Raw genomic sequence first — 144,179 nt, 5'->3', positions numbered from 1 at the left:
TCGATCATGATTGAAATGGGGTCCCCGGATGCGATATGTTATATATTATGTTGTATAAGCCCGGCGGGTTCGTTGTATCGTAGGCCGCGTGATATAAGGGCTAGTCTATACATCGATGGAACGTTGATTGCAAAGAACCACAGATAGCATCAACTCTCAAGTTCAACGCATAGTCAAAGAGGTTTCGTGTGATATTTAAAAGGGGTTTCTCCATACTTGTAAACATTTGTTGCATGTATCATTCAGGCCTAAGATCCCTGGTCTTAAGACAATCCTGTCTGCCTAACTTGGCCTTTGGTTAAAAATGCCTAGGAGTTGAGTAATTTCCGCCATGCTTGTATAAAAGACCCTTTTATGTCAAAAGATGGCGGGGGGGGGGGGGTGCTAGCCGATTTATTCCTGGGAGTTGAGTAATTTCCGCCATGCTTGTATAAAAGACCCTTTTATGTCGGAAGATGGCGGGGGGGCGCTAGCCGATTTATTCAGAATCCATTGTATGGCAGACCCTGAGCCTGGAAGCAGGCTGAGACCTCGCCTTGAGCAGCAGGGAGATTCCGAGAAGTTGCAGAAGGCCTGATTATCGAAATTGGGAGCTGCGACAGGCATTTTTTCATGATTTTTTGCTAGTAGTTCAATGGTATTATCTGTTTCTGAAGCTGGGCTTTCCATTCTTTGTCCATCTTCCAGCTTGGAGGTATAAGGATTGTAAAGACTGTTGCTTGTACTTTTATCTCTTTTTTATGCCACTTAATGAATGAAGGCCTCCCCACTATTGAGCAGGGCCTGGAGACGTAGTCCAAATTGGACGAACTCCGTAATCAAATCATTGTGTCATGGTTTTCATGTTCTTATGGTTATTTCTGCATTTTTTATGTGTTTTTAAGTTCTATGGTTAAGAAGCTCTGTTTTATGTAATTCTGATGCATCTGTAAGTAAAAGATCTTGGATCAGTGAGATATGGAGGCATGCTTTGTCTCTAGGTCATGGTCTAAAGGGTGACCAACCACATTGAAATGCATAAAATTAAAGAGTTTAGAATTTCTGACCATTGCTTTATAAGCATCTTGTAGAAACAAAAAGTGTATCGATGTTTTAACAATATAAAGTAACTAATCCTTATAGCATTTACAATATCTTTATGAGATTCAACAAACACCTTATAGAAAAACCCCCCTTTCTGTATTGCATCTTATAAAGGAATAATATGCATATTATTTATGGTTTATTTTAGATGTGTCTTCTAAGTTCTGCATTGTATTATTTATGGTTTGTTCTATGGAGTTTCAAACTTATCTTAACCCATTATCTGAAAGGAAGTTATGCAAGGGTTATGGATCAGAAATCGTGCCTACACAAAATTGTTCCAATATCCCATCGGGATTTCATTGTTTTTGGGTCTTTTATTGTGTTCATTAATGTTTGCTTCCACATTGTGCAATGGTGCATTAATATTATGAGGTTGTGATGCCATCAATAAATCAAATAGATGCAAAAGTTTGAGTTTAGATATCATATTTGCATGGCACTGCCCCTCGTTACGATTTTTCTTAATGAATATGAGCTTCAATCCTAAATTTGTTTAACATTCAAGATGGGTAGGATTTTATTCCTCGGGGATACTGTGAGTTATGGAGGCATGCTTTGACTCTAGGTCATAATTTGAAGGGCGACCAACCACATTGAAATGCATAAAATTAAAGAGTTTATAATTTCTTACTATCGCTTCATAAGCATCCAGTAGAAACAAAAAGTTTATCGATGCTTTAACAGTATAAAGGAACTAATCCTTATAGAATTTACAATATCTTTATGAACTTCAATAGACACCTTATAGAAAACCTCCTTTTTTGTATTGCACCTTTTAAAGGAATAATATACATATCATTTATGGTGTGTTTTAGATGTGTCTTATAAGTTCTACATCATATTATTTATGGTTTGTTCTATGGAGGTTCGAACTTATATTTGTTGAAAAATGTGCAACAAGAAATGTTAAATTTAGAATGTGATAAAAATAGACCTACTAAAAATAGCATGTCTAAAAATAGCAGTTTTGCCAGTGAGGTCATTGGCCACCTTGGGTCAGAGGTGAAACTGCTAAAAATAGAAAGTTATAAAAATAGCATTTCTAGGTCCCTTCTTATTTATAGTAGTCCCTAGTCTATCTATAGGAAGTAAAATTAATCTTGGTCTTAACAGCAGTTGGAAATATTAATTAATTAATTCAGTTGAGTTAATTAGTTAAGGAAATTCGAATTTGAAGTCTTTGTGAGCATGCACATGAGTTGTCCCATTGATTGAGGAATTTATCCTTAATTTCCTCCACTGATTGAGGGAATAAGTATGAGTTCTATAATGAGAGAATCAGTTGACTTAGTTCTAACTAGTCAAGTCCAGTTATATTATTTTAACGAGTTGTTAAAATAATAAAAAATAGTTTGTTAATGCTTGCATGCATGTGACAACTATTATTTTAGATAACTGAGGATTCACTCATGGATAACTGTTGCATGTCAGTTCTGTCAGAGACCCAGTTGAGATCAGATGTGGGACAGTGTACTATCAGATGCTTGCATATTTCTAGTAAGTATTCCTTGCATGGAGAAGGATCTATTATAGGAGATTGGAGGACTTGTGGCCTATATATTGAGGCCTAGGTAGTCCATGATTTTCATCTTCTGATTGAAGATCATCAGGATCTTCTAATTACAGAGAGAGCAGGATAGCTTTTGAGCTGATTCTTTTTATATGTTGTTGAGGATCTCCACTTGATTGATAATACATGGTTGGGGTTTTATGCTAGTGCTTTCCCCTAGATATATCTTGTGTTATGTGTGATTATTTCTCTTGATCAGTTATGCATGTTTCTACTTGATGTTGCTCATGAATTTGATTATGCTTCTGCTTAATTTTTTGTAGAAGTAAAACAAGTATTATGCTTTAGGACATTGTATATATCGGTTTGTTCTACAGGTGAAATTTCTACATGGTACCGGAGCTAGCTGATTTGTAGAAAAATTCTACAAAATTCTACATGGTATCAGAGCTAGTTGATAAGTAGAAAAAGTTCTACATGGTATCAGAGCTAGTTGATTTGTAGAAAAATTCTACAAAATTCTACAATATTGACCCATTATCTGAAGGAAGTTGTGCAAGGGTTATGGATCAGAATTCATGCATACACAGAATTGTTCCAATATCCCATCGAGAATTCATGTCTTTTGGTTTTTTGGTTGTGTTCATTAATGTTTGCTTCCACATTGTGCAATGGTGCATTAACATTATGAGGTTGTGATGACATCATCAAATTTAATAGGTGCAAAAGTTCAAGTTTAGATATCATATATTGATGAATGTGTTGCAAAGGTTTCTCTTACATCAATGGATCAACATCTTTTAAATTCAAGTTTTCAATTTTGGAATCAAAGATTCTAACATGTGTTGGAATATTGTTTGCAAGTAGTGATTGCATATTAATAGATGAAGTTGGCAACAACTTCTAGTATTCTTGAGTGAGATTGCTTGGTGCAAGTATCAATCCTCAAAAATATATTTGATGATTATGTTTATTAAAACTAACTTTGTTTTATTAGGCTTTAAAGAAGACAATGGTGAGGAATTAATTGGAGTGTTTTAGAATTTTATTTCTCTATCTGCAAAAAATTAGAGAAAAGCTTTCTTAAATCTTCATGGTTTTCATTAGGAAGGTTGGTTTGTTACAAATATTTTAAAATTAAAGATCTGATGTGGGTGTACATAAGACATTCTCAAAGAAAGCATCAAACCTTTAATATCATAAAGATGATAGATTCTTTCATCTCATGCCATTTTAGGAATTGTCCAATGCCTTGTTTCATTATGGAGCTCATGAGAAATGTTGAATTTCTTCTTTATGCTATAATAACATGGATCTAGCAATGTGATGGTATTTTACTAGAATGGAAAATACAACCATATCTTGCCAGGGATGCTTTACTTATTTTACTTGTTATGTTTAAATAGCAATACAATACTCTGGCTCCGCCTGTCTACAGATGATTCATGGCATTTTACGAAGTTTACAATTAGAGCCATGACTTAGGAAAATTGGTTTAGTCATTCTACTTGTCATATTTAAATACCACTTAACTAACATAGATCCATGTTAACCTAGCATGATATATTGTGTTGTTCCCTGTTGAGAGGTACGAATCTCAGGTTCTTGATCTTTATTAAATTGTGTTTTACATGTTGAGAGGTATGCATCTACACTTTTCCTATCCTTAGGAATTAGTTTAACATTGCTTTATTCGTTACTTATTTTCTCAATTATTTTCAAACACGAGGCCGCTTCGGGAATAATAATAATAATAATAATAAATTGTATACTCACTTCCACTTTCAAATTATTCACCATAAATTTTTGTATACAAAAAAAATAATAAAAAAATCATATTTTCCCATGCAACTTTAGATGCATTTGAAATTCTTTATAGGGGAGTTAAATGATGTCTTTCTCCTTCAGAGAATTTTAAGTATTTCACAAGATACATTTCAGATCTCTTCAACATATTTTTATTTAGGATGGAAGCACACATGCTTATAATAAAGGAATTTAAAACATAAACAACATTTATAAAAGCAAGATATTAGCAACTTCTAGGTGGCCAGTTCCACATTGTCTATATGTTTCAATTAGTTCCAGAAACAAGTCGAAATGCGCTGCAACATTTTACTAGGTCATTTTTTATTTCAATAGTTGCCCTTGCATTGCCCTAAGATATTTTTCATTGTTGAATGTAATTTCAAATGTGCTCTGCGTATTTCTCTAAATGTTGCAACTTGTTTCATCTTTTTCAAACTTTTGGTTGTCCTCTAAACAACTAGCTTTGCCTTAATCCTCTCCTATATAAGTCACTTTTCTATCACCCCATTTCATCAATATTCACTTCATTGTCAACTAAAAACTTTAGGCAATTGTTCTTTGACATCCTAATGTGCCAAATATATTATGGCAATACAGATCCAAGTACATGTTCCAAATCGTCTTCATAGGAAACATGTAGAAAATATGTTCTGAATCATTTTCATCAACCGTACAGGAAAACTAGAAACCTGAGTATCATGTTTTAACAATACCATATAGATGCATATGCAACACAACTCTAGCTTGGTAGAACTTGGCAAATCCTTTCATCAATGTAAAATAGTTTCAACTTACTTGAAATACGCCCTTCTCATATGAACAGATTATCCTCACATATTAAATGGATTTTCCCTATTGTGGAAGTGTTTCATTTATGGTTGTTATCTATTGTGATGTTACACTATTTATGGTTGTTATCTATCTGATGTTACATTCTATCTGAAAACACATTTCATTCCCTTATTTCTAACCTATATTTTCCTTCGCACATTTTTTTTGTTTAGAGAATGTCACATGTTCTTTTATATTTAAGATAGTGAGAGATTTTCTCTTGCATAAAACAAGCTAGCCTATATTTTTTATATAATATTAACGAACTGCATCTATAGATCCATTTCATGAGAAAAGTTGCAAGGTCATTTGAATAGGGTCGAAAGTTGTAATTGACATAAATGCAGAAAAAAAACTTTACTTCACAAACAACTAACATAATTTAAACTATGCTTCCTACTTTGCCTTGCTACTACTAGGGCCTCTTTGTTTGAACAAGACCTCTATGTTTACTGGGAAACTCATTTGAATTGGCTAGCCCCTCCTCTGTTCCCTCCAAAACTTTCCTTCACTCAACAAAAAAGAAATCCATGATAGGCGTTGTTTTCTTCTTAATTTGTTTTCTTACCCATGAGACATTTAACTTTGGCACATGCAAATTTCACAAATCATAAGGAGAGTAGTCTAGAAATCTATTCGTTTGCTCACTCTTGCCCGTTTTGTTTTTTTCTCATGCTTTTTTATCTTCCACACTTTTCCCGTCAGTTTATATTGTTGCTTCATGTCTTTTGAGATCAACTCTTTAACCTTTTCCTTCATTTTACTACATAAATCGTTCTTCACTTTCCTGCACTTACAATTGATATTCACTTGCAACACCTTTCTTTTAACAACAAAGTTATATCACCATGGAGACAACCTTGACTAGCAATGCACTTTCCTTGTTGGTCACTGGTTCTACCAAGATGCAACCAATCCTCCAGGTCATTGTTGTCGAACAAATATGCCCTGCTAGGACTACAACTCCTCGCTAACATGTTTCTCTTTCTGAATAGGCTCCATTTTGCTCCTCAAAAAATGCACATGCACATATGCACATCAGACTATTTATGTTGCGCACAGGGAGTCAAACCCTTCCTCCTTGTCCTTCCTTTCCTTTTATGTCCTTTTAAAATCTATTTGCTTTACTATTGTTTTATTTAACCTCTTTGCTCACAAATGGTCTTTATTGTAGGTCGCTTTGTGTCCTCAAACTTGAAATACTCAACCGTGTAGCAACTCTGGTTGGTCAGTCGACCCCCCTTATTCTCTTTAATGAACAAGTGCTCCATGCCACCTTGTCCTCGTCTACTTGCTCTCCCTTTTCATCAATACCCCCCATTGAGAACCAAACTCCAAACTTCACAAATTCTACCATTGCATTTGCAACACCTCTACCTTTTAAGGCATTCACCCCAACCCAAAAAATTTGGTCCATACAAGTCAAAGTGCTTGCTAAAACACCCCTTCGTGAATACACTAATGAACGCAGTGCTAGGAAATCGCTCGGGTTTGACCTTGTTGATCGTGACGACGATGAAATCCATGTATCCGCCTTCAATGACTTGGCAGACTCGCTACATGCTCTCATTCATCTTGGGAAAGTCTACACAGTTTCAAATGGCACCATAAAGGTCCTGAACCCTACCTACAACCATCGTAACTGCTCGTTTGAAGCCCTCCTCTTCTCCGCATCAACTGTGTCTCAACTCATAGATTACAATCAAACAATATGTTCCCATACCTTTCATTTTGTGCCAATAAGTTCACTCAACCTGGCGACTCTCAACTCAGTTGTTGATGTTATTAGTGTTGTTAGCTCAAACTCTCCTACCTCTATCGTGCGCAGACGTGATGGCTCTAAAACGCCAAAAAAAATTGTCTCATTTCGTGACATGTCTGGTAGCAAACTTGATGTTACCTTGTGGGGAAAACACTTGCATGTCGAAGGATGCACACTCTCCAATCTCTGCATGGCACATGTCATTCCAATCCTTACAATTAGAGGGTGTCGAATTGTCGAGTTCAATGGTCAGACTATTGGACTATCCCAACCACTTGCCTTCTTATAAATCCAGATATTGTTGAAACATGCCAACTCAAACAATGGTTTCAAGAAGAAGGCGTCACCTCTTCCTCGCCATCGCTCAACTGGAAATACACAGGCATGGGCAACATGCCCCTCACAACAAAAAAAATTGCTTACATTGTTGCAATGCCCCTTGGAAAAAATCTATGTGGATTTCCCTTCATTCCATTGCTACAATAATTAACACATGAATTAACATGGACAACTTCTACTTCCTTGCATGCCCCCTTAGCATTGATGGGATGCAATGCATGAAGAAGGCTTTACAGAACGCTGACAACACATGGCATTGTTCAAAATGTGAGGGCTCCTTCCTCAAATGTGACTACTGCTATGTGCTTCGGCTTAAATTTCACAACCACGCTAGCCACGTCGAAAATTTTGTTTCTTTCGATGATGTCACAAATGACATCTTGGGCATATCAACAAATGACCTTTGCCTCCTCTCAAGCGAGGCAGAAACTATCAGAGACATATCTAACAGGATCAAAGAATGAAAATTCCTCTTCACAATGGATTTCAAAGCTGACACTTTCAATGGTGTTGATCGCCTCCACCCAACCCTCATGCACTCTAAAGAACTCCCTTACTCCTTTACATCCGCACTTCTCCTGCAAAATGTGTAATCCACTCCTTCCCCTGCCAGAAAAGTTTCCCGTCAACTATAAACATGCCTTTCCCCCTCTCCCTTTCTCTTCCCCATGCTCTTGTTTTATACACCCTTGCCTTTTAACACCTTTTTGCTCAGACTACCCCCCCCCCATTCTCCATTGATGCCCATCCTTGACCTTGCAAAAAATTTCCCTACCACACCCCTCACTTTCACTATTGCCAACTCCTTCCCCTCCTTCACTCTCATAAATCCTCACTTGCCCTTGTGCACCTTATCATAACCTTTTTTCTGCACTTCTATCTCTATTTTTTTTCTAAACCTCATCTTCGACAATGCTTCCTACTTTTACAATGCTTTCTCATAATTATATGGGCCCTCTCTCAATTGTAATGGTTCTCATGAACATATGGGCAACCACTCGTTTTTTTTCCTTGTGCATATATGGCCATTCGCTCACTTATAATGTCTCTTGTAAATATATGGGCATTTTCTCACTTACATTTCGCTATCCTTTTTCATCGTTTTAGCTTCTTTACAACACACAAACATTATTCAAATGCACACATGAATATGATATGCTCAGTATGGAAAAAGTACACAACTAATGCTTCTAATTATGGTCAAATGCACAAATGGGCTTCCTTTAGTCTAGGCCAAATATGCATAATGTTATCACTTCCAAAATTAATAGTAGTCATTTGAACATCCTAGCATGCAATCTTTTAATTCGAACAAATGCAACCCAAAAATCAATAACATTCACTTATGACTTCGTATTACACCTACAATTCGTATTCAACGCATTAGGTAGTGAATGCAATTTCACAAAAAGAAACACTCACACCGATTATATGTTGCTATGCTTTGTAATGAAAATCAAAACACATACAAAAAAAGAAGCTTCAAACAAATAAGCATAGAACCTTCTGCTCCACAACATCCTCCATTTACTTCCCATATTCCTACAACACTTTCACAATTTGTTGCCTAACTTCCTTTTCATTCAACAAAGTCCAAAAAAAAACAAAAAACAAAAAAAAAAAATCCAAATACAACAAAAAAGCACATCCTACTCTTTCAACTTAGCACATGACATGTATTTGTCCTTGCTTTCTAAATCGTTCATATTTCTTATTTGTTTACAAAGAAACATGTTTGTTATCTCACTACCATTAGCCTTTATGTTATTACTTTTATATAATTTTTCAATTGGGACAAAAGAAAGTGTCTTTTCTTGCATCAAACCAACAATTTTTTTGCTCCATAACCTATTTTCCCTTTCATATGCATGCTTAACTCGCCTTTGCTCCTAATTCACTTACACCTCTAATTTTATTGTTTTGAGGCTTCTGCGATTAGTGCTTTGTGTGTAGTTTTCTTCCGAAGTTCTCGCATCCATAATTTTTTGAATCGACGTTTTGAGCCATCCACCGTGGCTCATCATCAAGATAGATAAGTAATTGTGTAATACAGATCTCATTGGAATCAATAAATAGAGTTAAGAGATGTAAAGGGAATGGAATCCGACCCTGTCATAATTGTTTTATAATATACTAATTTTTAATATTAGTGTTGTTACTAGAAATTTTTATAATTTTAATGAATTTTATTTTATTTATGATCTATAAATTGATTTTAAGTAGCTATGCAAACCACCCCAAATAATAGTGTGCAGAAGGAACAATGATGACGCCACTACACGCTTAACAAGGATAGAATAAATGTACGTCATCGAATTCTCTACAACAGTCGTGAATCCAACCTTCCTTCTCAAGCCAACCCAAACTGAACTCCCATTCCTTCCCAATTTCGTCTCCTTCCCCTACCATCCACCCTGCCTCTTCTATTTTCCCTTCCATGTCCACTCGTTGACCAATCATTTCCAAACCCTGACCTTTCTTCACCTCCCACCTTCCATGTACAATCATCCCCCCATGTGGCTTCCTCTTCAACTTCCCAACAATTCCACAACAACCATCTCCATCATGCACATTGTCTCTTTCGTGAAAGGATTGATGCACTTAACCCCATGCAAGTTTATTCCACTTGTCATGAAGCTTACCCATCCATGAAAACGAAAAAACTTTCTGGTATCATTATTTGTTCCCGTTATGCCTCTAACTGATTTCTCTATCGTTTCTCCTCCTCAAACAACATGAACCCAAGCAACCAACCCCATGTCCTCTTCTATCTAACTCAAGTTGAAGAGATTCTCATTTCCCATGTCAACCCCGTTCTTCAAGTGACCCATGCACGTGGAGGGAAATTCAAATATTTTGGCCATACTATTAGCTTCCCTCAAGATATAACTAATATTGTTCTCAGAAATATATAACCTCCCTTCCCTGCATATTCTCAAAAATAGACATACTTGTTGTCAATAAAACCAGCCTGACCACACATCCTATGAATTCTTTGTCAGCAAATCACGCGATCTTACAGCTTTGTAGTTCAAGCTAGCAAACGACCCATACTACAAAGGTGTTCATCTTAACCCACTTGCGCTTTCTACTTTGCCTGTTACCCCTTTAGACATTTCTGGTATGCTACGCCATCTTACCACCAACTCCCTTGCACCCCAAGAAGCCCTCTCTGAAATTCCTGATCATGAAAATCTCCACCCATGCCTGTCTGACCTTCAACCATCCTCCTTTGTGGCAACTCTGCCAAATTTTCGTACGGAAATTGATGAAATACTTGCCTACATAGAATCCTCCAATTCCACACCCACCCATTCGCTTCAATTGCCCATCATTGGCCTTTCTCTAGTCGATGAATACAACATAAAGGGCCTCTTCTCCATGGCCTTCCCCATCGGATCTGCCATGATTAACCAACCAAGAATTGCAAAAGTTGATATGCAAGAATACATTTTGCATCTAATGTGCTACCATGACAATCACTTTGGCCAACATCCTAGGTTTCGATATTACTTGTACAATCTTATCATGTGGCATCGAAGCCAGGAAACTGCATCTATCTTCATTAAAAGGGACCTTGCAAATAACTTGTCGGCAAATGTTGTAGACCTTCGCTACCACCTTCAACAACTTCACCTTTGACGATTTCAAACCAAATTATGTGCTTAGGCTCGTCCCTGCATGGGAGTCGTTCTTTTTGGACTAGGGCTAGAGGGGAGCTCAGTGACATGATCATTCAACAAGGTAACCCTACCTTCTTCTTCACACTAAGTGTAGCTAATACCAAATGGCATGACTTGCACATGGCCATGCCTTCCAATCCTCCATCCAATGCACATGATCAAACTCAGTGGAGAATCCAAAACATTGTTGCAAACCCGCATCGTGCATCTCAATACATCCATTGTAGATTCACAATATTCTTAAAAGAGGTCCTACTAAAAGGATTCCTTGTAAAGGATTTCTAGTGTAGGTATGAATATACCATTGTTTTCCCTTCTCTATTTTTTTTACTTTTCCTTTCATGCATCCCTCTTACTTCTTCTCATCTTACTTGCTAAGGTATGAATGGCAACATAGAGGCTCTGCATATATACATGGGTTCCTATGGTTTGAAAATGCACCTGATATGGATGCCCTCGACTGGACTAGCAATACAAACGTTTGTGCTGCCAAATATTTCTTAAATACATATGTCAATTCTTGGAACCCTCGCCCCCTCCACAACAAGACTCCTGGAATACATCACTCATCTATACACGATCCCTGCCTCCTTGCGACTAATGAAATCTTTGCATCCAATGAGCTCTGAGACTGCAAGGAGCTCGTGAACCATGTCCAAAGGCACACAAATTTTCATTCCTTTACATGCATTTGCAAAAGAAATAACTCTACTACTTGTCGCTATGGAGCCCCCTGGGAATTGCGCAAGACCTCTTCTCTACAAATCGATGCTTCCGGTTGGAAAATGTATGCTCCCGCTAGAAATGATGATAAGCTCAATGTCCACAACTATCATATGCTTGTAATATGGAGGGCCAACATTGACTTCCAACCAGTTCTCTCGCACCATGTTGTTTTGAACTACATTTCAAAGTATGCGGCGAAAGAAGAGTCAAAGTCCGAAAGCTACCACCAGATGCTCGCACGGCTTGTGAAAATCCCCCCCCCCCTATTTCCACTACTATGATTGTCATCTACAAACTTCTTAACGAAATGGTTTATGATAGGGACATTGGTGCACAAGAAACATGCCACATGCTCCAAAAATTCCCACTAACAACATGCAACCGTTACTTTATCTCCCTCAATGTTAAGAAACAAAATTTCAGACTTCTTCACAAAACTTGGGTGGCCATCTTCTATCAACACCCTTCATCACCTCATACATGCAAAGACCTCATTCACTTGAGTCATTTCCTCTTATTGAAGTCGCACAGCCCTGGTCATTCTCCTCTCATTGGAGGACATCACTGTGGAAACACATCTTCCCTCCCATGGTTGTGCACGTCATTCCTCGTTACACCTCAATTCCAGCTAAAGATTCAGAATGCTATGTAGACTTTTGTTGGAGTGAACTCCTCTTCTACTACCCTTTTTGTAGACTGTTTGACACATTGGCGAAATCGACGAGGCGGTTGTTGCACATTGGGAACAAATTAGCAACATGTATCGAGCATGGCATGTTCAGCGGGCACCTTCAGAGCCAACCCTCTCCAACTCTGGCGATTTCTCTCATCATGAAATCCACCCCTCGCCCCCCCAACCATAGACATGGATGAATGGTAATTCCTCTCTCAACTCCACCCAAGTAACAACATCCTCCTTGATGAGCTTGACATGCTTGGCCATCGTGACTTTGATGCAAACCATAATTGGGACCACTCTCTTATCCCTTTGCACTTGCAATAAACAACCATTCACTTCATAGAATTCAATTGCTCCTCCACAACACTCCGCCAGATTCCCTTTCCTCCTTGTCCCCAAGCCAGAGCATGGCATTCAATATCATTTTTTCCCACTTCTCCAACAATGCCTCCACCACACCATTAAGGATGCTCATCCAAGGCACTATTGGCACCAACAAGTATTTCCTAATTGATTGCCTCAAAAATGCCTTCCTAACCAACTCTACCAATGGAGAAAACTTGCTACTCTTGCTTGCTCCAACCAGTGTTGCAACATTCCACATAAATGTCCTAACCATACACTCTGACCTTCACATCAATATCTCCTTTATGCAACCTTTGGAAGGTCAATCCATACTAAACCTTCAAGAACAACTTCGACATGTCAAATACAATCTCATTGCTTCATTGGTCCTAAAATTCTTGCTCAAATTGATGAACATTTGCGAGAGGCATTCCCATACAATAGAAAAAACCCATTTGGTGGCTGATCTATAATCCTTTTGTGGGACCTCGATCAATTTCCACCTGTTAAAGATATACCAATGTATGTAGGCACATCTCGTGGCAATGCTCTTTGGTGGAGTTTCAATATTGTTGTCACACTTTTGACAATATTTCGCCAGCAAGGCACAAGTCCTGAGCATATTTCATTTCGCCAACTCCTCTCCAACCTTCACAATGCAACCCCCACATTGGATGATTGGAAACTTCTCATGACGTGTTCAAAACTTCAAAATCCAATCTTCCATAAGATGAGCTGCAAACATTCGCCAATTCTATGCACCTCTATGCAACTAATGAGTTTGTTGCGCTACACAATAAAACCATGCTAAAAAAATTGAACCTACCAATTGCACGTTGTTATGCCGAGCAAAGGAAACAAATGCCCTCCACTAACCAGGGAGATGAGCATCATGATGCAAAAGTGCTCTCTGCATTGGTCAACATGTCATTCTAACAAGCAACTTGTGGGTTGAAGTAGGCCTTGTTAATGGTTCGCTCGGGAAAGTTGTTGCTATTTTCTATGCACCTAGTTCTCAGCCCCCAAAACTCCCATCATTTGTTGTTGTTGATTTCATTCACTACAAAGGTCCACCATGGGATGCCTCAAATCCAAAATATGTTTCAATCCCCATCGTAACAAGGGGTTCTCGCACACAAATGCCCCTTCGCATGGCATGGGGCCTAACAATCCATAAATCACAAGGCATGAAACTACAAAAGGCAACAATCAACATTGGCAACATTGATCGCTAGGTCCTAAGATTCACAACCAAATCTAGAGTTAGATCATTGAATGATCTTTGCATCTCTCCATCTTTCTCCTTCACGCGCTACACACGCATGCAAGAAAATCCTTACGTACTTCATAGGAGAAAAGAAGAAACATACCTTGCCTCAAAATTTGTGAATCAAACTACTTGAAGACTTTCTCTTTTTGGTAGCTTTCCTTCCTTTGCATTTCACTTGAAAATGTTTCATCTTCTCTCTCATGTTAACACCTTCAAATCTCTGTGTTTTTTTTACCTATTCTATTTCTAATATACTTTCACTTTCAAAAGGTTGCTACTATTTTTCTTCTATGCTTTCCCTTTTAATTAATGAATTTATACATGTTCTCTTACACGATTTCCCTTTGCTTTCACAAACAGATGGATGTACAATATGTTTCCCAACTCTACACATTTTTCCATCAAATACATGAACAAGAGGATTCTCTTTTGAATATACATGCACAATTCCTACACTCTCATACTTTGCCTCTATACCAGATGTGTCCAACTCTCCAACTACTTAAAAGGATTAAAGCTTTCATGCATGTCCTCATCCATGTACATGAAAGGGATGCAAACAGGCAACTTCGAGCATATTATCTCGATCGTGTCCCAAATCTAAATATCAATTGGTGTTGTAGATGCCACACACCATCTTGTATTTATGACTAGGAATTTTCCCTGTAGGAAAAAAAACATGCACTTTGGTTGAAGGACTTCAAACATTTTTTTTTGTGAGTCCGCTACATGCTTCTGCTTTTATAGCAAACAATACATGTTGTTTCGTCAAAGTTTGCTCACTTTAAAGTAACTTATATAGAAAAATCTCATACTTACATGCACATTCATACAACCTAGTGTCCTTGGTTCCTTGTCTATTTGCCAAATGTCTTTGCAGGATTGAACAAGATATGTGTGTATGCTTTTTCATGTGAAAGATAATCAACAATTATAGTATGGAAGTTGATATGGAACAAAGTGTACTTCCCAACAATTTTCTTATCCAACCATTAATCTGAATGCATGTTCAGTAAGCCTCTTCTATTGTACATTTGACTTTAAATGGTAATTCAAAGGGTTTTGTGCACATGTGTACTCTTTCTTGAAAATATATTGTTGCATGGATATGTTGCAACAATTATTGTAAGTGCTTAATTTTGCAACATTTCACAACACTCTAATTGCCAAGATATTATTTTGTGATTTTGTTAATATATATGGGATTTATTTGAAAACAATTTTATAAGACAATAGGAATAATCTAGGACTCAATGGTGACCTTTTGATAGATGCATCAAGGTAGTTGATATTTTTAGCCATACACATAGAAGGTGAATTTACCAGTTATGTTTTTTGTTATATGAATATGTATAAATTCTAAATTTCCAAGATTGTTGTAGGGTTGTTCTAGCTTGGGTCACGTTTAAGGAATATGAAGGTAGAGAGGTTGTTCATAAAAGTTGCACTAAAGATCACATACATCATGCATAATAGTAGGTGTGTGAAACTTCTCAACTATGGTAGGATTTATTGTGCTTTTCTGTTTTCATGGTCTTTTTTTATTTAACAAGTTCAAATGTGGCATTTTGACAACAACTATTTTGGAATGTAAAAACAACACCAATAATTGTGTTTCCATTTTCAATTCATTAGTTTCTTAACTTAAATCTGGATGTATTTTTCTATAGTGATCAGCGATATGATTACAAAGACATGTATTTGTCTTGTGCATGCATTCAATGTTTGTGTATTTATATGATTGAGTTTGGGGCATCTCTTTGGTTGTAACATATTGTTATCCATTCTTTTGGGCGCATGTTTGGCTTTTCATATTTACATGACATGGAATCTCCTTCTCATTTCAAGAGAATGTTTTCCTCATTTTTTAATCTAGCTCCTTCATAGGAAGATGAATGTTGCCTTGGCTCATGAGAAAGGTTTTTTAATGAAAGGATGTATGCTTTTTAATGTATATATGAACCTTTGGGATATGTTAGCCTGTTATTAGTTTGTGTGCTGCTCATACCAACTTGTTCTAGGTTGAAATATGTTTCCTTTATATTACATAAGTTTTTGATAGAGAATTTGGTTGTGGCATATATGGATTAGATATGCATTACTTGTTGAGAGGACCAAGAAGCATTTTTTTCCTATGTTGGCATGTACAATGACTTGTTAGAAAGACATAATTGTTTCTGAGAAGAGTTTTCGGCGGAAATCACATTATAATTCATTTGTTGACGCATTTCAAACCAACAAGTGTGGTTCATCGCCAAGACAAGTTAAAGAACCAGATCATGGCTGCATGCTAAATGGAGAGAGCAGATCATCCAATGGCTATATTTGACTAGGAAACGACTATAATAGACTAGGAAACAACTATATTTGACTGGATTGGACCAAGGGATAGAGATAGGGATAAATTAGCTCGTTAATTTATAAGTTAGTTATATTATGTAAATTACAATAATTGAATAAAAGCAATTTATTGTATTTAATTATATAGATAAATAAAAACTTATAATGTTAATAGTATATGAAATTATAAAAATCAATAAAGGATTATTAAAAGTATGGCTAATTTAGTTGGTTAATTAATGTAACGATTTCTTCTAATTAAAAGTAATTTATTGTATTTAATTATATAGATAAATAAAAACTTATAATATTAATAGTATATAAAATAATAAAAAATAATAAAGGATTATTAAAAGTTTGGCTAATTTAGTTAGTTAATTAATGTAACGATTTCTTCTAATTAAAACCACTAGGAAAATAGATTCAAGTCATTGAAGAATTATTGAGAAAGAATATAGTTGTTACTAATTAGTTGATTCATAACTAACTTTATTTAATTATATTCAAAGGCCTAAATATTAATACTATAATAGACACACCAACCATGGGTGGGTTAGGGTTCCTGCACTGGTCTATGCTGCGGCATACTGGTTTTGCAGCCCGCTCTCACCGTATGTCCCCGTAACAGTTTTCTAAACCGCCTCTGCCGTCGACTGCCCGCCTTACTTGCATGTTTCCTTGTTACTTCCCGCTCGCATTCACCCTAACCTCAGCTGCTATTGGTTTGCACCTTCACCTGGGTAGTTTTAACCTTTCACCATTTACCCTTCCCCCGTTCCTCGTTTCGATTCCACAGGCAGCTGTCAGCTAACGACTGAGACAATTATGGAGGATAACTTAGATTATTCAGCGAACCCGTCAGAAGGTGAGCCCATTTGGACGGAGGCCAGGACCACTCTTGAGGGTTTCTACTCATTTGACAACGAGCTCTCTGAGGAGATAGGTGCCCTTCCCTCCATCTCTAGCCTTCGTTACAAGTCGGTCTCGCTGCCAGAAGACACCCTTGTAAACCCGAAGTTCATTTCTCAGTCGCTTTCACCTTGCTCTTTGGCTTTTGTTGAGCCTCAAGATGCCCTTGACGGCCTAACCCTGGGCGCGGCCTCTGCTTCGTTCCCCTCCTCGTCTGGCACCTGCAAACCCTTGTCTGAACCCCTCTCAACTTCGGCCTCTCTAGCATCCACCTGTTCTACATTTCTTAACCCGACGGCTCCCCTGCAAGGCAATTTTACTGGTATCAGCTCCATTCCCGGGTTTTTCGCTTCCATCCCGTCAGCCACTACTAGGGTTTCAACTTCTCCAGCAACTACTCAGACTTCCGTTCTGCCAGAAGCGGTGACCTCCAGGTTCAGAGAGGGATCTAAGAGGAAGTGGAGTCTAAAGCTTAGGAACTGCGAAGTTTTTCTAAAACTCACAGAGGATACTCCATTACTAGAGACTATGGAGTTGTCGGAGAAATTTCTGGTGGGTCGGGTCAGAGGTAGACAATACAGTGTGGAGCGTCTGCAGAAATTGACCATGGAAGTATGGGGCCATCACCTAAATGACACCCCCAAGGTGCAGACTTTTGTTAAATGATGGTTTGCGATGTGCTTTAGTTGCTTGGCACATACCAATTGGGTCCTTTCGACTGTTTGACACATTGACCAAGCCCCTATTCTCCTTCGCAGGTGGACACTAATGTTCGATCCTGAACAAGAATGGGTGGATGCCAAACCTATCTGGGTTCGCCTCCTGGGGCTTCCATTTCACTTCTGGATGGAGGAAATTTTCAAGAGGATTGAGAACGCTCTTGGTAACTACCTCACATATGATGCCTTATTCCAGACTTCGGGGCGCATGGCATATGCTAGGATCCTAGTACACATGGACTTATCTGATGGAGTTTTGGAACATATCAATATACAATGGAGGAATATCACTAGGCGATAGATCTTGGACTATGAGGGCATCCCATTCAGGTGCCGGAGATGTCACAAAGTTGGGCATTTGTTCAAAGATTGCCCCCTTAATGGAGGTTCATCTAGGAAAGCTTTGAGACAGGAGCCATTGACCAGAGAAGTTTCCGATCAGGTGGAACAGCCTCGTTCCTCAGAGGAATTGCCTCGACACACCATTTCGCCTATCAGGAGGATTGAAACACACTCTGCCCCTTCGACTGCGGCTACTGCTCTAGCCAAGTCCTCACAGAAGAAACGAGGAAGGCCTCCACTTCGACCTCCTCCTCCGTCATCAAATATTGCCCGGTCTACCTCCAGCGATTCCATCGACTTGGGTATGAGCACCCCTGTTCCTTTTTCCTCTCTTTGTTGCTCATATGTTAGCGATTTTTTGTTATCTGGTTTCTCTTTGGATTTGGTCAAGGTATTGCCCAGTCTGCCTCCGGTGATTCCATCGACTCGGGTATGAGCACCCCTGTTCCTTTTTCCTCTCTTTGTTGTTCATATGTTAGCGATTTTTTGTCATCTGGTTTTTCTTTGGATTTGGTTCAAGGTCTGGTATCCTCTGCTCCCACTACCCAGATCATTTGTGACATTTCCTCCTCTCTCCCTATCATTTCCCCCACTCCCCCCTCTCTATCGTCTACTCCCCCTAACCCTCACTCTTCATCCGCTATTATCCCTACAATGCAGGGGTATTAGACCCGTTCAAAGGCTAAGAGACAAGCGGTGGATCATGTTGTCCTTGATATTATCTCCCCCCCCCCCCCATCGCATAAACTCCATCGAGGTCGACCCTCTTCTATTACAAAAGCACAATCCCAAGCGGGAGATGACATTGCAACTGGTAAATAGTCCTCTATCCCTGGGTTCCTTAGAGCTAGAGAAACCCCCTCTGAACCCCCCCCATGAAGATTCTCTCATACAACTGTCGTGGGCTTGCTAGGCCTAAGAAAAAACTGGCACTCTATCAGATAGTTCAATCCGATCATCTTGACATTAGTTTCTTACAAGAGACCCTTGGCCCCATTGTTGACATTTCTAGACTCCTTGAGCACATGCTTCCGGGGTGGAAGTTCACTGGCCTTGATGCACAACAGAGATCTAGAGGTATATCCTTCGGATATAATGCTCGTTCCATTAAACTGATCAACTGTTGGGGAGGGGCTGGCCATATTGGAGCAGACATTTTTTCAACAGACCTAGGCATGAATTTTAGAATTTTTAATATCTACGGGCCGTGCCAAAACAGACCGAAATTTTGGGATAATCTCTTAGGGTCGTATACCTTCTTTGTTGATCACCTGATTCTGGGTGGAGATTTAAATTTTTCCATTGGACACTCGGAGTCATGGGGCCACCGTGCCCAGAGAGATTCACTCTCGGACTATTTTTCTAACACTCTGGATAATCACCAGCTGATAAACATTCCCTCAACCAAGATTCAAGCTACCTAGAGAAATAATCGGACTGGGGAAGATAGTCTTGCTCGTAGATTGGATCGTTTCCTTGTCAAAGAAAGCATACTTGATTTGGGTTTTTGTATTAGACAATGGGTCGGTTCGGGAGGGATCTCAGACCACCTCCCCATTTATATGGAAATTGATGGTGGAAGAGATAAACCCAAAGGTCCTTACAAATTCTGTTCAGCTTGGCTCAAAGAAGCCTCCTATATCAACATGGTCACATACTACTGGAAAGCAAACCCTCCGGGTGCCGGAGGTAACCATACAAAGGGATTTCTTCGCAACCTCATTATACTGAAGAGACTGTCCAAGCAATGGGCACACAATAAGAGGACACAGGATGACCTTTCCTTGAGACAAATTGAAAATGATCTGTCGATTTTTGAAAATGAACAGGGTGGCCTATTCATCTCAGCTGAACATAAGGAGAGGATAACATCCCTTTATTCTGCAAGAGGAAAAATTCTTAAAGACTGTGAAGAAGTCTGGCATCTTAGAAGCAGGGCGATTTGGATGCAGGAAGGGGATGCTAACACAAAATTCTATCATAAGTTTGCCAATGGCAGGAAGGAAATTAACACTATCTGACAGCTCCAGAATGATGAAGGACTAACAACAAATACTTTCCTGCAGTTAGCCTCACTTGCAACCTCCCACTTTAAGAGAGCATTCAGGGCCCCTCGAGAAGTAATCCTGGCTGAAATTATTAGGGTTGCCCAGCTCTTCCCACGATTTGTGGAACAAGAAGAGGGAGAGGAGCTAACCAAGGAGGTCACCTTGGAAGAACTGGAGGCCACATTGAAATGGTTCAAGAAAGACAAAAGTCTTGGGCCGGATGGTTGGACCATCGAGTTTTATTTGGCCTTCTTTGATGTCCTAGGTACAGATCTGCTGCATGTCATTGAGGACTCCAGAATAAATGGAAGAATTGAGCCATCCATCACTTCTACCTTTATTGCACTTATCCCTAAGGCTGATAACCCTTCCTCTTTTGACGAGTATCGCCCTATCTCTCTCTGTAACTGCCTATATAAGATTATTGCCAAAATCATCACCAATCGGATGAGACCCATTCTCTCCAAGCACATCTCCCCGGAAAAATTTGCCTTCCTACAAGATAGACAAATATATGAAGTTGTTGGCACTGCCCAGGAAGTACTGCACTCGCTTCACACCAAGAAAGGCAAAGGTATGATTCTGAAAGTGGACTTATCCAAAGCCTTCAACCGAGTTAACTGGTTATATATCAGAATGCTATTAACTCACCTGGGGTTCCCATTCATTTACATTAAATGGATTATAAGTTGTATCTCTAACATATCTTATAGTGTCCTGGTCAACAGTAGTGCATCCCCATTTTTTCTCTCGGAAAGAGGACTTAGATAGGGCTGCCCACTCTCTCCACTAATTTTCCTTCTTGTCATGGAATGTCTCAGCAGGAAGATAAAGGAGGAGCATAGAGGTGGCAGACTACAAGGCATCAAGATCATGGATGACTACAGATTCACACATCTACTCTTTATGGATGATATCCTGATATTTCTGAATGGGAGTATTGGTGATTTGACCAACATCAGATCCATCTTCTCATTATTCATGTCGGCTACAGGTATGGAATTAAATGAGCACAAATCAACTTTAACTGCAACTGCATGCACTCTGCATGAGTTACATTTTTCTCTCCATCACTTTCGATTCTCACAATTGAGTCTTACAGAAGGCCTAAAATATCTGGGATACAAGTTAAAGCCCCTGGGTTATAAGATTGCAGATTGGACTTGGCTCATTGCAAAAATGGAAAAAGGACTCAACATCTGGTATCTTAAATATCTCTCACAAGCCGGCCGCCTCACCCTCATAAAGAGTGTTTTGGAAGCCACTCCTGTGTACTGGATGTCCCTGGCCTAGATTCCTAGAGGGATCCTTACCAGAATACAATCCCTTTGTTGCAGATTCTTATGGAAAGGTAGCCAGCCGGGCAAGATTTTTGCTTGGGTAAATTGGGAAGCTCTGAATCTGCTTAAAAAGTGGGGAGGCTGGGGACTTAAAAAACTTGATGATTTCTCCACTGCTCTTGCTGCAAAGCTCGGTTGGCATCTGCTCACAGGTGACAGCCTTTAGACCAAGGTGAAAAAATCTAAATATATCGCCCCTCTTCAGACCCTGGACTGGATCAGGAGACCTATCAGAAACACTTCTGGGATTTCGACAATATGGAAGGCTGTCATCAAGGCTCTGGGCCCCATAAGGGCAGGTCTCACCTGGAGAATCCATTCAGGACTGAAAGTACGAGTTGGTATTGACCCGTGGATTGGGTGTGGGAATTCCCACAGCCTACCTGTAAATCTCATCCAACTGCTTCATGAACAGAATGTCACTCATATTGCACATATTGCTGATAGAGAGAACTCCTCCATCCTACATCAGGCTTGGAGATCTGCACATCAACTTAACATTCCCCCACATTGGCACCATCTGTGGGAAGAGTACACCCAGGCGCTCTCTAAAGCCCATATCTGCATATCTGATGAAGACGATGAGATTATTTGGGCCCTCTCAAAATCTAGCAGATTCTCTCCAAAAGATGGTTATCTGGTGTTAGCAGAGTCGAGGAAGCCACAAAATATGGAAGCCTGGTGGCAACATCTCTGGAAGATGAAGGCACCCCCTCGAACCAGATTACTCATGTGGTGCATTTTACAGAACAAAATCCCTACTGGGGACAATCTCATCAAGCAAGCACAATATGGGCCACACTGGTGTTACCTATGCAAAAGCGAAAGTGAAACCGTTTTTCACCTTTTCCTGGAATGTTTGGAAGCCCATCGGCTGTGGGAATTAGTCATCCCAACAGTTGCCCCTTCCTGCTCTTGGAAATCTGCATCTGTCATTGAGGCTTGGTGCTCTTGGTATTCCTCCTCTACCTCCCCCAAGCAGCGCAACCTCCCTGTGCTGACTTGCTGGGCTATTTGGATCGCCCGCAATGCCCTCATCTTTCAGAACCTTACCCCTCGCTGGCCTATCATCGCGGCCAAGGTGCTGGCTGATTATGCCCTCATCCCAGATGATCCTCCTCCCAAAGACCCCGTGTTATCATCCCAGAACAAATTGTCAACAACAAACCGTGGGCATATTTTGACGGGGCTACACAGGAAAATGGCTGTGGGGGGGGGGGGGCATTTTGCATATCACAACACATCACTCTTTTAGCCTGCTTATGGGAATCAGGAAGGGCACAAATAATTTGCAGAATTATCAGTAGCAAAAAAACTTATTCATTTTGCGTTGGAGAAAAATTGCGGAGACTTACAATTATTTGGAGACTCCAAAATTGTTTGTGATTGGTTGAATATGATTGCTAGATGCTCTACTTACTCACTGAGTCATATTCTGGAGGAGGCCCTGAGATTGATTACTTATTTTGACACATTCACTTGCAAACATATTTTCAGGGAGCGGAACGCAGCAGCTGATGGCCTTTCCAAAGAAGCTGCGCTCCGGGAGCCCGACACTTTGATGATTCGGGAATAGCTCGATGATGCTCACTATCAGTATTATCATCGGCCGTTTATGGATTTTCATGCATAAATTTTCAGGATATATGGTTTTTTGTTTATGTATATATATATATATATATATATATATATATATATATATATATATGTATATATATATGTATATATATATGTATATATGTATATATATGTATATATCTATATATATGTATATATGTATATGTATATATGTATATGTATATATATAGATATATATATATATCATCTCTTGGACAACTTTGGTTTTATATCTATTGTATTTCTCAGTTTTTTTGGATTGTTACCTCCTTGCGTGGATTAAGGTAACAACATTTTAGAACTCGGATCTCTTGACGATGACAACTTGTCATGGATATGTTCAACATATGCATATGCATCTACAAAATGTAATTTCTTTCTATAATTGAAATTACGATTTTTCCTAGGGGAAAAGTATTATAATAATAAATAGTAAATAATAAAAGTTTATTAAAAGTGTAACTAATTTAGTTAGTTAAATAATAGAAAAAGCAACAATTTCTTCTAATTAGAATCACTAGGAAACTAGATTTAAGCCATTGAGGAATTATTGAGAAAGAAAATAGTTGTTACTAATTAGTTAGTTAATTCATAATTTATTTTATTTAATTAAATGTAACGGGATAAATTAGTGCCCATCTTTGAAATACCTTCATTCATGTTCTCGTGAAAAGATCTTTATTATGTTAAAATTAAACAGATTTTTTTTACTTATTTGTAATACTTTCATCTATGATTAGGAATAACGATTTTTTTTTTTTTTTAGATTAAATGAATAACTAAATTACAGAAAAAAACAAAAGAGAAAAAAGGGAAAAAGGGAAAATCAATCCAAAGTATGAGGGGGAAAGGATCACATAAGGGGCAGGGGCGGGGGCGGAGGTGAGGGGAAGGGAAAGGGAGGCTAGGAGGAGAGGGTAGGGATCCAACAACTGCTAATTTTGCAACTGTCATCTCTATTGAGATTGCTCGGTCTTTTTTCAATTTCTATGGCTTTCCTAAATTTTCGGCGACGAAAGGACGCAATCTTAGCAATAACATGGGCCTCCTCAATGCATATGTGATGCTTACTCTTTTCAGTGTGTTTTGCCAGGGCGGAAGACCCGGTCCTCTCATCTAACTGGGGTAATTAACATCAACCTGTTTCTAGTATGGGTGATTAACACATGTGGACAACACTCCTTTCACAAGGTGGTTTGACCATTTTGTGTATGGTATCCATCTGCCTATGTGTGGCAAGACAAAGCTTTCCAGTGGTATAGAAACCTCACATCTTTTAAAGCTTAGGAATATTTTGGAATGATTTATTCAGTTTTTAACTTACATTTGGTATTATTCTTACTTATAATTAATTTAAGAAGACCAGAATACCATATTGCATCTTATTCATGTTATCTTGTCAAACTACAATCCTACTACCCTACTGGGTAAGAGTTGGCTAATGAAATTATGTCTTCAAAACACATGGTAAATCAACTAAAGGAAGCTTCTATGAGTAAATCAAAAGGCACCTTAGTCATATTTATGTGTCATTGAAACACTAGAATGTATCCTGAAGACTTGGTCAAAGGTAAATCACCATGGGATGAAGAGGAGTTGCAGTCTTATAACTTTGTTCAAGTACAACTCAAAAAATCTAGTGGAGAAGACATTTACGATATCAAGTTTCCAGGGGAAGTAGAGGTGGTTTCCAGTGATGATCAATTCAACAATGCTATTAATTCACCTGGTTGGTAATGCATTCCTATGAGACATTTATGTTATATCTACTTGTTGTCCCATTTTAAGGTTTCATGTTTGTTCATAGCACGAGATGAAAAACTCCTCAAATAACTTGCTTTATATGTGTATCGATATGCGGGCTTAGCAGTTGTCCATTTCAGCGCAATATCAAATTGGCATCTTTGGTTGGATATTAATATGTTGCTTTGATATGCTTTAATAGTGAAAAGAAAATAATATAAAGGACAATAGCTCTATGCAACTCTATGCGGAGAGTTTACTTCATCTCAAGATGTGTTATCCTTGGTTCTTGCAGTAATCTTAGATGGTTTGTTGGAGGCTTATATAACACACCTAGACAATGCATTTATTCCACTTATATTCCATATGCTTCTTTGCCTCTGAGTTCATTAGGTAATGCATAAGTTGCTCTTATAAATTTGATTTGTTTGATATGTTGGAGAGTAAGGCAGATAAGTTTTACCAACCATTTTTTACACTGATTGTGGAATATTCAGGCCTTCTTATACTTGCAAGTCTAGTGAAATCTTTCAAAGATGCTTGACTATATGTGTAATGCATTGTTAACAGAGAAAGGGAATTTTTTCAGAGTGATGAAAAACGTATCTCGTGTATTTTTTCAGAGAAGGTTCGTTTAATATAGAAAACACTGAACGATTCAGAGAAGAGGAACAACTATCATAATATCATAATAGCATGGAAGTCACATCACACAATGTGTGGCACAAAAGGACGCATGGATTAAGCATAAAAAGATGGATAAAAAGGCAGTGAAGGGTACAAGGCTTGGAATTTTTAGCAACTAAAGTCAAGGGATTTGAAGGAGCCCTTTGGGGTCAATTTATTTTTCAAGATTAAGTGGCCAGACTGTTGGACTCACCACACCTATTGTAAAATCAAGTCTCTGTTATTATATTTATCTTTGAGTTTTTCACAGCTCCTTTCTTGTTGTTCAATTATGCAGCTTTTGAGGCAAACTTTCCTGTATTTACAGTCATTTGAGAGTTGATTTGTGGTACAAGTTGCCTTCTATGATTCAAAATTTCATATAAGATTCAAAACATTCTAATGTAGTCCCTCATATCTAATATGATTATGCACTTATGAGATAAATACTTGTATAATGATCTGAGCATGAATAAAGAATTCCAAGCAAAGATCAATCTATGATATTTGTTGTCATTGTGCTATGAAATGAATTCTTTTCCTCGCCTTGAATATCGTGGGAGATGCTCTAGAGACATCTGAATGAAGTGAACTTGTTGGATTCATTTGCTAATGCCCAACACATTATCTGTCTTGTCATTAAATGGCTAAAGACCTCCACACCTCTTAGGTGTCTATGATATTTGTGTTTATCTTCAAATACTAGTGATTGCCATTCTCTCATTATTATTTGAAGTTATATGTCCTCCTTTAAACTTCCTCTGCAATTTTCATGGTATAAGAATATGTTTCTGCATTATGTTGTAAAGGTGACCAGTGGATAAGGCCTTCATCTTAAGATTTGAATATGAAAGTATCTACCTAGCTTGATTTGGTCCAACATTATTTTATCTTTTGAACAACCATTGTTGTAAAGATATCGTTGAAGTGGTACCATGCTCATAAGATATCTGAGGGTTAATCTTTCTAGCTCAAAATCCATCTTAAGGCTTAAAGCAGGGAGGTTCTCTTTCAAACATCTAGAGGGTGCCTTGGCACTATTCCCCTAACCAAGAACGTGTGAAGGAACAAAATAATTGTTCCATATAAAAGTGTTAGTAACTTCATCCAGGTTCATTGAAGCATTCACACATCATTAGCTAGCTCAACCATTGAAGCATTCACACATCATTGGCTAGCTCATAATCATGTTTCATGAAGAATCAACACTTTCAAGTGTTGGGTGTTGTATACATTAGTTGGTTTTTTTTATGAATTAAAATCTCTTAACTGCTTATGGATCGTGCCAGTTTCAGTTAGCATCTTGAAAACCTATATAACACATATATTATACACGTTGACAGGGTTCCATTCTAATAAAGCATCATGTTGAACATGGCCTAAACTTTGACAAAAAAAGTCTTCTGCAATAATTTTAGTGCTAGCTAAGATGATTTTTTGACTTCTGCAACAAGATGTCTGGAGGTTTTTTGGAATTTTGAATGCAACACAACCATCGAAATCTGATCTCAATGTCCACGAGTTGAAAATGCATAAGGTCTCCCCACTAGTAAGACAGTCAGAACTTCACATGTTTTAAAAGTGACGAGTTGGCTCTGGAGCTAAATGTGCAATCAATGATTCCAAATCCCATCCTCTGCTTTGCAAGCCCAAACTGTCAGCAATGCCCTTACCTTCTTGAAATGAGCTCAGTAGGTTTCTACATTCTCCTTCTAACTTGTGAGGTAAGTACAATAAATTTATTCAAAGGGTAAAAAAAAACCCAAACAAAATATCGACGTATCTTTGCACCTTTTGGTGCAAATGCTAGTAATAATCTAATTTTAAGGTCACAGTCAAGCCACCCATCAAATTGGTGTATGAGACCCCTTGTCTATAGGACAAGAGACACACTTTTATATCATAATAATAATAATTTAATTTCAAATTTACACTAAACCACACATCACATCACTTTTGTATCATAATAACAATAATTTAATTTTAAATTTACCCAAAGCCACATATCACATTGGTGTATGAAACCTTTTATTTGTAGGAAAAAAAACCTTACTAAGTACAACAACTGAAATCTAAAAAAATATACATATTTTACCTCTTCTAAATTTAATATAATGAATATCTAAAAAAAATATATATTCTAAACCATTAGGCCCACTCAAATTATAATTTCATTATGAGCTCAAATCTCTTAAAAAATAATAATTAAAATATAATTATTATAATTTTTATTTTAATTTACATATATTTAATATAAATTAAAAAAAAAATTACAGTTGTGGCTGATGTGATAAAATAATGGTTTGCATATGCGTCGGAGAAACTAGGTGCCAACATCACTCATAAAAGTTCATACACAGTGTATTCAATGTTCAAGCTCCAACTTTACCTCAAAACTATTCAATGAATGCAGTGTCTTCTTCGTAAATTAAACCCTCAACTTTTTGATTATTTTATTTTTTAATAAATTTTAAAATAATGTAGCATGTTATTTATGTTAAAATCTAGATTTTCAGATATAGACTTTTCGGTTGATTTGATAGCATGTTTGTAACTCTGAAACCGAGCCCATAGTTTTGAATATGATACCCCATATTTGATGTACAATGACATATCCTGATACGTAGATTCCACGTAGGAACATCATAATCATGGATGCCCAGTGACAGAAACACATGCACAATTCGACAAATATAACAATAATCTGCACAATTCGACAAATATAATAATAATCAGAATCATGGATGCCAAAAGACAGGAATTCACTTGAGTGGTCTCAGACAAGCATTAGTTTCCATGAAAACTCCCAAGTTCAAAACATGGACAAAATCACTTCAAAGCCCAACCCGCAATTCAATGGATTCACATATTCCAGTTGTTTGCCGGATATGGAGTAATTTCTGTCCTCCCGGATTGGGTGGGCTCCTATAATAAGATATGCAGAGTTGTTTTTCCGGATTTGGGGCTATTTTATCCTCCCAGATCGGATGGGGCTCCAAAATAAGATATGTAGAATATCACGAAGTCTAAGATTCGGAACAGCAGACCGTACCCAAGTTGTCGTTATCTGGAATCAAAACCGCCCACAAGTTGAGTCATTCTGTATCACAGATTAAAGAATGGAAACCCTTTTCCATCCGTGACTGCCTGCCCTATTTGTTTTGTTGTTCACGTGCAGACAAACTTCGATTCACATGCATTGTGGAGGACTTTTCTGCCAGATCTCTGGTCTACAATCGGCTAACTTTTTTAGGTTCTTGGTGCAATGCATTTTTCTGATCAAATACAGATGCATGCACACCGATGTCTCTTTTTTTCACAAACAACAAGCCATATATGACATGGAGGGAAAAAATAACCACCCATATGTACCATCATATGTAACCCTCATATGTAACCATTATATGTAACCCTCCTCTTCTCTGCCATTTTCTGGTACAATAAAGAGAGGGTGTAGTTACCAAGGTAAAAGGAAGAAGGTTGAATCCACACAGTGTCAGCAATTGGAAGGCATATAGGAGGTATAGTACACTACAGTGTTCAGAAAATGTGAATGTCTATTAATGGAAATGATGAACATGACATTATGTAAATAGAAGGTGCATGAGTGTTACATACATTTACAGTTTGGACCCTGGGGAGTTTGAAGGAACAGGGGAAAATTGTTACTGGCATGGTTAGTTACTAGTGTATATTTTCAACTTCCTCTTTTGTGGGTGTTGAGGCTGGATTTGTATTGATTACTCTGCACGCTACAATGACATGTGCATTATTGCCGTTCAATACCCATCTAAGCTGCACATGACTGCCCCATATCGGAGTTCAGTTTAGGTATGATCTGGACTTGTGAAAGGAACCCACATCATTAATTTTTTTTATATGCCTTCTTTTGAGGAAGTTGAAGCCGATTGATCCGTTATTCAAATTTGTGAAATCAGCCTTTGTTTTCTTATGGTCTCTTAGAAAACAAGCTATATGCATTTGTCAATGCTGAGGAAGATGGCGTATAATTTTTTTGAAATGGAGGTGTTATTATGCTGTTTAGCAATTAAATAATGTTGTAGTTAATGCATGCTGAAGCAATAACTGGGGGTTGATTTATCAGTTGGGAGCTGGAACATCTGTGTTTGAGTTCTAGTTCATGGTGTCCCTTATTGTTGCTTCTAGAGGCGAGTGAAGGAATCTGTTATTTGCTGAAGTCGAAGATTAAAGTTGAAGTCCTGAAGAATTAGCCATGGTACTCTGCAAATGCCAGAAGGTCGATGAATGAATATCTTGAAATCCAAGTTTGCCTTTCAAATTATTACGGTTTTTTCCCAAACGTGCAGATGATGGAACTGGGCCAATTTATTGAACTGTTTAGCTGTAAAATTAGGGCTGTAATGTAGGAAGCCAATAAAAAATTTGAGATCGCAAGAAGATTCTGTGCCTTGAATTTGTGACATTTCATGATTTTTACCAATCACGCTTTGAATTCTGTTTGCAGGCAACAGAACTATATTGTTGTATGCACAAGGCTCCGGTCTGCGGAGATTGTATTTGCCTTCCTGAACACAGCACTTGTGAGGTACACTAGCTTTTACTTAAGTCGTATTGTTTTCTCGAGAAGTCGGTAGTTAGTGCACTTAGTATTCAAGAGTCCATGGATTCAGAATTTAAGGGCTATTGTGAAAGACATGCCTGTTATATAAAAATTCAATAGAAAGGGGAGATAGATGTGCCCTGGTTCTTCTCTACTACCACTGTTACATCGACTTAAACCACTGTTACATTAACTTAGACCGGAAGAAGTTTTCTTTGGAATGTCCAGTAAATTTTGTCGTTCAGTTCTGACTTTATGTCCAAAAGGGTCCTTTAGGCTTCTTCCAGGGAACGCTCTAGAGTATAATGGGTGGTGGCATGTTCTTTTGGTATGATGGTGGGTTACAGGTAAGGACTTATGCGGAGTGGATAGCTGATACAAGTTGCACATTTCTGCCAAAATGTAGTTTATGCTTGCAAATATTACGTGGCACAAGTGATTCTGTCACTCGGCTTGGCTGCTTGCGTATGTTTTACCTTTAACTTTACCACTATTGATTCTACAGTCTTTTCATAATTTATTAGCAAAGTGAAATGCTAATCATGGAGAGATGTTGTTCAGATGTTTTGCATACCTCATGCCTGCTTATACTTCTAAAAGGATGTGCATCCCCAACAGGCTACAAATGTCCTTCATGCAAGTCAGAGGTAAGCCTCGCTTTGGTTTGCTTTACTGCTAGCCTATTAGCTGAAGCTCCCTTGTTCTGTTTGAGATAGGAGTCTATAGTGCAATGCTCTGTTGTTTCTATTTCCATTCCTGCAAGGATATAGTTTTGTTACTTATTGTATTAACCCATATTAGTTTCCGGAAGCATATTTATTGTGTTCTGTCTACATCATCAATGAGATTTAATAAATTACTAATTTTAAACACTGGATACCAAAGCATTTCTTTGGAAATTTAGGTTCACAGAATAACTGTGTAAATATCACAGGCTGAACTTTTTAGATGTTACATATTCTACGTCATATGATTTTGGGAACTTAAATTGTTAACTAGACTTTGTGGTTTAGTTCCAATTAATATACTATGCTAAGCTTTGATTCGATGATAGAAATAAGATTCCTTCAAAGCATTATATATAGCGCAGATTTTGTTTATTGACAGTATGGAGTTTTTTTTTTCAGATGTGGCCTACAAAGCGGCAGTTTGTTAGTTCTGGTTCTATCCTTGCCAAACACTTGGAGGAGCTCTTTGCAAAGGTACAGATTATATATACCATCCAACGAATATCTTGTATGTAATGTTCTTTTTTTATTATGTTGAATTACAAGATGCTTGCCTTTTAGTATACATGCATTCAATGGTAATTGAGATAATTGCATATCCCAACTAATCATACTTCCCTTCCTATTGCAGAGCTATATTGCGATGTTGGACAAGAATGCTCTATTACCATTAGCTTCTGAACTATTGCCAAATCTTTCCGACTTATCAGGCCAAGGAATAGCTAGGTCGCTCTCAGCAGATCGAACAACAGTTTTTAGCTTATCATCACCTCTTGCAGAAATATACAAGGATCAGACTATTGAGAAGATACCATTGAACTGCATTCTTAATGATCTCAATCCACTAAAGAATGATGAACTAACTTTCGAACCAAGTACAATGACAGATATCGAAGCTGCAAAATCTAGTTTCCCTGCCATTGCGACTGCAGAGCCTGTTGGAAGCCCAAAGCGTGCTGTAGGTGTTTTATTGCCAATATATTTAAGTTGATTCTATGATTTGATAGTTTGTCAATGCTCGGGAAATTTTGATATAGTGTTTGATTGAGAGGTTTCAATTATTAGTTCAGAAAATAAAGTGCTCTACTGGTTTATTATTGCAGATGGTGTTTTCTCGGAAGTGTTCTTTTCGTGGTGATAAGAAAATTATTGATGGGCCTGCAGAGGACTGTGGAAAAGGCTTCAAGCATACACCAAATGGTGAGTAACCATTTGACTACCTTTTCAGCAAAGCATTATAAAGATAATTGCATCTTGTGGCGAAGCTATTTTTGACATTTTATTTGAACCATACATTATCATAATAACTGGGAAAATGAAACACAAATACACACAAAAGATTAGCTATGGCTATCCAGGGCATAACTGTCAGGTTATGCAGGACACAATGAATACTATCTTGTTCCTGGTCAATAGTACAGGCATAGACTTCATGCAATTTCTCTAAGTTATACACATTATAAATATGAAAGGAAGAAACTTCACAAGCAGATGCCTAAACAGTGAGTATGGAATAAACACTTTAGATCTTCAAAATCTAGCAACATTTTTTTTAAATGTAGCAAGAAATATATTTCATATTAAAATCTGCATTTGGAGTGCAGCCATACAGCAAAGTTTACAAAATTGGTTGAATCAACCTAGAATAGACAGTTCTTTTCATTTACCTGATTTTAAAGAAAACCCATACTAAATATACTGCATTACTAGAGTATCTAGTGGTATGTATCTGCCAAAAAATGCATAATATCTTGCAGGATTTTGTATACATTCTATTTCTCAGTATCTGGAGTAGCAGTAACTCCGTGAAGTTCTTTCCTATCCTGAACAGTGACTTGTGCATTAAGGTCAGGAATATCCAGCATTGAATGACTTACAGAATCTCCGGTGGAAGGGGAACCTGGCTGCCTATGGCTCAGGGTCAATTGAACGTCCTCGATTGGCTGTCGCAGACTAACAATCTCATCCACAGATCTTTGAGTTAGAGTCTTGTGATCAATCATCATGTCCATTGTTGCAGCTAAGCTAGAGACCATCTGACTGTACTGTAATTGCAGTTGAAGAATATCATTCTACATTTTTTGTAGTTGTGCCTCCAGCTGTCGTAGAGTTGCCCCTCCATTGTGTTGTAAGTTGGCATCCTTGCCCCAAATTCACTAACTTTCCCATGTTTCCCTTGAAGGTGTTCGTGGCACTGAGCTGCTTGATCTTCAAACTTCTCACACAACAGACCCCAGACAGAGTACGCAGACCTGCTATCGTCTTCCCACAAGCACAGCCCATTCACAACTTACCGGGAGGTGGAATGTACAATTCTAATTTCAGCTTTCCTTCCCCGAACAAATGCCACAAATAGAGACCGCCAGGCATTGATAAATTCATTCCCTGAATTAAAGAAGTTATTGAAGTTATCATACACATACCTGTCTGTCTGATATCCTGATCTCTCATGACATACCATGGTAAATCTGCAGTTATGGTTTCTCTTCCCTTGACTGCTAATTGAACATTCAACACTATTTGAATTCCGGTGTCCAACCAATACAATGATTGAAGGAGGTGCTACAGCCACCAATTTTAAAACATCCCTCTTGGAAACATGCATTTCCCATGTTGATACAGGATGAGTCATTACTTGGAATTGAACTCGACCCCTGCAGAACTAACATCCATTTGCCACCCAATACTAGCTGACCTCATTCAGTGAACAGTTCATAACTAACTGGACGGATGATCCTGGAGAGCTCGCGCCAGCCTTCCCCACACTTAGACATGATTATTAAGGACTTCATGGCCTGCTTGATCTTTCTCAGCCAGATGCGCTGGCCTCTCCGCACCAACCCAAGGGTAATGTTGGGAGTGCTCCTTGAGGTAGAGATGCTTCCTATACCTTTAACTTTTGCATGCCACAATTCCCTTGTCTTTGCCACCTGTGGTCAACACCTTAGGTGGCTCAATTCACTTAAAACTATAATTTTCTCAATTGAGGAATGGGATAATATCCCTCTCATCCATTAAGCAACAAAGTTCAAATGGCCATTTCAGATCACTTATTGGCCATTCGATCTGCGTCCTGATTATTATGTCTTAACACATGAAACATAGAGTAGGAATAAATCTTATGAAAAACAATGGATTCTGGAAAAACATAAAAGAATAATCAAAGAAATAACAATTAAAAAAAATGAAAATATTTAATGTCATGAACATTCATCCATATGAACACTATGTATATAAAAAAAGTCCTTCCTGCTCATACATCTATTACGGATATGTCATTTTCTATTTCCTAGAATTTTGTAAGTGTTGTTTTTGAAATACAAATCATTTTTGAAACCCACATGTTTTTCCTGTTCTAAGTGACATAGTCTAGAAGGATTGGTTCCATGCACATTGTTTGTTCACAATGATTACAGTGGACAAGAATTTTCTGATGATGAAGCTTGTCCTGTGCGTGTTATTGATGAGGTATGTCTCCAAGGAATTGGTGTTTTCCAACAAAGATGTGAATATTTTGACTCTGGCTATTAATGAAGTGCCTGTAAAGGTTTTCCTTGTGGAATGGTAATCAGTGTTCATTAAATCATCTAGTAATCAGGCTATTACCAACTTATGATACTCCTGTTGATCTCATTTGAGTATTAGTTTATGGTTGGTCCAAATGAACCTGAGTTAAAAGGACAAAAATAGTGCGTGATTGACCCAACTTTGAAGCTACTACTATCATCTTTAATGCCAAATTTTCTCTTTGTTTAGATTAAATTGGCATGATGGATGGATATCCGATGGAATTGTTTTTGAGACTAAACTGATAGTCACGAAAAGAAGCTTTATGTACACAAGAGGAAAGTGTGAATCAAAATAATTCAATATCATATTCTGAATGAGAGGATCAGAACTTGCTTTATGACTTCATTAGAGATGAAATGGCTGAACATTAAAACCATCACATGTAGATGTACAGATTACAATAGACTTTCATAAAGAGAGAATTGCATGAGAAATCCTTCATTGAATAGCATAATTTATAGAATAGTGCTTAGGTACAAGTTTGACTTTTGGAAATATTGACTTTTACATGCACTTTTTACTTTTAAATAGATTACTCCTATGTACCTGCAACTAAATTTGATATGAAGTTCTCATTTTCAACGTAACAACTGGAATACTATCTATAGTGTGGGTTTTTAATTGAGAATCTACAAGTCATACTTTCTGACCATGTGGTTGAGTTGCCAGAAATGATGTATTTCAAGCTTGGTACTTATCTTATTGCAGGTTTAGAGACAGAATATGTTGGATCTTTGATTCCATTTAGCACACCTGCTAAACTTGTGCTTCCAATAACATCACCGACATATAAAACTACAAGCAAATCTCATGGCATGCAAGATGCAGCTGATGGGCTATGGCAAAGATACAAGCGTGCTGCATTAATTGATCCGAGGAAAATTCTTTTATTGTTTGCAACACTGTAATAACCTATCCCATTTTTTTTCTAGTGCTATTCTAGTTGATGTTCAAATGGTTTTTGAGAAAAATAGTTACCTTTGCTTTTTCTGAAAACTAAACGTAATAATGTAAAATTAGACAGTCAAAGAGTAAGAGGATGCTATGTCATTTATAATCAGGTCACTAAGAAAATAAACTGACATATCATCTAGACCAGGTGATCAAAGAACAAAAAGTGTTTTTGGCATGATAAATGATGTTGTCCTAGTTGAAAATTTCAATTCATGATATGCAGATATGAACTCAAAGATCTAAGTTTCTATCATAGAACTGAAAATTAAACATCTTAGGAGACACCAATTAAAACTTTTCCTTTTCAAAAAGAAATGCTGTAGAAGTGTAAATCAGGTGTAGAGACTTTAGAGATAAAACATATCTGAATTTTGTGTTAATCTGTCAAGTAACGAGTGATAGATCTAAGAAACACCCCCGCTGAAAACCAAAACCAGTGACGTCAAAATCTGTAACAGAAATGACATGACTTCTCCTTTTGATATGATACAAAAGGGAGATGCCCTTCGAAGGTAGGTGCTCCAGTAACATTGTAGCAAATATCACTCGTAACATTTCTTTCTTGTTATTACTATGGGGAAATGGATATGATAATATTTTAGCAAGTAAATTTCTGATATTGGTCCTTGTAACAACAGAGTTTCGTACTCAATTCCAGCTGATCCATGCAAATTTGGAAATTCATTGGCATAAAGAATATTTTGAGTGACTTGAGTTACAACAATATTTTGCTAATTCTTGCAGATTGGTCTCCCTTTCACCTTGCATCCACAACTTTATATATATGGTTAACATGCAAAGCAACCTACTCAAACTTGAGGGTAAATCAATGGTCCATCTTTATGTTGGGAACCTAGAGTAAGAGCAAAGTGTTGACACCTTCAAGAGACCCTAGACCCTAGGGGCTCTCCCATTTTTTTTAGGTTTCACTGACTGTATCCTACCATTCTTTATGGCTTAATTTTTTGATGCGATCAATGATTCCATATGATTCCAATTTCTTTGATTGGTGTGCTTGATTGATTCTATTACCTGAATTGTGTTTAAATTCTTATAGCCAAGTGTTGATTGATCTCTGTGTTGATTTGGGGTAGCATCGGATGTGCTCTAGCCACGAAATTTGGTGGAGAGGTTGGGGCACATGAGATCTCCAATACCCAGAAAGGGTTTGGGCAGATTCTAAACAGATTAGAAGATATTAAAATAATTAATATTTTTAACGGAGTCCCTAAGTCTAAACTTAGGGAAAATAAATTATTAATGTGTATTAATATGAATCTGTGTTAGAATGATCCAAAAGACATGGATCAAGCCAGATCTAATCTTAGTCGTTGATTAGGGACTTAATCTCGGCCATTGATATGTCAACAGGAAAAGTATAAGAAGAGGCTTGAGGATCACTTGGAGATACACCAGAGTAATTAGTCATTCTATTCTCTAGAGCAGGGTTTGCTAAGAGAGATAGAATCATTGATCGGAGAGCAGTTGAGGGGCATTGAGTACAGAGAGATAGAGAGGCAGAGATAGTGCCGGGAGAGCAGCAGAGCAGCCAGAGAGAGTGATGCAGGAGCAGCCAGTGCTCACGCAGGGCCACACAGAGGTAGCTAAGTGTTGTGCAGAGCACCAGAGAGGCTAGCGTAGCTGACGCAGAGGCTCAAAGAGTTGACGTAGGGCCAAAATTGGTCTAGGAGAGGCTGACGCAGTCCAGATTGGGCAGACGCTGGGGTTTCTGGGGTAGATTGGTGCTGAGTAGCTGCTGGAAGGATTATCCGGGGTTTCAGCCAGTAGATTTGTCAGAAACTGAGAGGTATTACTGCCAAGGAAATTCTCTGTTGGGTAGGCCAGTTTCGGCACCCAGATTGTACTCTGATATTGCTTAATAAGAAAACCCTCAGATAGTTGCATCGGTTTTCCCACATTGGGTTTTTCCGGGGACATTGGTCCAAAATAATGGTGTCATATGGTGTGTTTGTTTCTGTTTCTTTTTAGTTGCTGATCTGTAATATGTTGAGCATGCACTAGTGTTTATTTTCAGTATTTACATTGTAAATAACTTGTTAAGGAAAATAACAAGTAGGTAGGAATAAATCAGATAAAGTGCATGGAGGGTTTCTAACTAAGTAAACTTAGAAACTTCAACATGGTATCAGAGCGTGATTGCAGATCACAGGAGGACTAAGAGACATCAGCTGAGTGGAGCAATAGCAGCAGAAAACAATGGTCCCGAGGTGACAAAAGTTGTTTCTAGCAGTGCAGAAGCCAAGAAGTGTGACGCAGAGCCAGCCAGAGCCATGCAGAGGAAGCTGGGAGTTGCGCAGAGCCTCAAAGAGGCCAGCGTTGCTGACGCAGGGCATCCCAGGGCTGATGCAGGGCATCTGGGATGACGCAGGGCCAACGTGAGGCAGAGAGGGGCCGACGCAGTTCACAGAGAGGCAGTTGTTGGGGTCTAGAAGGCTGTAGGAATATTGCAAGGTGGAGCTGGTGAGGTACTGTAGTTAGAATAGTACCTGACAGAGTAGGGCTAGAGGAGTTGTTACCGAGGGTTTCTAGCCGAGGAACCTAGATCAGCAGTGCAGTTGCACAAGACGATCAGAGTAGGGGGCATCTTGACAAGAGGCAGAAGGATTTCCAGGAGGGAAATCAGGACTCAGAGGGAGTTTAGAAGAGAACTTCCAGACGGCAAGTAGAGACTCAGAGGAGTCGAACAGAGAGCTTCCAAGAGGGAAGTAGAGGAGCATCATGGCACTACACGGGGTAAGAGACCAGGATAGATTGGACAGAGCATCAAACTTCACAGTTTGGAAGGCCAAAATCTTATCAGTGCTTGACAGGAATCGTGTCAAGAACTTCGCCTTGAAGGTAATAGCTGTTCCAGTCGACCCTAGTGATCATGACAAGTACGAGGAGGCAATGGCGAGGGCCAAGTGCATTATCCTTGACGGGGTCAAGGATCATGTGGTACCACATATAGCAAAGAAGGAAATGATATTTGAGATGTGGGAGGCTCTCAAGAAGCTGTACTAGCATACTTTTGTGCAAAGAAGAATGCTGCTCGCGAATCAAATGAGGTCATATCAGATGAAGAAGGGTCAATCGATTGACACCTTCCTCGGAGCACTGAATGAGATCCGAGACTAGTTGTCTGCTATAGGAGCGACCCTGGATTAGGAGCTTATGGTGAGGACAACCTTGAATGCTGTCTTAGAAGATTGGAAAGTATTTGTCCAGAGTATCCTAGGCAGAGGGACTCTCCCACCTTGGGACGAGATGTGGGCAACTCTTCTCCAGGAAGAGATCAGACGACAGTCGAAGACAGGTAGCAACAACAAAGGGATCAAGGTCAAGCAGGAGGAGGAGGATGTGGCCCTAGCATCTGAGGGAAAGCAGGAGAAGCGGAAGAAGAAAGATCTCTCCAAGATCAAGTTCTTCCACTGTGGGGAGCTGGGTCATTATGCGACCCAGTGTCTAAGGAAGAAGAGTAAGGGAGATTTTTCTGAGACCAAGGCAGCGCCAACACGGGAAGAGAAGGAAGTTTTGACAGATGATGATTATGCCATGAGTGCACACGCACCACTTGAGCGGAAGTGGGGAGACATTGAGCTGTAGTCAGGTGGACTATAGGCGATGAGGGGCAGGATCCTTGAGGTACCCAGCCTCTTGGATTAGACCTTGCTACGGGAGCCCCCATCGAGGAGTAGCAGGATTGGATGAGTGGGTGGAGACGGATGCGGATGGAGCAGCAGAGAGAGCTATAGTGCAGGAGTCCCGAGACAACACAGAGCTAGCAGGCTGCAGCAGTGCGAGAGGCACAAGAGTGTTGCACCAGTGCAGGAAGGCACAGAGAGGTGTGCAACGGTGCGAGATGTAGGGAGTTGTTGCAGCAGCGCAGAGGTCAGAGAGGGAGCACTTGTCAGCGACAGAGGGAGCTTCAACATCAATGGTGTTTCTAGCCCAACAAGTAGGTCAGTTGGGAGATCAGCTACTTACTTCTCAGTAACTGAGTTGCAGTGCAACAGTGGGAAGCACGATGCAGCGTGATGAGAGGAGGTGCAGTGCAGATGCAATGCTGGGAAAAGGACCAACAGCAGCACGGATATAGAGGGAGCTGTCGTACAGATGCAGCAGTGGCAGTGGCAGAACCATAGGCAATAGTGCAGAGGATGTTGGGCAGGAAGGCCTAGCATCAGCACAGGTATCGATGCCAGATGATCAGAGTAATACTCAGTGAGGAGTATTGCTAGAGCACAGTCCTCGCTAAGAAGGAGTGTTGATTTGGGGTAGTATTGGATGTGATCTAGCCACGGAATTTGGTGGAGAGGTTGGGGCACATGAGATCTCCAATACCCAGAAAGGGTTTGGGTAGATTCTAAACAGATCAGGAGATATTAAAATAATTAATATTTTTAATGGAGTCCCTAAGTCTAAACTTAGGGAAAATAAAATATTAATGTGTATTAATATGAATCTATGTTAGAATGGTCCAAAAGACATGGATCAAGCCAGATTTAATCTTAGTCGTTGATTAGGGACTTAATCTCGGCCATTGATATGTCAATAGGAAAAATATAAGAAGAGGCTTGAGGATCACTTGGAGATACACCAGAGTGATTAGTGATTTTATTCTCTAGAGCAGGGTTTGCTAAGAGAGATAGAATTAGTAATCAGAGAGCAGCTGAGGGGCATTGAGTACAGAGAGACAAAGAGGCAGAGATAGTGCCGGGAGAGCAACAGAGCAGCTAGAGAGAGTGACGCAGGAACAACCAGTGCTCACGCAGGGCCACGCAAAGGCAGCTAAGTACTGTGCAGAGCACCAGAGAGGCGAGCGTCGCTGACGCAGAGGCTCAGACCCTGACACAGGGCCTCTTGGGACTGACGTAGGGCCAACGTTGGTCTAGGAGAGGCTGACGCAGTCTAGATTGGGCAGACACTGGGGTTTCTGGGGTAGATTGGTGCTGAGTAGCTGCTGGAAGGATTATCTGGGGTTTCAGTCAGTAGATTTGTCAGAAACTGAGAGGTATTATTGCCAAGGAAGTTCTCTGTTGGGTAGGCCAGTTTCGACACCCATATTGTACTCAGATATTGCTTAATAAGAAAACCCTCAGATAGTTGCACCGGTTTTCCCACATTGGGTTTTTCCGGGGACATTGGTCCAAAAATAATGGTGTCATATGGTGTGTTTGTTTCTGTTTCTTTTTAGTTGCTGATCTGTAATATGTTGAGCATGCACTAGTGTTTATTTTCAGTGTTTATATTGTAAATAACTTGTTAAGGAAAATAACAAGTAGGTAGGAATAAATCAGATAAAGTGCATGGAGGGTTTCTAACTAAGTAAACTTAGAAACTTCAACACTCTTCTTTTGAGTTTAATTGGATGCCAACTTGGGTTTGATGATCATGATTCCATATGATTCCAATGTCTTTGATTGGTGTGCTTCACTGACTCTATTACCTGAATTGTGTTTAAATTCTTATAACCAAGTGTTGCTTGATCTCTGCTTTTGAGTTTAATTGGATGACCAGCTTGGGTTTGATGATCTTTGGGTCCACTTCAACTACTTTAAGCCTTGATGGTGTGATGATTCCAAAATATTCTTGCTTACAAGGCCTTATTGAAGTGCCTGTGTTTATTGTAATAGCTTGGCTACGGTATTTTCCTTTAATCGTTATGGATGATTTGTGACTGGTTTCTTTCAATGGCATGTCAATTGTGTTCATGACATTGTTAGATTCAATTCTGAAGATCAATGACACATCCAATTCTGAAGATTAATTCAACTCCAAATCAAGAATAATTGTAACTTGCAAATAGTCTTTTTGTAAGTTTACTTGTACTTCATTGAAATTAAGTTGAATTGCATTGCAAGTGGGTGCATTTTTAGTAGAAGCCAACACCCTTCATTTCTCGGGTTTGAGTCTGATTGTTAAAGGGTGGAGTTGCGAGAAACTCTTTGATGTCTGGTTAGTCTTTAAATGGCTCGAATTGATGAATTATTAGAGTTACTAAATACTCTAATACTCTCTATTGTTGACAATATTGTCACAATCGAGAAAGCAACTCTCACTAATGTTCTAACTTGTTTACAAGATTCATAGGACAAAATTGAAGTTCTCTAGCTTGAATCACAACTTCAACAAAATGAATTACAACAAAAGAATCAACATTCTGAAATAGTCCTTATCCAACACAATTATCTTTTTGAATTTGAGAATGATTCCTATCAATAGCCAACACATGATCAAATCAATGACGACACCTAAGACGTAGATTCAAATGAAGATGAAGTTTGTCATAAAAAAATTCTACTAGCACTTTCCAAGCCCATCATTAGGCCTTGGGAAGAAATCATTAAAAACAAGTGTAGAACAGGTCTTGAATACAAAAAGGAAGCAACCTTTCACATTCTAGATTAGTCCAAATCAATCTAGTTCCAAAGTGTTGGATTCCTTCAAGAAAACTCATCTTTACCTGCTCTAGTTCAAGATTAGATTCCTAGATGCCAACGTTGTCATTGAGTTGGCCACACGGAGGATCAATATTTTGATCTTCATCTCTATGAGCATCGTGGAAAGCATAATCATCCTTTAGACAAATGTTCCAGACATAAGAAACCTGCAAGAGTAAAGATTCACTATGGGTGGTCACTTGTTGGCAACGACCATTAACAACCAAGAAGGTATATTGGTCATATGCATATCGAAGAATTCATTCTTGAGTATTGACACATCTCGCAGTGGAAAGATTTTTGTCTTCTCATTGTGTCTCTAACAAGGGGAAATAATATCAATGATTGACAGTCAGGCTTCAAGTTTCGAAGTCCTATCAAATTATCAATCGAGTAGGAATAAGCTAGACTGAACCACGATTGTAGCTAGAGCTAGAGGTCAGAGTTCAAACCAATATTCTATGAGTGTGATTTGGTTTGTGGTCTTCTTGAAACCACCATTTACTAGAAAAACGTCACTTATGATAGGCATCAGTTTGTGGTCATCTTTAAACCACCATTTGCAAGCACTTCTAATGAGCAAAAGACCTCAACTTCTAGCGAAATTGGGAAATGCTTCGGGAATTGTTGAGCCTTAGAGACAAGTTCGAAAGGTTGTGATCATCCTTAAACCACCACTTAGTAGAAGACATCAACTTCTTCTAGCCATTTGGTTTATGGTCATCCCAAAACCACTGGATTTAGACAATACATTAAGTGATTAACAACTGACCATTTCCAAATTTCAGCTCTTTGCTTGGACTTACATAAACCCCTTTGGATTAAGGGGGGGAATGTTAGAAACATAATCTAGTAGGGTTATTATATTGGTGTTATTCGCTTGACAAGCAATAGGAAGAGTCACAACTGAATAGAGATAGTCATTGGGAGTCCAAGGGATCTCTTGGAATATGAATCCAAAGGTCACAAATCATGTGTTTATATGTGTATCATATTAATGAAATGCATCTCAGGTTATCTCTATTCATGTGTTCTAACATTTTTGAGGTGGACATTCCCTATTTCATTTTCTTGCCTCCCTCAAAAGAGATTTATTACTTCCCAAAATAGCAGTCTTGTTAAGGCCTTTATGAGATGCTAAGGTGGCAACATGCAGGACAAGTACCCACCATCAGCTTGGCACGTTATGAGATGCTAAGGTGGCAACATGCAGGACAAGTGCCCACCATCAGCTCGGTACGAGTCCCCATTCTTTAGGCCAACTCCTACAAAACCAAGGGAGGCTTCCCTACACTAAAAATATCCTCCACCACAGGTTAAGACCAGTGCCTTGTAATACCTTTTTGGTGATATCGGGTTTAGGAGTTACTTTTGGACTCCTTGCCAATCAGGAAATGGAAGTGTACTAGAAAAATTGCAGAACAACAAGTAAAAGACTCGTTAATTTTGAGGAATAAACTTTTAAAAGCACAATAGAAGAGTGTTGAGAGCCTTTACCAAGTTTGGGGATGAAATATCTTGCTAAATGCCTTGGTATGTGGCTGAAAGCAATCAATTGGATTGCTGTCCTGATGCTGTAGATTTGCAAAATTGTAGAAAAACGTGGAAACCAACAAGCTAAACCCCCCTTTGGGGCCACCCACAAGCCTTTAAATGCTTAAATAAAGTGTGATTGTTGGGTGAAAGTGTTAGGGTAATGAAATATGAACAAAATGAGCAGCCTAACACTTAAAAATAATGATTAATTTGAATGATATTTAAATCTTGAAAAATATTATTCAATATGAGGGGTCAAATTCTCACTAGGGTCAAAGCTAGGATTTTCTTTTATGCAGAAAATGAATTTCCATCAAGTTGGAAATTTATCATTGACTTCTAAAAATGTACAGTCAATGCCCATAAGTGATAAAGATGAAAGATTTTGACGATAGATACTTTTAGGTTTAAAACCCTTGTGAGAAGGTTTCACTTACCATGCAAATATGTGGTTGTAAATTGAATTTGCATACCTGTAAAGCCCTTGTACAGTTCTTTATATTGATTAAATCAACTTTTCTACCAAGACAAGCATCCTATACCTTACTTGGGCTTATTAGATAAGATTTACATGCAACCCAAGTGATGAAACTAGCTGAAAAATCTAAAATTTAGTTCAAGCTAGTAAAATGTTTTTGTATTTTTGTATTTCCTGATTTTTTTGTTTTTAAAATTTAAATAAATAAAACTTTTGGAGATTTTCTTTTGGATTTTAAAATAAATGGTAGTGAGGTGAGTCTTACCTTTTCCGTGCTAATTACTTCTTCTAGTGCTGGGTTGTCATCATAACCTTCTCTCAATTACCCTTGTATTTTTGGACAAGAAAGTGAGTTTGGAGTCTAGGACTAGTGTCTCTAACTCTTGTCTAAAGATGATTTATTGGTACCTGTTACCCGACTGTTGGATACCCAAATTTTATTGAAAATTGATAATGATAGAAATCTTATAAGGCAAGAGATTTCAATGGGATTTGTTAGCTCTGCTATGCAACGCTGATATTCTAAGATCAGAAAGGATCATGGCCTGATTGTTACGTCCAAAGAAGGGGTTTCACATTGGTCACTCTTCTTTTTTTTCCTTCTACCCCGTTTACTCTCCTCCATCTCTGTTTCCCTATTTGCCTCCTAGACCTGACAAAGTAACCCCCTTTTGGACCTTATCCCCAAGCGTAAAACCCCAAATGAACCATAAAACCATACCCATAAGCCCTCGCGCGCTCATAAAACCCTCATTGCATTCCCACCGTTGATCATCCCGCCGATCCAACGACTCCCGTCGCACCTGATAAAGGCAACCCGCTCTACAACTCCCCACCGTCAGATCATCTCCGCCAAGATTTGACAGTCTTCGCTTTCATCACGTCAACAACTTAATCGAGTGATAGCGCGTGATGAGAGCGGTTTTTCTCTCTCATGCGTTGCTACGTGTCAATCATTGAATGGAATCGCTCGGCCCCAAGCTTTTACCACTTTACGCCCGAAAGCGGTGCGATGAAAACCATTACCGCCCGACCAATCTGCCCCGCCCGATAAACAACCGTGCAACTTCGTTTCCCGATGGCCGTCCGATCTGTCCACTAAAGATCCAACGACCCTAACTCACCTCGCTCCCAACTCGGTCGATAGCCTCCGCCGAGCCATCTCTGCCGTCCATTTCCCCGATCCGACGGTCATTCTTCCCGTTCACCCAAATCATCCACCTGCCCATGCATTCCACGTCCTTTGACCATTCTGTTGCCCGAAGAAGGAGATGACCATCTTGCCAGCATCAGTCACAGTCAGACTCCCAACCACCATATTTAACAGAAAGCATGGCCAAGGGAGAAAAGGACATAGCACGACGCTGTAACTGAATTTATCAGTCATGGACTCAACTGGTACGAGCACTCCAATCGCCTAAGAGGACAACACAGCACCTGAACAGGTCAGATTCACACACTGAAGCAAGCCACCTCGTTCAGAGACTCCATCAGGCAGTTAAATGCAGTTGGTGGTCATTTATGACCCCTCCATACCTAAACGACCAAGTGCTCTTGTAATGTAAATCTATAAATATCTAGAAGCAAGATGTAATCATGGTTGGCATTTGATGTAAGGTTCAACTTCTGGAGACTGTAGATATTTTGTCACTTGCAATGTTTCATTTTCAATTTCAGCTAATGCAAGCTTCTTTTGCTGTTAACTGCTCACTGTCCATTTTCCTTTGATTCTAAGCTTGTGCCTGATATGCTGTGATTCTTGATCTTTTGATGTTTAACACTAGATAACTGTCATCTTATCTCTGTGTTAGAATGTTGAATGTATTACTGAATAAGATACTCAGGTTTCTTTCTATCTAATGTAGGAGAGCTGTCATCCTATCCTCGCATTAATAGATTAGATTTACAGGTTTCTTTACTAGTTACAGCCGGCCATCACATGGTCTTGTGTATCTGCTGGTGTGATTAGTATTCTCCATATTCACCCTATATCTAAACTGTGAGCATTGGTGGTCTAAAGCCTTGTAGTCTGGGGGTGTTCATGCATGTCTGGAGTGTAACAAAGTAGAAGTGGTTATCTGGCTTGAACCAAACCATCATTCCTTCCATTAAACCTGAAACAATAGTTGAATTTATATGTTACCAGGCATCTCCGAGCTACAACCTAGGAGAGTTTCTTGGAATCCTAACAGGATTTCTCTTAATTTTTGGGCACTTGTTACTCAATATTTCCTTAATGTTGTAACGTTACGTATCCCAAATTTTCAGTGACAATAGTGGCATCCTTGCTATCAAGTCAAGGACCATTTACCAAGAGGCTAATCATTGTGAAATCATGCAGTGAATGGTGGGGGGAAAGTAGTGGTAGAGACCATAAGGATCTACAAGATCAAATGCAATCCTAACTGATGGGTTGTTTCATCTCTAAGGCTTGTCTCTAATTTGGATCCATCCCTGGCACAATGCTCTAGCAAAGTGGAAATGGATGATCATCACTGTAACCATGGTGATTTGGTTTGTCAATGAAAAGAATTTATTGTTGAAGGAATTAGATGCTGTGGTCAAGGTATGTTGCAAGGTTTGAGCATTAGCTATGGCTACAATATCTATAAACCATAAGAACCGGGTATCCTTAAACTTTGAAGACCAACCTTATTTTCCAAAGTAGCAATGTAACAAGAACTTATTGCCAGAAGTGATGTTGAAAGGGGTGGTGTGATAGATGTGGTTGTATCCTCATATCAAATTTTTAACAAGGATGAAAAAGGAAACCTGTAGCAACGCTTTTTAGGTTTGATAGCGGCATAAACACAATGGATTGGGTTTAGAATGAACCATAGAAACAATGTTGTGATAAATATGTCCAAGATGTCCCTACTGATTTGTTTCCTCATTAATATACATGATCCAATCACCATCATTGCAGTCAATGAAGTCGTTCTAACATAAATTGCTTAGTAGGCTAGGTAAAGAAATCATAAACATGTGTAGCAATAGTCCTTGTTTTGAATAGTTTTGTAGAATAATGATCATAACCCTCGGTGCAAGGGATAAAAGGAGATTGTTTTAGCAAGTTTGGGAGGTCACTTCAGCAGGTTGTGAGGTAATTGTGTTTGTTCAAGTCTTAGGTGCACTGCTATATAGCCTAGTGCATTATAGGTTGAGAAGAGAAGGGTGAAGTTTTATGTTATATATAAATGTGTGAACGCTGGAAATTAATTGTGGAATGACCTAAGATTTTCTGTTTGCAAATAGGGTTTACTTTGGGGCTTGGGCTGACTTGTAATTGTTCATAGATGTTTATTTTGTGGGCTTCTATCCATGCTTGGACGCTTCGGGCCATGATCTAAGAGCATGCCCATAGTCAAAACCCCATATTGGAGGAATGTGTGGAGGTGATTTTGAGTCATATTTAGATACTATTGTTGAAGGGGGTCGTATGTCCACATTGTGTGAAGGAAGCCCTTCTGTGAGCTTTGGAGGTTAAGTATTGTTGAGAATTCAATGCTTAGGGTTTGATTCTTCTTTCTTGATAATTACTTGTGATTTATGTTGGCTCCTTTTACTTCTTTATTAATTTATCTTTCATCAAGCAATTACCAAATAAATGTATATGAAGACCACATGAACAAGAGACACAAGATGTAGGTACTCAACCAGTGCAAAACCTAGTCCAACTCTTCCACTAGTAGATTCAAATCAAGATGAGACAATCCAAGACCTTTTAGACCTAGACAAAAACCTCCTCGAATCACCGAGACAACCCTTCCTCCTTGTAGATGACCTCTGCCAAAGTCTCCAAGTGTTAGCTTCCCAGTTGCAGATTCAATCCAAAATTCGGCCACTAGCTACAAATTTTCGGCCCCAACTATAACCTAGAAACTTCGCACGTGTGAGAGAAAGATTGCCCAAAAACTCGATTTAGGTTTTCCCAGCTTCTTCCTTCCTTCTCCTGCAACTTCGCTCTTCTTTGCTGCTTCCCTTTCTTGTAGATTGAACTTGTTGAGTGCGTGCTTCAAATAGGTCAAACTGCCTCTCTATATATAGCCTTTCTGCTGGGTCGAATAGCCCTAATTTAGGTCGACTTCATGAGGACAGGGCCGACTTGGTGTGGAGGTGACAAATGACCCTTTTGGCTCAAAAATAATTCTTTTTACATGATGCAAAAGCCCAAGAAGGGTCTAATAAAAATGACAATGACTATTGAATCAAGATAAAACCTAGAAGCCTTCAATGGAGGTTTTGACCTAGAAATCATTGACCCAAGCATGAAACCCATGCTTTAATTAGCCATTTTCTTTAATAATAATTTTTCTTTTGACAAATACAATTATGAAGACTGACACTAGTTACATTCTTCAACAAGTATGACTTGGGAAAGCCCCTCCTGGGTGATGCTATCAAGATGGGCTTTGTGCCCACGTTGGATGGTTTTGAGGATATATTGCAAGAATCGGGGCTTTGAAACTTTGAAAGGACCATAGGGTACTTGATTTAAAAATTGTATGTGCTTTGAAGGGCCTTTGGAGGTTGGATGTGGCACCAACACCCTTTATTTCCCTTCATTTTTGGAGGAGAGTCATCTTTTGAGGGCTTGGGCCCAAATTTTTTGTACACGTGTCATTAGGAGTCAATTTTTGTATTGCTTTAGATTAATTAATTGGTAGAGAGGACTTTTGCCCCTCCTGCGGCTAACTTAGGGGATTTTAGCTTAGAAAATATTATTTTATTGTAATAATAGGTTGATATTTTCTCTTATAAATAGAGAAAGCTCTCACTCATTTTCTCATGGAGTCTTGAGGGAGAAATCCCATAGCTAGTCTGAAGTTTTTTGCAATTTTTCTCTTGTAAAATTGGTTGTGGATATTTCAAGTTGAGCAAATTGTCTTGGGGAGGATATTGTGATTGGATGGATTTCTCTCTTTGATGATAAATGGTGATTTCGTTCAAATTTATTGTAAGTATCCTCTTACATCTTGTATTTGTTGTAGAATTAGGGGTTCACTTACATTTTCACCCAAATGTGTTGAATATTTTATGGCTCTAACTTCTCCTTTGCAAGATTATCATTAAGTTTCCATCAAGGAACCTTTGTATAGCTTCCTTGCTCTTTATCTCCATTTTGATTGAAAGTTGTTGGGTTTTGTGTAGTAGATAAACCTCATTATAGCCCTTTTTTTCTCACTTAAATCTCTTCCATCGTCCCTTTTCCATAGACTTTCTCTTTGTTTGACTGCATATGCCCAAAAATTCATAGATAATGTAAGAAATTGCTCCTTGATTTTCCTTCACTTTGTACCTTTTTGTAAATCATAAATTTTTTTTTGTAGGGTTCTAGTCTCCTTGGAATCTTGTAGTTATGATGTTTGGGACATACCCTTCGAACTCTAACCATGATTACTCTAAAACTCCTAATAACACTATCTTCCACCTAAACCCTAGTTGATTAGATCATTAGATTGGTGGAGTGTAAAGTAGAAGCTTTGGAGAGCTTTTGACTTGGTGTAACTAGGCCATTAGATCTCTAGGGAGAACTCCGTGTTGGAAATACTGAGAGGGGGGGGTGAATCAATGTTTCTTTTCAATTGCTATTTTTTTTTTACAAGAATGGTTATGGGATTTCATTAACTGATTGGCTAAGAGCCACAAATCCGGTTACATAAGGAGGAGTTGATTTCTGCATAACTTTCCAACAAGAGGAATATAACGCCTACTCTTATCAGGTTCCTCTTTTTACATTTAATATAGTGCACTTTTGCTGCTAATTTCCCGAGTTGAAAGATACAAACAAACTGTTGCAAAAGAATGCAATAAAACATGGCTCTTTAAGGGATTGGTTCCCAAAGGAATTCCTTATCTCTGAGAATAGTACCGACATCTAACTGGACTGCCTTGTTTGCCTCAATGTCTGCTTCTTTGTTATTTGTTCTCAAGACATGGTAGTAATTCAGATTTAGGGACTTGGACATGCCTTTGATCCTTGTAATTATCCTTGCTAGCTGCAGGTCCGCTGGAATTGAATTGCTTGCCGCTGCTTTGATGATAACCTGGGAGTCTCCAAAGACATTTGCCTCCTCAAGACCCAGCTCTTTGAGGAGTTTGATTCCTTGGAAAAGGGCCATCGCTTCAGCTTGTATGCTTGAGGAATGGCCTAATCCCCAAGCAAATCTGTGTGTAGATGTGTCCTCTGGGTTAATGATGAGCCCTCCAGCTCCAGCAATTCCTGGATTCCCTTTGGCTGCCCCATCAAAGAAGAGAGAGGGAAGTGGTTGATTGGACAGCCAGGACTGAAAATCTTCTTCGTTTTTCCTGATTTGCCATTCTTTGGGGGTTGGAGGAGAGCTGTTCGAATTTTGAAACTTGAAATTGAGGGCGGTTCCCAAATCTCTGTCCTGCTGGCTTAGATTTGAGTCATCTCCTTTGTCTTCCAGCCACTCGACTAGCTGACTTTTCACTGAATTGGCAACTATTCTGTAGTCCTGTTCCTTGTTTCGGAAAATCCTTCTGTTCCTTTCCAGCCAAACTTGCCAACTGATGAATTTAGGCAGAGCACTCCACGCTGTTCTTATTGTTTTATTTTTTGGAAATGGGCCTGGATATCTGGCCATCCAGCTCGCGAACAGATCCGAAACTGAGGAGGGGAAGATGAACTTGTATTTCCAGGCAGCAAGAAGCTCCTGCCATATGGAGGCTGCGAATTTGCACTCGATCATGAGATGGAAGGCGGATTCTGAGTTTTCCTTGCAGAGCATGCATCTAGAAGGCCCATAGATGCCCCTTTTCTGAAGCCTGTCTTCAGTGAGAATTTTCTGATGGCAGAGAAGCCAACAAAAGTGATCAACTTTTGGAATTGAAGGGATTTTCCATATGCCTACCCAGGGGGTAGAGTTGGGAGGCATGTGGGGTCGCTCTAGGCATTTAGCGTATCCCTGAGCTACCGTGTAGCCTGCCCGATTTGTGCCCCAACCTCTCGCATCCTGCCTGCGCGCATGTATAGGAGCCAGCCCGTGTAAATTCTTGGTGAGCGTTGCCAGTTCTGAATGCAAGGCGGGAGGAACTGGGAGCTGTTTCCATCCCGTCCAGGCATCATCTTTCCAATTCGAGAGATCCCACAGTGTGTTGATATTAGCTTCAGACATCCAACGTTTCAGCTCTGTCATGTCTCTAGAATCTGCCAGCGGAGGTCTGTTCAGGATACTGTCATTCCACAGATGGATGCGTTTTCCATTTCCTGGTATCCAGAAGGAGTGATTTCTTATCAGCGAGCCAATTCTGTTGATGAGGCATCTAAGTCTCATTCCTTTGAAGTATTTCCTCCACAATGCAACCTGTGCCCACCTGGATTAGGAGCTATGATTTTCCAAATCAATTTGGCTCCCATGGCTAGATTTTGAGCTCTGAGATCTTTAAAATTCTGTCCTCCCTCATGAAATGGTCTGGTGACTATTTCCCAATTGACTAGGGAAATTCTCTTCTCGTTTTGTTTGCCTCCTTTCTAGAAAAACTGTCTGATCAGCTCCTCCATCTTTTTGATGATTCCCACAGGTGCCAAGAGGACAGAGAATTTGAATATCGGAAGGCTGCTGAGCACTGCTTTAATGAGCACTGATTTTCCAGCAATGTTGAGCCAAGAGGATCCCAGGCTTGCATTTTTGCTTTGAATTTATCTAACTGAGGATACCAATCTTGCTCAATGCCCTCTTGTGAAAGATGGGCAGACCAAAATATTTAAATGAGGACCAGGAAGTTGAGGCTGCAAATCCGAAGCATCTGGCAATGGAGCTAGCAGTTGAAGCAGGAATGTTCCAACAATAGATATGGCATTTGCCACTGTTTAATACGCTGCCAAAGACCTTACAGTAATCGTCCAGAACTTCTTTGAATTTGATAGCTGAATGAGGAGAAGCAGCGCCCAACAGTAGTGTATCATCAACAAAGAGGGCGTGATTAATGCTTTTTACCCCTCTTGCAATGTCTTGATCTTGCTGCTTTTTATCTAGATAAAAGCTGAGGACAGAGGCCTGAAGGACGAATAGGAGGGGTGAAAGGGGACACCCCTGCCTCAGCCCTCTAGAGGCTTTGAAAAATTCAGCAGCCCTACCATTCACCAGTGGGGCAATCCAAGGCTTCGAAATACATGCTCTGATCCACTTGATGAAATTATGCCCGAACCCCAGTTTGTGCAACACATCAAACAAAAACCTATGTCTAACATGATCAAAAGCATTTGCTAGATCTAATTTAATAACCATACCTTTTTCCTTTCGGTGTAGGCTAGATTGGATCGCCTCTTGAACCAGCACGAAATTGTCCACCAGCTGCCTGCCATGAATAAATCCACCTTGATTATCTGGGATGATTTTGGGGAGAATTCTTTTCAACCTGTTAGCTATCACTTTGGTTATCACTTTGTACCCAATATTGCATAAGGAAATTGGGCGAAATCTGCTGAAAGAGTTTGCTCCTTTCTCTTTGGGAATGAGGGCGAGGAAGGCTGAATTTGTGCAGCCTCCAATCTTCTGACAGTCTTGGGACTTCTGGATCATTTTGAAGAACTCCTTCTCAACAATCTGCCAATAGGTTTGGAGAAATCTAGGTGTAAAACCGTTTGGTCCCGGAGCTTTGTCGGGATCCATTGCGAAAAGGGCCTCCTTGACTTCCTTTTGCGAGATTTTGCTTTCAAGTGCCTAGTTCATCTTGGAGGTGATAAGGCTAGGGACAACGTCCAACAAAATGTCGTTTTGCTCAACTCCTAGATCTTCCCTGTACAACTTCTCAAAGTGTTCTGAGGTTGCCTTTTTTATGCTTGTAAAGTCCTTCAGAACGCAGTTTTCTTCTTTTATTTCCGTGATGGAGTTACGACCTTTCCTGGCTTGGGCTTGTTTATGAAAAAAGGAGGAGTTTCTATCGCCAGATTTGAGCCAAAGACTTCTGGACTTGAGCCTCCAATATTCTTCTTCTGCCAGACAGGCCTTATGGAAACTTTGCTGAAGCTTGGCCTCCTTTTCCAACTCATCTTTAGTGATTTCAGCTGCTTCAAGATGGAGATGCTGACTTTCTAGAGCGATTTGAATTTTTTTCCTTTCCGCAGCAGGGTTGGGCAGGGTCTTAGCCCAATTTTTTAGCATGGCTTTAACCCTTCTGAGTTTTTCCTCCCAAACAAAAAAGGCGGATCCCTTGACTGGATCTTTCCAGCAGTCTCTGACCTTTTCCATGAAGTCTGTCTCTTTGATCCAGAGAGAGCTGAATCTGAAAGGAATAGGCCCCAGATCCTTGGGGGTCAGCAGCTCTAGGCTAATGGGCTTGTGATCTGATACACTGCTGTGAAGAATGCGCATTCTAGCTTCTAGTCCAAGAAGTAGGAAGGAGCTTTGCACCAAAAATCTGTCAAGTCTTGCCGCTATGTGACCCGGGCCAACTCTCTTGTTTGACCACGTGAACTTACTAGTAGTCGGCTTAATGTCTATCAGATCCCAATCTTGCATGAGATCTTCCACTAATTCTCTTGCCGGATCCCTGACGATACTGCCTCCTCTTTTTTCTGACGAGAGGAGGGTGAGGTTGAGGTCTCCGGCTATGATTATATTCTCCAGATTTTCTAGATCTGCCAAGTTTTTGATGGAGTCCCAGCATAGTTTTTTCTCACCTGCATTGTTAGGAGCATATACATTGAACAGGCAAATAATTTCCTTAGATTCTAAGTGCTGCATTTTTAACAAAATCCAATGAGTGTTCAAGGACTCAGAGATTAAAGAGAACTTATTTGGATTCCAGAGCGACCCAAGTCCTCCCGATGCTCCACGGGCAGAGGTTGCTTGCGCTCCGTCTTTCTTCCAAAATTTTTTGCTTGCCTGGAGGAAGACTGAATCCTCCAATTTAGTCTCCTGGATGAGAAGAATGTCCGGGGCTTCCAGTCTTATTAAACTATTCATTGCTTCTTCCTTAGCTTTGGTGCCCATTCCCCTACAATTCCAGGAGACTATCTTCATCATTTACTTTTGCTGTGGTGAGCTCCTTTGGAGCTCTGGGTTTGGATCCTCTTCATCTTCGGGGTTTTTGCTAGGAGTTTCTCTAGCGTTGGTTGGCTGCCCTGAAGCTTGTCTTTGTATGTTTCTTGTTCTCTTTTTTCCTTTGCTGACATGCGCCCTCTTGTAGATCTTCTAGGGGTAGACTGTGATTCACCTATTTCCCCTTCTTCCTCCGATTCCTTGGATTCTTGGGTTTCCTCTTCTTCTTTTGACATCTTCCCTTTGGATCTCTCTGGTACACTTTTGGATTTAGATGGAGAGATCTCCTTCGGGATTTCTGTCTCCTGCGTGTTCATGATTTCAGATCCAAGGATCTCAAATTTGTTCCCTTGGCTTTCCATGGGTGGTTTCTGAGCAGGGCCCGCTTGGGGAGCTCTAGCATTTGCATTTGCATTCTTCCTGTGTGAAGTTTTGGGTCGCTTTGCCTGATTCCATCCTTCTTCCTTCCCTTTTTCTTCTACCCCTTTGGACGGGCAGTCTCTGGCGAAGTGTCTGTAGACGTGACACTTCCGGCATTTGAACGGCAGCTGTTCATAGTCCAATTTCTGAACATGCGTCTAGGGACCTACAATTATTTTGATGGCTTCTGGTAGCCCGACCTCCAGATCTACCTCCACACAAATTCTGGCGCAATCGTACTGATCTTTGCTGTTGGCCTTGTCTATAAACTTCCCAAGAGTGTTTCCTATATGTTTCAAAGAGTCCCAGTTCTAGCAGTGAACAGGAAGATTAGGCAGTCTTACCCACACCGGGACTGCAGAGGGCACATCCATCGCCGGATCGAAGTCTGGCGTCCATTTATTTAGGTATAGACCTTGAGGGCCCATGAAATAGGGGCCATTCCTAAAAATGAGATCCTTGTCCTCTTTTTCAGAAAATTCAAATAAGAAGTATCCTCTTCCGAGGAAGTAAGAGGTTACCTTGTTCTTTATTAGAGGAGCCCAGTTCCTAGCAACCCAGTTCTCCGTTGATTTCGGGGAAGGCCAAAGACCTGTAAATTGACCGACCAGAGCACGATCTGCCAGAGATAGGGCTACTTGAATCGGACCTTCAGGCAGAAGGGCGATCTCAGGGATATCTTCTAGCCTTTTCACGAACTTAGCAGCTTCCACGTATTTCTTCTTGGGCAGGGAGGCCAGCAAGGATCTGAAGGCCTCAACAGCGGAAGGCGGAGGAGGGGAGGAAGACCCTTGGGGGGGAGTCAGCTCCTCCATGAAGGGCCAGCAGATCCAACCAGATCGGCCGCAGGTTGGAGTGAAGCCCTCGGCGGATACGCCCGCGGGGATCAGTGGTCGCAGAAGTGGGCGCGCTTGCAGTCTTCAGATCCTGCGGAATGCGGATCTCGCAGGTTGCAGAGCGGGAGTCGAAGTCCGAGGTTATTCCAAAATAGTTTTTTTTTTCAATTCAATTGCTATTTTTACCAGTGAGATCACTTATTATTAGAAGACAAAATGAACAATAAGAATAAATACTTTTATTAATCAAGAATAACGAGGACTTCAATCCTCTTATTTACAATAAGTACAATATATTGTAGGGCTCCAACCCTAGATGAAGACACCAATCTCCAATCCACCAGGCACCAACCTGTACTTTGCCAAGCACCGACTTGGACTTCACGAGGCTCCAACCTTGTCACTATGAGGCACCAACCTCTAGGGCTCCAACCCTATCTCTAGTATATGCTCCAACTTGGTCTCTTGAGGACTCCTATCCGCTAGGGCTCCAACCCTTTGCTTTGATTCTTCAAGATAAGATCAACGATTCTTCACTGCTCCCAATATCTTCTATGAAGAGCCCCTTATAATATCTTCACCTTCAACATTGCCCTCAAACAATCTCCAAGGAACTTAGCTCATCAATGACAACTTTGTCTTCTGATGAAGATGTCTCCACAACTCTTCTTGTTAACCCAAACAAGATCTTCAAGGTTACCTCATGATGACTTCAACAATGCATCATGGTCTCCAATGATGTCTCCAAGTTCAGCTAAAGCTTTTCAACAAGATGTCTTCAATAGGCTACTAGATGATTCTTCAAGGTATGCTCAAGATCAGCTCCAACTGCTCTTCAAGATCTCTAAGGTTCCAAAATAGTTTTCAAGACTGCTCGAAATGATGGTACTAGACTGCACACAAGTTTGACTTTTGTGTAAGAGATTTTGTCTTCCAAGATCAGTTCTAGACTTCCAAATTGTCCACTCTCCAAAAGTTCCAAATACTTCACCGCCCAAAGCTCCTAGCACTTCACTGTCCAAATACTTCATTGTCCAAATACGCCATCTCCAACAATGCCATATTGACATCAATGACAACTTTGACCAACGGTCTCCCCCTTTGTCATTGATGGCAATATTCTTGCCCTTTCAACGATTTCGCCCCCTTTGACATCAATGGAAAATGGGATGCCCAAGTACTCTCCCTATCAAGCTGATTCTTGTCATGCCGCTTCATCATATTTTCTTCATCAATGATAGTTCTCGATAGATATGTTGCTCCCCCTGTCATGGTGCTCTTCTTTAATGAACTTGCTCCCTCTAAGTCTTTGCATGCCTTCATGAAGATAGATGAGATAGGTAATCAACCAACTCCCCCTGCCTGCATAAACTCCTCTAGCTCTTTCTTTTTGCTCAAGACAAGAAAGATTGCTGCCTTATGATCAAGTGGAAGACATCTTCAAATCATGATTTTCTTCAATGGAATTATTCCTGAGAGATGATCTATCAAGAGATGATTGTCCATGTGTGACTCATCAAAAGTTTCATAGGGCTCTTCACGGATAGCTTCTGCAAGAATAGTCAAGAATCACAAGCTCCCCCTAACAGTATACACGGTCTCCTTTTTGGCAGAATTTCACCATTAAAACTTGGAATATATACGCTAAAGATGTACTTATCAGATCAACATGGGTTGATGCCTTGGGTGTTCAAGACATTTTTTGATCCAATTTGCTTCCTTCTCCATACTTGTGTGACTTTCTTTTCTTGCTAGGTAGTCATGTTTTTAGCTTAGTTAGGAACCCAAGTCAAGTTACAATCACGAGCCATATGTCCAATGTTATGGCATTTGAAGCATTCCTTTTGTTCATTAATGATGAAGCATGAATTCTTCTTGCAAAGTTGCTTTTAGGGAGCTGATGGGGACCATTATATTTGTCCTTGTGGTATGCCCTACAATGTCCGATGTTATGGCATTTGAAGCATTCCTTTTGTTCATTAATGATGAAGCATGAATTTTTCTTGCAAAGTTGCTTTTAGGGAGCTGATGGGGACCATTATATTTGTCCTTGCGGTGTGCCCTACAATCCTTTGCCATGTGCCTAAAATTTGTACAAGAATAGCAATAACCAAAAAATATACTTTGGTACCTGGAGGATGGAGATTGTCTTGATGTACTTCTAGAGTCATTCTGTCTTGGAACCCTTTGGTCAAATTTATTGCTTCTTGCATTCTTGACACCATCTTCATATCTTCTTGGAGTAGGGTTTCTTCCAATGTTATCTCGACTCTTCTCCTTGCTTTTGTTGGAACTGGGGGCAGAGAGACAAAAAAGAGGTCGAGAAGAATTTCTCTTTGGGCATATTGTTGTGATAGACCTCAGACTTGTGAGAAGGAGGCTAGAACCCGAACTAAACTCAGATTGCAGACCTGAATTACCTCGGACCTCATAAACTCGGACTGTGGACAGTTTTCTAGACATCAAACCTGTGATTGAAGACTTGTGGTGTAGCTCGGATACACTTGTGAAGAATCGAGAATAGTCATATAAGGAGGCAGTGGACCTGGAAACTTTGGTTATGTGGTAAGCTCTCTTGTCATCAAAGCAATGGGCCAGTGAGAGCAACTTCCTAGGAGCTCGGATCTTCAGACAGTCACAAGTTTAAGGGTTCGGTGATATGACCTCAGACTAGTGAACATACATTTGGACGGCTCGGTCTACATTAAGGACATGTGAATATACCTTTTTGAGGCTTGGACTAGACCTACAAGTGCCTCGGACCTGTGGCCAGTTATACCCTTGGCAGCTTGGTTTTGTGACATGCTTGGACTGTCATCGTTATTTCATTTATGGCAGCCTTTAGGATTTTATGTTTTGGACAGTGTTTAGGGCTTCTTCACTTGTGTTCTTTATTAGGATTAGGGCATCTTCGAAGGCATCATGGGCATCTAGGGCTTCATTGATTTATGCATGCATCATTCTAGGGCAAACCATCTAAGGTTTCATGTAGCTAAGAAATGTGCCTAGGAGGGTTTCATGGAAAAGGCTCCTTCATTCATCATTAGATCATGCATCATTAGATTAGGGAATTGTCATCATATAGATAAGGGTATATAGCTAGGGAATTTGCATCATCTCATGCTTAGGGTTTTCTCTTAGGGATTGCATGAGGTTAGGGCAACATTCTTGATGCTATTAAAGACCATCTATTCCCTCATGTCACACTTCACCAAAGCTCCATTGAGAATAGCAAGATGGTGTTGCATCAGAAGTCAAGAAACACCAAGATGACCAAGACTGACACGGTGACCTCATACAACACCAAGATCACATAGGTGAGAGATGAGTTGGCTGCAGGGGGAGAGGGTATCCCTGAGAACCAATTGGTCAGGACGCCACTAGATGGTTTTCCCAAGCAGTGGGATGGCTTCATAGATGGCATTGTTTCCAAAGAGCATTTTCTGGACTAGAGGAGGACGTGGGATGATTTTGTATAGGAGACTAGAAGGAGTGCCAAGAGTGGTGGGGTAGATGAGGAGGAGAATGTTTCCCTCGCTGCTAAGGGAAAGAAGAAGGTCAAGAAGGGGTCTTCTAGTGGGGTCAAGTAGCAGAAGCGGAAGCAGAAGGCCAAGGAGAAGGACATGAACAAAGTGAAATGCTTTGCCTGTGGGAAGTTGAGTCACTATGCTGTTCAGTGTCCCAACAAGAAGGGTAAGAAGAAGGGCGTTGCAGCTTCGATAGAGTTTGCAGGTCGTGTTTTAAGGAGAGACTAGAGCTGAACTTGTGACAATTTCCAAGGAACCAGGCTTGATATTCAAGGGGAGATGAGTACCTTGATATGTTATTGTTGTGTAATTATTTTCTCTCTAAGATAAGCTAATATCATCTTCTCCTTAGTACTGGTTTTCCCCATTGTGGGTTTTTTCTAGGGTCACTGTTGGACCAAAAATTTGTGTTAAATTTTTGTGCATGCTTGTCCACTTTCTATCATCTGTAAAGTGCAAAAGAAGTAGTCTTGAAATGTTTCACTAAAAATTGCATTAAGTTTATATATCAGCTAACTTGTGGGGTTGTGGGCATTAAACTCTATGCATAAAACCTTTGAAACTCAGTTGGGGCTACAGATCCTAAAATTTCTACAAAATGTGAGATTGCCATGTTGAGAATTAAAAACGAATGATATTTCATGGCTAGAGAATGCATATAGACTCAATGACACATGTCCATGTGAACAAGATATGGGTGTGCTCAAGACATGCGTTGGAGTGGCCCTATAATTAGTGATTACCCTTACAATAACCAATGGCTACTCTAAACATGTGTCCAAGTAGATCCACCCTAAGTCCTCCAATCCTATACAGGACAAAAGGACCTAGGAGTGAAGTCTAAGAGGATGAGGCATGGCCATTTGTAATAGGCTTAGGAAACCATAATGCATAATACGACATGGCCGACAAGCTAAGTTGCACGGTACGTGGAAACGGGTACGAGTTTTCGAAACAGATACGGGTACGAAACGTGACCTCCCCAAATTTTGGAAACGGGGAAACATGATATATATTTGTTAGGATATTTAAGAAATGTTACGTGCAATCATAAAGCATACATGATACATTATTACATTATGATTAAATTGTCCAATGTAAATGCATAAACTATAAACCTCTAAATTTACATCACATTTACTCATGAATGATCACATAATGAAAGCAACAATATCCAAAAACAACCTTGATAAATGAGGTTTATTATAAATATATATCCAAAATCAGCCTTTATTATATATATGAGGCTGCAAGTACAGTAAAGACTATGAGGCTGCAAGTACTATAAAGACTAAAGACTAATAGTCTTCAATGTTCATCCTCATCATCATAATCCTTGTCAAAAAATAGAAGCAGAAGCATGCTCAACAGTGAAAACGCCCTCGCTGAAACCACTGCTCTCTTCCTCTTTTCTCCTTGCTAAAAGTGCCCCTTTCCAAGTGTGACGACTTGCTCAATTCGTGTGATGAGGGAATGAGGCGAGACTTTTTTTATAACTTGCGAGAGCCATCTAGAAACATCCACAAAATATTTTAATTGCCAAATAAAAAAATAAAAATGAAAAAATAAAGAACAAAAATGCAAAAAAGGCTTCTTCGGAAATGCGGCCATACAATGTTGAAACGCGTTTTAGGTCATACTGGGCCACGTTTCAGCCTTGTGAAACATGCCAGTACGGTCTGAAATGCATTTCTGGGCCGTACCATACGCGTTTCCGAGTTTTCGTTTTGTTTTTTGCCTGAAGCGACCTCTTGCCCAACGTTTCCTGCAACATAGCCTACAAGGCTTTGCCTTGCATTCTCTAGGGTTATAAGTTATAATGTTGTTGCTAAATGAAAAACATGCATATATGTACCCTTGCTGAAATGAGGGGTAACAAGATCTCTTGGAAGATGAATCCAAAGGTCACAGAGCATGTATTTATATGTGTGTCATATTAACGAAATGCATCTGATGCTTATCTCCATTTGTGTGTTATAACACTTTTGAGGGGGACATTCGCTATTTCATTTCCTTGCCTCCCCCAAAACGATACATGCGAAAATGACCTCCTTGGAGTACCCATATCCTAGGGGCATGGGGAGCACATCCACTACCCTTGGGAACACATTCTTGTGTACCACTAGAATGAATTAACCATCCCCGCGAGTGATGATATAATGGACAAGCTACATGGTGTCAATTTTTTATGTTGGCATCCATTCAAGTTACTAGTAGATGCCTATACAACTTCAGGGCCAAGAGAAGACCCAATCCATGAATCACTACAATCATTTTGAGTTTTGGGCTATGAATTGGACCTCTACATTGCTCATGTTACATTTTAGACTTAAATGAATGAGGTGTTTGGTGAGTATCTCCACAATTTTGTTTTGGCTACCTTTTATGGTATTTTTTTCTTCAAAATACAGTTCACAATAAAATCCCCAAGTGCTTCTCATTTTGAGGATGATGTGTTAATTTTAAGCAACAATGGTATGTTCTATGCTTTAGAGCAATTTTACTTCAATTTCTTAATTAGCCCAATATCAATATCCAATTTAGCAATCACATCAACATGATAGTAAAATGCAGATTGAACATAAACATAAACAGTAGAACAAGCCAAGACAAGAGGACACAAGATGTGGCACCAGCGAGGGACAAACCCGAATGTGGGGAAACCCTTGATCAATTCTTCTTATAGTCTCTTTAATAGTTCAACAGAGAGAGTACAATTTACAAATCTGATAATTTATGACAGCAGCAGAAGAGCCCTAACCAGAAAAGTCAACGCTGGTCAACAGGGCAAAATTCTTCCTCAATTCAGCTTGGTTAAACCCAATGAACTTCGGCCTCCCAGAGCAAGTCTAATCAACCCAAAATAGTTTGAAAATGTTAAAATTGGCAACTAGGGCCAAACTCCATGTGGATCACCTTATTTATGGCTTCTGATATTTTTTCTAGATTCCTCTCATTGAGAGGTGTAGGATTGATCTAAAGATCATCCGATTCCGATAAGTATTTATGGAGATATGAATTTATTTTGATTATGGACAAATTGTCAAGGTCGGCCAACGAACTTATGTAGGCTCAGAAGCCCAACAATCATGTCTATTCAACCTCAACGTTTGCATATAAATACAAGGAGCATTCTCTTCATTTGACAATTCAATTCACTCATCTTCTCTCTCTATCCTACGCATAAAAGGAGCCTCTCTCTCTCTCACACGTGTGGCTGAAAGGAAGACGTCCTAGGGCAAGGAAGATGCAAAAAGAAGGACGCTAGGGCAGCAAGTCATCTCTTTGACCAGCGTTGACCAAGCGTTGACCTTCCAAGAGTGCAGATTGGGTGTGGTTGCTTCTCCTAGGCAAGCCACAATTTTTGGCACGAAAATCGAGGTGATCTGACCTCTGGTTTGATCGATGTTGATTGCCCTAGTTTAGGGCTGCAAGTTGACTTCAGAAATCTGCAAATTGACTGAACGTTTGGGGCTGTTCAAGGGCTGTTTCTTCAGGCTGTTCGAGGACAAGTTGACCGAAAATTGATTGAGTATTTTAGAGGTCAATTTCAGCTAGTTTGACCAAGTTTGATTTTGCTGATCTAGGGTTTGCTGCTACTGATATAAAATTACAGAATTCAGATTTTGTACTATTTCTCTCTGTTGAACTGTTGAAGATAAAAGAAGATTTGATCAAAGGGTTTCCCCGCATTGGGGTTTGTCCCTGGCTAGCCGCCATATCTTGTGTCTCTTGTCTTGGCTTGTTTTTTGTTGATCATTTAATGTTCTTTCTGCACTTTACTTAATGTATATGTGATTGCTAATTTGTGGCTAATAAGAAGAAAAATAAGTACACTGCTCTAAGCATAGAACATACCATAATTCAACATGGTATCAGAGGTGAGGTGAAGACAAAGCCCAAGCAAGAGCAAGAGCAAGAGCAATCACCGAAGAGAAGGTTGGCAAGGCTATCTTAAAGAAATCATGGGGTCCTAAACACACTTCCCTATTGAAGACAAACTCCGTGAGAAGTCTGACTATCACGGATGGAAGATGTCTCTCGATCTAACATTAGAAGAGCAAGAAGTGTTGGACCATGTGAGAGGCGGGATTCTTGAGCCTCCATCAAATGCATCAACTACTGCTAGGAACAAATAGACCAAGGGAGAAGTCAAAGCAAGGAAGACGCTTGGTGGCCTATGTTTCCGAGTTGAACACCTCCAAGGAAATCTACGATAGACTGGTGAGTTTATTTAAAGTTAATGATGCAAATCAAGTCTTGTTTCTTAGAAATAAGCTTAAGGAAATTAAGAAGGGCAAAGATGAGAGTATGCAAGAATATTTCTTAAGGATCACTGAGATCAAGAACGATCTCCTATCTATTGGGGAAGTAATTCCTGACAGGGAAATGACACTCACAACTCTTGGAGGATTGCCATCTGAATGGTATATATTCAGGACTACTCTTCTCAACAATAACGTAATTCCTGGATTTGAGGAATTAATGGCCAGATGCATTCAAGAAGAAACGAGGATGGAAGAGCAAGAAATGCCCATACTTAAAGGTCATCCCTCTGCCTTTTCTTCTCATATTAAAAGAAGAAACAATTCCGGGGCTAAATTCAAAGGAAAGGCTGGACCAAAGGGTGGAAGAAAAGGACGATGTTACAATTGCAATAAAACGGGTCACTATGCTAGGGAGTGCCCTGATAAAAGGGACTCACATCGGGACGATGATCAAAATCTCTCTCAAGGCAATCAAAGGAATGGCAAGTCAAATGGCAGAGGTAAAAGAAGTGTCGGAAATCAAGGAAGAGGACAACCATTCAAGAAGGCAAGAAATTCTAGGTATGAATCTAACACTGTTAACAATAAGTAAGATGAATATTATCTACCAACAACTCTATCTACTATTGCTCCCCCGAACTCGCTGGGAAATTGGCTTATTGATAGAGGTGCCTCAAGGCACTTCACTGGTTACAAAGAAGCTCTCTATAATCTGATAGAGAAGGAAACCAACCTGGAAATTGTTCTTGGAGATAATTCAAAATATCCCGTGAAAGGCGTAGGAAATGTCACTTTTCAATTGAATCAGGGTAATACCATCCACTTACAAGATGTATTATATGTACCTGATCTAAAAAAAAAACTTGGTGTCCATTTCGGCAATGGAAGACAAAGGCTACAAGGTGGCCTTCAGCGATGGCAAGGTACGTGTATGGAAAAAGAACTTTAAAGATGCTTTTACTCTTGGGTTTCGAGTTGATTCATTATATTAGGTCGGTGGAAGTCCGCTGGGTGTCATGTCTTGTGACACATCTCTTCAATCCGAACTATGGCATCGGTGGTTTTCTCACCTTCATTATAAAGCTCAAACTGATGTAAGAAAAATGGTGACTAGGATGCCTGAGTTCAAATTAGAGCAAGAAGGTGTATGTCCAGGATGTGCCGAAGGGAAGCTCAAAAGGGGACCATTCCCCTCAAGCCAAAGCAAGACCTCCGATATTGCAGTTGGTTCACTCAGACATATTCGGTATGATGCTTGTGAACTCCTTGGGAGGATATTTATATTACCTCACTTTTACAGATGATTATTCTCGCAAGACTTGGATATACTTCTTGAAAAAGAAGGATGAAGTGTTCTCCTGGTTTCGACACTTCAAAGCCTTGATCGAGAATCAAACCGAAAAGAAGATCAAGATCTTAAGGATTGATAATGGGATTGAATATGAATCCAATGAGTTTCATGACATTTGCAAAGAGACTGGCATTAAGAGGGAGACTACTACGCCATATACTCTTGAACAGAATGGTGTGGCGGAAAGGAAGAATCGTACAATTGTGGAAGCTGTCCGTGCTATGCTCCATGATCAAAGACTTCCGAAGTTTCTATGAGATGAAGCTGCAAATACTGCCGTATATGTACAAAACCGATGCCCTCATCAAGCATTAGGTTCCAAGACTCCCGAAGAAATGTTCATCGGTAAGAAACGTGACGTATCTCATTTTAGAATTTTTGGAAGCCCTGTATATTTTCATGTGCCTAAAGAAAAAAGGAATAAATTGGGTGCATCTGAAAAGAAAGGAATCTTCGTGGGCTATAGCGAAAATACTAAGGGCTATAGAATCTATGTAGCTGGTCAAAGGGAAGTCGAGATTAGTCATGATGTCACCTTTGACGAAGATATGGCTCTTAGCAAGGTAGACAATCTTCCTACTTTAAGGGGATCTAAAGAAGCTAACACCGGGGAACCGAAGGAAAAAGAAGATGAGACGATGCCCAATGTGGAAGAACCTATGGATCCTATTGATCCTCCTCCGCAAGATCCTTCCTCTTCTAGGAAGAGGCCTTCATGGCTTAGGGGGACACTTGATGATGCTGAAGGACACATTGCACCCCGAGGAACCTTCCGTGAAAGTAAGAAGCCGAACAAGTGTCAGGGATACCTGACCATCATGAGCACGATCATCCAAAATGAGCCTTCGTCATTCACAGATGCCGTCAAGCATCAAGTATGGAAGGATGCTATGACCGAGGAATATGAGTCCATTATGAAAAACGATGTTCGGGATGTGGTCCCAAGACCCCAGGACAAAGCAGTTGTCACTTCAAAATGGCTTTACAAGATAAAGCATGCAGTTGATGGAAGTGTGGAAAAGTATAAGGCTCGTTTTGTCGCTCGTGGCTTCTCCCAGAAGGAAGGTATAGACTATGACAAGATATTTGCACCTGTTGCCCGATATACCACCATCCGCTTGATCATAGCCCTTGCTGCTTCGCAAGCATGCAACCTACATCAGATGGATGTCAAGACTGCGTTCTTACATGGTTCGATCAAAGAGGAGGTCTATGTGGAGCAACTCGAAGGATTTGAGATTTATGATTGAGAATCTCATATGTGCAGGTTGAAGAAGGCCCTCTATGGGCTAAAGCAAGCACCCCGAGCATGGTATGAGAGGATTGATAGCTACTTGATGAAGCTAGGATTCACTAGGAGTGAAGCCGACCCTAACCTTTACTTTAAGGTTATAGATGACAAGCCTCTCATACTAGTGCTATATGTTGACGACCTCTTTCTAACAGGTGCAAACCCTCTCATTCATGAATGTAAGAGGGAGCTGGTTTCTGAGTTCGAGATGAAAGACCTAGGACTTATGCACTATTTCCTAGGACTGGAAGTTTGGCAGAAACCAGGGGAGATTTTCCTATCTCAAGGAAAATATGCGGTGAAGATATTGGAGAGATTCGGCATGGTGGACTGCAAGCCTGTAACCACCCCGATGGAGCTTGACTTCAAGAAGTTAGGCGGTAGTGCTGTCGGACTTGTTTTACGAAATGCTACCAAGTATCGTCAACTCGTCGGAGCATTAATGTTCTTGGTGAACTCCCGTCCGGATATATTCTTTGCAGTCAACACATTGAGTCAACATATGGTTGAGCCTCACTACTCACATTGGATTGGTGCCAAGAATCTGTTGAGATATCTTCGTGGCACAATCACTTACGGGTTGAGATACACTGCCGAAGATGTGAGACTACTTGGGTATACTGATGCTGATTGGGCAAGCAGTGTGGTGGACCAAAAGAGCACTTCCAGGTGCTGTTTCTCTTTGGGATCTGCCTCGATATCCTGGATGAGTAGGAAGCAAAAGTCAGTGGCTTTGAGCACTGCCAAGGCAGAGTACATTGCTACTAGCATGGCCTCCTGTGAGGCAGTCTGGTTGCGAAAGCTCTTCAGTGAGCTGTTTGGATTTACATTGGATACCACCGTGATTTTGTGTGACAACCAGAGCGGGATTCGTTTATCAGAGAATCTTGTATTTCATGATCGCTCCAAGCATATTGATATCAGGTACCACTATATTTGAGATATGGTGCAGCGAGGAGCAATAAGGCTCCAACATATCGATACAGATGAACAGGTCGCCGACATTTTGACAAAGCCCCTAGGAAAGGTCAAATTCCTGACTTTCCGAGAACGACTTGGTGTCGTTCAGAGACCCTCTTATGAGGGTCGAGTATGATGTATTGAGCTCTGGGAGCTCCAGGGGGGCACAAGGTACTTCTTGGAGCGACATGTGACCATAGGGCGACTCATCATCCCCTGGTGGTGCACTATGTACAGGGTAAAGGTTCAACCTTCCCCTGTGACACCCCGTGGCGACTGTGGAACAAGATGATTAGTTCTCCTGTGGGCCAGGATGATTCGTTCTCCGTGGCGATTGTGGAGCAGGATGATTAGTTCTCCGTGGCATCCACTGGACAGGATGATTCGTTCTCCTGTCAAGGCATCCTACCCATGCTGTTTGGGACTCATGGAAAGTACCTCTCATCGGATCAATGAGTAGGGAAATGAGGATAGAGACCATAGTAGTACTATCGATGGACGCATCATTGTATCTACCGTACTCCCTATGCTAGGATGACCTCCATTGATTTGGGATCAATGATACTGATCTGGGATCAGTGAGAGTGGTTCACACTTTGAGACTGACTACAGGTCAGTGGAGGATGGTATGCTACATCCTTGATCATTTCTTTTTCTTCATAGTTTGAGCAGAGCAAAGTAGAGCAGAGCAGAATGGGGTCAAGCTGTACAAGACAGTGCATTTGATGGATGGATAGCAGCGATGGTTTGATGGATTGTAGATGAAGTTCTCCCTAGTTGAGAGGGAGTGTTAAAATTGGCAACTAGGGCCAAACTCCGTGTGGATCACCTTATTTATGGCTTTTGATATTTTTCCTAGATTCCTCTCATCGAGAGGTGTAGGATTGATCTAAAGATCATCCGATTTCGATAAGTATTTATGGAGATATGAATTTATTTTGATTATGGACAAATTGTCAAGGTCGGCCAACAAACTTATGTAAGCTCAAAAGCCCAACAGTCATGTCTATTCAACCTCAACGTTTGCATATAAATACAAGGAGCATTCTCATTTGACAATTCAATTCACTCATCTTCTCTCTCTCTCTCCTATGCATAAAAGGAGCCTCTCTCTCTCTCACACGTGTGGCTGAAAGGAAGACATCCTAGGGCAAGGAAGACGCAGAAAGAAGGACGCTAGGGCAGCAGGTCATCTCTTTGACCAACGTTGACCAAGCGTTGACCTTCCAAGAGTGCGGATTGGGTGTGATTGCCTCTCTTAGGCAAACCGCAATTTTTGGCACGAAAATCAAGGTGATCTGACCTCTGGTTTGATCGGAGTTGACTGCCCTAGTTTAGGGCTGCAAGTTGACTTCAGAAATCTGCAAATTGATTGAACTTTTGGGGCTGTTCAAGGGCTGTTTCTTTAGGTTGTTTGAGGACAAGTTGACCGAAAATTGATAAAGTATTTTAGAGGTCAATTTCAGCTAGTTTGACCATGTTTGACTTTGCTGATTTGGGGTTTGCTGCTGCTGATAAAATTACAAAATTCAGATTTTGTACTATTTATCTCTGCTGAACTATTGAAGATAAAAGAAGATTTGATCAAAGGGTTTCCCCGCATTGGGGTTTGTCCCTGGCTAGCCGCCACATCTTGTGTCTCTTGTCTTGGCTTGTTTTCTGTTGATCATTTAATGTTCTATCTTCACTTTACTTAATGTATATGTGATTGCTAATCTGTGGCTAATAAGAAGAAAAATAAGTAAACTGCTCTAAGCATAGAACATACCATAATTTAACAGAAAAAGTGTAGTCAAAACTGGTCAATGAAAGTCAACCCTGCGGCCAACCCTAGTATAGTCAACGCTGGTCAATACAAAGGTCCAATTGCCTCGGTTTTTTTTGCCCAGATTTGCGGCCTGCTAGGACAAAAATTCCTCACCCAAATCCATAGTCAAGGAAGGTCAACGCAGCCCAAGGAACAACCTCTGAAATTTGGTCAAATTGGTCAACGCCTAAAATAGAAAATCGTCCTCCTTTCCTTCACACGTGTGAGAGAGAAAGCTGCCTAGAAAATGCGTACCCAATCAGATGAGGAGAGAGAGAGATGTGAGTGAATGAGTGATGTACAAGTGAGGCTCAGGCATCATGAATTTATAGCAAACGTTGAGGATGAATGGACGTGATTGTTGGGCTTCTAAGCCTACATAAGTCTGCTGGCCAACCTTGACAATTTGTCCATAATCAGATCCCACTCTGGTTGTCATAGAGGATCATGGTGGTATCCAACACATGTCCAAACAACTCACTGAAGAGCTTCCTCAACCAGACAGCTTCACAGGAGGCCATACTAGCAGCTATGTATTCGGCCTCGGCGTTGCTCAAGGCAACTCATTTCTGCTTTCTACTCATCCAGGATATCGAAGCAGAACCCAAAGAAAAACAACATCCAGAAGTGCTCTTGCGATCCACCACACTGCCAGCCCAATCAACATCATAATAACCATGCAACCTCACATCTCTGGCAGTGTATCTCAGTCCATTAGTGATTGTGCTTCGAAGATATCTCAGAAGATTCTTGGCACCAATCCAATGTATATGTTGGGGCTCAACCATATATTAGCTCAATGTGTTAATTGCAAAATATGTTCGGACGGGAGTTCACCAAGAACATCAGTGCTCCTATGAGTTGACGATACTCAGAAGCATTTCCCAATTCAAGTCCAGCAACACTACCACATAACTTCTTAAAGTTAAGTTCCATCGGAGTAGCCACAGGCTTGCAGTCCACCATCCCAAATCGTTCCAATATCTTTACAACATATTTTCCTTGAGAGAGGAAAATTTCACCTGGCTTTTGCCAAACTTCCAACCCTAGGAAATAGTGCATCGATCCTAGGTCCTTCATCTCAAATTCAGAAGCCAACTCCCTCTTACATTTGTGAATGAGAGGGTTTGCCCCTGTCAGAAAGAGGTCGTCCACATAAAGTACCAGAATGAGAGGTTTATCATTTTCAACCTTAAAGTAAAGGTTCGGATCGGCTTCACTTCTAGTGAATCCCAACTTCATCAGATAGCTATTGATTCTCTCATACCAAGCCCGAAGTGCTTGCTTCAAACCATAGAGAGTTTTCTTCAACCTGCATACATGAGATTCTCAGTCATGAACCTCAAACCCCTTGGGTTGTTCCACATAGATTTTCTCTTTGATCGAACCCTGCAAGAAGGCAGTCTTGACATCCATCTGATGTAGGTTCCATCCTTGCGAGCTAGCAAGGGCTATGATCGAGCGGATGGTGGTGTATCGGGTAACAGGTGTAAATATCTCATCATAATCTACTCCTTCCTTTTGAGAGAAGCCTTGAGCAACAAAGCGAGCCTTGAACTTTTCTGCACTTCCATTAGCTCCATGCTTGATTTTTTAGAGCCACTTAGAGGTGACAACCGATTTGTCCTAGGGTCTAGGGACCACATCCCATACATCATTCTTCATAATTGACTCGTATTCTTCATTCATAATATCCTTCCATACTTGTTGCTTCACGACTTCTTCAAATGATGAAGGTTCATTTTGAATGATAGTGCTCATGACGGTCAAATATCCTTGATACCTGTTCGGCTTCTTGCTTTCATGGAAAGTCCCCCTTGGTGCAATGTGTTTCTCGGCATCTTCGAGAAATCTTCCTAAGCCATGAGGGTCTCCTTTTGGAGGAGGGCTCATGAGGGGGAGCATCAATAAGATCCATAGGTTCATCAACATTAGGCATTGTTTCATCTTCTTTTGCACCTTGATTTCCGGTGTTAGCTTCTTTGTCCTTCCTTAGGATAGGAAGGTTGTTGATCTTCTTGAGGGCCATATCTTCGTTGAAGGTGACATCATGACTTATCTCAACTTCCTTTTGACCAGCCACATAAATTCTATATCCCTTAGAATTTTCACTATAGCCCACAAAGATTCCTTTCTTCCCAGATGTACCCAATTTGCTTCTTTTCTCTTTTGGCACATGAAAATATACGGGACTTCCAAAAATTCTAAAATGAGAAACATTGTGTTTCTTACCAGTGAACATTTCTTCGGGAGTCTTGGAGTCCAATGCTTGATGAGGGCATCAGTTTTGAACATACACGGCGGTATTTGTAGCTTTAGCCTATAGGAACTTTGGAAGGCCTTGATCATGAAGCATGGCACAAACTGCTTCTACAATAGAGCAATTCTTAGTTTCAGCGACACCATTCTGCTTAGGAGTTTATGGCGTTGTAGTCTCCTTCTTAATGCCAGCTTCTCTGCAATAATCTTGGAATTCATTGGATTCGTACTAGGTCCCATTATCAGTCCTCAATATCTTGATTTTCTTCTCAGATTGGTTTTTGATCAAGGCTTTGAAGTGCCGGAACCAAGTGAACACTTCATCCTTCTTCATATCTTGATTTTCTTCTCGGATTGGTTTTCGGTCAAGGCTTTGAAGTGCTGGAACTAGGTGAACTCTTCATCCTTCTTCTTCAAGAAGTAGGTCCAGGTCTTGTGAGAATAATCATCCGTAAAGTTGAGATAATATAAGTATCCTCCCAAAGAGTTTACGGGCATCATACTAGATATGTCGAAGTGGATCAATTGCAATATATCTGTGGCCTTGCTATTACTTGAGCGGAATGGTCCCCTTGTAAGTTTACCTTTGGCACATCCCAGACATACACCTTCATGCTCTACTTTGCACTCGGGCATACTTGTCACCATATATCTCACATCGGGTAGGCCTTATAATTAAGATGGGCAAACCTCCGGTGCCATAGTTCAGATTGTAGAGATGTCTCGCAAGACATGACTCCCAATGGACTTCCTCCAACTTGATACAAAGTGTCAACCCTGAACCCAAGAGTAAAATCATCTTTAAAATTTCTTCTCCAAACACGTACTTTTCCATCAATGAATGCCACCGTGAATCCTTTGTCTTCCATGGCTGAAATGGACACCGGGTTCTTCTTGAGATCAGGTACATATGGTACTTCTTGTAAATGAATAGTGTTACCTTGATTCAATTGAAGGGTAACATTCCCTACTCCCTTCACGGGATAGGTGGCATCGTCTCCAAGGATGACCTCCAAGTTTGTCTCCTTTTCTATTAGATTAGAGAGAGCTTCCTTGTATCCGGTGAAGTGCCTTGAGGCACCACTATCAATTAGCCAATTCCCCAAACTGTCTGGTGGAAAGGCAGTGGAGAGGGCTGATATAAGATAGTACTCCTTTTGCTTATTGTTAACAACACTTGATTCTTCATACCTGGAGTTCCTTTCTTTCTTGGAGGGTCGACCATTTCCTTGATGTCCTGCATTCCTTTTTCCTTTGCCATTGGACCTGCCATTTCTTTGATCGTTGTTGTTGAAGTTTCCCCTAGAATCACTGTGATCATCATCATGCAATGTGACCCTTCTATTTGGACACTCCCTTGCATAGTGGCCAAACTTATTGCAAACAAAGCACCTACCCTTCCTTCCTCCCTTAAATCCAAGCTTTCCATGGAAATGACCTTTAGACCCTGCATTATTTCTCCTTTTGGCATGAGCGGAGAATGCATTGGGGTTGCTTCTATTAGAAGGCATTTCTTGCTCCACCATTCTTGTTTCTTCTTGAATGCATCTCGACACCAATTCTTCAAAACCCTGGAATTCGATCATTGTTGAGTATAGTGGTTCTAAATACATACCACTCAGGTGGGAGTCCTCCAAGGGCGGTGAGAGTAAGTTCCCTGTCAGGAATGACTTCTCCAATTGAAAGTAGATCATTCTTGATCTCAACGATCCTTAAAAAATAGGATTGAATATCCTCGTCCTTGCCCTTCTTAATATCCTTCAACTTATTCTTGAGAAATAGAATTTGATTAGCATTACTAACCTTGAACATGCCGACCAACCTATTGTAGATCTCCTTGGAGGTCTTCAATTCGGAGATGTAGGCCACCAGATGCTTGTTAATGGAATCCCTGATAATCTTCTTTGCTTTGACTTCAACTCTATTGTACTTGGTCTTTGCAGCAGCCGGTGCATTTGAAGGAGGTTCAAGGATTTTACCCTGCACATAGTCCATCACTTCTTTTTCTTCCAAGGTCAAATCAAGAGACATCTTCCATTCATGATTGTCAGATTTATCATGGAGCTTGTCTTCAGTCGGCAAGTGGGATGAGGAACCCATTGAGCCTTTTGTCCTTGTCCAACTGTCTTTGGTGATTTCTCTTTCACTCTTGCTTGGGCTTTGTCTTCACCTCAACTTTGATACCATGTTAATTTTAAGCAACAATGGTATGTTCTATGCTTTAGAGCAATTTTACTTCAATTTCTTAATTAGCCCAATATCTATATCCAATTTAGCGATCACATCAACATGATAGTAAAATGCATATTGAAGATAAACATAAACAATAGAACAAGCCAAGACAAGAGGACACAAGATGTGGCACCAGCTAGTGACAAACCCCAATGTGGGGAAACCCTTGATCAATTCTTCTTATAGTCTTTAATAGTTCAACAGAGAGAGATAGTACAATTTACAAATCTGCTAATTTATGACAACAGCAAAAGAGCCCTAACCAGAAAAGTCAACGCTGGTCAACAGGGCAAAATTCTTCCTCAATTAAGTTTGGTTAAACCCAATGAACTTCGGCCTCCCACAGCAAGTCTAATTAGCGCAAAATAGTTCGAAAAAGTTTAGTCAAAACTGGTCAACGAAAGTCAACCTTACGGCCAGCCCTAGTACAGTGAACGCTGGTCAAAACAAAGGTCATATTGCTTCGATTTTTGTGCCCAAATCTGCGGCTTGCTAGGACAGAAATTCCTCACCCAAATCCATATTCAAGGAAGGTCAACACTGGTCAACACAACCCAAGAAACAACCTCTAAAATTCGGTCAAACTGGTCAACGCCTGAAACAGAAAATCGTTCTCCTTTCCTTCGTACGTGTGAGAGAGAAAGCTGCCCAGAAATTGCGTACCCAATCAAATGAGGAGAGAGAGAGATGTGAGTGAATGAGTGATGTCCAACTGAGGCTCAGGTATCATGAATTTATAGCAAACGTTGAGGATGAATAGACGTGACTCTTGGGCTTTTGAGCGTACATAAGTCTGCTCGCTGACCTTGACAATTTGTCCATAATCAAAATAAATTCATAACTTCATTTGTACATGTCAGAATCGGATGATCTTTAGATCAATCCTACACCTCTCGGAGAGAGGAATCCAAGAAAAATATCAACTGTCATAAGTAAGATGACCCATGTGGATTTTGGCCCTAGTTGCCAATTTTAACATGATGGCTATAGTAAACTAGCTTGTTGCAATTTTGGAAACCTAACTCGGCGAGGACATCCATTGAAACCCACAATGGCCATAGAGGTAGCCAAATGAGAACTTGACCCTGAGACCTTTTGATTCAAATTCATAGCACAACTGTGCGGAGGTGCCGAACAACACATCAGTTCACGCACCCAGAGTGTCAGAGGGTTTAGTGTTGAGATTTCATAAAGTCTTCTAAACTAAATTTTTTCAGCTCTTTTTCATGTTCTTATCCATCAGTGAGTAATTACATAGAAGACATCAACAATATAACGTATATGACAATAGGATCATGAAGAGACAGCCAAACCAAGAACACAAGAATTTACACTGGGAAAACCTAGAGGGGGGAAAAAGCCAACAACCTTTTTCTTAGATAAATTCTTTAGTTCAACAGAGACACACCTAGATCTTCTAGTCACCCACAAGGTCAAATTGACCAACAGAGAGACTTGGTCAAACCTGGTCCAACTCCTTCCTAGTCAAGTCAAACATATGCCCAAGAGACTCGGTCTAGTCTGCTCTACTAGGGCTGAATTTTAGCCTTCTTCTGCACCTAAAGTCTCAGTCTTGCAGCTTTGTTATACCTCAAGAGTTCGACTTTTCTTTGTCTCCGAAATTTGTCCTTCATTAGAGATTCGTTCTTCTTCTTCTTCGTCAGAAATGTGCCTTAGATAATCTTCTTCTCTGCCTTAAATTCGACTTCTTCTTTTGCGTCTGAAAGTCCAAGTTGCTTGCTTGAGAGGAGGATGAAATGACTGTATATATAGTCAACTTGTGATGTCGAACGGGTGCCTCTTTGACTGGGCCGAGTTGACTAGGAGGAGGACCGATTTGGCTTCTTTGGAGCCAAAAATTTAATTTTCAAAATTCAAAATTTTCTCTTTTGAAAAGGACATGAAGAATTGATCTAGCATTTTTTTTCTTATAGATGCATCAGAATTACATGTAACTGAGCTTGTTAAAAACTATTGGAAATAATACTGAGAGGGGGGAGGGGTGAATTAGTATTAGCAAGTCAATAATATTTATTTTCACAATCAGATTTGTATACGCTACTTCAGTTAATGAAACTTGCGTATATACGCAACTGTAGTTAAGAAAACTAGCGTATATTCTGCAGACTTATAATTTAGTTAATTTTTCAGATGTTGATCTTTAATTTGTGCATCAGAACCATATAATAGTAACCAGGTACAGTAAAAACAGAGCAGACAATCACACACAAGAACACAAGATATAAGGTGGAAACCCAATGTGGGTGAAAACCACCTGCTGCAATTCGTCTCTATCTTCTTTTAATAAGAAACTTTTTTTTATAACATTTTTGTACTGGTGCAGTTTTATACCAGTACGCAGGCTTCTACCTACAGAAGGCTACAACCTTCTCTCGCTCTCCAGCTTCTCCTGGAAGGGAGCTACAACCCCCTTGGCTCTTGTACTAGCTAATGTACTAGTACGTAGGCGCTGACCTACAGAAGGCTACAACTTTCTCTTTTCTTCCAGGGACCACGTTTCATAATTTTTCAGACTGGATCCATCAATACCTCAATCAAACATCAAAATATATCTTCATCAATCAATCTCCTTTTCACCAACCAGAACTGAATCAAACAATCACTTCTCTGAAAGCTGTAACTAGATTATAGTAATAGTACCAGAACCCAAGCCAGAACCCAGAACACTGCAACAACAAACAGAAGTAGCTAAAACATATTTTATGAGACGTACGCTACTTCAATGTGTCGAACCTGCGTTCATACGCTGTTTTGAATTGCCGAACCAGCGTGTATACGCGCCTTTGCTATACTGAACCTGCGTACAGATCTGTAAAAGATATTTTATCCTTTTCAACTATTCAGACATCAGTTATACCTAGACATCAGATTTACAGATCAAGACATGCGCCAAATATAAAATATCAAAAACCACATAAAGATACTTCTCTCCACGCCTTAAGATCTTGACCCATAAATAGAAGTTATCCTTCTTCAAGCGCTCAGGTTCCTCCTTGATTCAGATCCAGTTATGCACCATAACCCAATCACCAGTATTCTAGATCTTGCACTTCATTAGATATTCAATGCTTGAGTACCTTTGCCTAATGATCTCCTTCTCCTTTTATAGTCTTAGGCCTTTCTCAATACCATGGTCCAAAACCACTTAGAAGCAATACCTTGGACCAAATACCTGGGGTCAACACTTCGGACAAGATACCTTGGACCAATACCATGGGTCAAAATACCATGGTCCAAATACCACGGACCAAAACCAAATTCTCCAACATGTACGCGCTTTTCCTTGCATGAAAGTGCGTGTATATGCATACGCGCCTTTTGGTCGGCAAACCCGCGTGTATACGCGGCTTTTTCAAGGTAAACCTGCGTATACCTCTTTTTCCTTCATTCTGTGAGCCTGAACTGTGATTTGTCATCTGAGTGAGTTGCCATCAAGGACAACACTTGTGTCATAAGGCCAAAACCTGTGTCATAATGCCAACAATCTCCCCCTTTGGACTTGATGGCAACCCCAAGTCACTCCAAGTCACTCTCCCCCTTTGTCATCAAGGGCAAAGGGTTATGCTCCCCCTGAGTACATGCTGAACTTTTCTGATATGCTGAAGTGTGCTGTTCATGCTCCCCCTGACTGTAAGCAAGGTCTGCAAAAAGATGTTCTACAAGAAGAACATGACTCTATACATCATAAATGACTTTCCTATCACCAAAGACTCATACATACATCCATCTCCCAACCAAGTGGGGATATACCAAAATTGACTCATCCACCCAACCAAGTGGGGATATACCAAAAGTTTATACATGATAAAACAAGAACCTTACATCATCATCCATCCTAGGCATAGTGGGGAAACAAAATAGGTCGTTACATGACCTTGATAATAAAAGATATGCATAACATAGAGACAAAATATCTAAATCAAGACTATGATAGTCATCAACAGCTATCATCAACAGCATTTGTCAATCACCATCCAGAGAAGCAACCATGATCTCCCTCTGCACTTGATCCACCTGAATAAAAAACAACTGTGAAATTGTACCAAGATCTTTTAAGATAATGCCAACAATGCATTATTAGAAGTATATGCTCCCCCTGAACCTATGCCAGATGATCATTGTCAGATCCATATCAGACTCTTTTCATCCTGAGTCTGACCCAATGATATTCTTCAAACCATCATATACGCGGCTGTATCCATAGAAACCGTCGTATGTACGCGGATACACTTCATGAAACTCGCGTACAACCACTGTTCTCTGAACCAGATAGGTTTCAACAGCAAGATGATGCATCAACTACTCCCAGCTTCTGTCTGAGATATTCAAATGTCTCTCTGGGTAGAGGTTTGGTGAATATATCAGCAACCTGTTCTTTGGAGGGAGCATACACCAATTTGACCTTTTGTTCAAGCACTTGTTCACGGAGAAAATGATATTTGATAGGTATGTGCTTGGTTTTGGAATGCATGACAGGATTCTTTGAAATATTGATTGCACTTGTATTATCACATAGAATGGAGATGGGTGGAGTACATGTGATTTGAATGTCTTGCAATGTTTGCATCATCCAAAGGAGTTGTGTGCAGCAAGATGCAACAGCCACATATTCTGCTTCAGCTATAGATAATGCAATTGAACTTTGTTTCTTGCTGAACCAAGATACTAATCTAGAACCCATATAGAATGCACCACCACTAGTGCTTTTTCTGTCATCCACGCTTTCTGCCCAATCTGCATCTGTATATGCATGAAGTGTAAGATCTGTATCCCTAGGATACCATAAACCAAAGTTTTGTGTTCCTTGAAGATATTTGAAGATCCTTTTCACTGCCTGAAGGTGTGCTTCCTTTGGATTTGATTTGAATTTTCCAACTATTCCCACTACATGCATGATGTCTGGTCGGGTACCTGTTAGATAGAGTAGACTACCAATCATGGATCTATAGGTTGGTTGATGTACTGCTGCTGATTCATCATTTGTGCTGAGGCTGCATCCTATTACCATAGGGTACATACTGGTTTAGAATCTTCCATGCCATATGTCTTCAAGATCTGCTTGAGGTACTTGGTTTGTGATAGAAAAATACCATCTTTATTTTGTTGAACTTGTAAACCAAGAAAATATGTGAGCTCACCAAGCAGGGACATTTCAAATTCTTTCTGCATGACCAAAGCAAAGTTTTGACTCATGGCTTCTTCATTGCTACAAAAAATGATATCATCAACATACACAAGTATTAGCAATTTATCATTGTCAATTTTTATATATATATTGCTATCAGTTGATCCTTTTGAAAAACCTTGTTGATGAAGGTATTTGTCAAGACGATAATCCCAGGCCCCTGTAGCTTGTTTTAGACCATAGAGAGCCTTTCTGAGTCTGCGTACAAGTTTTGGATCATTTCCAAGGATGAATCCGTCAGGTTGCTCAATATATACTTCTTCTTTTAGGTCTCCATTAAGAAAGACAAATTTCACATCCATTTGATATACTTTGAACTTCTGAAAGCTAGAAAGAGCAAGGAACATTCTTATGGCTTCAAGTCTAGCAACAGGTGCAAAAGTTTCTTCAAAGTCTATACCTTCTTGTTGAGCATATCCTTTACAAACAAGTCTAGCCTTGTTTCTAATAACTTCTCCATTTTCATTCAACTTGTTTTTGAATATCCATTTGCTTCCAATGATATTCTTATCATGAGCTCTAGGAACTAATTCCCAAGTATTATTCTTTTCAATTTGCTCAAGCTCTTCATTCATGGCCTTGACCCAACATTCATCTTTTCTTGCTTCATGTACATTTTGCGGTTCGATGGAGGAAAGCAATGCTAGATAGCTTGAAGCTTTTGTAATAGTTCTTCTTGTCTGCACACCTGCCTCTTTATGTCCCAAAATTTGAGTCTCTGGATGATTTTTCTGAACATATCTGGATGGTGTCTTTTCTTTTGCCGTTATCTGCTCTTCTGGTGCTTCATTGGTTTCTTCTTTTTCAGCATTTGTCTGATTTGATGTGGAAGGATAATCCTCATTTTCTTCCCACTCTTTAGTTTTTACCTGCTTTGAATTTTTGCCTGTTTCATCAACCACAACATCAATACTCTCAGCAATTTTCCCTAGTCTTTTATTATAACACTTGTATCCTTTACTTCGGGAAGAGTAAACAAGGAGAATGCCTTCATCTGCTCTAGGTTCAAACTTGCCAAGTTTTTCATCAGTCCTTTTGATGTAACATTTGCTTCAAAAAACTTTGAAGTATTTTACAGTAGGAGTCTTACCATGCCAAAGTTCATGTGGAGTTTGAGTGCTGTTTACCCGAACGTTTGTTTTGTTGAGAATAGTGACGGCAGCAAATGCAACTTCTCCCCAGAAGGTTGCAGGAGTTCCAGACTCATCTAGCATAGCACGAGCCATTTGTTGAACAGTTTTGTTCATCCTTTCTACCACTCCATTTTGCTGAGGAGTCCTTGCGGTAGAGAATTCCCTTCTTATTCCATGTTCTTCACAAAAGTTGAAGAATTCATCCGAGGTAAATTCCCCTCCTCGATTAGACTTTAGGCATTTGATTTTGCGATTTGATTCATTTTCAACCAAAGCTTTGAAGGCTTTGAACTTTTCAAATGCTTCGTCTTTATGCTTTATAAGTCCTATCCAACACATTCTTGAAAAGTCGTCAATAAACAATATAAAGTATTCTTCTCCACGAGGTGACTTTTTCCTTGATGGACCACATAAATCAGTGTGGACAAGTTCAAGAGGCTTACTAGCTGATCTTTCCTTTTCAAGGAAATGTGCTCTAGTTTGCTTACCAAATTGACATGATTTGCATATTGTATTTTTTGGAATTCTGATGTCAAGAATATTGCGAACAACCTAGAATTTGCATGCTTTCCTTATCTGAGCTAAGCTTAGATGCCCCAATCTTCTGTGCCATAGCTAGTGTTCATCATTTTTGCTTAGATAACACTGTTGTTGTCCTCCCTTGAGTATGTATAAATTATTTGGAGTTCTTATGCCTTTGATCACTGTTTCTCCTGTATCAATCTCACGAACAACAAATCCATTTGATCGAAATACTACCTCATTTCCTTGATCGCACATTTGATTGACACTCAATAGATTATGCTTTAAACCATCAACATACATAACATTCCCAGCTTTAACCTTTTCTTTTAAGAGAACAAAGCCTTTACCTTTAAAGACTGCAGGAGTGTCATTTCCAAATGAGACCTTCCTTTCCTTTTCTAAGGCATTAGATGACTGAAGTTTTTCTTTATCACCTGTCATGTGTTTCGAGCATCAACTGTCGATGTACCATTGATTTTCTTGTCCTTCTGCATATAAGCCTATATCACATCTTTCGGTTTGTGGTTCTTTCTTTCTCCATGTTTTGGGACCCGATGAAGCTTGCCCTTCTGAGATGTTTGCCAAAAATTACTCCTGCATTCAGAATCTTCATGACTGAAGTTGTTACAGATAGAGCATTCTATTTCATTTTCAAGAGCATAAAAGTTATTGTAGGTCCTTTTCATGATCCCAGTCACATTCCTTTGATTTCGTGCTTCTCTAGTCATGATGGTCTTGTAAGCAACACATTGAGCAGCTTTGTGTCCAAAGTTATGACATGAAAAACATTGGCCATTAAAGAAATTCCTGCGATTGTCAAATCTATTGACCTGATGATTTTCATTGATATTCATTCTTGAAGCAAATTGAGAATGATTTACTTGAGGTAGGTTGTAGTTTCTGTTCATCCTTGAAGTAGATTGAACCCGATTTACCTGGTGATCTGCTTTATGCTCTTGCTGATGATTCTCAACCTGTTCACTTTTCGTTGCTGCATCAAGATAGCTTTTGGAGGTTGATGGCTTCTGTGCTTGAGATGCTTCTTCTGTATATCCAAGACCTGTCTTTATCAGAGGAGAACGCTGCACTTTGATAATTTCATCTAAAGTTTCTGATCGTTTAGCAAATCTAAGATTGAGAGCTTTTGTTTTCTCAATCTCTTTTCTTAGACTCACAATTTCACATTTTAACTTTTCATTGTGTTTTTCCCTTTCAGCAAGTTGGAATGTTAGAGTATCTATAATCATACTCTTTTCTTCTAAACAAATTGAAAGTTTAGAAATTTCTTCATAGAGACCATCTTCATCTAAAGCATCCAAGAAATCATCATCTTCAAAAGCCATCAAAAGTCTATAATCATTACCATGTTCATCTTCATCACCCTTTAATAAACCATCGCTACCTTCATGCGTATAGTAGCTCTTCTTACTTACATTCTATTTTCTATTCCATTTTGCTGGTTCCTTACCTTTATCCAACTTATCTTTATGAGGACATTTGGCTACATAATGACAGACTCTTCCACAAGCAAAACATTTGAAAGGTTGTTTATCTCTGAATTTTCCAGAACCCCGTTGAAGGTTCTTGACAAAGTTTGATTCATCCTCTCCTTCTAACGTATGTCCTGATTCATTGAGTTCTTCTTTTCCTGAAGCTTTGAATGCGGCTTCTCTCATGTTTGATGGACCTCATTTTCTCATTTCGAAAGCAGTTAGGATTTCGTGCAGCTGTGACATAGTAATACTTTGAGATCCTGCTTTCTTCTATGGCAGAAACTTTTGATTCAAACTTAGAAGATAAGGACCTTAAAACCTTTTCAACTAAAGTAACTTCTTTTATCTCTTTTCCCAAGTTTTTCATGCGGTCAACAATCTCATCTATACGTAAGAAATAATTAGCTATACTTCCATCATTTTGCATTTTGAGAGTTTCATATTAAATTCTGAGAGATTGTAGTTTTGCACGTTTTACCTGATCGTCTCTTTCATAGCTTAGAATGATCTTGTCCCATATTTCTTTGGCGGTTTTGAGCTGCATAACCTTGACAAATTCTGATTGTGACAGATTCCCCAATAGAGTATTGATAGCTTTGGCATTTGTTTCATACTGCTTTTTACCTGCCATATCTGTAGGAATTGCTGATGGAAATGTGTATCCTCCTTCCACGATTTCCCAAACATCTGTTCCAAGAGATTGGAGATAGGCTGTGGTTCTTACCTTCCAATAAACGAAGTTGCTCCCATCAAAGATTGATGGTCTAATGGATGCCTCTCTTTCGTAGTTACTCATGATGATAGATCTTCCTTCAAGCGATCAAGCTTCTTTTGAAGGACCTGCTCTGATACCAATTGTTGGAAATAATACTGAGAGGGGGGGGGGGGGTTGAATTAGTATTGGCAATTCAATAATATTTCTTTTCACAATCAGATTTGTATACGCTATTTCAGTTAATGAAACTTGCGTATATACGCAACTGTAGTTAAGGAAACTAGCGTATATCCTGCAGACTTATAATTTAGTTAATTCTTCAGATGTTGATCTTTAATCTGTGCATCAAAACCATATAATAGTAACCAGGTACAGTAAAAATAGAGCAGACAATCACACACAAGAACACAAGATATAAGGTGGAAACCCAATGTGGGTGAAAACGACTTGCTGCAATTCGTCTCTATCTTCTTTTAATAAGAAACTTCTTTTTACAACATTTTTGTATTGGTGCAGTGTTATACCAGTACGCAGGCTTCTACCTGCAGAAGGCTACAACCTTCTCTCGTTCTCCAGCTTCTCCTGGAAGGGAGCTACAACCCCCTTTGGCTCTTGTACTAGCTGATGTACTAGTACGTAGGTGCTGACCTACAAAAGGCTACAACTTTCTCTTTTCTTCCAGGGACCACGTTTCATAAATTTTCAGACTAGATCCATCAATACCTCAATCAAACATCAAAATATATCTGCATCAATCAATCTCCTTTTCACCAACCAAAACTGAATCAAACAATCACTTCTCTGAAAGCTGTAACCAGATTACAGTAACAATACCAGAACCCAAGCCAGAACCCAGAACACTGCAACAGCAAACAGAAGTAGCTAAAACATATTTTATGAGATGTACGCTACTTCAATGTGTCGAACCTGCGTTCATATGCTGTTATATGAAGACAAACCTGCGTATACGCTATTTTGAATTGCCGAACCAACATGTATACGCGCCTTTGCTATACTGAACCTGCGTACAGATTTGTAAAAGATGATTTACCCTTTTCAACTATTCAGACTTCAGTTATACCCAGATCATTAGATTTACAGATCAAGACATGCGCCAAATATAAAATATCAAAAACCACATAAAGATACTTCTCTCCACGCCTTAAGATCTTGACCCATAAATAGAAGTTATCCTTCTTCAAGCGCTCAGGTTCCTCCTTGATTTAGATCCATCTATGCACCATAACCCAATCACCAGTATTCTAGATCTTGCACTTCATTAGATATTCAATGCTTGAGTACCTTTGCCTAATGATCTCCTCCTCCTTTTATAGTCTTATGCCTTTCTCAATACAATGGTCCAAAACCACTTAGAAGCAATACCTTGGACCAAATACCTAGGGTCAACACTTTGGACAAGATACCTTGGACCAATACCATGGGTCAAAATACCATGGTCCAAATACCATGGACCAAAACCAAATTCTCCAACATGTACACGCTTTTCCTTGCATGAAAGTGCGTGTATACGCATACGCGCCTTTTGGTCGGCAAACCCGCGTGTATATGCGGTTTTTTCAAGATAAACCTGCGTATACCTATTTTTCCTTCATTCTGCGAGCCTGAACTGTGATTTGTCATTTGAGTGAGTTGCCATCAAAGACAACACCTGTGTCATAAGGCCAAAACCTGTGTCATAATGCCAACAAAAACCATGAAAAATAAGCTTATAAACGAAGATAGAAAGACATAATCACGCATGAGATCAAGACACAGAATTTGATTACGGAGTTCATCCAATTTGGACTATGTCTCCGGGCCCGGCTCAACAATGGGGGAGGCCTTCATTTATTAAGTGGCATGAAAAGAGAAGAAGTACAAAAAGATTTTACATAAACACCCTTATACCTCCAATCTGGAAGATCGTTGACAAATGGAGAGCCCAACTCTAGAAACAGACAACATCACTGAAATCTTGGCGAAAAATCGTGCAAAAACGCTTGTCCGAACGCCCAATTTTGATTAAAGGGCTTCTTGTACCTCTCAAAACCTTTAGATACTTGAGACAAGGTTTCGGCCACCTACCAGGAGCAGGTGTCGTTGTTTTGCAATGGTATTCTGAGAAATCCCGCAGTTGCTCTCCTCCTCGCTGTGTGGATGCCCAATATATAACTTATTCGGGTAGTTTTTACAAAATAACAAGTTGAGCTGAAATGATAAATTTAGGCTGTTGGTTTCAACAACCAAGAACCTTAGTCCCTGAATAGTGCGTAGGTAACAACCTGTTTAAACATAGTAAAAACCACTGGAAAACAGTTCCCACAGTCTATTTCCCACTTGATTCCTTAACTGTGCATTTAACACTTCAGAAGACAACTTTTAACACGGAAATTGACGTATTAACAGATTTAAGTCGGCAGACTGACCCAAACCTTTACAACAAGCAATGAGTGACCTGCGATAAAGGTGGACCCGACGGAATTATTAACCGAAACACATAAATTTTCGGATTCGAAAAACTCCATCGCAAATTGCAATCAGCGGAACCGGGGTGGTACTTGTTATCGGGATACTGCGCGGAACCTGATCCTGCCGGGGCCAATTCTGTAATGTCATTCCCTTTGCGATTGCGATATGCGATTATCACATCGCAACCTGACTCTGCTGGGGCAGATTCGTAGGGTTCTTCCCTCTGCGATTGCAATATGCGATTATTGCGTCGCAACTTTTCTTGCTTGGGGCCGATTTGAAACTGTTGTCCCTTGCTGCTTGCATTATGCAATGTGCGATATCGCATCGCACTCTGTCTCTGCTCGGGCCGATTCCTTAACCTATGGACCTCTGCCTTGCGCGATCAACGAATGGTGGGGCCAATGGCACCCTGCCACTTGGCACTTCCCCCGTTCGCTGGAGAGTTCTGCCACGTCATTTCCTTTGCCACCTGGCCAAGTCAAATTTGAACTTTGACTGGCTCTAACTTCTGCATACAAGCTCGGATTCGAGTATTGTTCGCACCGTTGGAATCAGGGCGACGAAGATTTCGATCTGACACTAAGTTTGTAGACATTCTGCCACTTTGAATTTTGAGCCTTCTCACCATGCCACTGATCCTCCTGGATCAATTGATACTTCTCTATACATTGTCCGCACCACAAGTGTTCTAACAAGTCATCCTTCCTTCTCCTTCACCTTTGTCCTTCGTAGCCATAAGCGATGAGCCGACACCTGCATCTCCTGCACACTGGTAGTACAATATCTTGTAAATTACATGTTTAGCTATATGACCAAAAATGAGCCAAGCATCCCATACTTGCCACGAGTTTATAACACATACTTTGTGGTCAAGTTTACATAAAAATGGAAACAATACCCTAGCTATCAATACAAGGCCAAACATCATTGTTGCTTCAACAAGTGATGGAAAACACATAATGACTGCAATACATGATTTACAAAAATAAGGCCAAACACTATTGTTGCTTCAACAAGTGATGGAAACACATCATCACTTTCACAATTTAAAATGCAACACAAATTAAGGCCAAACATCATTGTTTCTGCAACAAGTGAGATGAGGCCAAACATCATCACTTTTACAGTTTAAAATGCAACACATGATTTGCAAAAATAAGGCCATGACATTCTACCACACCTAGAAGAACCATCTCTCACTTATCAAAGTGACTGGGTCGTCTCCTTGTGGCGCATTCGCTGGTCGAACAACTGTTTCACCTGGTTCATGCACGGATGCTTTGTCCTTGCAACGCTGCTCTGGATGGAGCCTCCAACACGTGGCTCTTTGATGACCACCTCTGTTGCAATGACTACAATAAGCCTTCTTCCTCCAAATCTGCTTTACCTTCTTCTTTGCTTGCTGTTGAGAGGGTCTTTCACGCCTCATCCTTTTTCGTGCTGCTATTCTCCTCCAACACTCAGCAAACACATGGTTATGCAATCCACAAAAACTGCAAGTTCTTCTATGCCATGATTTTCGTTCATTATTAACAATACGGTTGTAATAAAAATGAACATTGGAATATCGAGACTTGTTATACCTTTCCTGTTGGTCTTTGGTATGATCATGGAAACGAGAGCTTGCCTCAGCTCTTTCTCTGCAATGCATACTGCCATAGGTTGATGGTGATGTATCCCCATCATCCTCTTTCCTCGATGGTTTCAACAATGTCGTGGAAGCATATGACATCTTTGAGCACTATCCCTCAGTGCACCCCAACTTTGCGAATTGAGGTCTTTGCTCAACCTCCAATGGCTGAGTTATGCCTTGGCCATTAACACCAAGTCCTTCTTCCTTGTACCTCATCTCGGTAAGGAGTCTCATGTTTGTCCCTATAATGGGTATCTCCATAGTTCCAACAAAAATTATATCAGGCGAAGATGAAACTAAGGAGAAATCAACATCTTTTACCTCCATTGTTGATTTGGAAAGAACTGGTGAGGGCTTCTCATCATCTGTCGTTGGTGGTTCGCTCGCTGTTTTGGCGCATTTGCAAACCTCCTTCCTGACATACCCAAGTCCTGCCTGACGGGGTAATTCCTCTACTTTGATGGGGTTTATGATGCCCTGGCCATTAATGTCGAGGCCTTTCCCCTCGTACCCCATTCTCTTTAACAGTTTGGAGCTGATACCTGTGGTATGTTCTTCAAAAGCGACGAAATCATTATCAGGAAAAATACACGGAGTCGAAGAATTTCTCTTTACCTCACGGGAGTTACGCTGCAACTTTTCCAAAGCCTCGTCCTTAGCTTGCAGTGGGCGTAGCAACCTCTGTTTCTCCGCTTTCTCTTCCCGTAGTAGCCTCTTTAATTCGCAAGCTTTGCTTGAAGACTTTGGTCGAGGCGCTTCAACTCTTCCAGGGCCTCATCTGTGGCTCACAACTGAAGCTGCAATCGCTCCTTCTCCTCTTTCTCTTCTCACAGTAGCCTTCTTAATTCAACGTTCTCTTCTTGAAGCCTCTGGTTAATCTCCGCATTCGAGGAAGGCGATGAATAAGATGCATAAGCACCAGAAGATGTGGATGATGCATCGCTCTCCGATCTCTTTGTCTCCTCCTCTCTTCTCTTCTCATATGCTTCATACATGATGTCCACCATTTTGGACATTCGCAGGAAGGTCTCATGCATTTTTTTATCATTCTCCATGGCTGCACACTTGGTCATTCACGTTCACAACTCTTAACAGCAACAAGACCGCTTCTCTTCCCAACGAGCTTCAACATCTGCCATGTCTCCTCTTCGTGATGCATGTCCTTTGAGGCTTATCTTTGGCTAGCGTACTCATGCAATTCGCATCAACTAAGCCCTGCTCTGATACCACTTGATCCAGGATTTTTTTCTTATAGATGCATCAGAATTACATGTAATTGAGCTTGTTAAAAACCATGAAACATAAGCTTATAAACAAAGATAAAAAGACATAATCACGCAAGAAATCAAGACACAGAGATTTGATTACGGAGTTCGTCCAATTTGGACTACGTCTCCGGGCTCGGCTCAACAGTGGGGAGGCCTTCATTTATTAAGTGGCATGAAAAGAGAAGAAGTACAAGTAGATTTTACATAAACACCCTTATACCTCCAATCTGGAAGATAACTGACAAATGGAGAGCCGAGCTCTAGAAACAGACAACATCATTGAAATCCTAGCGAAAAATCGTGCAGAAACACTTGCTCGAATGCCCAATTCTAATAATTGGGCCTTCTGCACCTTCTCGGAACGTCCCTGTTGCTCAAGGCGAGGTACCGACTTGCTGCTAGGTCAGGGTTTGTTGCGCATAATGGCTTTTGAACTAATTTTCCAGTCCTCTCTCTGCTTTTCTCCGACGCGGATAGTCCTTTATATATGTTGGCGATAAACCCCTCAACTCCCGGGCAGTTCTAAACAATAGACCAAGTTAGCAGGCGGGTTTGATTTAATATCGAGGATCTCGGGTCGCGGCAACAACCTGTACTTAAAATGGCAAAACTCTTTAACTGTGCCTTTAACCTGGTGACCTTTTAGAATCGGTGTTTCCCCATCGACGTTTTCCAATCGGCAAACAGACCAAAGCCCATACATCAAACGCCCTGCGGTAACCGGGGACCTGACGAACTATTAACCACAATATATAAAATATCGGGTCCGGAAGCCCATATCGCAAATCGCAATCGACGTTTCCAAAATTGGTACATGATGTGCCTACTTTCCCCTTTGCGAAATGCGATTGTTGCAATTTGCGATCGCATCGCAACCTTGGCTTGCTCCAGGGGCCAATTCTTTAACCTTCTCCTTTTGCGATGGGCGATTGCGATTTGTTCACATCGCAACCATAACTCGCTTGGGGCCAATTTTCTTTAAGCCGCAGCCTCTTCCTCCTGCGATCTGTAATATGCGAGACCAATGGTAGCCTGCCACTTAGCGCTTCCCCATTCGCTGAAGAGTTCTGCCATGTCATTTCCTCTGCCACTTGGCCAAGTCAAATTTGAACTTTGACTGGCTCTAACTTCTGCATACAAGCTCGGATTTGAATGTCATTCGCATCGTTGGAATCAAGGCAACGAGCACTTCGATCTGACACTAGATTTGTAGAGATTCTGCCACTTTGAATTTTGAGCCTTCTCACCATGCCACTGGTACTTTTTAGAGATCCACCTGGATCAATCCTCTTGGATCCTCCTAGATCAATCCTCTTGGATCCATCCTCCTGGATTAAGAACATGCCTTAAAATTTTTCTTTTGACAATAGCATGAAGAACATGCTTTATATTTATTATTACAAATACATCAAGGGTAAAATTATTAATTATGAAGACTGACCATAGCTAAAAAATTCAACATTTAGTGTTAGATAGTTCTTGAACATCCCCCCCTTGACTAGTTCATCCCGAGCCCCAGTGGAATAGCCAACAACTTATTTAGAGATTTTTTGCTTTGGCCTTAGATGTTAGGAGTATCCCTTGATTCTACGTCCCCCCATGATCATGTAGCCAGACCCTTGTTGGATCTAGGGGACTTTGATGGCAAGCTAGCGCACCTGTTAGCCCCCTTGCTGTCAGCTATCATACTTGGGCATTCTTAACATCATTGACCTCCAACCCTAGACTTATTCACTTTGCCTTCTGTTACCACACAAGCTAGCAGGGGTCCTAGGAGGGGTACCTAAAGGACAACTACTAGACCAAATGGCAACGAGACAAAGATCCACTATCACCTCAGTCGATGCCCCCTGCTCTTTATGGACTTTCACCAATGGGAGGAGTCTTGGTATGAAGGAAATTACTAGAATAATGAGGTCAATAACAAGGTACAAAGTGATTTCCAATGCCCATTCAAAGGAGAGACTTAGATAATGGCTTAGTTGCTTCAAAAGCAAGATAAATGCTCTCTCCAAGAAAGGCTTAAGGATCGGAATCAAGGCCTCGGGATTTGTGATGATACAATAAGATAAGGTATCCTAGAATCAAGATCTCCAAGATGGAATATGACCTCTGAAATAAGCTTTTAAAATAAGCAATTGTTTCTAAGATAGTTATGGCTAGGGTTGAGAGACCTAGGTTGGATCCACATTGGACCTAGGGTTTTAAGGTTTATCATGAAAAGGACACCTCCAAGGAGAACTCTAGGTCAAGCTAGGACTGAAGGTAACTCTCAACAAGTCTCTCACTATGACATTAAAGGTTGACTTCCAAAGTCCGAGCTAGGGCTTAGCTTTTCTCACAAATGAACCGTCGAAAACCTATGAAACTTGGTGAACCTCTAGAGGAGACAACGCAAAAGTTTGTCCAAGTGGAATTGTAAATCATCCCTCTACAAAAATTCGCATGATGCCCTAGCAAGGATGTCTAGGTGAGAGAAAATTCTTGGGAGGAGAAAAAGAAGAGGAAAAAGGGGTTGACCACCAAATTTTCTCAAATTAGTGCCTTATCCTTGGGCTATGGAGTCTATGTGATTTGAAATCCGTCCAAAATCGTATTCAAGGACGTTATAAAATGATTCCCTAGCAAGCACTCTCTAGCATTTATCCGCCCATGATTTATGGACTTTCATGGAAAGAAAACGCTACTCCACTAGGAACATTCATCTACTTGTTATGAATGAATAACATGCACAAATTTGCAATCTAACTTTCTTTTACAATGATATTCAACAATCAGGGCATGAAAGAACAATAACCAGTTGTGTAATTTCCACACATTAGATATTATTATGCAAATACCTTCCAAAATAATACTTACAAGGATCCAAACAGAGTCGTCATCCTAATGTGCTCTTTCTATCTTCAACACTCTCTACCCAATCTGAATTTGTATATCCCTACAGTTGCTTCCTTCACTAGAACCATCACCACAACTGCTTGACATTGAAGCAAACCTTGTTGTAGAAATCTAGATGCTCCCTCTGCCACTTAGCTTCTTCAGATTAGTTAGCATGGAAGAGGCCATGGATTCGCTGTCTTTCATCCCAAATCTCTGAAGGATCATGATAATATGCTTACTTGGCTTCTGCCACACTTCTAGTTCTAAGAAGTAATGTATTCAACCAAGATCCTTCATCTCGAACTCAGGTGTCTCCCTCTGACACGAAGCAAAGCTTAGCAACTCTTTCTATCACTGAAGCGAGTTCCCCTATCGCTATTACTCCCTTTGTCACATAAGTCTTTTTGCGTCCGTTAGAAACAAGTCATGTAATAACAAGATCAACCAAGATCCATCAGTCCAAGAATACCAAGTCCAATGTGTTTGCTTGTGATCGTACAAAGATTTCTTTAGTTTGTGATCAGGAGACTTCTCATGTACCTCGAAGCCTTGAGGTATCTTTATGTTCACTTCTTCTTCTTCAATCATTGAGAAAAACGATCTCTGCTTCTACTTGGTGCAATTTTTAAAGCAATAAAAATTCTAACAAAAGTGTACTTGACAACTCAAGTAAACGTCTTGTCATAGTTTTCTCCCTCTTTTTGGGAGAATCCTTGAATCTTGCTTTTTTACTTCTCCATGTTGCCATCTACTGCATACTTGTAGATCCACTTGGAATTCACCATTGACTTTCCTCAAATCTCAATACAATCTTCATTATGGCATCCTTCAAACTTGCTGGCCTACTTGCTCCCTCTGAACTAGGATCTCTTCCGGTCATCAAACATGGTTCTAGATGTCAGTACAATTTCTCTCTCTTGAACACAAATCATTCTGGGAGAATCCTCTTGTTGCAAGCTTTGCTTCGTTCTTCCCAATGCTTTCATCTGTTGCCAAAGCCTTGGCAACCTTTATGATGTACTTGCAACCCTCACTAGGAGGTCATGGAAGAAATGATTATAACCTAGCAAAAAGGAAACAAAGACAAGAGGCTAACAAATAATAATCAAGGAAAAGAGATATAAAGTACTTATCTTTTGAGGATTGTAGGCAATTGTCAACTTCCTTTTGATCCTTGTCTCCTTGCAGGAATGAAGTCCATCTTCAATTTCATCATCCTCGTCCTCATAATCAATATGTTGCTTTCCTTTTCTTTTTGCATGAGTTAAGATTTCTTCTTTCAGCAAAAACATTGATCTAGGTTTACCTCTAGGGTTTTATCCACAAACCCTAGGGCTTTCTTATCAAGAATTCTAGATTTCTAAAGTTCTTAGTTTACAGATCAGTTCTAAGAAGGGCTCATAAGTGGTATGACTTCTCTTTTTTTGTGAGAGACACCTTCAGCTCCCTCTTGCTCCTAGCCTACTTGCAAAAATCAAAGATCTATTTGCAATTCTAGTAAAACATGTTCTTATCATTAGCTGCAAAAGCTTTTGTAGTATCATTCTTGGATTTCTTCTGATGCTCATCATCATCATATCCGTTCCTCTTCTTATTGTTCTTGCCTTCAGTGCATTGATTTTTATAATGACCAAACACATAGCAACGAAAACATTGAATATCCTTCTTTTTAGGAGTTGTTCTTCTACCTGCATTCCTTTGAAATTTCTGAAATTTTCTCCTTCCTTTGCCATTTATAGTGGGCTGTAAGTGCTTGAGAGTCGTTATCTTGAAGTTTTGGAATCTTCTTTTTTGAAATAAGTCTGGATTCTTGTTGAGTACATGAGGTCCATAATTCTTCAAAATTTGGAGTTTCCTTTCTGCCACATATACTAGATGCAAATGAGTCCCATGAGTCAGGTAAACCATTAAGTGATGTAGTAACAAGTTCTTTATTATAAATTATTTCATCAATAGCTTGAATTTGATCTCTTAGTTGAGAGATCCTCATGAAATATGATGCCACAATATCATTTCTTGTCATTCTAACATCATGAAGCTCATTCTTCAAACTCATTGCTTGACCAATGTGGTTGATGTTATATAATCCAACTAGGGCATCATACATCTTCTTTGAAGTGTTAAGATTTGCGACATATGGAATCAAATGATCTTTGATAGAATCTCAATCTACAATAATACTCTTGGCTGTGATGTCCTCCTTCTCATATTTCGCTTTTCCTTCATTATCTGAAGGTTTAGTGACCTTGCTCTTCACAATATCCAAAACATCATTTTTTGAAAGAATGAGTTCAATCCATGTCTTCCAAGTATCTCCTTCTAGCTTGTTCTCCGACTTCATTGAGGAACCCATGGATATAGATGAACAATCAGATTGCAGATGTAGGTCTCTTCAAGTGTGATCTTCAATTTCCTTTTCTTTACCAAAGCTCTTCAAGGGTGATCTCAATGTCTTTTTCTTCGCCAAAGCTCTAATACCATGTTGATTTTGCAAGTGCAATAGATACAAACACTAATATCTGAAAATGTGATAATTACTTCTAAGTTCTAATGACGTAGATATTCTTTTAGCACTTCCAGTTTATCATTAAGTAATTACACTTCAGAAATTCAACCATAAATGCACAAGGACAATAGAGATCACAATGCACAAAGATAAAACAAGATTTACCTCGGGAAAACCCAACAAGCTTTTCCTTAGAGAAATTCTTCAGTTCAACAAGAGATACACCCAGATCTTCTAGCCAAATATGATGGTCAAATCTGGTCAAACTGCCTGCTTGTTAAGTCCATCTTCTACCAAACAAACTCGACCTTCCCTGATCAGTCTAGGCCGAAATTCGGCCTCCCAGAATGTTGGCCCTGCTGTCCAGAATATGCTTCCCAGAAATTCGGACCTGCTGCCAGAATCTGCCCAGAAGTTCACACGTGGGAAGCTGCAGGAGGAGAGAATCACACATGTGAAGTCAAAGAGATAGAGAGAGAGATTCTTGAGATAATTTCATCCTTCTGCGTCCTTCTTATCTCTCTTCTCCTTCGCTTGGATGCCCAGAAAATATCTTTTTGTGTGTGAGATCGAATTGTGTCTTGTGGAGGAGGTTAAGTGCCTCATATATAGTGTTTTGGCTGACCTGAATGGTTGTCTCTTCAACTAGGGCCGACTTAACTTGAAGGAGGGCCGACTTGCATTTGGAGCCAAAAATTCAAAATTTTCTCTTTTGAAACTGAAATAAAAAGCATGTCTTATATTAATCATTATATATATTTTTCTTTTTGGAACTGACATGAAGAACACGTCTTACATATTTGAAGGGCTAAAATATTAACCATAAAAGCTGATCATAGCTACAAAATTCAACATTAGTTTCCATTCTCTTTTGGTTTTTTCCATAATTGCTGTAGTAGTTGCATTTAAGATGTTGAGACATACGCATTTGAAAGATGTGTTAAGGGTTCTTTGCACTGATAAATAAATTTGGATATATATATATATATTATATAAATTTTGAAGTTAAATTTAACTTTTCCCAATGTTTGTAATGTAGGTAACGAGTTACTTTAAGATAAAGCTTAGTCTATTTTCATTCAGTTCCTTCTTTTCTTGTTTAAACATCCACTTAAACTAGGAAGGTTGATCGAACTGTAGTAACGGTGAATCTTTTTCCTATATACTGGGATCATTCTTATTTCTATTTCAGTAGTTAGAATTGTTTGAAGAGAGCTGTTTTGGATTATCTTACGTTGAGTGTATACTGTTGTATTTAGGGTGTTGCATAAGTAGGTTTTGTATGCCCTAATATTCATTTTATTATATTAGTTATATATTTGATCTTCCTATGGTGGTGATCTTCCATGTTCCATATTGCAATGAAGGTTGAAGTGATCAAACTTTAACATTTTGCTCAACAGATAGCAATGACTAAAAAAAAAGATTGCTAGTCCAAGTTGGTCAAATTTGGGCCATTTTGCATAGGCAGTTTTAACACCCTTTCAATGGATTTTGATCCATTCTACACATAATTCATTGGAGATTCTGTCAAGGTTAAAGCCAACTGTCATGAGTAAGTTCTGCACAAATTGTGCGTAGTTAAAGCACCTTTTGACCTTTTGAAGTATCTTAACATTTTCTAATTGTAATAGCTTTCTCTGAAAATGTGCATAGTTAAAGCACCCTTTGATGTTTTGAAGCGTTTTCTAATTGTAATAGCTGAAGTTATTTCTCTGAAACCATCTTTTTAATTTTTTTTTCCAACATATCAGTGACTGCAAAATTCCATTAGACTACTAATACAAAGTGGCCCTTACACTTCAACAATTGTAGTATACTATTTATTTACTCAATTAAGCAGTGAAACAAAAAGTCCATCCAGTGGTACAGTATAATAGGATTCAAACACAATCTCACTGTTCAACAATATCACTGCTCCACAATAACATTCAACACAGTTTTGTAACAGTTCAATAATGCCAATACAACTTGGGTTCAACAGTTGCAGTACAAATGAACTCCACAGACTTTAAAAATAATTCAAATCGAGCTATTCTGATCCACAACTTTGAAAACTATTCTACTCACATTATCCAGAACATACCCAACTAGGACTGATAATTTTCCTGGCCCTATATACGGCTTCTTTCAGAGCTCTCTAAGCCCCTTTTACTGCTCGTAAGCTGCCTTAGCAGTTCTCGGACTTATGACAAACGTAGATCAGATGAGGTTCTTCGATTTGCTGATGGCAAGTGGAGAAAAGGGGTGACATCTACTTCAGGCAAAGATGCAGTCTCGGATTTGGCACATACTTCACCTCAATACCTCGGACATTTTGCGAGTTAGACCCTCCCACTTCCTCAGGAACTCTCTTTTAGTTACAGGGCCCGCACTATATTCCAGGACCCTGGATCTGTGGAAATCGACTTCAGGAAACCCTTCATATCAATCATAAGGTAGCAAATGATATTCTGACCCTCAGAACATACCCAGTCTGCTACAGGACCCATGAGATGATTCCAGGAGGTCTCGCTCAGCCTTAAAAGGGCTTGGATTATCACCACTAGATGCCTTGGACTGTCACAGGTCCACTTCTGGACTTCGGTCTGTTGCGGGATGGCTACAGGAATTGCGATCTGTTACAGAATGGTTGCTCGGCCTCAGGGTATGTGATCTGCTTCAGACAATTCTTTTCAGGATATGTGATCTGCTTCAGACAATCCTCCTCAGGTGGATGCTGCCTGATTGTCTTGTTAATCTTCCTCAGATCCGTTATACTGGCCTCTGGAGTTGTGATGTGTTTCAGGACGTCTTAATTTTTGCTCCACACACAGAAAAAAACCATGATAACTAAACTCAAGAAGATTTTGGTCTGTCCAATAACTGAACCTCAGAGAAGTTGTCCAGCTTATGTAGAGTTAGGTACTGCTTTGCCACAGGTTTTCCCAAAATTAATTCGCTGCTCCTTCCAATAATTAAAACCCTGTTGCCAGAACAAGAGACCAATAAAAAGAATGAAAAAGAGTGACTAGGTAGGGTGGGATCACCTCCACCGAAACTAGTCGAAGAAAATGGGATATTCAACCCTCAGAGCCTCAGGCTCAAATAAAATCAGAGACAAATGATGCAATCCAATTATGCCTCAAGTGCTTCTAGGCCTCTTGTATTTATAGTTTCATGAGGGGTCTTTTTGTTTAATTAATTGAGTGATGTTCACACCAGTGACCAAACCCCACTCCAACTTTGGGTTTTTTGCCCCAGCTGCCCCAAAACTTGCCCATCATTGGGTATTTTGGGGATTCCCTTTTATCGAGGACTATAGCCTACGGGGATCTATAGGATACTTCATCCCTTGGGCCAATTAACCCCTCGGGGACATTACAACAATCCTTTCCTTATTATCAATTAGAGTGCAAATTATTCCCATGTTTAGATGTCTGCATTCTTTGATATGAGTTAATTTACTTGCATTTTTTTAGTACAAATGAAGTACTGAGTTCTTACATTCGGTTTATACTTGTTGCAGGTCCAGCATGGGGACAATGATACTGATATATTTTACTCTGCAATCGGAAAAATTTGTTTTCTTATTCACATAGATTTTTAGGAAAGTCCAGTGTAATGTACAGATTTTTATTATGCTGTTTTCATGGGTCCTCCATTCTTTGATTCAAGTTTTTGACTATACTCTTTGCCTAGAGCACAATATTGTGATCTTTGTAAATGCTTCAAATAGGGAAGTCAACTGTAGACTGATTTCATATTTTCATTGTCAAGTATTTTCTTCTCATTTATCTCTCGAATTAGTTTAAGACATATCTAAACTTATTAATTTGTACATTCTTTTAACTTTTCATTTTCAGAAGGTTATGAATCTTTATTTATTATGAGTTCTGATTTGTTTTTGTAAAGGATACTTTTAATATATACAGAAAAATGTTTACATAAAAAAAGAAAGAAAATGAAGGGTATATACAATTGTATTAACATACTCTTAAACAAACAAAAACATTTATGGAATCAGAATAAGTGGTCGAATCTAACAGTTTGGCTTCCTTAATCAACAAGGATCTTTTTGCCAGCAGCTGCATATGTACCCGCTCTCTCTATAGCTGACAAAAGGCAACCGATGAACAGATTTCAGTAGCAAAAACATGTTTGCAGCATAATTTTCAAATAACAAATAATGCAGAGATTCTCAAACAATGCCAGATACCAACCAAAGAATCCTGAATCAGAGATCTAGACCCCCCCATAACATTGCCCTCCAATGAAGATGCCAGTGAAGAATACTAACCAATTGCAACATAACATAATCCCAACAAGACCTTGCAAACGAGTTGTCCCACAAAATGTGTTTCACAGTTTCTGCTTTCAGACAAGAGAGGAAAAGCCTATTTGAAAGACAACTCTTGACAAGCTGAGCCTTTGCGAAGAGACCCTGATAAATTCAAATGAACAAAGTTCATTCAATGAATATTCAATGTAAAAATACCAATCAATGTTCTAAAACTCCGACTCCGACTCCGACTCGGTCGAGGGTTGACTCCGACTCCGACTTCGACTCGGTATCGACTCGGCCGGCTCGATTTCAATGACTCGGTCGTTGTAAAAAATACATTAAATATTTATTTTTTATAAAAACACATAATTTTAAAGATTTTCATTCATGTTTCCAAACACACAGCATTAGAATATAGATAGAAGACAACATATGATCAAAGTAGGCTCATGAATATATCCATTATATCAAAATGGCACCTAGTGCATTGTCCAATACATACACGATGATGATATAGAGATAAAAACAAAAACACATAACCAAGGAGGCTATAAATGGCCTCTACGACAAAATTCTGTGACCAGTACTACTGGCTACTGCTAGAGTTGCCAACATCATCTGGCTCAGTGTTACTTGGGAGCAGGAGCGAAAGTGGGGAGCGAGAGCGAAAACGGGAGCAGGAGCGACATTTTCAGAAGCTCCTGGTTTGGGATCGAATCCCAGAGGAGTTCGACGACCAATGTCACTAACATCAAGGTACATAGAGGGATTGGTGCTCTTGATTAAATACGAGTTCCATACCCTAATACATGACAAAATTCAATGGAAACATTGCAATCCTCCAATCCTGAAATCCTGAAAAACTGATAAGTCTGCTGGATTTTGAATGAAATCTAAAATTCTACTTTCTCCATATGAAATCCAATGAGGCCGAAACCACTCTCAAACATCCTGAGTCATTTCATGGTAATGTTAAAAATTTAAGTAAAAGGACTTCATTTTCAACCTTTTACTTTAAGAATTTAACATTACCATGAAATTTGAATAACATATCAATAGTAGAGAGCATTTGAGTGTGTTAAATAGGGTTTGGGAGGAGGAAATGGACCCCAAATAACATTTAACTAATTCATAAAACACATTGGAGTCCAAACCAATCAGCAAACACTTCAAAATTTCATTAAAAAAATGTCAAATCGCTGTTTTGATGGGGTTACGGGCCGCTGGTTATGACTCGGCCGAGTCAATACGGAAACGGCCGAGTTGGCCGAGTCAGCCATGACTCGGCCGAGTCATTGCTGACTCGGCCTACTGAACCGTTTCCTCCACCGAGTCACATTTCTGGGCAATGAAACGGATCAACTCGGCCGTTTCCGTTTCGAATCGACCGAATTTTAAAATTATGATACCAATAGGTTAAATAGTTTCTGCTTTTGGACAAGAGAGGCAAAGCCTATTTGAAAGACCACTCTTGACAAGCTGAGCCTTTGAGAAGAGACTCTGATAAATTTAAATGAACAAAGTTCATTCAATGAATATTTAATGTAAAAATAACAGTAAGTTAAATTCCATGTAGGACAAGTAATAAATATATTTAATAATGAATGAAAGATGATGATATACAATGATATGTGGACTTCGTATATATATGCTTTAAGGTGACCTTTCACATAAAGGTATCATTTTATGTGATGCACCATTTAATAATTAATATCCAAAGTTTTATATTTTAGTTATATATCTTAAGTTTGGTCTAAAATGTATAACTTGAGTGGGTCTAGGTTCTATTTAAAATGTACATGTATTCCTTTTTAAGAGGTCACATGTTCAAATCTAGAAGGGGTAGAGTACATACGCCTCTGTAGATTTCAGCAATGAAATACCTCTGTAGACTTCCGCAGTGAAATCACTGTGTGGAGGCAGGTCTCTTGTCCCACAAACAAGCTGGGTTCATACACCAATTTGGTGTTTGGCTTGGCCATGACCTTAAAATTAGATTGTTATTATTTATGAATAATATTTTTTTTTATATACATAATGTTTCCACTTTATCTCTCACCCTGAGTGCAAAGTCTTCTCTAAATGACAAGACAAATGAAACTTGGAATAGTTACGATTGTCACACCCTCTTCCCTTTACGATGATTCGTGATCACCACTAATGGGGCTTCCATAGGACTTTCTTTTTCCATTATTTATGGTCTATGAATATTTGATAATTGAGAGGTCATCAATCCACCTTTGCTGTTACGTAGGGACGGGATGATTAAGATGTGTTGTGATCTTTAAAACTGTAATCTATTATTGATAAAAGGTGCAATATCTAACTCAAATTGGCTTCCCAACTATCAATTTGATACTCAGATACAAAACTATACACCCAAGTATACCAACTAGGATAATATGGGTCAGCTTGAGGTTCTTTTTTAGTTCAAATTTCAACAACTATACACCACAGTATACCAACTAGGATAATATGGGTCAGCTTGAGGTTCTTTTTTATTTCAAATTTCAGCCCAATGATCATTGTATTTTCAGGTCTGTAACAGTAAGAATTTCAAGAAGTATGACAGGGCAAACAACAGTTATAGGTCTGTGATTTAGGTATTTCTGATTGTCAAGGATATTATATTTCTGGATATCTGTGTGTCAATGTGAATACAACGGTTTTCTAGCTTAAATAGATTGTCCACAACCAGATTTTACGTACGCATTACAGCTAGTAAATGCTAGGTTACTGCAATGGTATATTTCAACATAAAGTACATAACCAAAGTATGAATCTGCCCTCAAAAGATGGCATAACAATAGTTTTTTTTTTAGCAGATTTATAAAACCGAGTTCAGTCTAACGTTCTTTAAATTTGTAATAGGAAACACAACCAGACTTAAAAAGGGACAGATCTAGAATTGGAATATCTTGAAATTTTTAGACTGTAGATTAGCTAATAAATGAGTTTTAAATACAGATTTTAATGGTTGCAAGGTGTTACCAGCTTCTTGTAAACTCCTTGGGCATATGGGGTTCTGTGAGGCTTAAGGGAGACTACTCTTAATGGGAAATGAAGATGGACAAGGCTGCAAATTGCAAATCTTATTGATCTTCTCCTTCTTGTTTTAATTATAAAAAATATCTATCAAAGGAGTTTTCGTATGATGACAAATTCACACCATGAAGCCAAGGTTTATTCTAGAAATTCTCATGTGTACTACCAATTATAGAGAAAGATAAATTAACATGGACTTTTTCAATGAAATAAACCAACAAATAGGAAGTGTTACCAGGATTATGTGCCTCGTAATATTAATGATGAAGAAATCACTAGTATAAATAGCATTCAGATGTAGAAAGCATCATCACTCTCAAGAGTGCATGACCAAAATATTTAATAGTTTTAATGAAATACGTGAGACAAATGCACCAGAGCTCTGATACTTAGAAAGAATCATCATCCTCAAGGGTGCAATACCAACCTATTCAACAGTTTCAATTAAATACACAAGACAAATGCAACAAGAGACAACCATTAAAATAGGAGGAGTTCATCTTATATAGATAAAGAGACCAAAACCTCTTTCAATAAAATAATAATATCCATGCTTAAAATTCCAAATCTATTATAGTGGTGCATAAACAAGTAATATTTATCTAGCCAACTTCGTAGAGAAGTCAAAGAAATAATAGAATAAGAGTGGTCATGCCACATTTACAAATCTCCAACTAGATGAGTTCAATGTAGGTGAGAAAGAGCTTCAACGTTCCCCTTTTTCTTCTCCAAGGAGGTCATTCAATAAGAAAATGTACAAAATCCCTCTTCTAATGGCATGTGCAAGCCTCAAAAGCATGATTGGGTGTGGAAGCAGCCTCCATGAAGTAACTTGGTCCCCCAAAATTGAGAAAGGTAGAGTGCCGAGTGTGGATTGATGCCTAAAATAACCTCCAATAGCTATTTGAATTCCATAAATGGGTGTATAGTATGGTTTCAAGCCAAATAATTTTCCATATATGTGCCAACGGCTAGTTGAGAAGAAAGGAAGTAAACTTAATGTGTACATGTACCCAAATTGTTATAAATGAAGCCTCATATCATTGAGGGGGGTGACCTTGTCCTCAATCCATATAATAACAATAAAATGCGTGTAAATAACTCCACACATGTGCAAGACGTTAGTTCTCCATCTTGTCATCTCATGTATATAATAAATCAAAATACTAGTGAAAATTTAAATCAAGAGCTACGACATTAATGTAAAAGGCCTTCATCCACTCATGTCATGTGAAATTAATAATTAAATTGACCCAATCACCATCAACAATTATGCACAAGGATGTCACCCTTTAAAAACCATAGTACCAATGTTAACCAAGTAAATAAAGTCCACATGGATCTCAAATAGATTAGGGTGCTCATACATAAGGCCTATACCCGCATCAAACATAACAATGACACCCCATAATGTCTTGAACCATATACATTTAATGATGATGACCAAATAATAAAAAGGATCAATTTGATATACACCTTCCTAATCATTGATCCATGAAATCATCATCATCACGTTGGATACACTAAAATACAACATCAAATACATGGAGATATGAACTAGTCACTTGGCCCCACATGCTTTTCTTTGAACATCACACACTCACCATTGTGTAGTGGTCAATTCTTGAAGAACATCAAATACATGGAGATATGAACTAGTCACTTGGCCCCACATGCTTTTCTTTGAACATCACACACTCACCATTGTGTAGTGGTCAATTCTTGAAGAACCACAAGGGTGATGTTAAGAAAAGTGTGCATTTTCATAATATGTCCTTGGTTAACACCAATCAGCCATCTAGAACACTTCTAACTATTTGCCTCTTACAACAATTGTGTAGTGGTCAATTCTTGAAGAACCACAAGGGTGATGTTAAGAAAAGTGTGCATTTTCATAATATGCACACCTACAACCATTGTGTAGTGGTCAATTCTTGAAGAACCACAAGGGTGATGTTAAGTAAAGTGTGCATTTTCATAATATGTCCTTGGTTAACACCAATCAGCCATCTAGAACACCTCTAACTATTTGCCTCTTACAACAAAGTGCTTGGAATCATGCATACCATATTGAATAACACGTGTCATCAAGATAAGCCTGGAATATGTAACTGGAAGATGCCAGTTGATCCTCATATATCATGAGGGATAACATAGAACATTTCCTTCCCCTTTTGAAATGCTTTGTCCTTAAAACATATTAATGGAAAAACTTTATCTTTTGTTTTGACTTGCAGTTATTTCTCATGATTCTCTATCTTTGAAATTGTGATGGTTGAGGATACAAAACGATATGATCTTCTAAGTGTTGAGCATAATTGTCGAATTGTGAAAGGGTTAGACCATCCTATTTCGTTTTTGTTTGCAAAACTATGCGATGATGACTTTTGTGATTTGGGAACTTATATGATTCCACACTCGAACTTCTCTTCATATAATAGGTTCTTCACTTAGCTTCACATATTGATTTTGTCTTTGGTTATGATGACTCTTGACAATAAGGTATCATTATAACATGGATTTTTCTTACCATATATGTGGTTTTTTTTTTTTTTTTTTTTTTTCATGTTTGGTAATATATTTTCCTTGCATTCTTCTTTTTTTTATTTGTCCAAGTTAGTAAGAGCCCTAGGAAAACCCAAGTACTTTCCCTCATTTCAAGGATGATACTTAAGGTAAATCCTAGAAATTTTAGGGCACAAGGCTAGTCAAGGACAAGGCTCAAATCCATTGCAACGATGTACTTTATAATAGCTTCTTTATAATAGCTTAGTATGTAATTCATGGGAATTGAACCTATGCAGGGAGGATATAATAGCTTAGTATGTAATTTATGGGAATTGAACCTACACATGGAGGATAAAATCATTTCTTGCAACCACCCAAGGTAAATTCAATTGACATCTTCTCTGCATAATTGTGTCACTTTATTGATCATTAAATGTTTATTGGTAGAAATAATTAGATTTTGCATTGTTTATACTTCAACATTTGACAATATCGCTACTTCAATTGGATCAATCATTGTTTCTTTATTGACTAATGGTTCTTTGTTAATGCATTGGTCTAACTTTGGATGTGCTTTCTTTTTAGCTTTTAACTTCTTGATTTGTACAAGCAAATTTTGACTATGGTTCCTTACCTACGAAAGTGTTTCATCATCCCTTAACCTTTTGATTTGTTCAATCCATTCATGACTAAACTTCTTCAGGGAAGAATTTTCTTTGTTCTTCTTTCGCAATTTCTTCTCAAAATATTGATTCTCATGTTCTAACTTCCAATGCACTACATTTTATCCTTTAAATTCTTGTAGTTTTTGGCTACACTCTTCTAGGCAAGAAATTTCCTCATTTATATCAGCAAAAACCCTATCAAGTTCTTTTTGGTGATTCTGCAATTTTTGTATTAACTTTTGGCTATCTTGAAGAATCACTTTTGATATATCCTTAAGGTTTCCCGATAAGGGTTCTCTTGAGCATGATCTCATTGCAATGTCAAGCAATATTATCTTCTTCTTCCTAAATGAGAATGTCAGAAACTCTTCATTTGTAAGATGAATGTACCCAATGCTAGGTTGAACTAAGAATTATGTCAATGTATTTATCTAACATAGACATAATGTTGAATTTGTATATCGATTTATAATTATCAATTGTTATTTGAAGTCCTTATTTTCATATTCATCCTAAAAAATGTCTTTTTTTATTATACTTGGATTTTAAATTAATAATCAATAATTAATATAATTTTATTTATAATTTGCACCAATAATATTGATAATATTTTTTCTTGAGTTCTTCCTTTGCGTGTTAATAATCCAAAGCACTAAGTTGGAGGACCTTTACAAAATATAAATGGCTTCCTTCTTCCTATCAAAATCCATTTTTAAACCTTATTTTATTATTCTTAACAATTAAATATTTTAAATAAAAAAAAGTAATACCCAAAGCATTTGCTATATACTTTTTTTTAACAAAAATTTAGTTGGTATAAGTTTCATTGAACTTGTATGACAACTAATATAGCCCATCAATTAAATATCCAAACTATTTGGAATATAAATAATTTCATTTAGAATCAAACAATATATTGAATAAATGTATTAGAAATGATATGATATGATTAGGTTACAAATGAGGGTTGTATATAACTACTTAGGTGGGAGTGCCCTTTCATTAAAAGACACCATCTTTTCATTAAAATGTGTATTTTCATTGATTATTGATTATTGATTATTAATTATTATATTTATTACAATTTAAAAAATATTCTTTTAACTTTTTAAATTAAATTTTAAAGCTTTTCACTTTTCACTCGTGGTTTTAAGGAGTTTTTCTTTAAGACTTATACCAAGGTAACAAAGAACAAAAAACATACTTGTTTTTTGTTCACTGTCTTATGCTTTTAAATTTTTATGTTGTCCCCACTTACATTTATGACTTACATGTGTTGGTTGACAAAGTCTACTCCATTGATTAAACCCATGATATCTTTAGTTGTGAACAAGTGGTAGCTTCATCGAGGATTCAATTTCAGCATCTAAGGTAATTTGTTTGGTGTGCAACTTCTATGATTAGTACCCACTTCAGATGTTTGAGATGATGTCAACACCCCTAAAACCTTTTTTTAAATGATACATATGCATATGACACTATTTTGCAACCTTAGTTATACATATTTGAATTCCTATGTTCAATGACACTAGTGTTTGGAACACATTGAATAACTTAGTGGCCAGTCCTAAATTGGGTTTCAAATTTTTATCTACGTTTTTCAATGGTTGCTTGGCAATGGCGTTGTATATTTGATAGCATAATAATTGATCTTCTTCAATAGAATCCTAAAAATGGACAAAGGCTTGATTTTGGTCAGAGATCAGGTGTTAAGAGAAAATATGAAAAGATAGGTGTGAGCCAAAAGTGAGCCAAAAGTCAGCTTAGAGAATTATGATGAAAGGTGTGTCCAAAGATTGGATTCTTAAATATGACATGATTAGCTTGGTTTATAAACTAAATATGTGAAATAATTAGGATAGGATAAAAAATTCCATACAAATTAAAATAATATATTGAATATAAAATATGAGAATGTTGATATACAGTGATGAGTGGCCTTGGTATTTATAGATGACAAGTTGATCTTTCATATATAGTTATGTCTTTAATTCCTATTTATTTTTAATTAATGCACCTTTTAATAATTAATATCCTAAGTTTTATAGTTTAAGTATATATTTATAAATATATTTATTTTTATATGCACGACATAGATCACCAACCAAGCAAAACTTATAAGATACTCACATCAATCAAACAGTACGTAATCTTTGAATCTAGTGATCGTCAACATCTAATGAACCCCTTTGAACCTTTAGAAATAGTCCTAGCACATGTCTCTAGTGCGAAATGGAATAAAGTCTATGAGAATCATATTCAGTGAAAGGTTGCCTAAAACTCCACTTCTAATCACATTAAAAGGGACTTGGCATGTCAACTTTCATTTTCAACAAATCTCCCCATGGGATGAGACCAACAATCTCCAAAAAAGTGAGATAATTTATAGAATTCAAAGCAAACATTGAAACCATTGAGCATTACTCCTTCCAAGAGTGAGAATTGGCATCCCACAAATCCTCTATGGAAAGATCTTCTTCCCACTAAAACTCCTTGTTTGAAAGCATGAAAGGTACAAAACACAAGTGCCTTCTAGCTTTCAACTCTAGATAAACATTTTGGCCAAGTCCCAATTATCTTGGCTATGTGAGATTTACGAATGAACCAAACCTAACATCTTACTCAAGGTTACCCAAATAACCCTGAAATTAAAAGAGTTTGCTATCTTGAAGTTACGTGGAGTAGATCAAATAACCATAAAAGCCAAATTAACCCCTAATTTTACCAACATGTTGAGTTGCACAATGAAATCTAACAATGGGAGGCACACTCCAAGCATATAATTACCTTCTTAGTTGCATATATATGTGTGTGTGTGTTTGTGTGTTGCAACATCTATGAAACGAAGGTGTTCCTCATCCTCAAGCATAATGTAGAAATCCTAGGGCACTATAGGAAGACCTCGAGCCCCGCCAAATTGGCCCACAAATAAGAATGAAAAATCTACTCCAATCGACAATTTTTTTGCCTATTGGGAAGCCAACACTACACACACATATATCCTTATGTTGCAACATCTATGAAATGAAGGCATTCCTCATCCTCAAGCATAATGAAGAAATCCTAGGTCACTATAGGAAGACCTCAAGCCCCACCATATTTGGCGCACAAATAAGAATGATAAATATACTCCAATTGACAATTTTTTTGCCTACCACGAAGCCAAGATGACACATAATAAAAGTGAGAATTCTGAAGGATTTTGCTCACATAATTAGTATACTTGTAAAATGACTATCTTTATACTAATAAGTTATTTAACTTCTGAAGACACTAATGCCACATGGTGACTAGAGAGAGTCCAACACCAAATTCAATACCAAGATACCTCATAATAACACTAAGATGAATAAAATCCCAAGCAATAGGAACCTATGTAGGCTCTTCATCAAGGAAAACCACCCAGAAGTGATCTAGATTGGATCACTACATTATTTTTCCTCCATGTTGATCCTCTCAAAGTGGAAACATTGGAGGAAATTAGCTCACAGGACCATTTTTATTGGCGGGTTTCAGTTTGGCGAATTGGGGTTTGAAACCTTTCGAAAGTAGCTTGAGGCATCAAACGACATTTTTGGGGTTAAAATTCTTCATCTTACATGAATCACATCTTAGCACTATTCTAGATTCTAATACATTTCCAATGACGCAAGAAAGACCTCAAACATAGTTCATATGAAAATGTTTTTCCACCTGGAAGTTAAGCTTCTTGTTTTGACCACCATGATTTGGGAGGATGCCATATCATCCCCCATTATTCATGGAAAAGGGGGTAGCCACATGATAATGGTGAAGAAGACTCTAGAACAATCAATATTTTAATTCTAGTTAAGATTTGAAGGAGTCAAACTTAACCACTAGTAGGCCACTGGGTTGTGTTATATCCAGGCCACTAGGAGGAAAAGGAGTTCCATTATGTTCGAGTAGATTCTTTTCCATAGATGATAAAAGTAGCTGAGGGTGGATAGAGATAGAGAGAAAAAAATAGAGGGCTTGTGTACTATAGCAATCCATGAGCCACAAGTCTCACTCATTTGTACTTGCATCCATTTTCATTTAAAGAAAGAGAGAGTAGAGCAACCTCACCTTCCAACTAGATTTCCTCCCGTGAGGGTTTTCAAGATCATATATTGTGTTCATTGATGTTTGTGAGTTTTATTTTGTTGTTCTCTATTGTCCATAATCTATTTATTACATACATAAGCATAACAACGTAATTAATGAATCCATAAATCTAAGGAAATATTAACTCACATAGTGTAAATTTCAGATTTTCAAATATATTTTAGTAGATTTATTGTGACATTGTCTAGTGGAATACCACAATAGTTTACTATTATGTAACCAGATCACAAAAACAAAAGAAAAGATAGATCAACGACTTGAAAATAAGCCTCTTCAAGGGGGAAACCTCCTTTTACATCACATAAATGAATAATTCTTGGATGATACAAATGATAAGACCTCCTTGATATATATAGGAGTCTAAAGGGTCTCAATATAATCAGGGCTTACGTAACAATAATAATGTAAGGGCACAATAATAACAATAGTGGGCCTCTATGGGGTACAACAATAAAAATATGGGGGCTACATGGGGCACAACAATAACAATATGGGCGTTACACTAGTATTATAGGGACCTAACATGCTCCTCTCCTTAGAAAATTGTTGTCCTCAATGTTTGAGTAATTCTGGATGCTTCTGTATAAAATACTTATCCTCCCATGTGGAATCTTCAATTGGTAAGTTCTTCCACTTAATGAGATACTCTGAAATTGATTGATTCCGTAGCTGTCGGGTTCTTGTTTTCATGACTCCTTCAGGCTCCATATGATTTTTCCTTTCTCATCAAGTTCTGGCAATATTGTTTGAATTAGAAGATTGTCACCTATAACCTTCTTTAAGCATGAAACGTGGAAAACTTGGTGTGCTCGGGAAGATTTAGGCAACTCAAATTTGTATGCCATAATATTAATCTTTTACAACACCTTGTAAGGAGCATAGCACTTGGGTGATAATTTATTCTCCTTCTTAGCTTGCTTAAGGGACATTTGTTTGTATGGTTGTAGCCATAAAAATACCCAATCACCTATGTAAAATAAAATCACTGTGATGTTGATTTGCTTGTTGTTTCATTCGATTATGTGCTAAAGTCAGGTTATTGTTTAAGAGTTGGAGAGCTTGTTGTTGATGCTCGATGTGATGTTCCACTGCTTGAACCTTAGAATTTTCTCTTAACAATGTGATGGATGGTGGATGATATCCATAAAGTGCCATAAATGGGATAATTTTTGCAGTGGTATAGAAGGAATTGTTATGCCACTATTCTACGAGAGGTAACCACTTGACCCATTGTGTTTTTTATCAGATACAAAGCAAGGAAGATATCCTTCCAAAAATTTGTTCACTATCTCATTTTTTTTGTCAGAATGAGGGTGATATGATGAGCTATGAGCTAATTGAATGCCAAGACAAGAAAATAATTCTAACCAAAAATTTCCAGTGAAAATTGGATCTCTGTCACTTACAATAATATTTGGGTTTCCATGTAGCTTTTCAACAATTTACATAAATTAAATAATGATTGTACTAGCTTTGAAAGGATGAGATAGTTCACAAAGGTGTGAATACTTGGTAAGTTTATCAACTACTACCATGATGACACTTTCCTTGAGACCTCCTCCCAATGCTGACTTGGAATGGCTAAAGGTTGTAATAGACCCGGGGTTTTAATTGTCTCAACTTTATTTTGTTGGCAAACCAAACATTTTGCCACAAAATTATGAATATTAGATTTAAATCCATCCCAAAAAACTTCCTTCTTGACCCTGTGGTAAGTTTTTAAAAATCCTGAATTCCCTCCTAAAGGAGAGGTGCACAATTCCAAAATAATCATTTGTTTGAGTGGGGATTTCTTACATAGACATAAGTGATCTTTTTACCATAATGAATATTTTTTCTAGGTAAATGTATCAGATGTATTGGGATCTTGCTGCAACTTTTGAATGAGTTTCCACACCTCTTCATCGTCCTTCCATTCATCCTTTGCTTCAATTATCCAATTAGGATGGATAATAGAAATGACACAAAACAATGCTTCCACATCCTCATCCCTTCTTGATAGTGCATCTACAACAACATTTTACTTCCCTTTTTTGTATATGATTTCAAAGTCATAGCCCAACATCTTTGTGATCCATTTTTGTTGCTTTGTTCCAAAAAGCATTTAAGGCTATCATGATTTGTTTTTACCTTGAAGTGTCTTCCCATCATGTAAGGGCGTCAATGCTTCAGAGCATGTACTATTGCCAATATTTCCTTCTCATAAATAGGTTTGTGTAAATACTTTCCATTTATTGGATGACTTTCAAAAGAAACGGGTTTTCCTTCTTGCATTAAAATAACACCAATTCCATTTCCTAAAGCATAACATTCCACAATAAAGGTTTTTGTGAAGTCTGGTGTAGCTAAGACCAGAGCTTGGCACATTGCCTCTTTAAGATGTTCAAAGGCCTTAGTTGCTTCTGGAGTCCAAAAAAATGCATCTTTATTCAGTAATGTTGTCAGAGGTGCTGCTATCTTTCCATAATTCTTAACAAACTGAAATAATACCCTATCAACCCGAGAAATCCTTGAAGATGCTTTAGGGTTGTGGGGATTTTCCATTCCTTGATGGCTTTAATTTTGTTAGGGTTTCCCTTAAAATGCTCATGAGATGTAATATGAATAAATATTCTACCGCTTGTACCCCAAAGAAACATTTGGAGGGTTTTGCATACAATTGTTTCTCCTCCAATAATTTAAGCACCCTGTCAACATGTTGAAGATGATATTTCCAAGACTTGCTACAGAATTGTATATCATTAAAAAATACTAACACAAATTTTCTAAGAAAGGGTTTGAAAGTGGAATTCATCAAAACTTGAATTGTGGAAGGTGCAATAGTAAGGGCAAAAGGCATGACCAACAATTCATAATGACCTTCATGAGTTTTGAATGTTTTCTTTTTGGAATGTTTCATGTCTTCATTCTAATTTGATGATATACAAAATGAAGATCCGGCTTGGTGAAGTAAATTGCTCCATGTAATTCATCCAATAATTCATCAATTATAGGAATGGGAAATTTATCTTTAATAGTGAGCTTATTGAGCTCTCTATAATCTAGACACATACACCATGATCCATCCTTCTTATGCACCAATACTATTGGAGAAGAGAATGAACTTTGGCTAGGTTGAATTATACATGCCTATAGAATTTTTGCAACCAGATGTTCAATTTCACTCTTTTGGGCACAACGATATCTGTAAGGTCTAATGTTTGGCAGAACATTTCCTAGAATTGAGTGAATAACATGATCATGATCACGAATAGGTGGGAGACCTTTGGGAGTCTCGAATACCTTGGAACGATTATCTATGACTCTTTGTAGATTGTAATCACCCCTCCCACATTTACTCACTTTCACAAGCCGTCCAGGGTAAACATGAGATGATTTCTACTAGGACATGACCCGACCTCCAAGTTCCAGTGATGGAAGTGAGGCCTACAGACTAAAACCTTTTTGACCTTCCTCAAGGACTACAAATCACTTAGGAGCCAAATAGCCACCCCAGGTGATCAATCCCTAAGTTGGAACCTTGTTTCTATGACCTAGACCTATAACTGCACCCTTGACACTGCATCCATGCGGTTATGAGGCTATAACCCCACTTATAGGCTTTTCTCCATGTGATTATGGCCCAAAAGCTCTAGTTATGTGCCTGCGGTTTTGGGATCTAAGCTACTTTTCCAACCTAGTCTCCAGACCACTGCCCAAAATTTCCCGTGGATTTCTGATGCAGGAGCATTAGAGCTTCTAAGTCATCAAGATTTTTTTAGACAAAGCTCCAAATCGAGTTTCAACATGGAAATGGAATTTTATTTCCTTATTGTAAATAATTTTAATTTCATGATTTCTTAAAGAACTATAGATAGAGATAAGATTTTGTAGATAAGATTTTAAGAAGAAAAATTGCCTTTTAGGCATGAAAAAATTAGGAAATAAATCATCGGAGGTTGTAGGAGAAAACAAAACTTGGTAGCAATTAGCAAGTTATTAGGATAAGAAAATTTTAGAAATCTTAGAAACCATTGAGGTGCTTCTAGGATTTAGAAAAGCTTATGGATAGGCAAGATTTTGTCAATAAGGCAAAAGTGAGTCTACCTTGAAAAACATGAGTGATTTGTGGATTCCTTTGTGGATTTAGGAAAATTTGTTTAGTTTGTATATATTATTATAAATATTGTAAGCCTAAGGGGAAATTAATGGCCAAATGAATGTGAGACCAGACCAAGAGAGGAATGAATACTTTTGTAATTGTATGGACATGATTTTATTAATGAAATAAATTTTCATTATGTTCATAAATTGTCTGGTGTATCTATGGGAATGATACTAGTTCTAATATGTGCATGTTTTAGAATTCACTGTAAGTGAAGTAGAATTTTTTATATGAAATATTTTTGTAGAACAAATTAAGGGCTTGATGATGAAGTGATTTGTTGTGTGATATAGAGAAGGTGAATTTGCAGGAAGAGGTGAATTTCCCTACATCACTTTCCACATTCATGATTAAGGTGGTAACAATGTCAACCATTCAAAATTGAAACAAGAACTTGATTTAGACTGCTTGGTAACATTAGACATTTCGTCAAACATATGGTGAACATGTAAGTTACAGGTCATGTATGCATATCTAATCTTAAATCTCTGAACTTCCTATGAGAATCACCAAGAAGGTCTACTTCCTTCTCATAATATTTGCAATAACACTTGTTATCCCATGCATTCAACAAACATTCATTAGCATATCAAATCATGAACAAGAGCAATAGTTAGAACATATCATAGAATCATGATTGTAACTAGCATATAACCAAAATAAGGACCATGAAAAATATGCCATATAATCAACATAAAAACAAGTACATGTTCTCATTAATCACATTATGAAAATATTTCTTAATTACATATGCAAAAGCCAACCAATTCAGGGAGTTCTACGTACCACTAGACCATAGATTGGGTTGAACCAAATCTTTTTTTAGCCAATCACCCCTGTGCCATATTCCAAGCATGAATGTGGGATCTCATGGGATAAACCAAGACATAAACAAACAGGGTCTCCAAAGGTTAAACCACCTCCACCCTCGAGCTACCATGATCTCACCTAAACCAGTCCTGAGATCACAAAATCAAAACAAGCTTGGATGCCTCAAAATTCCTTCACCATCCCTTGAGGAATTTTCCTGCCTCCACCCACCTATCAAGCGCTTCTCAGAGAAAACCATCTCCACCCCCAACCCATGGGAATTTTCCTGAGACAACCTCACCCAGATCCAAAACCTTCTGGAAATCCATACTATCAACTAAGAATGAATCCCATCACACCATGGATATCTAAGAAATGGCAAGGCAAGGCTGCAAACCATTATCAAACCAAGAAAAACCAATGCCAATGAAAAAAATGAAACAAATTCATGTATCATGCATTCACAACTAAGATAGGAAATCACACATGCAAAATATTACCTTTAAAATCCTCTTGCTTGTTCTTTTCCTTCCTTTGCTTTCTTTCTTTCCTTTCTCCAAATCCAAGTTGTTATAGGCCATTTGTCACATATGATCAATGAGCCTCCTAATGGGATCAATCAACATTCTATTCCCCCTTGTCACCATCTTGCACAAAGCCCTATGCATGTACCTTTCATTTCCAATAGTTTCAGCCCTAAACTGCTTCATCTGAGCCATTTTGAGGATCAACGCTCCCTGTAGGCCTACTAGGGTGTGTTCACCAATAGGTTTCTCCACTGTGGCCTGCATTGGTCACCAACAATTTTCTCCTCTTTGCACCTGTGTTGGTTCTAGAAATCCGGGAGAATGATTGGGATTCCGGAAGATTCCCCTTCTAGGAGTTTCCAAAAGTTGTTACAACTACTTACCTTGGATAAAACATTCGGATCCTATCTAATTTCACCTTGGAGGAACCACCATCTTATCCCTTGTTCTCATCCTCCCATAACTTTTGGATCTCAAGCCTAGATTGGTAAATGGATATGAATTCATGAACTACCTCTCCTTCCTATATTATATTTACCTCATTCTGTGAGCACCTAGTTAGTTTTTGGAGAGTGATTTTTCCCTTATGCTGCTATAATGAGTGGTCATCATTCCATGCATTTAGGGTGATTGGAGGTGCATATTGTGACAAGGAAAGGACAAGTCAACAACTTGGAGGAGCTCTTCTACAAGATCATCTGCTACTTAAGGTTGTAATCTCCTTCCATTTATAGTAATGCAAATAATTCATTGTTTTCCTATATGTGATGTTGTTTCATGTATTTCAATACCATGTTGATCTATTGAATGAAGTACTTAGATGATATTACATATATCTCGTAGTTTCTTGGCTTGTGTTATCTGAATGTGCAAGTTCTAATTTTGGCATTCGGAGTTGGAATTTGATCTTCCAAGTTAAAGAAGGAGCAAATGCATGAAGGATTCCAGGTAGGCCTTACTCCGTCATCTATTTACATTAAGGAAAAGCATTGTGTTCCTTGTCTCTCCGTTGTTCTAGGTTAGCCTCGACCTAGGGGAGATACTTTTGTCCACAATCGTAAATCTCATATAACACAAGTGATTTCCAAAGTACTCCAAGAATGCTCTAATTGTGCAAGAGTGTAAGAGAGCCAAAAATAGAACTGACAAAATATGTGAATTGTTTCTCTAAAGCCTTTTTATCATTGATTTTCCTTTTTTTCTTCATTTTCCTCTAATTTCATTAACATGAAAATATGTGTCTCTTCATCTCCATTTTCTCCTATTTTCCTTTATTTTCATAATTAAATGCCAATTATTGCCTCTTTTCCTTTTCTAATGCCTTTCCATAATTCCTTAGCCATAATAAACCACAATTCATGCCCACTATAGTGCTTGTCCAACATTCAACTTGGAATACATGTCCCATGACCTTGGTCTTATTCTTTTTGCCTTTATTATCCTTTATTACACGAAACTTTAACCCGAGGTTGTTACAAACCCCTCCCCCTTGGGGGGAAACCATCCTCGGTGTTCTATGACACCTATGACCAACAAACCGCTGAAAACAAAACATACCGCATATGGAGATTTATAACATATCTTGATGTAGTATTTACAATTATACCCTGCTAAAAAGCAAATAAACATACTCCTTATTAGAGCTTTATAACACAACTCATTACGGTATTTACAATCATACACACACACACACACACCAAAACCTAACCAACAAATAATGAAGGATACATAGCACGCACCTGATCAACCATCTCCCATGTAGCTTCATTGAGCCCAAAGTACTTCCACTACACTTTAACTTGCTCTATTGCTCGGTTCTGGAGCATGAGTTGTTTCCGCTGTAAAATGAACTATGGCTCTGACTGAAACTCTCCCTATGGTCCCACCTGCAATATGAACAATCAACTACATGATCAACATCCTACACATATCCCTTAAGCAATGAAACATGGAAAACATCATGGACTTTCACTATTGGCGACAGTGCAATTCTGTAAGCCACTGGTCCAATCCTCTCAAGGATCTGAAAAGGCCCGCAATACCAAGGTACCCACTTGGCACACGATCCAATACTCAAGGATCTATTCTTGGGCTTGATGCACAAGTACACATGCTCCCCAACCTGAAACTCTTTGAATGTGCCCTATGTTGATCACATAAATATTTTTCCTATCTTGTGTTACCTTTAGATTCTTCTTGATAACCTGCATCTCCTGCTCCATCTCAGTCAACATGTCTGACCCAATCAACACCTTGTTCACTATATCACTCCATCTAATAGGAGTGTTACAACTCCACCCATAGAGAGCCTAAAATGGACTAATCCTCAAGGACTCCTAATACAAATTATTATACGCAAACTCTACTAGTGGAAGATACTCCTCCCACTTCCTCTACTAGTGCATGAAATACATCCTCAACATGTCTTCAGGAATTTGGTTAACCCTTTCTATTTTTCAATTTTTCTGTGGATGACAGCTTGTACTAAAGGCTAACTCTGTTCCCAAGCCTGCAAACAAATCCTTCCAAAACCAAGAAGTGAACTTGGTATCTCTATTTGATATGTTCTTCTTGGGAAAACCATGTAGTCTCATTATCTCCCTGATGAAGATCTGAGTTACCTCACTAGCTGAATTAGTAGACTTCACTGCAATGGAGTGAGTTGCCTTACTTAATCTATAAACCACAACCATGATGGAATCATGTTTCTTCAATGTCCTCCCATTTCCACTCCATAATTGGAATAGGCTCCAACAAACCAGATGGGTGCTTACACTCAACTTTTACTTGTTGATAGTCCAAACACCTTGCGATGACATAAACCACCTCTTTCTTAAAATTAAACCAATAATAGAACTTCTTGACTGTTTTCAAGGTCTTTTGGTATCTTGGGTGACCTGAATATGGGTTGACATGAAACTAACTCAAGATGAGCTTCTTCAACTCACTGTTATCCGACACATATATCTTGTCCTTGAATCTGACCAAGCCATCTGTCGTGAGGTGATACTCCTCATCCCTATTACCCTACTGCAACCTCTTCAGCTACTGGTACCTGTCATCATGTTGCCCTGCATGCAAGATTTGTAGAAATTCTCACTGTATTAACCTGATAATGCAATATAACTAAAACAAAATACTTTAATCTACTTCTACAATCAAACTTGCGGAAGCTTAATAGATTTGAGCAAGATCAAGCAAAACACATATAACCAGAAGCAGAATCAATGCACATGAAACATAGAAGAATACTCAGGGGAAAGCCTCAGCTAAAAACCTCGCTATTTGTATTATCATACAAGGTGGAAATATCTCAGAATTACACAAAGCCTTAGCTCCCATAGCTAACCAGCTTTCAGTACAATCCTCCTGGATTCTCATAGGCAAACAAGGATCCTCACAAACCTTCTCCTCTGCCCTGTAAGCCTCCTATTTCCTTGCACATTTTATCCTGGGTGATCCTCCTGTTACCAAGTGTAACACTGATCTCACACCTTGTAAAACTGTGCAATCCTCAAGGAACCTTCTTCCTTCTGCATGGATGAGTTTCCTTTATAGGAAAACTCATGCAACTGATAGTAACCTGTCCTTGTCTTTAATATCAACTGGGTCTTTCTCTGAATAGAAATGCATGAGTTATTTATAAGAGAATCTTCAGTTATCTGGAGTACACTAGTTGGATGAATGCATGCATTAACTGACTGAACTCACAATTAGTTCCTCAAACTGTTTGGAACTAATTTAACTGGACATAACTTAGTTAACTAAGCTAACTAATTACAACTCAAATACAACTCAATATTATCTCCTTAATTAAGGGATAATATCCTTAATTTAAGGGATAAGTGTTGCATGAATTCACAAAGTCTTTTAGCTTGAATTTCTCTAACTAATTAATCCAATATGAATTAATTAATTATTTTGTCAAGCAGCTGGTGAGACTAAATTCGAATTTTAATTCTCAATTTTAATTCAAGGACAAATTAAAATTGGAATATTCTGGATTCTATTTTTTATCATTTCTTGTTGCTATTTTCAACACTCCCTCTCAATAAGAAAGGAATTTAACTCGAGCTCGATCCTGAACCTTTGGAATGTTCTGCATGCAACACTTCTCTCTAGTGTCGTTGCTCCAACAACTCCAAAAACAAAAAAAAACATCCAACTTGAATCAGAATGATGCCTCTGCATCAAAGTCTCTGACTACTATTGCCTTTGTCAACTGAAAATATGCGCCTCTGCTGACTCAGCCTTTCTGCATTGTTGTCAATCCTCCTCTGCACTCTTCAATATCTGACTTCTCTAGCCTCTGTCACTTTGATCTCTGACTGCATCAATCCCACTAATTCCTCCCAATACTATGTACTTTAGGCTCCCGTAGCAAGGTACGATCCATGAGATAAAACCTCTTAATGAACCCTGCCCAATTTCAACCTTCTTGGGACTATCACTTCACATTGCCCCACCTCACACCTGGAGGGGCTGCATGTGATCCATCTGATGACTTGGCTCGAAATTCCCCCCTACTAGAGGTATCTGCATGAGTGGATGCCTCCACTCGGTCTCCTCTCAGCATCTCCAATTGTGGCTCCTCCACAATTGTCTGAGACTTATTCTGGGATTGTAGGTTAAGAGGTAATTTACTCTCCCTCTCAACCACCAAGTCTCTAACATTTGCCTTGCTCCTCAAGGCTTTGCATGCATCTTGAAGCTCAAGAGCATACAGGTTCTTAACTTGTGAACCGATCTATTTCACTTGTCCCGTGGTGATGTGTCTAAGGAAAACCTTTCCCTTGCTAAAGACAACATTGTAGCCTTTGTCCTCTAACATTGTGATCGATACCAAATTCTTCTTCAGTCTAGGCACATACTTCACATCTTTCAAGGTGATAAGAGCTCCATGCTCCCTCTCAAAAGCAACCGTGCCCACTCCTGAAACACTATACCTTTCATCGTCACCCATCTCTATGCACATCTTGAGGTCTTTCTCCTCCAAGATACTGAATAAACTTTTATCGTCGGTCATGTGGAATGAAGCTCCACTATCAAGATACCAACCACAACCCATCATCGATGACACCATGCATGCAATGAGGGTGAAGTCCATCTTGAACTGAGAGGCTAATGCCTCACCTTCATATACTTCCGAGTATCCCTTCTTGGACTTCTTCGATGGGAAATTAGTCGCATAATGTCCCATCTCATGACAATTAAAGCATCTCACTTTAGACTTGTCACCCTTCTTCCCTCCAAGAGAAGAATTCAATTCAAAATGGGACGCCTTCCCTTTTCCTTTCCTTGCCTTACTCGCTAAGGCAATAATTTCTTCATCATCATCCTTGGATGAAGAACCATCTCGAGTGCTCCTCCTGATCTCCTCCTGCATGAGATCTGACCACAGTCGTTCCCAATCCGGTAGTTTCTCTCTTCCATTTACAGAGTCCTGGTAGCTATTCCAGCTCTTTGGAAGACTGAGGAGAGCAAGGCTCACCATATCATCATTGGCAGTAGTTATTCCCACACTACCAAGCTCATCTCTATAGGTGGTGATCTTGTTCAGATATGTAGAAATAGTATCGCCCTTCTCCATCTTGATTTTCCAAAGCTTATCCTTGAGCACCAGTTTCCTCTGGTTGCTACTATTCTGATAGAGGTCCTTCAATGTCTTCCACATTGAAAACAGAGTATCCTTCCCATGGAGACTCAAGACAATATGGTCTCGTACTCCCTCCAGAAGAATTCATCTTGCCTTCACCACACACTTCTTCCATTCAGCCAATTCTTGTGCATTAGTTGCAGCTGGCTTGGGGATTTCTTGATCAATGAAATCCTTCAAACCATTGTCTTCCAATACAACTTCCATTCTATCTTTCCATGCTATGTAATTTGAGCTGCCTTCCAAGGCATACTGGAGTCTCAAGTCATAGAACACCATTGACCAACCTGAAGTATGAGATGACTTCGATTTGTACCTGCAATCCCGAACTTCAAACTTCGAATTCTCTTATCCGTATACTGTTCACAACTCTGATAACCATTGCTCTGATACCATGTAGAAATTCTCACTGTAGATTAACCTGATAATGCAATATAACTAGAGAAAAATACTTTAATCTACTTCTACAATCAAACTTGAAGAAGATTAATAGATTTGAGCAAGATCAAGCATGACACATATAACCAGAAGCATAATCAACACACATGAAACACAGAACAATACTCAGGGGAAAGCCTCAGCTAAAACCCTGCTATCTGTATTATCATACAAGGTGGAAATATCTCATAATTACACAAAGCCTTAGCTCCCACAGCTAACCAGCTCTTAGTATAATCCTCCTGGATGCTCATAGGCAAACAAGGTTTCTCACAAACCTCCTCCTCTGCCCTCCAAGACTCCTATTTCCTTGCGCAATTTCTCTTGGGTGATCCTCCTGTTACCAAGTGTAACACTGATCTCTCACACTGATCTCACACCCTGTAAAACTGCGCAATCCTCAAGGAACCTTCTTCCTTATGCATGGATGAGTTTCCTTTATAGGAAAACTCATGCAACTGATAATAACCTGTCCCTGTCTTTAATCTCAACGGAGTATTTCTCTGAATAGACATGCATGAGTTATTTATGAGAGGATCTTCAGTTATCTAAAGTACACTAGTTGGATGCATGCATGCATTAACTGACTGAACTCACAATTAGTTCCTAAAACTGTTTGGAACTAATTTAATTGGACATAACTCAGTTAACTGAGCTAACTAATTACAACTCAAATACAGCTCAATCTTATCTCCTTAATTAAGGGATAATCTCCTTAATTTAAGGGATAACTGTTGCATGACTTCACAAAGACTTCTAGCTTGAATTTATCCAACTAATTAATCCAAGATGAATTAATTACTTATTTTTTCAAGAAGCTGGTGAGACTAAATTCGAATTTTAATTCAAGGACAAATTAAAATTGGAATGTTTTGGATTCTATTTTTTATCATTTCTTGTTGCTATTTTCAACAAGATTCGCTCCCACAAATCTATCCCATAAGACTCATAGTTGTAATATGATTTACCTGCACCCTTATGCTAAGAATATGCAACTATGCTCTCCTTGCATTTGATGTACATGATCTCAAAGTAAAACTCACTGAGGTTATCCAACCATCTAGATTTCCTAGCATTTAGAGTAGGTTGGTCAAAAAGATACCTCATTCCACTATGGCCACTCATCAAAATAAACCTCTTGCCAAGAAGATAATGCCTTCACATCTTCAAGGCATGAATGAAAGTTGCCAACTCAAGATCATAAGTCACATAATTCTGCTCGTGCTCACTCAACTTCCTTGACTCATAACATACCACCTTTCCCTCGTGCACCAAGACTCCAATAGTTCCTCTCTTGCAAGCATCTATATAGACTAAAAATTCTTTGTCAGGATCTACAAACTTCAAGACCAGATCATTTGTAAGAAACTACTTCAACCGTTCAAAATTGGCTGCACATTCCTCTGTCCATTCAAACTTCTTTTCTTTTCTATGCAATGATGTAATAAGATAGGCAATCCTCGAGAAATTCCTGATGAACCTCCTATAATAACCTACTAACCCCATGACTGATATGACCTCATTCGCATTCCCAGGATTTGGCCACTCCATGATAGCTCTAATATTGTTTGGACCCACTGCTATCCCCTCCTTGGAAACAACATGTCCCAAGTAATGAACTTCAGTCTGAAAGAAATTGCACTTGCTAATCTCGACATGCAATTGATGCTCTCTCAACAATTTCAACATTGTTTCCAAATGCTCTACATGCTCTTCCTCATTCTTAGATGTGACCATCCTCACTGATGTAGGCTTCTTCTTCCCTTACAAGATTCTCCTTTCTCCATCATCATCTAGGCACTCAATAGTCTTATCATAACAATCCACTTTAGTCTTGTGAATGAATATCCAGTCCATGCCTACAATCACATTGTATGATCCCAAAGTAAGCACATTTATATGTGCTAATGTAGGAATATCGTTAACCTCTAATGCACATTTAGCTCTCACCCAATGGTGAACTCTTTTCTTGGTCCCTGTAGCCAATTGCACCAACCAAGATTCTGCATGCACTTCTTTTCTCAAGCAACACTTATCCACCATGTCAAGACTGATATAACTATAGTTAGATCCGGGATCAATCAGAATGGAAACAAATTGATCATAAATCTTACCTTCCATATCAATAATGGATGCCTGATGGTGTGCCTTCCTGTTATCAAGTGATGCATAGATTCGAGGAATGCTCTCATCAACATCCCCAACTATCTGCGCCTCCCGAGCACTATAAATCTGAGGTCTTCTACCCTGTTATAATGGACATTCTTTCTTGCGATCACATTTTCCACAAATCCAACACTGTAATGATTCTCTGCCACTACCTCTATTCTGTTGCTCTCAAGGATGAGGTCCATGTCCCTTCTAGGTTGCATTGAACTTCTTGTAAGGATCCACAATTTATTTTTTACCTACATCCTGAGGTCTTTCCTATTTCAGTGGCCACTTCCCTTTAGTTTTCTCATTCCCCTTCAAAGCACGCTTAGGATCAGCCTTGCGCTTCGACTACTCATAACAATGTTTCATTTTCCTGATGACTTCCTCCAGTAATCAAGGGTCATCAAAATCAATACAGTCTCTGAATGCTACTAGCAACCCACTGATGAGCCTTTGAATCTTTGCTTTCTCATCCTTGAGGTAAGACACATACTTTAACAACTCCAGGAACTTGCTAGTGTACTCATCATCTATCATAGAACCCATATGAAACTCGTAAAATGCCTTAGCTATGTCATCATAATAACTCTCAGATAGGTACTTCTCCTTGAAGAGTCTTTCGAACTCATCCCAAACCAACTCCTCTTCTCGAATGCCCCTAAAATTCTTCATACCTTCCGAACATATGTTTTCTTTCCCTTTAATACTGAAGTTGGCTATTTTATCTTTCATGTTTTATGAATAGTCATGCAATATGAAGAACTTATTCATCCCAAGCAACCGTGCTTCTGCATCTTTTGAATTCTTCATCTTTCCATCAAATGTAGGGGTCTTGAATTTCTTGTACTCCTATGGAAAATACTCACTCCTCCTATAAGGATGGTGGTGGTGATGACGATGATGTCCCCTGGATGAAGAACTAGAATAAAACCCATACATACCAATTGTCTTGTCAGGTGTCCCCAATGATCTGCCACCTCTGACTGTGTCCTCTCTATCCAACCTGTGTCCTGATCAAGACCTGTTACCATATGCCCCATTTATCTTCTCCTCCTACCTATCTCCATAAATGATCCCCATCTGCTCTTGCTTCTGCAACTCTGAAAGAATTTGTAGAATCTATGCATTAACCTCTACTTACTTTCCCTAAGCCCTTACAAGTATTTCTTGTGCCTCAATCGACCTATTATTATCTGCCTTGCAACTCAGAATCCTCAGTGTATATGTTAGATCAAGAGAATACTCTTCTCCTTGCTGCTAAATTGACTTTTCCCAATCCATGGAGTTTACATTAGGCCTATAAGGGGAGTCACATAAACTGTAATCCACCATTTTTCTCGTCATATCTGATCTTATTTTTCCTATAAACATGCCATGTTAGATAAACCAAATAGAAATATAGTCAACATCATACTTCAATGAAGTCTAGAGGAGGCTATCAAATCTGCACAAAGCAGTGCATATTAGCACAATACATGTATATACATAATCATATCAACATATTGACATCATGCATGATAACATTAAATGCACACAATGACCTCATCCACGATAACCATAACCATGACAATGCATGCATAACAACATGCATCTAACCCATCCAGTCCAAGTGTTTGAACCTGGAAGCTTTGATACCAATTTGTAACCACCCCTCCCACATTTACCCTCTTTCACAAGCCCTCCAAGGTAAGCATGAGATGAGTGCTACTAGGACATGAACCGACCTCCAAGTTCCAGTGATGGAAGTGGGGCCTACAAATTGAAACCTTTCTGACCTTCCTTGGGGAATACATATCACTTAGGAACAAAATAGCCACTCCAGGTGATCAATCCCTGGGCCATAACCCTTATTCTATGACCGAGACCTATAACTGCACCCTTGATAGTGCATCCATGTGGTTATGAGGCTATAACCACAGTCATTGGCTTTCCTCCATGCGGTTATGGCCCAAAAGCTCTAGTTTTGTGCCTGCGGTTCTAGGGTATGAGCCATTTTTCCAGGATGTAAGTCTCCAGACCACTGGCCAGAATTGCCTACAGATTTCCAGATTCATGATTAAGGTGGTAAAAATTCCAGCCATTCGAACATGAAACAAGAACTTGACCTAGATTTCCTGGTACACATTAGACATTTTGTTAAACATATGGTGAACATGTAAGTTATAGGTCATGAATGCATAGATGATCTTAAATCTCTAAACTTCCTTTGAGAATCACCAAGAAGGTCCAATTCCTTCTCGCAATAGCTTCAATAACACTTGTCAGCCCATGTATTCATTATCCATTCATTAACATATCAAATCGTGAATACGAGCCATAACTAGAACATATCATAGGACTGTGCTTGTAACCAACATATAACCAAAATAAGAACCATGGAAAATCTTCCATATAATCAACATAATAACAAGTACATGTGCTCATTAATCACACTATGAAAATAAATCTTAATTACATATGCAAAAGCCAACTAAGTCAAGGACTTCCATGTACCGCCTAACCATATATTGGGCAGAACCAAATATTTATTTCAAGCAATCACCCCCTTGCCATATTACAATCATGAATGTGGGATATTATAGGATAAAACAAGACATAAACAAACAGGGTCTCTAGAGGTTACACCACCTCCACCCTCAAGCTACCATGATATCACCTAAACTGGCCACGAGATCACAAAATAAAAACAAGCTTGGATGCCTCATAATTCCTTCACCATCACTTGAGAAATTTTCCTATCTCCATCCTCCTATCGAGGGCTTCGCGAAGAAAACCATATCCACCCCTAACCCTTGAGAATTTTCCTGAGGCCACCTCACCCGGATATTGACCAAGAATGAATCCCATCACACCATGGCTATCCAGTAAATGGCAAGGCAAGGCTAAAAACCATTGTGAAACTAGGAAAACCCATGCCAATGAAAACAAATGAACCAAATGAAAAAATGCATGTACCATGCATTCACAACTCAGCTAGGAAATCACACATGCAACTTGTTACCTGCAAAATCCTCTTTTTGAAACTGTTGATCCAACCTTCCTCTGCTTTCCCTTTGCTTTCCTTTTCTTGTTATTTTCCTTCCTTTGCTTTCTTGCTTACATTTCTCCAAAGTGCTCCAAGAATGCTCTAAGTGTGTAAGAGCGTAAGAGAGCCAAAACTAGAACTGACAAAATATGTGAATTGTTTCTTTGAAGCCTTTTTATCATTTATTTTCCTTTTTTCTTCATTTTCCTTCATTTTCCTCTAATTTCCTTAGCATGCAAATCTATGTCAATTCATCTCCCTTTTCTCCTATTTTCCTTTATTTTCATAATTAAATGCCAATTATTGCCTCTTTTCCTTTGCCAATGCCTTTTCCTATTTCCTTAGCCATAATAAACCACAAGTGATGCCCACTATAGTTCTTGTCCAACATTAAGCTTGGAATACATGTTTGATGATCTTTGTCTTATCCTTTTCGCCTTTATTACATGAAAATTTAACATGGGATTGTTACATAGATCTAAAGAAATGGGTGATTTTGATGTTTGAACATCGAGTGAGCATAATTGTGAAATTATGCCTTGTTTTCCTTTCTTCAAAATATGTGTCATGTCATTAGAGCTAATTATCTTCCTCGGTTTCCCTGTGATACCCCTTAATTAAATTTCCTTCCCTTCCCAGAAAAAATTCAAGAAAATTTCTTGAAAATTAAAAGCTATTGTCCCCAAAGATTTTAACTATTAGACTTCTAATACAACATCAACACCATCCATTGGAATGGAAAGCATTGTACTATTCAATATATATTCCCCCATGATTAGCTTGATATTATGGCACTTCCTTGAGCAATTTATAGTTCCTCCATTTGCAACCACCACTTGACACTTTGGTGTTGGATATAGAAAGAAATTCAATTCCTTCACTATCTTACAATGAACAAAATTATGGGTAATAATTGAATCAATCAACATCATTACTTTTTTCTTCTTAATGTATCCTTCTATCTTGAGAGTTTGAGGAGTGATAATTCCAGTCAATGCATTACAAGATATTGTCAGATTCATTTCTTCTTTCTTTGGGGTTGGTTCCTGGTATATATTCTCTTATTTTGATGTTTATTGTTCATTTTTTTGCTCCTCTTCACAATCTTTGTAAAATAATTTCTTTTGAGCACATTTATGACCTTTAGAGTATTTGCTATCACAACTATAACAAAGCCCTTTTTCACTTTTTTCCTTCGTTTGTTGTGGTGTCAACCTTGTACGTTGTGGGAGGTTAAGAGCAGTAACACTTCCATCTTTGTAGTTGTGAGTGGTACACCTTCTTGTTGACATAACGTTTCTTGCCACCCTGAATGCATTTTCCAATGAATTAGGTTCCCAAAGGAAAACATCATGTTGGATGTTATCCTGTAAATTCCCTATGAAAACATCAATCATATGTCCTCTAAAATATCATTTACCTTGATATTCAATCTTTGGAAGTCCTCAATGTGCTCCACCATTGAACCCTTTTGTTTGATATTTATCAATTGGATAAAGAAGGTATTTCTCCTTGTATCCTCATAATGTGCTATCAATTCTTCTGTAAATTTTTTCCAAGTGACAATTGATTTATGAGAACAAATCCATCGATATCACACAAATTGATTGGGTTCTAAATATAAAGATGTAATGCGTACCTTTCGAAGATGCAATGCATACATTTTGTGTGTGACACATCATGTAGATCAAAGAATTTCTCCATTTGTATTATCCATGTTACCAGATCCTTGCCATCAAACTTCCTCAAATTTATCTTTGGAATATGGTTGATATTTAGCCATGAGTTAGAGTCTCTAAAATCACGATTCACATTCCTTTTGTTCTCATCATGAGTTTCATGGACTACCTTGTCACTACTAGGAAGCCTTTCTTGCGACAATTTTGTCAAACCTTACTTCAACCCTTCCATCTTGACATTCATCATTGCTTCCATGTTTGATTTTAAATCTTCCATGCCCCCTTTTAAACCATCATTCATACATTTTGTGTGTGACACATCATGTAGATCAAAGAATTTCTCCATCTGTATTATCCATGTTACCAGATCCTTGCCATAAAACTTCCTCGAATTTATCTTTGGAATATGGTTGATATTTAGCCATGAGTTAGAGTCTCTAAAATCACGATTCACATTCCTTTTGTTCTCATCATGAGTTTCATGGACTACCTTGTCACTACTAGGAAGCCTTTCTTGCGACAATTTTGTCAAACCTTACTTCAACCCTTCCATCTTGACATTCATCATTGCTTCCATGTTTGATTTTAAATCTTCCATGCCCCCTTTTAAACCATCATTCTTAACATTCAGCATCGCTTCCAATTCATTTTTGTTTACTTTTCATGAGAGCAATATTTTTGGCACTTGGTCTCATAATTTTGATATATCATGTTGAATTTCTTCTTCTTCTTCATGTGTCATACTAGAGATTTCTATTGGCTTACTAGGTGTATCCATTATTTTGTTTTGAGGAATTTTAGAACTAAATAATGATATGCCTCAATATGCCCTTTGAATCACTTCAAATTGAGTTTTCAAACAAAATTTATGCAAACTTTAAAAGCTACACACATTTTTATAGCTTTTACGAGCTCGATCTTGAACTTGTTGTATCTCTATAATTGTGGTTCTCCAAAGTCTGAAATTTCATTCTTTGGTATCCCTCTATGTCTTATTTCTGACCTCACTAGTTAGACCAAGATCGGATTCTTTAAGATATGGTTATTCTAATTTTCCCAAGATGACTTGATTATGGACTGGTTTAGTAGAGAGAACTTGTACAGGATTCCACGTGTCACTGTATAAAAAAATTCACCTAAAAATGACACACAAGAGAGTAAAATCTATTTAATTTTAGTAACTTATTACAAAATTCAAATCCAATCCACAAAGAGAAAGTTATGATGATTTTCCTCCGAACACCTATTTGAGATAGAATTCTAGAGCATGCAAAAACCCTAAATTCCTTGGACCATATCTCCAAAAATATAGCGAACCAAGCCATATATTTTTTACATGATGTTCATCAAGATATCTGATACACGTGGTTGAAATTAGAACTTCTGAAGCCTTATAAAAAAAATAGGCAAAAATTCCAAGATCACTTGTTTGTAGAAGCAAAACCCTAGGATTTGAGCCCTAATACCAAATGTTATGTAACCAAATCACAAAAATAGAACAAAATATAGATCAATGACTTGAAAATAAGCCTCTTTGAGGGGGAAAATTCCTATTACACCACATGAATGAAAATTTCTTAGATGATACAAATCACAAGACCTCCTTGGTATATATACAAGTCTAAAGGGTCTCAATATGATCAGGGCCTACATAACAATAATAATAATGTAAGGGAACAAGAATAACAATAGTGGGCTTATGTGGGGCACAAAAATAATGATATGGGGGCTATATGGGGCACAAAAATAACAATATGGGGGCTACAATAGTATTATGGGGACCTCACATTTAAAGTTCATATTGGTATTAAAGAAGGTGTGTTTGGGTATTTTGTAGGAGGTTGTAGGGAATCTAAATCGATTTAAGAACAAAGTCATAAAAATCCATCCATGACCTATGAATCTATTAACAAGCCTCAATATTAGGAAAAGGAGAGGTTCTGGAGGATAGAAGAACAGTTCGAAGTATCAACCTTAGCATGAATATCCTTATGTTGGGAATCAAATAAGATGAAGGTTACAACTCAGATCTCATATCAAAGGGGAGATAAGGGGATTGGGAAGGACTAGAAAGGGAGCCTAAAAAGGAAACCAAAAAGGAAAAACCTAGTTCAAGTAGCATGAACTATTCATAGCCACTGTTCAATATGGAAGCAAAGGTTGACATCAAGCCATATCAATGTGAGATTGAAACTTTGGAATTAAATCACTTGTAGTGGTAGTTAGAGGTTTATTTTAGTGTTCACCACATAGAGGAATAACAAAAAAAATTGTCTACACATTTGAGATTAAAGAGCCATGACCTGACTTGGGAAACACACACAAAAAACTTGAGATTGGAAGGAGATCCTTTAGTGACTAAGTGGGAGGATTTAAAAACTCTCGTAAAGTCATAGTTTTTACCCTATTAAGTATGTAAGGATGAGTGGATCTGATAGAATTACTTTAGGTAGAGATGGGGGAAAATTTTATAAGAGTACACCATGAAATTCAGGAACATGGAAATAATGTTGTGTATCTACCCAAAAACCTAGATGTATTGCTCAAGTATTTTGGTGGTCTACATAGACATATGCGGAAGAAAGTGATCTTATTCAAACCCAAAAAGGTGGATGAGGCTTATGTACAAGAAAAATACCTTAAGAACATATGTCAGAAGAAAGGGAAATCAAGTGAGTCAAAGTAGAAGGAAAACTAGGGAGCTTCCACGGAAGGGAAGAAGAAGTGAAAATGGGGAAATACAAAAGGAAAATAACCAAAATACACCAATGCAAAGATCCTAGCAAACATTGTAACATTGATATCATACAAAGGGGAAGTGCTAGAAGTTGCATCCAAAACTCAACCTAAAGAACAAAAATAAAGATGTTGTGAAGAAAAATTCCATGGCCACTACTTCGAGCAACTAGGTGGAAAGCATCTTAGACATGGATGAACTGATTATCTATACATCAGTGTAGAAGGGGGTGAAGATGATTATCCTTCAAAAACAGGTAGAGACAGAAATGACTAGACTGTTCCATATAAAGACACATGTAAATAAGTTGAAATTGATGCTCTATTCGACATAGGATCACAAGTAAGTCTCATTATAGTAGATATGGTCAAGAATTGGGATTGGAGACTCATGACCATCCTAGACCATATCCATTGGGAAGGTTCAATAAAGACGTAGAACTAAAGGTAAAAAATGGTGTAGGAGAAAATTTGATATTAGTGTTGATTTTATTGATGAAGTAGAGTTGGATGTAATTCCACTTGATGCATGTGGAGTTGTATTTGAGAGTTCCTATATGTACATGTATGATGTGATCTTCATGAAGAGAGTCAACCATTACTACCTCATTAAGAAAAAAAATCCTTCATCATCAAGCACATAAAGGCAAGTTAAATATATTGTTGGTAAGTTCTAGTCATCCGAAGAAGTTGTTTGATCCTAGAAAGAAGTATGCTTTGTTGTTTTTAAGATAACATTAGCATGAAGAAGAGTAGATAAGACTAAGTCATCCCTAGATGTGTTCACTTAGAAATAAAAACAATTAGAAGAGTTGCTAAAAAAATATGGGGGGTGTGTTGCAGGAGCTTAAAGGGTTACTGCCCAAGAGGGAAGTGGAGCACAAGATACAACTATTGTCAGAGTCTCTATTTCCAAACACTGGGTTGTACAGGTACATTTTCATAGAGGAAAATAAGGTGAAGAAGTAATTACAGTGGCTACTGGAATGGGGTGTCATTTAACTAAGTACATTGCCATGTGGGTCACCCATCATCATTGTGCTAAAGAAGGATGGAAATTGGTGGAAGAATATTGATTATAGGGCATTAAAAAAAATTATGCTCAATAACAAGTACCCCCCACCCAAGATAGATGATTTGGTAGATCAGTTATAAGAAGCCAAACACTTCACCAAGATGGAATTAAAGTCATGATATCACCAATTCTAATTTAGAGAAGAAGATATTTGGAATATCACCTTTAAAACCAGGAAAGGTTTGTATGAGTGGTTAGTCATTCTATTTGGCCTATGCAGTGCACCGACTACGTTCATAAGGATAATGAATGACATATTGCACCCTTTTATAGATTCGTTTGTTGTTATTGTTTATTTGGATGATATATCGGTATATAGTGCTACTTGGAAAGATCACATCTCACATTTGATGCAGGTGCTAGAGACATTGAAGAATCACCAATTATTGAAAAATATCAAGAAGTGTGAGTTTGCACAATAGTATTTGGTATATTTAGGATGTAATAACCCTCATGAAAATTCCATGTAATAAAAGTTAATAAAGGAAAAAATAATAACGACGGTTGATGGGACACTTATTCCAAGTTGAATTTTGGGCAAGACATCCTAGTGTGGGTGTTCGTTTGGTTATTAATGGATAAGGAAACTGGCAAAGGAAATGACTAAGGCTTTGGAAAGGTAAAATGGCATTTTTGGCACATTTATTCATGAAAATAATGGAAATTAGGAGAAAAGGGAGGTGAAAGGTCATAGGTTGCATGTGAGGAGGAAAATGAAGGGAAATAATGGAAAATGAAGGGAATAGAGGCCTCATTCATAAAAAGGCTTTTAAGGATCAGTTGGTAACCTTTTGTCAGTTCAGTTTTGGAGATCTCTCATTATTCTCTCCCTCTCACACTCTTGGATATTTAAAGTTTTATTGGAGCAATCTTGGAGGGTGTGGCATAGCTACAACGAATTTTGCTTGCAGGTACTGAGTTGCATGTATGGTTTCCTCACTAGTTTTGGAATGCATGGAATATGCATGTGGTTTGTTGGTTGTGATCTATGATTGGCATGTAGGATGGTCGAGATTGACAGTGGATTGCCTAGCCTTTCCATTTCCTAGATAGCCATGGTGATTGTGGATTTATTTTCCTTGTTTTATTTTGGTTGGTTCTCATGTTTCCTTAGCTTGGGTTGAGTTATTAGTCTTGGAACCCCTGGTTGGAAAAACACTTAGGAAGCCCTATAAAAACTTGGTTTGAGTTACTAGTCTTGGAATCCTTGGTTGGACAAATGCTCTCAAAGCCCTTGGTGGGTTGAGTTACTAGTCCTGGAAGCCCTAGTTGGACAAACGCTCTGGAAGCCCAGTAAAAGTTGTGGGTTGAGTTACTAGTCCTGGAAGCCTTGGTTGGAAAAACACTCTGGAAGGCTTGGATAGAGACCAATCTGATGATGGTTTTGTGATTTCAGACCATGAGTTGGAATCACTATTTGATGGGTTGAGGTGGATGGCCTCTGGAATCCCTTGATGTTTTTGATTGATGTGTTCTATGAGATCCCACATTCATGCTTGGAATATGGCACGAGGGTGAATAGCTAAAGAGAGATTTGGCTCAACCATTCTACGGTCAGGTGGAACGTGGAAGTCCCATCCTGGGTTTGGATTTTGCATCATCAATATGAGGTTATTTCTCCTTGTAATTCTATGAGTATTATATTAGTTATATGTGGTTTATATGGTTGTGATTTCATTGGTATTTTTGTTGTTATTATGTTGGTTATATATATGTTTTATGATAGTAACTATGTATGGCTCTCATCATGTTTTTATTGGTAAATGAATGAACAATGTATGTATGACCTGATGGATGAAATGGAAATTGTTGTGTTGAGGCATCAATGTTTCTTAGCGATTCTCAGTTAAGTATGAGACCCCTATGCTCAGATCTTTTATTTACACATGTAGATTGCGTATTTGTGCATTAGGGGAATTTTGAGGTCTAAAATGGGCCTCCTAAGAAAAATTTACAACCAAAATAAACTTTATAAGAACCAATAGGATTCAATATGATTATGTCAACCATGGGAGATGATTCACCATTTTTTGAGTAAAAAAGTAAAAATATTAAAAAATAATAAAATAATAAAACTATGTTTTCAACTTGTATTTTCAACTTATCTCCCTAAGATTTTACTCAAATTTCGAGCAAGAGTACTCGTTGGATGCAAAATGTAATTCCTCATCCAAGGAGTACCCATGTTGCCTACTTTTGATGGACCTTGCTACACGAAAAATTAGAAATACATGGAAAAACGTGACTGCGATCACATTTTTCAAGTATTTCTCATTTTTCGTGTAGTAGGGTCCATCAAAACTTGGCAACATGGGTACTCCTTTGGTGAGGAATCAAATTGCTGCATCCAATGAGTGTTTCCGCTCATGAGTAAACCCATAGGGAGCTAAGTTGAAAATACGAGTTGAAAAAATAGTTTTTTCTTTTTTCCCTCTAAAATTTGATGATGTAGTCTAATCTTATTTTATTATTTCCACTATTATTTTATAATTTCCTTATGAGGCCCATTTTATACCTCAAAATTCCCCTAATGATGTGTTTGAGGAAATGCTTGTCATGACTGGTAGGTGTCTAGTCAAGGTCGTATTCAAGTAATTTCAATTGTACTACCATTTCTCTGTTATTTTACTGTTATGAAGATGTCATTCTATTCTGAGCAGTGACTTGGGCTCTGGGCCCGAAAAAGTGGCTCAAATCCCAGGGACATTGGCACAACACTATGCAAAACAGTCCTTGGACACTGGCTTGTAGTCCTATGAAAGATTCCAGAGGTCCCTGGACGCTGGCATGCCCATAGCATGAGAGCGTCCAGAGGTCAAGTTGTCTAAAATCTCAGTGGTACCCAGGGGTTGGTTGGTAGACAGGTTGGATTGGTTCCTGAGGGTCCTAATGCTGATGTTGGATGTATTTATGGTGTGTTTCCATCGGTTCCACTTCCTTAACATGACTTAGGAGTTTGAATCATATCACAGTGGCCTCTCGTTGCATGTTTACCCAGGCTGGCTGGTTGCTTGGGTAGATGTGCAAGGAGGGTGTTACAGAGTGGTATCAGAGCATGGTTCACCCCTCGGATTGGATGGGATGTGTGTTGGTCATGCATGCATGTTGGTTGCATGTGTGTCTCTTATACTTGCAATTCCATGTGCTTTTTGCATTTGCATGATGTTGATTGTGGTTGTAGTGATGTCACCATGTGGAAGTTGATGTTGTTATTGTGGAGTGCATTATCATGAGTGTATGATTGGTTACAATTTGTTATATGTCACTTACATGTATCATTTTGTATGCTTGGTTACATTCTCATATGTTTGATTACACTCTTGTATGCTTGGTTACATGTATCATTCTTGTAGGTTTGTTTACAAGTATTGTTCGTTTATTCTTGATTACATGTGTTTATACATGTGTGTGGTTGGTTACGCATTGCTTATGAACGTTAATGTTTGCATGTGGTCAAGCGTACAATGATGTAATGGTTGTCATTATACATGAGATCATGGTATTCATTGTTGATGAGGTCATGCAGTGATGACTGGACCCTAGCTAGATGGTTTCATGGTTATATACTTATGTGTTATGTTTCTATATGCTGTCATGATTATGTTATACATGTATCAAACTGATTTGTTGATCTTGTAGATGAGGTATCCTCCCATAACTATACTAAGGTATGTTGGTTTATTGTGATTTGGTTTAGCTAACATGATATACCTTATAGGAAGAAATATCCAAATGGCTAGCAAGATGGTAGACTACAAAGACTCCTTATGAATCAGATGAGCAATATGGTGTTGGGAACTCTTCCGATTTGACAGATACACTAAGAATCTTAAAGCAAAAAATAAGGAGTTGTAAGGAAAATAATGATAGAATCATACAGGCACAAGAGAAGCTAGCAAAGGTAAACGCAGTGATACTTCAAAGATTGTTTGATTTGCAGCGACAGGGACCACTTCGGATCAGCCATGAGCAAGAGGACAAAACTGATGGGGTAGATGGGAGTAGGTCGCATTGTGGTCCTAGGTCAGATAGAGATGACATGGTTAAGATGGCAGACTGTTGGACACTCTGGATAGGAGAGGAGATAGAAACGGGTACCATTCTAGTTCTAGTTCTGACATGCATGATGATTGATATCGTTATCATCTGTACAAGAGGAGTGATAGGGGATACTTGCGAGATGAGTTTAAGAAAGAAAATCCACCAACATCTGATGGAGAGATGAACAAATCACAGGATGCAGAGGCATGGTTTCTTGGTATGAAGAAGTTCTTAAGGTTGCATGACTATTCAGAGAACATGAAAGCTAAAGTGGCTACATTTAGTATCAAAGGTAAAGTATACATTTGGTGGGAAGATGTGAATATTGTCAGAGGTATACGGGAGGAGGAATTGACTTGGAATGAGTTTGATCAAAAGGAAGTACCTATCAGAGAGATACTTTGATGATAGAGCAAAGGAATTATATGAACTAAATATGGGATCTATGACAGATGATGAGTACACTAGCAAGTTCTTGGAGCTACTGAGGTATGTGCCTTACCTCAAGGAGGAGAAGGCCAAGATTCAGAGATTCACTAGTGGGTTACCAATGGAATTCAAAGATAGGATTGAGTTCGATGAGCCTAGATAATTAGAGGAGACCATCTGAAATCTAAAGCATTGCTATGAACAATCGAAACACAAATATGAGACTAAGCCAAACTGGAAAGGCAATGCAAAGAATAAAGGAAAATGGGACAAGAAGAAAGTAAGATAACATGATTCAGGTAATAAGGGGAACGTTGCACCACCTAAGAGGTTCAATGCATCTGACAGAGGACCGAGACATCAATCTGAGGAAAAAAACAAGGATGCAGGCTTGAAGCCTATAGAGTGTTGGACTTGTGGCAAAGATCATCGTAGGAGAGATTTTACATAGAATTTGGGTGGTAGGCCTCAGATATATAGTGCAAAGGACACACAAACTGTTGGGGATGTTGGTTAGAGTGTTCCTCGTGTTTATGCAGCATTGGATAACAAACATGCAAACCATTAGACATCTATCATTGAGGGATGGTAAACTTTGTGATCAAGTTATTTATATTTTGATTAATCCTAGATCTAATTATAGCTATGTTAGTTCTGACTTGGTGGATAAGTGTGGTTTAAGTAAGTAATTGCATGCAGAATCTTGGTTAGTATAGTTGGCTACATGTACAAAGAAGCGAGTTCATTATTGGGTAAGAGGTTGTGCATTTGATTTGAATGGTATGCCTACCATAACACATTCGAATGTATTACCATTGGGATCATACAATATGTTCTTGGGCATGGATTGGTTGTATCTTCATAGAACCAAGGTGGATTGTTATGACAAGACCATTGAGTGCTTGGATGACAATGGAGAACCAAGATTTTTACATGGAAAGAAGAAAGCCATATCAGTTAGGATGGTAACAGTTATGCAAGCAAAGTGTAATTTCAGGAAGGGTGTATGTTATTTGCAGTGCACATTTCTAATGACAAAGGTAAGGAAGTTGAGGATGCAGATGTTTTGAGAAGGTACCCAGTTCTATAACAACCAATGATGTATTTCCTGAGGACATTTTAGAGTTTCCACCTCACAGGGAGGTAGACTTTTCTATTGAGTTGGTGCCAGGGACAACTCTGACATGAAAAGCACCTTACAAGATGAGCACATCTGAGTTGGTAGAGTTGAAGCTAAAGTTGAAGGAAATGTTGGAAAAGGGATACATTATCCAAGTGTATCACCATGGGGTGCACCGTTATTTTTTGTGAAGAAGAAGGATGGTACTCTCAGATTATGCTCTACTACAGGAAGTTAGCCAAAGTGACCATTAAGAATAGGTATCTATTACCGAGGATTGATGACTTATTCAATTAGTTGAAGAGAGCAACAGTGTTCTCAAAGATTGATCTGAGTTCTGGATATCATTAGGTACGCATCAAAGAGGAGGACATTAACAAGACAACCTTCCAGACCAGGTATGGGCATTATGAGTTTGTTGTAGTTCCATTTGTCTTAACTAATGCTCTAGCTACATTTATGTGCTTGATGAATAGTGTGTTGCATCCGTATTTGGATAAGTTTGTTATTGTGTTCATTGATGACATATTGGTGTATTCTAAAAATGAGGAAGAGCATGCCGAAAATTTAGCAGCAGTGTTGAGGTTTTTGAGAGAGCATCAGTTGTATGCTAAGCTCAACAAGTGTAGTTTCTTTCAGACTCAGGTACACTACTTGGGGCTTGTTGTATCCAAGGATGGCATTGTGGTAGATCCAGAAAAGATAAGAGCCATCATGGAGTGGGTAGCTCCCAGGAATGTAGATAAGGTGAGATCTTTCATGGGGTTGGCAGGCTATTATAGGAGGTTCATCAGGAACTTCTCATGGATTTCTTATCATGTCATGTCGTTGCAGAGGAAAGGTAAGAAGTTTGAATGGATAGAGGAGTGTGAGGCTAGTTTTGAGCAACTTAAGCAGTTGTTGACAAATGCACTAGTGTTAAATATTGCAGATCTGGACAAAGAGTTTGTAGTATGCACAAGCGATTTCAAGAAAGGAATTGGTGGAGCCCTTATGCAGGATGGATAGGTGGTATGCTACAAGTCGCGAAAACTGAATGAGCACGAGTAGAACTACTCAACACATGATCTTGAGTTGGCAGTGATTATACATGCATTGAATATGTGGAGGCACTATCTTCTGGGCAGGAGGTTTACATTGATGAGTGATCATAATGGCTTGTAGTATCTATTTTACCAACTGAATATGAATGCTAGCCAGGCTCGATGGTTGGCTATGATTAGTGAGTTCGATTTTGAGATAAAGTACATCAAAGGAAAAGAGAATAGAGTGGAAGATGCTATTAGTAGGCGAATACAGGTAAATCACTTAGCAGCTATGAGCTCCTATGGGATAGACTTATAGGATATGATCGTGTAGGTAGGTCAACAGGATGTCAGATATATGGAGATTATGCATAGGTTGCAGTAGAGTATTGGTACAAGTACATGTGGTAGTACATGTACAGGTGCAGGTACAAGTATAGGTGCAGGTCCATAAGATGTGGACTATTTCATTAAAACAGATGGATTGGTTAGGTTCAGAGACATGATATATATGCCAGATAGTAGTGAGCTCAAGAACATGATCTTGAGGGAGTTTCATGCGAAACCATATTCAGGCACCTAAGTTATCAGAAGACACTGACAATAATAAAGAGATTTTATTATTGGCCGAACCTGAAGAAGGATGTAGCAGAGTATGTGGCTAGGTGTTTTGATTGTCAGCGTGTGAAGGAAAAATGTACGCATCTAGGTGGACTGCTACAATCAATTTTGATTCCAAAGTGGAAATGGGAGGTAATTTCCATAGACTTCATCACTAGTTTGCTGAGGACAGTGAAACAACATAATTCCATCATGGTTATTGTGGATAGGTTGATAAAGGTTGCGCACTTCATTCCATTGAAGTCAACATTCTCAACTAGCGATGTAGCACAGGTATTCATCATAGATGTGGTCAAATTGCATGGTGTTCCGAAGAATATTGTGTCATATATGGATGCGAAGTTCACTTCCAAGTTTTGGAAGGAGTTATTTGCAGGTTTGGGCACAAAGCTGGCCTTCAATACAACTTATCATCTGTAGACAGATAGACAGACAGAGAGGGTCAACATGATATTGGAGGACATATTGAGGATGTATGTGATGCATTAGCAACAAAAGTGGGAAGAGTACCTTCCACTGGAAGAGTTCTCTTACAACAATGGGTATCAAGAATCTTTGAGGATGAGTCTGTTTGAGGCATTGCATGGGAAGAGTTGCAATACTCCAGTTAATTAGAGTGATCCAGTTAATAGGTTATTGATTGGACCAGATATGTTGGCAGACATGGAACAAGAAATGCAGGTGATCAAGAAGAATCTAAAGGTAGCATAGGATAGGTAGAAGAGCTATGTAGATTGGAACACATTGTTAAAGGAGTTCCTATTTGGGGAACAAGTGTACTTGCACATCAAACCAAAAAAGAGCTCCTTACATATTGGCTTATATGCCAAGCTGGAACCACTGTTTTGTGGACCCTTCAGTATTATTGAGAGGATTGGGTGAGTAGCCTATCGACTTGCACTACCTTTGAAAGTGAAAGTCCATGATGTGTTCCATGTGTCATTGTTTAAGAAGTATGTTAGAAATGTTGATCATGTGATTGACCGGTCTGTATTGCTGGAGGAACTAGATGGAGAATTCCAGTCGGAGCCTTAGTGTATATTGCAGAAAAATGCATTCATGCTCTAGAACCGAGCAATCAAGCAGGTTAAGGTGCAATGTAAGGACTTTGGGCTTGATGAAGCTACATGGGAGATGGTGGATCAAATGCAGGCTATGTATCCTTCCTTGTTTGTCGATTGAGGCTAAGCAGTTTTGGTATGGTGTTTTGGTATATGTTTTGGTGATGTTTGGTATATGTACATATGTTTATGGATGTAAATACTGCCATGAGCTATGTTATAAAGCTCCAATAAGCGATATGGGTTTCATGTCATTATGATGTTATGTTTGTTATTTTTTCATGTTGGTTTGCTTCTCAACAGGTTGATCATTGTAAATAATGCATCAAGCTAAGTTATAAAGCTCCATTGACAATATATTTTTCTTACAACAATTTTGTGGTTATAGGTTTTGTTGAACACCGAGGACGGTGTTCCCCAAGGGGGAGGGTTATGTAACAACCCTGGTGAAAATTCCATGTAATAAAATTTAATAAAGGAAAAAATAATAACCACTATTGATGGGACACTTATTCCAAGCTTAATGTTGGGGAAGACATCCTAGTGTGGATGTTCTTTTGGTTATTAATGGCTAAGGAAATTGGCAAAGGCAATGGCTAAGGCTTTGGAAAGGAAAAATGGAATTTTTGCACATTTATTTATGAAAATAATGGAAATTAGGAGAAAAGGGAGGTGGAAGGTCACAGGTTGCATGTGAGGAGGAAAATGAAGAAAATAGAGGCCTCATTCATAAAAACGCTTCTGAGGATCAGTTGGCAACCTCTTGTCAATTCAAGTTTGGAGCTCTCTCATTATTCTCTCTCTCTCTCATACTCTTGGATACTTAGAGTTTTTTTTAGCACTCTTGGAGGGTGTGGCATACTTGGATTTTTGGAGCAAGAAGGGAAAGGAAGTGCAAGAAAGCGCAAGAGGACATCGGGATCAACAACTATAGCGAATGTTTCTTGCAAGTACCGAGTTGCATGTATGGTTTCCTCACTAGCTTTAGCATGCATGACATATTCATGTGGTTTGTTGGTTGTGATTTTCATTGGCATGGAGGATGGCTAAGATTGATAGTGGATTGCCTAGCCTTGCCATTTATTTGATATCCATGGTGATTGTGGATTTGTTTTCCTTATTTTGTTTTGGTTGGTTCTCATGTTTCCTTAGCTTGGGTTGAGTTATTAGTCCTGGAAGTCCTGGTTGGACAAATGCTCAGGAAGCCCTATAACATCCTAGGTTGAGTTACTAGTCCTAGAAGCCTTGGTTGGATAAATGCTATGGAAGCCCTTGGTGGGTTGAGTTACTAGTCCTGGAAGCCCTGGTTGGACAAATGCTCTGAAATATCGATAAAATTTGTGGGTTGAGTTAATATTTCTGGAAGCCTTGGTTGGACAAATGCTCTGTAAGCCTTGGAAGGATTGGATAGAGACCAATATGATGATGGTTTTGTGATGTCCGATCATGAGGTGGAATCACTATTTGATGGGTTGAGGTGGATGGCCTCTGGAAGCCCTATATGGTTTTTGATTGATGTGTTCTATGAGATCCCACATTCATGCTTGGAATATGGCATGAGGGTGAATGACTGAAGAGATATTTGGCTCAGCCATTCTACGGCAGGGTGGAACGTGGAAGTCCCATCCCGGGTTTGGATTTTGCATCATCAATATGAGGTTATTTCTCCTTGTAATTTGATGAGTATTATACTGGTTATATGTGGATTATATGCTTGTGATTTCATTGGTATTTCTGCTGCTATTATGTTGGTTATATATATGTTTTATGAAAACTTCTATGTATGAATCTCATCATGTTTTTACTAGTAAATGAATGAACAATGTATCTATGAACTAATGGATGAAATGGAAGTTGATGTGTTGTTGCATCAATGTTTCTTAGCGATTCTTAGCTAAGTATGAGACCCCTATCCTTAGATTTGTTATTTACACATGCAGATCGCATATTCATGATATGTTTGACGAAATTCCTGTCATGGCTAGTATGGGTCTAGTCAAGGTCTTATTCAAGTAATTACATTTATACTGTCATTTCTCTATTATTTTACTATTCTGAAGAAGTCATTCTTTTCTGGGCAGTGACCTTGGCTCTGGGCCTAAAAAAGTGGCTCAAATCCCAGGGACATTGGTACAACATTGTATAAAATAGTCCCTATATGCTAGTTTGCAGGACTGTGAGAGCGTACAAAGGTCTCTAGACACTGGCTTGCCCATAGCATGAGATCATCCAGAGGTCAAGTGGTCCAAAATATCAGTGGGACCTAGGGGCTAGTTGGCAGAAAGGTTGGATTAGTTCCTAAGGGTCCTAATGCTGATGATGAATGTCTATATGGTGTATTTCTGTCAATTCCACTTCCTTAACGTGACTTAGGAGGTTGAGTCATATCATAGTGGCCTCTCGTCGCATGTTTACTCTAGCTGGCTGATTTCTTGGGTAGATGTGGGAGGAGGGTGTTACATAGGATATGTGATAGGTGGATGAAAGATGAAGATAGATCCTGCCAAGATGGAGGCCACCATGAAGTGGTCATTTCCTACCAATGTTTTCAAGGTTAGGAGTTTTGTTGGGGAAACACAGTACCTGAGGAAATTCATAACCTTTTTATCAGTAGTAGCAACACTACTCCATGCCATAACAATGAATGGTGAGAGTTTCCAGTGGAGAACAAGTCAAACAAGGGCCTTTGAGGAGTTAAATAAGAATATTTGTCAAGCACTAGTCCTAGAGCTACAAAAATTTTAACAACCCTTCAAAGTTGATATGGATGAGTGGGTATGCTATGGTAGCGATCTTGATGCAGGGGGGATGGCCTATATGCTACCATTATGAATTATTTCATGGGTTGGATCTCAACTAACCTATTGATGACAAGGAGATTTATGCTTTAGCGTAATTTGTGAAGAAGGGGAAAAACTATCTGATGCAAAAGGAGACAATAATCCACACAAATCACTAGCCTCTATAATACTTGTAGGCTTAGAGTAAGCTACAATAGACTAGGCATTAAAAGTGGATGGGGTTTTTACAACAATTTCATTTGGTGATCAAGTAAAATAAGGGTAGCATAAACAAGTTGGTTGACATGCCTTCAAGGCCACCCACATCAAATATCATAACATTGGGAACTCTTATGCACATGGAGCCTTTCATCCATGATGCATATATAGAGGCATGTACAAAAGACAAGGACTTCAAGGAGGTATTTATATAATTGTAGAGTTAGAGTCATGTGCACGATCCTGGTAAGAAAAGAAAGTATTTGTGATATGGTCCCTTTGAAATACCGAAAAACTTTGGAGATACTTACTAGGGTATCAGTTTATCCCCATAAATCACATTTTTTGGTGAATGTAGAGAATATAAAAATATATGAGCCTTCCATGCTGGATTTGGAAGAGGAATAGGTCCCACCTTCTATAGAGTATTTAACATTAGATGCTTAGGAAGAGTTGACAAAAGATATAATCTTTTAGAAGAGGTCTAGGAATTCAAGTAGGGGTAGCATGACCTTTGGAGAATTAGGTTGAAAGGATAGCTTCTATGTAAGGATAAACAGTAGACTCGAGAAAAGGTGGAGGAAAAAAAATCCTCACCTCATTTAGTAATTTTTTTTGGGGACAAAAATCCTCCCAGAATGGGGAGGTATCACTGGAGGAATTAACTCATAATACCATCTTTATCGAAGGGTTTCAGTTTGGAAAATTGGGGTCTAAATCCTTTTAGAAGTATTTTGAGGCATCAAACAATGTTTTTAGAGGTAAAAAATTGTTGCTTAAATTTGAAACCCTCTAATTCTATTCTACACATGGATACCTTTATGATGGCGCGAGAAAGACCTAAAACAAAGTCTATATTAGAAAGTTATTCCACCTGGAAGTTGACCTTCCTATTTTGACCATCATGATTCAAGAGGATGTCACATCAATCTATATTGTTCATGGAAAATGGGCTATCCAAGTGATCATGACAAATAATACTATAGAAGATTCAATACTGTAACCATAGAAGATTTGAAGGAGTCGAACTTAACCACCAGTAGGCTATTAGGTTGTTCTATAATCAGGCCACTAGGAGGAAAAACTATTCAATTATATTTGAATGCATTTGTTCCATATATGAGTAGAGTAGCTTAGGGTGGATAAAGAGATATATAGAAACAAGAAAGGGTTTATTTATTGTAGCATCCCACATAACACATGTCTCACTCCTTTATACTTGCATCCATTTCCATTCAGAGAAAGAGAGTAGAGCAACCTCACCTTCCAATAGGGGCTTTCTTGTACAAGGGTTTCCTAGATCATATCTTGTGTTCACTTTGGTTTGTGAGTTCTATTTTGTTATTATCCATTTTCCACATTTTATCCATATCATGGATAAGCATAGCATAGTAATTAACAGATCCAAAAATCTAAAGAAATATTAACCTTCATAGCGTAGATTTTAGATTTTCAAATATATTTTTGTATATTTATTGTGACAAACTATCCAATGGAATATCCATGGTACTTTATGGATCAATATTTCAATCTTGTGATCGTTGATAATAGCCCTAGAGGCTTCATAAAATACAATGAAGTAGTCCTAGTAGCAAATATAGAATCCCTATAGTGACATATTACAAAGAGTCATCCACAAAATAGTTGTTCCCAATCTCATCATCCCTAGCAAGGAAATACCTCTAAGATGGCCCTACAACCAATGTGAATCCAAGGGGTAACCAAGAGCATTAATAATGAACACTTTAATATAAAGAACCAACAAACATCCTTATTTGATAGACTTGTGAAGGTAGATGTGGGGACAAAATATTATTCACCTAGACAAATTATGAGTCCTCATTGTGTTTAAAAAAAATGAAAATATATACAAGTCACTCAATAGTAAATATGTATGTGACTATATTTATGTTATAATGTTGAGTTAGGGGTTAAGTGGTTGAATCACTGCAATAAAATTAGGATATTATATAGTAATGTATTAGGTAATTGTAAAAAAAGTAGTATATATGTTGTGAGAAGCCTACTTTAGATCCCAATAAATGTACTTGTTGCAACATTTTAAGATATATGAAATTTATTATTCCCTCCACTTATATCTCTCTTATTGTGTTACCCATTTAGAATTAGTGAAGTCTAGGTGCAAAAGTTGTATCAAAGGATATACCTAGCTTTGAATCTACAAAGATGGAAGACGTTAAAAGTCTATATTGGTGACTATGGAAGAGAGAAAAAGATGCAAAGCTTGGATTGAAAGGTAAGAAGGCAAAGAAAAATTTGCAAACAAGTTTTTTAATTTGAAAAAAGGAAAACATGTTTTTTTTTAGTTCAATTTATGAAAAATTTGAGATTTGTTTCTCTAATTGATGATAGAGTGTACTATTAATGTACTTTTTGCGATGTCACTAATTCAAAACTTGACTAGATTTATGTTCCATGCTAGGGTCAACTTATAATATTAATAATTTTAATCGACCCCATGTCACGCTAGTAGGAACTGCTAGAAATGACTCATTGATAAAGCGAAGTGGAGAATAACAAACAAAGACATGTGAGAATGATCCGGATCTTGGGGGGAGGCCCCTAAGATCTAGAAAAGAATTGAAATGGATCTTAGGGGGAGAGGCACCTAAGATCTGAAAAAATGATATGCCAGAAGCAAAGAGGAGAATACCCGATAACAAAGCCACAAAGAAACTTTTTTATTAAAACAGATAATAACTATAAAGGCTACATTGTGGTGCACAATCTGTCCTTTTACAAAATATGACTTGTTACTTATAGCCTTTTTTGGTTACAACACCATAGGTAAATTCCATGGGTGGTAAGTACCATGGGTGAATGAATACCATGGGTTGATGTCACATACAATATCATGGGAAAATACCATGGGGGGGTGCCACTTACAATACCATGGGTAAATTCCATGGGTGGATGAATACCATGGGTAGATGCCATTTTCCATTTGGATCAGAGAAGTGCAACAAATCAAAAATGCATTCTATGAGGGAGATTATGTGTTGAATAAGTCATATTTATAGTGTGAGAGACATGAACACAAATAAAGTACACTCCTTTTTGCTAGATGTTAGGAGACAAATTGTAGACAAACAAGACCATGAAAACATGGAACAAAGCCATTTTTAAGTATAAGGCAATAAACACAGAATCTAAAATTCAACATTACT

The 144,179-nt window shown here is 38.8% G+C and overlaps 1 protein-coding gene across 3 annotated transcripts; it reads left to right on the top strand.

The window, feature by feature from the left end:
- Positions 1-28,513: 28,513 nt before the first annotated feature.
- On the top strand, positions 28,514-96,716 carry LOC149252653 (uncharacterized). 3 transcript variants are annotated; one of them, XM_089459756.1, is made up of 10 exons: positions 28,514-29,595; positions 29,932-30,022; positions 30,251-30,331; positions 30,694-30,811; positions 30,908-30,993; positions 31,474-31,548; positions 31,706-32,032; positions 32,178-32,274; positions 35,353-35,548; positions 96,353-96,716. In XM_089459756.1, the coding sequence occupies exons 2-10, from the start codon at positions 29,999-30,001 to the stop codon at positions 96,423-96,425; spliced, it is 1,077 nt and encodes a 358-aa protein (XP_089315882.1). In that variant the 5' UTR covers positions 28,514-29,595; positions 29,932-29,998; the 3' UTR covers positions 96,426-96,716. The 3 variants fall into 3 exon arrangements, with proteins under 3 accessions (XP_089315882.1, XP_089315883.1, XP_089315881.1); XM_089459755.1 differs by having other exon boundaries at positions 28,515-29,595; positions 29,870-30,022; XM_089459757.1 differs by lacking the exon at positions 29,932-30,022.
- Positions 96,717-144,179: the final 47,463 nt, after the last annotated feature.

The sequence above is a fragment of the Pinus tabuliformis genome, chromosome 7 (genome assembly GCF_031772625.1).
Source record: "Pinus tabuliformis cultivar Carrire ecotype Pingquan chromosome 7, CPIR1, whole genome shotgun sequence".
NCBI lineage: Eukaryota > Viridiplantae > Streptophyta > Pinopsida > Pinales > Pinaceae > Pinus > Pinus tabuliformis.
Note: the sequence above shows the minus strand (reverse complement) of the source record. Positions and strands in the feature narration are given on the sequence as shown.

Coding starts and splice junctions, on each gene's coding strand:
- LOC149252653 (XM_089459756.1), top strand. CDS start 29,999: ATGGTACTCTGCAAATGCCAGAAG. Junction 30,812..30,907: donor CACTCGGCTTGGCTGCTTGC/GTATGTTTTACC, acceptor GATGTTGTTCAG/ATGTTTTGCATACCTCATGC. Junction 32,275..35,352: donor CTTCAAGCATACACCAAATG/GTGAGTAACCAT, acceptor ATCTTATTGCAG/GTTTAGAGACAGAATATGTT.